This window comes from Andrographis paniculata, unplaced genomic scaffold, assembly GCF_009805555.1.
Source record: "Andrographis paniculata isolate CXL003 unplaced genomic scaffold, ASM980555v1 Contig69END, whole genome shotgun sequence".
Lineage (NCBI taxonomy): Eukaryota > Viridiplantae > Streptophyta > Magnoliopsida > Lamiales > Acanthaceae > Andrographis > Andrographis paniculata.
This window is the reverse complement of record NW_026137605.1, coordinates 5285570-5425515: the sequence shown is the minus strand read 5'-3', so window position 1 is coordinate 5425515 and position 139946 is coordinate 5285570. Positions and strand designations below refer to the sequence as shown.

Here is a 139946-nt window from a genome sequence, read left to right as displayed (position 1 = left end):
ATACATATTTTAAATTTATTTTAATCATATATAATATTTCTTATTTTAAAAAATTATAACAACACTCTTTACATAAAATTTAATAAAATAATATCATAACTACTATTATTAACTAATAAAATATCATCACCTTAAAAAATGTGTCCCTAATCAAATGTATCATTTACAATGGACAAAGGGAATATTTGATTTGGAATGAAATTCTAAAATTAGTCTAATACTTAAAATAAATGAAAATTTATAATTACTATTCAATTTTTAATTTTAATACGGCTGGACCGTGTATAATTATGCCAAAAATAATATTCTTAGCCACAAAATTCAATAGAACCAATGAATTCAGAATATAGGTGAAAAGTATTCTTCAATAGAACCAATGGATGTGACAAGTGACATGGTCCGACCGTGTATAATTATGCTCAAAATAGTTTCATTAGCCACAAAGTTTAATACAACCAATGGATTCGGAATACAGATGAAAGAAAAGAGAATAAAGAAGAAAAAATAGTGCAAAGAATGTGAGTTAATATAGATAATAATTAACCACGAGAATAAGTCTCGTACCTAAAATCAAACCATATGTTAAAACATAAATAATAGGCTAAATTCCACTGCCAAGGATTGGAAGCCACAAACAGATGAAATCAATCCAAAGACCTAATTTGAAATATCTAAGTTGAAGGAAATCACATCCCAGCACTAGACAAATATTGATAGAGAACAATAAAGAAATTTTATTGAAAATTCACTCTATTCTATTACAATGACATTAAAGACCTTTTATAAAAACAGTCGGAAAGAAATAAAAGGAAATATTCAATATAATGAAACAAAGTAAAAGGAAACTGTAAACATGAAATAACGAAACCTATAATAAAATTTAATATATAATAAGGTAACTTTGAGATTCTTCCATAATTATTTATTGTCTTAGTCTTAAAGTCTCCGTTATTGTGATATTGGTCTCGGGATGACTCGACTGGGGTGACCTTTAAGTTAGATACATAAGAATTATAGTGTCAAGCAGGTCCATCTTCAATAAAAAAAAAAAAAAGAAAAAACAAATTGAGCTTGAACGACCACATCATTCCCCTATTCTTGAAAAGTACTCTTGTTCACCAAAACACGACATTCATCGACTCTACGGCTCACAAGAAGACTCAATTTTTCAAGAGACAATAGCGAAAGAAATCTAAAACAAAGTGGAGAAAGAAAAGATTGTAGAGAACGATATGGTTGACAAATACCACAAATTGATTTTTTTTTCTTTTTTTGAACAAAATCGACTTAGGACGACTCAAGTTGATAGAAAACTTGAGCGCAAGGCTCTGGTACAAGATGACACTGCCCGACCGTGTATAATTATGCCCAAAATAATTTCTTTAGCCACAAAGTTCAATAGAACCAATGGATTCGAAATATAGATGAAAGAAAAGAGAATAAAGAAAAAAAATAGTGCAGAGAATGTGAATTAATATGGATGATAACCAACCACGAGAATAAGTCTCGGACTTGAAATCAAACCATATGTTAAAATATAAACAATAGGCTAAATTCCACTGCTAAGGATTGGAAGCCATGAACCGATGAAATCACTCCAAAAACTCAATTTGAAATATCTAAGTGGGAGGAAATTATATTCTAACACTAAGCAAATATTGAGAGAGAACAATAAATAAAATTTATTCAAGAATATGTGGGAGGTAATCATATCCTAACACTACAATGATATTAAAGGCCTTTTATAGAGGCAATAGGAAAGAAATAAAAGAAAATATCAAATAAAAGGAAACAAAGTAAAATGAAAATCTAAAGAAAGAAATACCTACATAAGATAACAAATAACAAGGAAACTCTAAATATGGAATAAGGAAACCTACAACAAAAGGTAATATATAATAATATAACTTTAAGATTCTTCCTTAATTATTTGTTGTCTTAGTCTTGAAGTCCCGGTTCTTGTGATCTTGGTCTCGGGATGAGCCGGCTGTGTGACCTTTGAGTCAGATACAAAAGAATTGTATTGTTGAGCAGGTTCATCTTCAATTTGTTTTTTGAGCTTGTACGACCACATTAGGTATGCAAGAAGATTTGGAAGCGAAGCACCGGATATGAAGTCAATTTGATGCTCTATCCCACGAATGGGCAGTAGTCCTTCCGTTAGTTCATCCGGGTATACATCTTTCATCTCTTCAAACATCCTACAAATGGAATAGAAAAGTTATTGAGTAGGTTATCTTTATCATAATGAAATAATCTTTGCATAAAAACATAACACAACCCCACTTTTGATGATCTAGGCAACCAACTTCTTGTTGAAAATCGGTAAGTGAAAGAAGGATGTTGGAACCCTTAGCATAAGACTCTTTCTTTTCCTCTTTGGATGCTTCTTTTTCTTTATCTCTTTTAAGGTTTTTAGCTTCTTGTATCTTCCTTCACAAACTTTCTTGATCTTTTCAAACCTCCTTCAAAGGCAAAGAAGGAATCATTACCTTGTAACCCTTGTCATAAAATCCAACTTTGTTAGTCTTGCCATCATACATAATTCCTTTATCGAATTTCTATGTTCGGCCAAGAAGCATATGACATTCAGTCACTGGAGTAACATCACAAGTACATCATCTTTGTAGGGACCAATTGAAATTGGAACTTTGGCTTGCCTAGTAATCTTTATATATCCACTAGAGTTCATCCATTGAAGATGGTATGGAGTCGGATGTTTGATGTTTGAAGTCCAAGCTTGTCTATCATATACCAACTAACAACATTGGTGCAACTACCATTATCAATGATCATTGACGCTCTCATTCCACCAATCTTGCATCGGCAATGGAACAAATTCTCCCGTTGCTCATAAAAACCCGATTAACAAGTTTTTTTGAATCCTTGGGAACAACACCAAGTATCCACAAAACTACTAGAGACTCCACCGATGAATATTCTTTAACTTGTTTATTGGTCTCTTGGATCGCTTCGCTTCATCCTCACTTGCATCAACCTCATGTTCCCAATCTTCACCATCATCATTCAAAAAAAGTACATAGTCTCCATGGTCACAAAGCACAATAGTTTGCACATTGTGGCATGCATTAGCATAATGTCCTTTCTTTGGCACTTAAATCATGTGACATCCTTTGTTTTGTTTGATGAACCATCCTTGCTGACTTTCCTTTGTTCATCACGCTTAATCACCCTTGGGCCATGATTTTGATCGTCACGTATTACCCCAAAACTTGTAAAAATTTGGTAACGTATTTCCAATACTCACACTCGCTCCTATGTTTCCATGGGATTCAATCTTGGTAGAAACAAGTTGGACAAGCTCCAAAGTAGAATCGTAAGGATACATATCCACTTGACACGGCTCGACCGTGTATAATTATACCTAAAGTATTTTTCTTATTCACAAAGTTCAATAGAACCAATGGATTCAGAATATGGATGAAAGAAAATAGAATGTAGAAGAAAATATAGTGCTGAGAATGTGAATTAATATGGATAATAACAAACCACAAGAATAAGTTTCGGACTAGAAATAAAACCATAGGTTAAAACACAAACAATAAGCTAAATCTCATTGCAAATGAGTGGGTGCCATGAACCGATAGAATCATTCCAAAAATCAAATTTGAGACTCTAATGGGAGGAAATCACTCCCTAATACTAGAAAATTATAAAAGTGAAATTTGATTCAAGACGTAAAATTCCTCAATACAATGACCTTATATAGACAACAAATAATAAATAAAACAAACCAAAGTTAAGTATAATTATAAGGAAACAAATAATAAGGAAAGTTCTAGATATGAAATTATACTATATAGAAACTTATAATAAAAGGAAATCTATGTAAAGGTAACTTTTAAAAGTTTCCATAAGTGATGATTCTCTTGATAATCTTCCATAATTTATAATTCTCCTGATAATCTTTCATAATTGGCGTTTCCATTGATAATATTCCAAAATTAGCATTTCTTTTTATATTTCAATTCTAATTCTTGCAGGTCTCATTCTAGTAGTGTCAAATAGGGGCTAAGTGGTCTCCAAGTATCATATTTAAATTAGTTCTCCACGAAAAATCATCAGGTCAATACAGTTTTGGATTCTTGAAACTGGTGAGCTTGGCTTTATATGATGGGTCCCATGGGTATTTGAATCCTTGAAGATTGTACATCCGAGTCATTCCCTTCTTTTGAAAAGTTTTCTTGTTCTCCCGAACAAGATATTTATCCACTACATAAAAAAATCTTAAGTCATAAACTTAAAGTAGCATGAACTTGGTATTCACCTGGGAGTTCAAATTTGTAGGCATTATCATTAATGCATTCCAACACAAGAAATAACCCATCGCCACGGGAGTAAGTTTTGACTTTCATAATTCTGAAAATATTTCATTCCTTAAGTGTAGCCAAACCCAATCTCCTATCTCGGATACAACCTTCTAGCGACCACGGTTAGCTTATTTTGCGTAATTATCAGCTGCATTTTGTAGGTTACCTCGAACTTGTAAATGAAGTTATTGGTCAAATTCAACTTTTTTTCTACCGTCCAAACTAACATGCTCATTGTGTGACAATGACATAAGATCAAGAGGAGTTCATAGGTCAAAACCGTTAACAACCTCAAATGGAGAACAATTCGTAGAGCTATAAATCGTACGGTTATATGTAAATTCAGCATGAGCTAAACATTCTTCCCAACTCCTCAAATTCTTATTAACTAAGGCACGTAATAAACTACCACAGTTTGATTAACAACTTTAGTTTGACCATCAATTTGTGGGTGGTGTGATGTGAAAAATATTAATTTTATACCTAATTTTGCCCAAAGTATTTTCCAAAAATAACTTAAAAATTAAAAATCCCTATAAGAATCAATGGATCGTGCAACATATGCAATCTAAGAACCTCTTTGAAAAATAATGAAGCAACATGTGAAGCATCAATAGTTTTTGTGCATAGAGTAAAATGTGCCATTTTGTAAAATCGATCAACCACAAGAAATATTGAATCTTTACCAGACCGACTTCTAGGCAAACCTAATACGAAATCCATAAAAATATCCCAAGGGGATTAAAAAATAAGTAGAGGAGTATACAAACAATGTGGATGAACAATAGACTTTGAAGAGAGGCATGTTGTACACCGATGGGTTGTGGCTTCAACTTCGACTTTCATTCGTGGCAAAAAAAAATATTCCTGCAGAAATTAAGTATCTTGTTTCTACCAAAGTGTCTCATCAAACCCCCAAATAACTTTTCCAAATCAACAATTCTCTCAAAGAGCATTTAAGCACACACCATTTATTTTTTCACATCAAATACCCATCATGTACATGATACTTTTCAAATGCATAACATATAGTATAATTCCATATATAGACTTTCCTTATACAACCTCCGTCCGGTTCTAAGGGTCTCATTTACTTTTTGCATATTGATCTTTTGAATATTATTTATTATATGAAAATATAGTACAAATTAAGGGAAAATGACAAAAATACTTCTATTAGTGTCTTATAATTCTATTATAATGACATATGTGTAAACAATTATATAAATATAAGAATATTTTTAATGTTGAGTACAATGAACAAAAGGTAAATGAGACCCTTAAAGCCGGACGAGAGAGTATTATTTGTTTCCTTATAGTTAGACTTCAGGCAACCTGTTGTTGCGACAGTCGATAAGCCAGAAAAATTCAACAGACAGAATTTGAAAACATGGAAGCAGAAGATGTTGTTTTATCTGACCACGCTAAATCTGGCAGATTGGCTGACAGAGGATGCACCTATTGTGCCTGAAGGATCCTTGGAAGAACAAAAAGTACAAATTCTGAAAGCCTGGAACCGTTTAGACTTTATGTGCAAAATTTATGTACTGAACGGCTTGAGCGACTCCATGTACGGGGTATACCGTCATGCACTAACGGCTAAGCAGCTGTGGGAGACGCTAGAGAAAAAGTACATAACCGATGATACTGGTGCAAAGAAATTTATCATCGGACGGTTTCTGGATTTCAAAATGGTCGATGGAAAAAAACGTTACAAAATAGCTTGAAGTGTTTCAGCTGATTATGCATGAGATCCAGGCTGAGGGGATAGAGTTAAGTGAAGCTTTCCAAATGGCGACGATAATTGAAAAATTGTCACCTAGTTGGGGTGATTTCAAAATTTACTTGAAACACAAATGCAAGGAAATAGATATGGCGAGATTGATTAATCGTCTTCAAACTGAAGAAGAGCATAGATCGAACTTGGCAAGCAGGGGACATCTGATACTCAACATCAAGGCCAATGTAGTCGAGCACGAAAACCAAGGCTCTTGTTTTAAGATAGTTCTGTGGAATAATGAACAGCCTGGAAAGAACTGAAAACCAATGGACAAGGGAAAAGAGAAGCTGAAGCTATCTGGCGGCGTTAAAAAGGCAAAAAGTACCTTCAAGGTAACTGTTTCAATTGCGGAAAGGTCGGACACCGTTTGATAGACTGCAAAGCGCCGAAAAGAAAGAAATAGACGAATTAGACACATGTTGTTACTAAAGATGCAGAGCCACTCGACCTGACATGTGTTGTCACTGAGGCAAATCTAGTGGGATCAAACAAGAAACAGTGGTGGCTCGACACGAGAGAAACATTCCATATCTGCATGGACATGACTCAGTTCTTCTCATTCAAGCGTGGCGAAGGAGAAATGATGTACATGGGGAATGCTGCTCCTAGTGAAGTCAAGGGATGAGGAAAGGTGTTTTCGAAGATGACATCTTGAAGACTTGTGACGCTGACCAATGTCCTGTACGTGCCAGCGATGACGAAGAACCTGGTCTCAGGGACGCTCCTGATGAACACAACTTTAATATTAATATGAATGGTGATAATTTTGTTTTGGGTAAATCAGGAGTGTATGTGGGTAAAAGATATGTAGATGATGGACTTTTGAAATGTTGTATTATGACAGTTATTGAAAATAATAATAATAATAAGTATATTTCTTATATTGTTGAGTCCTCTACTTTATGGCATAGTCGATTGAGTCATGTTAATTATGATTCAATTTTTCGATTAATTAACCTGAACCACATTCTAATATTTGAATTAAATAAACATAAATGTGAAATTTGTGTTGAAGCAAAACAAACTCGATCGTCTTTCCAAACGATTCACCGTGAAACTAAACCACTCGAATTAATTCACAGTGACGTTTGTGATTTAAAATTTGTACAAACACGAGGTGGTAATAAATATTTTATTATATTTATTGATGATTGTACAAAATACTGTTATGTGTATCTACTTAAAACCAAAGATGAGGCATTAAGTAAATTTATTTTCTACAAAAATGGAGTGGAAAACCAACTTAAGAAACAAATTAAACGAATTCGAAGTGATAGAGGTGGAGAATATGAAACTCCGATCGGTGAATGTTGTGCACAAAATGGAATAATTCACAAAGTAACTCCAACTTATTCACCTCAATCAAATGGCATTGTTGAACGCAAAAGTCGCACATTAAAGGAAATGATGAATGTGATGTTGTTACGTTGTGAACTACTCCAAAATATGTAGGGGGAGGCAATTTTAAGTAATAATTATCTGCTTAACTTAATACCCAGAAAAGATAGAGAATACCCCTTATGAGCTTTAAAAAGGTCAAAAACCATCTTACAAACACCTTCGAGTGTGGGGGTGTCTAGCTAAGGTAGTGGTGCCACCTCCCAAACGTGTGAGAATCGGTCCCAAGCAGTGGACTACATTTTCATATGATATGCACATAACAGTACTTCCTATCGGTTCTTGGTATTCGATTAAAGATTTTTGGATATCCCAAAGAATGTGATAATGGAATCAAAGAATGCATCATTCTTTGAAAATGTGTTCCCTGCAAAGGCAGACGTTAAACCTAGTTTGGCCAACCGAGAATACAAAACTGTGGACCAAGACCAAGATTGAATGGAAATGTATGAATTTGAATATGAACCAGGTAAGGAACCTGAGCTTAGAAGAAGCAAGCGAGCACAACTTGAAAAGTCGTTTGGAAATGAATATTTTACTTATCTCCTTGAAAACGAGCATCAAACATGTGTTGAGGCGATGAGGTCTGCTGAAGCGCCTCTCTGGAAAGAAGCCGTAAAAAGTGAAATTGATTCTATTCTTCAGAATCACACTTGGGAACTTGTAGATCTCCCACCTGGTTCGAAACCTCTTGGATCAAAGTGGATATTCAAGAGAAAATTAAAACCATACGGTACAATAGACAAATACAAGGCTAAACTTGTAATCAAAGGCTACAGGCAACGAGAATGCCTAGATTACTTTGACACATATTCTTCTTTCACGAGAATAACATCCATTAGGATGATCCTTGCAATAGCCGCTCTGCGAAATCTTGAGGTACATAAAATGGATGTGAAAACGGCTCTCTTAATGAAGATCTTGATGAAGAGATCTACATGGAACATCCAGAAGGCTTTACAGTTTCAAGAAAGGAAAAAAAAGTCTGTAGACTTGTGAAATCACTGTATGGCCTTAAACAAGTTTCAAAGAAATGGCATGAGAAATTTGATTATACCTAGAGATGGCAACATGTCGGGTCTAACCATACCCAAGACCCGACCCCAAAACATATATATAGACCCAGGACCCGAATCAAACCCGATTGGACCCAGACCCGACCCGAAACTACCCGATTGGACCCGACAAACCCGATAGTTTTAGAATTTTTAATATAAATAAGACCCGGACCCGGATCCAGACCCGCCTAAACAATTATCTATTTTTTTTTCAAACAATTATAAAATAATAACAACAAATAATGAGCAACAACAACAAACAACAACAATCATTCAATAAAAAAAAAAAAACTAAATATTGCATATTATGATTTATAATAACCAAATATATAATCTTTTGTGCATTCATCGTAAAAAATCTAAACATATTAACACAAGTCATCAATCACAACGTAAAATAACAACAATCTTCATTGTTCATCGCCATCTCCTTTTTCATCGTCAAATGCTTTTGAGCATCTGGAATTCAAATTGCCACATAAAATAATAAATCAACAAATAATATAAGTCTTACAATATAATAAAATATAAATATTAATTAAAAATATATTAAAATTAACTTACAATTTGCTTCATTCCATAACCAATGTCGAGCACGTACTAATGCTTCCAAAGTGAGAGGATTAAGTCTACTACGATGAGGACTAATAATTCTTACACTATTACTAAACATAGATTCGGAAGCAACCGTAGAAACCAAAATAGCCAAAATATCCTTTGCCATCTTCTGTAAGGAAGGATACTTGACTCTATTCGTCTTCCACCAACCTAATATATCAAAATTTTGTGTTCTCGGTAAAACGCTTTCTTCCAAATAAATATCCAACTCCGACATCGTAAAAATCCAAGAAGAATCATTCATACTTGCCACAAATTGATCATATTTCTTCAATGGATCTAGATCAAATGCATCAGTAGAAACAACATTGCGAGTCATCGAACCTCCCAAATCCAACATACCAACATCAACCACCAAACTTATATCCGTAGAAGACGTGGCTCTAGATTGGTAATCAATCAACAGATCATAACAATTTTGACGAACTTGATTAACTTTTATCTCAGCTCCATCACCATATATCAGATTAAAATAAAATTCAACCAACTTCAACTTGTTGCTAGGATCCAATACAGCAGCAACCCCCAACATGATATGACAATCACTCCAATATTTTTCATACTTTGCAAGCATTTTCTTCGTCATTTCTTGAACCAACACATTTGAACTCTTCACCCATTCATCTAATTTTGATTTTATCTCACATATATGAGCAAAATAAAAATTTGATGTAGGATAAAGAGTTCCAGAAAATCTTCAACTTTCCATATATTTCAATTGCAATTTTCCAATCCTCATTACTTGGCTCACTACTGTAATTTCTCTCTCGACATTAAATTCGTGGGAACACATTTTTATAAATAATAGTCGTTTCTAACATCAAATAAGTAAAGTTTCAATGAGTTTTGCAATCTAGAATTAACCTTCTAGAACAATTGATATGCAATTGACGAGCAACTTCTTCAAATTTCTCAATTCTAGAAGGTGAAGCAGTCCAATAAATCACACTATCACGCACTTTTTCAATTGCACCATTAGTTATTTCCAACCCATCTCTAACAATCAAATTTAAAATATGTGCAGAGCAACGTATATGAAGTACATTTCCATCCATCAGTATATCTTTTGATGACAGTTTTCCCAAAATTTGTTGAATCATCGAATCATTGTTAGTACAATTATCAACAGTAATAGTTGATAATTTCCTATCAATATTCCAGTCCATCAAACACAAATGAGGACATTTGATAAGATTTCGGCGGTATGAGGAGCTGGTACATAAACAAACCTATGAAATGAAAGAATTGTTCGTAACTCTTATATATCTATACAACAAAAATACCAAAATAAAAAATTATTTTTAAGTAAATATACCTCAAAATGACATTCTTCAAAGTCCAAGAGTCATCAACATAATATCCAGTAATTGATATAAATCCTTTCTTATTATTGTTTGATGTCCATATGTCCGTTGTGATAGCAATTCGACTATTAAGCTTGTCCAATATCTCATAACACTTGCTTTTTTCAATCTCATAAATCTTAAAAATGTCACATTTCAAAGTGTTTCTTGAAATCATGTTAAAACATGGCCGAAGATTACCAAAAAAATCTTCGAAAACCAATATGATCAACCATTTTCAATGGATAATTATGCAAAGTCACCATTGTTACAAGATCGTGCCTTGAATCTTCTTGATTAAACACATGGGTTTCAAGTGTTTGACCTCCACCAAGTTTTTTGCTTATCATCCGCATAACACTTTGTTGAATGTCCATTTTTCTTGGTCTTTTTTTACAAACTTTTTCAAGATGTTTCTTCAAATTTGTCGTTCCATAACCACTCGGTACTTTGAGACGGGCTTTGCAATAGTTGCATTATGCATATATCACATCATGAATCCTTTTCCTTTCAAAATGATCACACTATTCCGATGTCCTTTGTCTTTTACAATTGGTGGAGTCATTAGTTTTCAAATTATCATTATTAGTATTTTCTTCAGTTTCTTGTGTATTCATATTTTGGTGAATGCTGCTAACCGACGGAATAGAATTGTCAGCTCCTTCGGAATCCATCTACAAAATAACAAAATAATGCACTTGTGAACTATGAATTATCAATTAAGTTTTTTAAAAAAAAATTGCATAGGCAGCAGACCAGACAACATGCAACACAGGGTTTGAATTCAAGAAACACTGCATTTGAATTAATTTCTAATTTTTATACCAAATAGATTAATAACATTATGAACTATCAAATTATAATTTTTATTATTATTAAATGTACTATTGTAAACGGGCAGTAAACAACAAGCAGAGCAAAGAAAGAAAATTTCACAATAATAATAATAATAACAATAATAATAAATAAATAAATAAAACACCATCATCTTGATTTAGTTTTGAATCAACCGAAAAATCAAAAAAATTCAATCACCACCCCTGGATTTTGAACTCAACCTGAAAAAAAAAAAAAAAAAAAAAAAAAAATCTTCTTAACAACCACCGTGTTGCTGCAATTTAGAACTCAAATTGAACAAAGAAAACTATTATAATTATTTCTTCATTCATTTACTTTTAATTTTTTTATACCCAAAACCCAACAAATAATAGAAAAAAAAATCTCATACACCAAAATAAGTAAAATTACACAATAACTTACCCTTATACAAAAAACAACAGTGCTTAATGATGGAAGATTGAGTTGGAGAATGGATTAGACAAAGAAGAAGGAAGAAATTGACAAGAACGTGCCGTGATGGTGTGTCGCCTGCCTGCATGAAAATAAATTGGGGGAGGGGGTTGCGTGAGAATAAATGGGGGGAGAAGGGCTGTGTGAGAATAAAAGGGGGGGCTGCTGCTAGGTTTTGTGAGGAGAAATATAATATAAATCAGGTTTTTTTTTTTTATTAAGAGACGGGTCGGGTCCGGGTCTGGGTCGGGTCCATGCTCGGACCCTGGACCCAACCCGACCCTTAAATTTTTTTTTGATTTGGACCTAAACCCGATCCTAGACCCAAATATTTGGACCCGAATGGGTCGGATCCGGGTCGGGTCTCAGGTCTACCCGGACCCATTGTCATCCCTAATCATACCATGATGAATAGTGGTTTCAAAATCAATGAATGTTATAAATGTATATACGTAAATATCACTGAGTCATGTTATGTGATAATATGCCTTTACATAGACGTTATACTTATCGTTGGTAGCAACAAATATATCGTTAAGTCTACCAAAGACATGTTAAATTCTAGATTTGACATGAGGGACATGGATCTCGCTGATGTGATCTTAGGAATTAAGATCAACAGAACCGGAAATGGACTAATTTTAAGTCAAAATCATTACGTAAACAAAATCCTCGAAAAATTCAGTAAGGATGATACAGGAATAGCGAGAATTCCACTGGACACAAGTATCCATTTATCGAAGAATCGTGGAGAGGGTGTATCCTAAATTGAATAGCTCGGATAATTGGAAGCTTGATGTACCTGATGAGCTGTACTAAACCCAACATAGCTTATACTATAAGCAAGCTGAGTACGTACACGAGTAATCCTAGTCGCGAGCATTGGAAAGCCATAGTTCGTGTACTTAGGTATTTACGGTACACTCGAGATTACAGGTTGCACTACAGCAGACATCCAACTGTAGTAGAAGGCTACTTAGACTTAAACTGGATATGTGATACTCTCGATTCGAGATCAACTAGTGGATATGTGTTTACACTAGCGGGTGCAACAATCTCTTGGAAATCTTCAAAACAAACAATTATTGTCAAATCCACAATGGAATCTGAGTTCATTGCATTGGATAAAGTTGGAGAAGAGACGGAATGGATTTGCCACTTTCTCAAGGACATTCCAGAGTATGACAAACTTGTTTCTGCCATAACTCTTTACTGCGATAGTAAATCTGCTATTGGAAGAGCAGAGAGTACAATGTATAATGGAAGGAGTCGATACATTCGTCGTTGACTTAATTCCATAAGGCAACTGATCACAACTAAGGTTATTTCGATAGACCATGTTGCGTTAAAAGATAACTTAGTGGATCCACTAACCAGAGGGTTAAACCGTGATGCAGTTTACAAACTGACTAAAGGAATGGGGCTCAAGCCTGCTGAAATATAAGTCTTATAAAGGAAAACCCAACCTAGAAAGATTGGAGATCCCAAGAACTAGGTTCAATAGGACAACCTCCCTATAAGACTTATGTGCGTCACTATGGGGGCTAATAGCCTCGACCCATTTTTGTCAACAAGCGGTGACTGAGTAAGGAGGATAGCAAATGATTGCTTTAATGATCACTAAATAAGAATTATATTACTCGAAAACTTATAAAGATCACCTATGTGAGAGAGAAGTGAGACCACTTCAAAGGAGAATTGTTCAGGCTCAGTTCTTTAGAAAATTTTGCAGAATCAGGACGGGTTCCATGGCCAAAACGGACCAAACTATGAAAACCGAACTAGGTACATGAATTATGTATCAGTATATAACCCACTTACTAAAATACTGAACAATTCAACGACAACGTGTCCACTGGATTTGTAAGGACTATATACTGCTAAAAGGAAAGTTCAAAATGAAACTTACTTATCCCATGCAGAATTCATCTTTCTTTCATCGAGTCATCGTTTTTCCTCTTTCATGTAGGAGATTGTTAGGTATTTAAAAGGTAAAGGAGAAATATGGAAAGGCTATCCCACATTGGAAACATGAGAAGTTTTATGTCTCTTTATATGAATATTCATCTCATTTATGATAGATGACAAAATTGGTTAGGTTAGAGCTAGCTGGGGCTTTGGCTTGCTTGGGCTTGAGCTTAGGGCTTTGGCTAAATTAATAGTCAAATATAGGGCCTTGGGCCTTTGGGCCGCGAAGACTCGTGGCCATACAACTTGAGCCCAATTACAAAAAAATCAATTTTGTATTTTATTATTTTATTTGATTAATTTAATTTGACTTGGAAAATCAAATAATCAGATAAGATATTATTGTTGCAACTTAATTGCAACGTGCAAAAGTGGGTGCGAGATTGACATCTTTCTCTTCACGTGATTAAAACAAAAATAATGCCAAAAACATGATTTTAATTATTTTTTTTCTCCTTTTTAAAAACTCACGTATTAAAATGTCTGAAGAAAATTACTCTCTTCGATGAAAATTACTCTTCTCTGATAAATACTCCTGAAAAATTAATTTTTCTCTAAAAAGCTTCCTACTTCCATTCACAGAATCTGATATTTCGTAAAAAATTTGTTCTATCCTGGGAAACGATCGATAAAGGGGTCGAATTCGCTTCAAGAAAATCGCGTGGTACGCGATGCCCGAATTCATTTAAATCTGATTTTTGATCTCATTATCAGATTTGGTTATTTGATTTTATCACAGCTGGGATTTGCTATTAATTATTCCAACACTGAGTACCTAAATGATAATGGCAAGGATTGCTATATTCCCAAACGTTGCCTATAAACAAGTCAACAAATGTCAAAAATAAAAAACAAAGGAGATCGCCCTGAACTGTTTCTAGTGAGATCGGAACGAGGGGCGGCCAGACTAGACTAGACGAATACCCCTTCACCTTCACAGCATGACAAAGTTGAATGAGAGAAAATTCTCCTTTATTTATGTTTGTGTCCCCAGAACATAAAACCAGTCTGAATTTTGCAAGGACTTGACCTTAGCTGACACCCCTCAATATTCACAATTCATATGTATTACTATAGATAGCAACACTTAATTACAATCTAGTTTTGTTTGGACTCTCAATTTCTTCAAACGTGCAATAATCTTGTCAAACTTGCCACTATATTTATATTTCCTCCTCTTAACATTTCCATCTCCATCATTGTTGGTATTGATATTTGCAGTAGCATTCATCATCACCATATTGCTGCTAACTGTATGATCCTTCTCCTTCTCCTCCTCCTCCTCCTTCTGGTGTTGTTGCAGCATCTGCTGATTATTCTGCTCGCTCTTCTTCTGCAGCAACAAGTCCACGACGCCCTGCAGAGCGAGGATGGAGTCGTCGTTTCTCATCAAGTACTCTGCCACCTCCGCAGGTGTGATCTCAACCTCGCCGATCAGCTTTTTGATCTTGGGGAAGAACTCCGGATGGTCGCTGATTCCTAGATAGTTGAAGGCCAGGATATCAAATCCCGCCGGAGTGCAATACCCCATGTGAATGTGCATGTCCATTCGCCCTGGCCGTAGAAGCGCCGGATCGAGCTTCTCTTTGTGGTTCGTTGTGAAGATGATTATTCGCTCATCGCCGCAGCTTGACCACAGCCCGTCGATGAAATTCAGCACCCCTGACAGTGTCAGCTGTGCATAATTTTAACAAAGGAATAAGAACAGAACAGAATAGAGCAGAGCAGAGCAGGGAGAATGAATGAAATTGTTAAGTACCAACCTTGGTGTTTGGGATGTCATCATCGTCAGAGGTGGAATTGCTGTCCTTATCTTTGTCCCTGTCGTGCATTTGGGCACTGCAGTCGACGTCTTCGATAACGATGATGGACCGGTTGTTGGTGCAGAGAAGCATTCTCCTGAGCTCGGAATTGTCATACACACTGCTCAGCTCCAAATCGTAGACATCGAAGCGCAGGTAGTTGGCCATGGCCGCAACCAAGCTCGACTTCCCCGTTCCCGGAGGCCCGTACAGAAGGTACCCTCTCTTCCAGGCCTTGCCCACTTTCTTGTAATAATCTTTCCTCCTCAGGAACCTTTCCAAATCCTGGATGATGCCCTGCTTCAGAGTCGGGTCCATCGCCAGCTTCTCGAACGTGACGGGATGGTCGAGATTGATGCATCCCCAGTAGCCACAGCCGCCATTGCCGCCGTCGTCATCGTCGTTGTCGTCGAAGGGACAGTCCCTGGTGAACAGCTTCACCGCCCTCTCCTTCTCTTTAATCTCCTTTGCCTTGGCAAGGACGAAAGGCAGGTAGTCGGAGACGACGAGGTCTCTGTCGGCCTTGTTGAAGGTCAGCTCGAAGTAGCGGCGCTCGCCGGCGCCGGGGAATCGGCGCATATTACTGTTATTGTTATTGTTATTGTCCTTTTCGGGGTCGACGATGACGTACTGCCAGGTGAGGCGGGTGCCGTTGTGATGGTCGATTACCTGCTGGTCCTTCTCCATGCTGACGACGATGCTCTTCTGCTTGCGGGTCTTGTTGACCTTGAGGCGGTCGCTGTCCGGGTTGATTTTGGTGCGGAGATACACCTCGGCGGCGTCGTAGATCTGGTTGCGGCTGAACCCGCTCTGCTCGTCCACAACCATCGTCATCCTGGCGGAGGACATGGCGCCGAACAACCGGCTGAGTGCCGAGTAGAGAAACGACTTTAGCGGTTCGGGGATGATGTCGCGCGCGATGGAGCGGAAGAGCATCATCGACGCCGCCATGGATGCGTAGGCCGAGAAAATGTTGCCGGCCATCGACTGCATTTCCCCCATCGAGTACTGCATCTTTCTTTCTTTCTTTCTCCGTATGAGTGTGTATATATAAGAGAGGGACTACAGGTAGCTACGTACATGTGTTGAGTGGGAAGCTTAGCGAGCAAGGAGACGGAACTACTGTTCAGTACTATACTATTCTATTCTCATATTATTTAATAGTTGACGCGGAGACTTGACAGTATTGAATTGGCGGGTGCACAACTTGTGCGGTACAGAGGATTGCCGCTCGGCTTGGGCATCACGCTCACAGTGGCATAAAGAATTCAACAAAAGAAAAAAAGGTGTAAGCTCCCAATAATCTAAGACGCCGTACCAATCCAAATCGAATGTTTACCATAGCTTTCTGTGGAATTAATTAAAAAATAGTACTTTCGTCGTCTCAAACACCGTGCAATATTTGTATTTTACATAAGAATTTAGGTGGAGAGTATTAAATATGATAATTTGAGATAATTTGAATACTAAGTGATATGATTGAAGAGAAAAATAATTACTTATTTTTTTATTTGAGTGATATAATGTGATAAAGTAAAGTTTATATTAATATATGTATAAAAATATTATTAATTATTTCTATATTTAAAAATATTACAATAAATTTAGAACAAACAAAAAATTAAAATATTGTAAAGTGTTTGAGACGGATGAAATACTAAGTATTAAAATTATTAATACGCGGTACCAATCTTTCACCACTAAACAAATATTTGTTCTGCCACATGACCATTTCTTCTTTTTCTTTTGTTTCATAAATATATGTATATATATATTCTTAATAAATTTATTAATTTAAATATATTTAATAAATATAAATCAATCTAATATATTTTTTTACATCTTATATATAAAATCCTCTTAATCTTTTTTTTTTTGTTATCAATTAAAAAATATTGTTATTTATCTTTAAAATTTTTAATTTTTTTAATTAAATTAATTTATAGTAATAATAAATAGATATATATATTTTTTATTTGTATTATATAAAATTTTATTTTATACATTATATTCATATTGTATATATTTTATTGAAATATAATATTAAAAATCCGTTATTTTTAAGAGTGTATTTTTTTTAATAGATTTCGAAAAAAATTTGGTTTGTGTTTGGTATTAAAATATGGAGGGATATTTTGAGAGAAGAAAAAATATTTTTTTTTCGAAAAACATAAAGTCCAAATAATACTCATTCTATCTCATATCTATCTATCTGTTTGCTTTTTCACAGAGTTTTAAAAATATTAGTACTCCCTCCGTCCGCTTACAAAGTTAACATTTTTTTCATTTTGGGTTGTCCAAATACAAAGTTTACATTTTTTTTAGTAAGTGTGGACCCCACTCCATATTATACATACCCTTACTTTTACACTTATTTACATAAATACCACTACATTTATTTATACATCTATTTTTAAATAAACACAATTATCAAAATTAAAACAAAACAATTAAAACTAAAACACAATTATTAAAATAAAACACAACAATTAAAATTAAAACACAACCCCTAATATATATAAAAAAAAAAAAAATTACTCTCACCTACCCTTCTCATATTCATTCTCACGATCCTTTTGTGTTCTTAGGGTTTTCTCACGATCTTCATCTTTGTCGTTCTCTCTGGATCTTGCTTCCGCCGTCTTCGTCGACCACCGGTATGGCCCAAAATCGCTTCAATCGCGATCGATTGGAGGATATATCAAAGGATCCTCTTCGGGCTTTGTCCATCGACCTCGTTCGGCAGTCGCCTGCGAAGCCCTATTCCGATCTTTCCCTCCGTGACTCTGAACTTTACAGATCCATGGTACCAGAGACGTGCGGGACTTTCGACGGCAAGCTTGAGACCTTTGAGATGGGGGGCTTCGGCCGTCTGTTGAGAGGCTTTGCTCATATACGAGCTCGGAATCTCTGACCTCTAAGGTGCCGGAATTGCCCCACTTGTACTCCGGCTGGGTTGTGCCAGACTCCGAGGATGCCTTCCTCTGTCCGTTGCCGGTTGTCGTTCAAAGAGAAATGACAAAAAAAACCCTTATAGCCGGAATTGATGCTCCTAGCCGCCGCGATGTGTTCCTTCAGTTCTTGAGGATTTATTGTCCTCTTGCGACCACATTGCCCAAGTACTCTGAGGTATACCTTCTATGGCTTTTTTTTTTTTTTTTAATGAGTACTTGGAGTTGGGAAATTCAATTTTAGTGGCTGAAATGATGAATTTTTGTGTTGATTATGTGCAATGTAAGTTGTTGGTTGTGTGTAGTGCATATTGTTTATGGATGGCTTACTCCGTGAGTAATGCACTAGATATGCGCAAGATTATTTGCCTAAATAGCTTCCACTCGATGACGATTTTCTTCCGAGAGTGTACCGATCGTGCATAGTTATAATGGATGCTTACTGTATCAGTAATGCAACCACTGTGCATTTGAATTCGTAGTCACTGCCCCCCACTCAATGAGGGTTATCATCCGAGAGTGTACTGATTGTGTTCTTTGATGGCCCTGTGATGCATATTTTATTTGGAGGCTTACTTTTAAAGTAATGCAACCCGTGTGTATTTGAATTCGTAGTCACTGCCTGCCACTCGATGAAGGTTATCATCCAAGAGTGTATTGATTGTGTTCTTTGATGATCCTTTGATGCATATTGTATTTGGAGGCATTACTTCTACAGTAATGCAATCACATGTGCATTGAAATTTGTACGCCGCAACCTTTACTCGATGATGATTAGTATCTGAGAGCACTGAGAGTGAGTTCACAACACTCTGTGATGATAATTGTGAAAATGACATACAAAAAGTGTCACATATGCATATACATCCCATCCAAAGAGTTGTTGGGCGTACAAATTGATTTAGTTATCCTACAAAAGAGACTATTGGTTATTACTTAAACAACCTCTCTAAGTGGAGGTGTTTTATAGAAATAACCATAACTTCTCATATCATAAAAAACATGTTCTACTACACCTAAGCATTCATCTATTACTAAAACTCCTCTAGAGAAGTTATAAAGTCCTTCAGGCCTTCTGCTTTATTTAAATCCATCAAATGATCAATACATGTCTTGATCATTTCATGGTCAACTTGAATGTCTTCCGGGAGATTCCCTGACCTTCTCAAAGATTCTTTTCCTAGGTGATGGATCTTATAATTGTTTGATCCGAGATTAGCCATTATCTCACCAAGGCATGCTTGCAAACTTAAAAAAACTGAGTTTAGAGTATGTGACAGTTGTTCAAATGATTTGTGAATTGCTCCAAGTAAGTCATCTACTGTGGTACCTGGCTGTGTAATTGTAAAGATTGCAGTGCCCGGAACCATCCCAAGTCATTCACATTTGTGTCTGAGTTGTTCGGTGGTTGAAACACCAAATTGATTTTCCATCCATCAGTGCTTGCTGCTTGTCTGAAATTTGGATCAAGATTGTTGATGTGTGGCTTTGCGTTATCTTGTTGAATTGTGACATTCTTGTCCCTAATAGTTGGCCACTTCTCCTTTATTGTTCGTATCACCTGTTATAAAGTCACCAATGAGGATTACTCGCGTAATTCTTATTTAGGAGACTTATACTTGTGATCGATATACCAATGATGAGATGTTTCTGAGGGATAAGAAAGTCTAGGTATAGAAATACAAAGTGAAACAACATACCTTGTTGATTAAAAGTTCCTTTGTTATTTCCTTTGTAATGGATTCTAATGGTTTTGTAATCATTGTCTCGGCTGCTCTATTCTTTGAACTTCTTTGGGCTGGAACTTTTTCTGTAAAAGGAAAAATACCTATTTTCCCATCGAATATGCATTCTCCACTGCTTGTATACATCGGTCTAGCGACTGCACATAAGAACATTACCTTCGTAATAAATTTTTTACTCTGACAGGCCCTATACGGCTCTGGCTCATCGGGTACTAGATAGTATCTTTCCGTCTCCCTTGTAAGATTAAACCATTTTTCATCTATGTGCACAACTTGTGTCATGCTTCAGAATTTGATTACTTTCGATGCACTGTCTATCTCTAGTGAGTTGAGACTGAACTTCAGCCTCTCTATCTTGTTTTTCTCGCTGAGGGAAGGCTTGATAGCATTGGTGTGCAGTCTGATCAGCCCCGATTTTGCCCAATTCCCGACAGTACTCTTACTTACATTCATCTCTTTCGCAATATTTCTATAAGTGTCTCTCTTATGCACAACTATATTTTGTAAAGTTGTTTTTATCAAACTCCTTCTTTTAACCTGAGGAAGGTCTATTTTCTTATATTTTTAAAGAAATGGGTTGACCTGACTGAATTTGCTCGTGTGCTCTTTTCCAAATTCTATGGATGACTTGTCTATTTACACCATACTTTGAACTTGCTTCAGTAATTTTCCCATGAACTGATTTCCCGTTGGTAGACCCCTGCAAGAGAAATTGTGCAATGCTATTATTAAGATCATTGGCTGCTAAATTTTGTTTTTTCATATTTCCAGTCATTGTGAACTAAGTTGCTGAAATATGTGATCTTATTATGTATATATAGTGTAGTTTAATGGGGGAAATGTGTATTTGGTAATGGAGGGAAAGTTTCCTTTGATGAGAAGGGTTAAGATGATGTGACAATGATGTGATTATCCCTCTTTGGAGGGAAATGAATTATGTTTTGGAGGATGTTTTGTGGATTGTTTTTTTTTTTTTTTTTTATCTGTGTTCAATATGATTTTTATTGTGTAATGCCATGATGATTTATCGCGATTTGTACTGATATATCGCACTGTCTACTGATTTCTCTTTCTCAATGTATGATGTTACAGTAAAATTAAGGTTTGTCTACTAATTTTCCGTTCTCGATGTATGATGTTACAAGATGATAATGGTTTATGCACTGTGTTTTTATTTCCTAATTATGCACACTTTTTTTTAAAAAAAAAACATGAATATTGTCTACTTAATTATGTGCATTGTAAATTAAGATTTTTGCATTGTAGTTAATTATGTAAATTTTAAATTTAATTTTAATTTTTGTAAATTTAATTCTGTAATTTTAATTAAAGTAGAAATTTTATTTATTTCTTAATTTTGCTAGTAATTCTATAATTATTCCAGTCGTTTTAATTATTCTGTAAATTTGCTTATTTTTTACACTAATTTTAATTATTTTCCTTGCAAAGTACATTAATTACATTACCCTAACTCACCAATTTATTACATAACAAAAAGAAAAAAAAGTACTATAGGGGTGTAATGGTCTTTTTATATAAAAACTATCTTAATTATCATTAAAATACAATATTTTTTAAACAACGTGCAAAAAGAAAATGTCAACATTTAAGATGGACGGAGGAAGTATTATATTAGGATGTAGTAGAAATAAAAGTAAAAAAACTAAACTAACCTTATTAGTATTGTATGATATAAAGATAATGATATTTGTGTAATAGATTGTAAATTAGAACGGTATTTGTAATGTTAGGTAGATTATACAGTTACTAAAAAATGAAATGAACACTTTGTTATGGGACAGACCAAAATGAATAAATGAATAGATTGTTAAGGGACGAGGAGTAGAAATTTAGAATTTGGGTGGTAAAGAATCACAATTTATTTTAATGTATATTACTAAATATACTTCTATTACAAACGATCATTAAATAATTAATCTACACTATCTAAATAACTAATCTATATTACATAAATTCTCGTGTCCAAACAAAAAGTGACATCTTTAGTGGGACAAAAGGAGTATGTTTTGTGTGATTTGTTACCGTTGACATATTTTTCATTTAGGGTGTGTTTGTTTAGGAGCTTGGATTTTTGTTTGGGATTTGAATAGTAAAAGTTTGAATTGAAATAGTTGTATAATATGATATAAATTTGTATTGACATCATGTTTTGAATGAATGTGAAATTATTTTTAAGTATAATATAAAAAATAAAAAAATAAGTGTTTAATTTGATGTTTTTGGAAGAAAAAAATTTGATGAATAATAAAAATTTGGTAAAGTTTGATAAGAGAACACACTGTCTCATAATAAACAATAGTTGACATATTTATATTTTTAGTAAATTTGTCGATATTAAACATATACAATAAATATAAATCACATCATTAAAATTTATAACATCTTATGTATAGTTTCACTCAAAAATATTTTATTTTTATTCTTCTCTTCAATCCCACTAAAATCATTTTATTTCCTTTATTTCTATATTTCTCCTTAATCCCACCCAAAATTATTTTATTTATATTTATCTCTTCAATCTCACTAAAAACTTTTTTATTTATATTTTTCTCCTCAATAAACAAATATTTTTATCTATATTTATAACTTTCTCTATTTTTTTAGAAAACAAATAGTTAGTGTTAGTCATAGATAGATAAAAATATTTTTATTTCATTATAGTATATAAATTTATTCTACAAAATGATATCCATATTATATATATTTTATTAAGATATAATGTTTAAAATATTTAAAAATATACTTTAGTGTTTTTTAATTATATATATATTAATTTTTATTTTAAAAATACAAAATCACCACTCACATAAAAATAATAAAATAATATGATAAATTATTATCATTAACTTACTAAACTACTACATTTTTCTTAAATATTGCGCACTAACCAAACACATTAACTGTGGCAGGACGGGAGGAGTATAATGTTTTTTTTTTTTTTTTACAGTCATTTAAACTTATGCGCTTCATTGATAGTAAATAATTTTATATGCTCACAATTTTATTATATTCTTATTTTAACAAATAATAACAAATATAATTGTGGCACAAAATTGGTACTAAACTTCTCCTCTCCTCGTCCTATCACCCCCAAATTGATGGACAAATGGAGGCGGTAAACCAAGTGCTAGGTAATGTCCTTAGAGTTATTGTAAATTCACATAATAGTAAAAAATTGGGATAAATGTCTTTCTTACATTGAGTTTGCATACAATAGACACATTTACACACATTTTATTGTTTAAAGTAGTTTATGGAATGAATCCACTAACACCTACTGATCTTTAACCATTGTAGGGAACGAGCAAGACGCATAAAGGAACTCCATAAGGATGTCAAAAAAGTCTTGAAAAATCTACAGAAGTATAGCTAAGTATGCTAACCGCGGGCGTAAAGCTATAATATTACATCCTGGAGATTGAATTTGGGTTCACATAAGGAAAGAAAAGTTTTCCGCAAGGCGATGTACAAAGTTATCACCCTAAGGAGATGGGTCAGTTTTAGTGGTTGAAAGGATTAATGATAATGCATACTGTTTGGAACTTCCGGATGAATTTGGTATTAATTCTACTTTTAATATTGCAGATTTATCACCCTATGATCGAGCTGATAAGGAAGCACAACGATTGATGGCTCAACCTTCTAAATAGAGAGGGGATGATATGGATGCCCAAAACTCTAGACATGCAATTCCGCATATTCTAATCGGATCAGTTTCAAGAGCTCGAGTGAAAACATGCATTGAAAAATTGTAAGGCTTGATAAAGAAATTGGAGAATTGGAGCCCAAACGACGGATTATGTTACAACATGCGAATACTTGATGAAATGCCTAGCACGAGTGTTGTGGTAGTAAAGGTTACATTGGAGCTTGCAATGCCTTCATCGGGCAACTAACGAAAAAGTTATGCAAACCTAGGAGTATGCTAATAGAGTGTTTAATATGTAATTACATAAACTTAGGATTGCACATGCATAAGTGAGGGACCATCCCTTGGGATCACTTATATATTTTTCTCATATGCATGAGAGGACCATTAGGCTAGTTGTCTCTCATTGAGATATTATTCATATAATCCATCCCACGTAGGAAAATCTATCCACTTTTCTCATTCCCCACTCCTATAAATATAAGTCTTTGGGTGTTTTGTAAGACACAACAAACAAAAATACGTTTTATAACTATTTGATCATATATAATCATTTTGTTTTATGGAAGTTATGTTTGATAGCAATACTTCTCTTTTAGTCTAATACTTGTGTAATTGATCAATTCGGTCCATGATATCTTCAACGTGCCATGGTACATAATAGTAGTCGAACATGGGATGAATGTCTACCACATGTTGAATTTTCTTATAATAGGCATGTTAGTGCTACTACTCAATTGTTCCCGTTTGAGGTTGTTTATGGTTTTAACCCTATAATCCCTACCGATATGTTGTCACTACCTAGTAACGAGCATTTGAATTTTAGTGGCAGAGATCAAGCTACATCAATAAAAAATTATATGTCAAGGTATGGGAGAACATTGATAAGGCGGCCGCGACGTACGCACACTATGTCAATTGTGGAAGAAATTGTGTGATAATTTGATCCGGTGATTGGGTTTCGGTACATTTGCATAGAGAGCTAGCGCTTTCTGGTATTGCGATGTAGGAAATTTTTTCCTCATAGAGTTGGTCCATTTTGTGTGTTGGAGTGCATAAACAATAATGTGTACCCTATTGCATTTCCGGAATACTTAGGAGTGAACGCGACTTTCAACATTGCCGAATTGAACCTATTTAGCCATGCTAAAAACGCTACTAGCCTTGAGGACAAGGCAACCGAAAGGGGGGAGGATGACATGGCTTTGAATGACCCGAACCCGACAATAGATATACCGATTGCAACCGGACTCAGTCGCTGCTTATTATATATAATGCCTTGTATTTTCTTGCTAGACACACAACCTAGAAATGAGAAACAATTTGAGGGCTTTTTCCTATCTTTAGAGAGATTCCAGAAATTTGGGGTTTGAGTGACTCTAGAAATTGATTGTTTGAGCTTTGGATATGATTGCATGAGAGACAGAAGATGCATCGGTAGCCTCGAACAGATCGTAAATTCTAGAAAGTGTTTGTTCGAGATGAGTGATTGTTTTTGAAATCTGATTCATCCTATTTTTTTATTTTTTCTTTGTTTGTAAGTTTAATTTACCATTGTCGAATATATTAGCTTTTGAGTTTGATTTCATAATATGGAGATGATCCTAATCAATTCCAACTCTGTATTAGAAAATACAATGCATTAATATAACAATAAAATAATATTTATTTACTAATCATGAAGGTTATTTATTTACTAATAATTGAGTTTTAATATTAATTTTGAAACATACCATAAAATATGTAGATACAAATCCAATTAAATTTTACAATCCGTACCTTAATTGGTACTCTTCACTGCATAGAAGCTCTATATAGTAGTATTATATCAAATTGCCTGTAATGGATTCTCTAAAAAATAACTTGAGATTAGAATCTTCAATTACGTGCAAATGAGGGCTATGCCATACAATCAACCATCAATGAAGATGAAGATTAGCAACATTTAAATAACATAAATAATAAATCATCACTTGCATGAAAGTCGTATTATTCATGAATGAATCCACACATTTGCGTTCCACCTTTCCTAAATAGTCTCTCTTGCACTAATTTAAATTACCATAAATTCCTTCAGATTTGATGGTTGAGCTACCTCTTTCATATCAACATTGTTCTCTATTTTAACATCAATCTAAAAATGAATAAATAAAAATTATCATGTATCTATTATTTCACAGATACATTGAATATATGCACAATAATGATAAAAAAAAATTAGTTCTATATAGCTCTAATTCTTTTAAAATTTTTCTCTTGCGAGGCTGAGTGATGCTATTAAGAAGAACAAATACATCATCCATATTTTCTTTTATCCACTCAGGATCAAACATTGTAGGTGCTAGATGAAGATTTCAGATATTTTTTTGTATTTTCCTTTGCTATAACCTCTAAAACCATGATACAATGCTAAGGGAGAGATAAAAGTGTTCTTTCTCCATCCTATTAAAAATTGACACCTCTTTCTCAAGTCCTCTTGATGAAAATTTTAAATGATTATTTTTCTGAAATTCATGTTCTTCCCTCATCACAAACACTTCAAGACATTGATGCAGTGATATTTTCCAAACTTATTCTTCGAATCTTATTCTATAACCTTTCAACCTTGAGAGTAAAAATATGTATACAGTAGTGAACAGTAGCGGAATACAAAAAAAAATAACAATTAATAATGTAATTATTTTACTTGCTACTACAGTTGCAATAGGATTGATCAGTTTTTCTTCATATTTTATTAGATGAAATTCTGCAACATCTCTATAAGTAATTTTTGTCAATAACTTCTTGGATTCTCCTATAATTTTTAGTCCTCTAGATTCTATTCATCGAGCACATCAATGTACAATTAACAGCTTCTTACATGGAGCTAATAAGGGCACATGTTCATGAAGCCATACCTGAATATTACTAATACCAATATAATATCATCATAATTTATTTTATATGCAATAACATTTAACATTAATGTACTAACCAATATTTTAATTATGCATCAATTCAATATTTATTTTTACCGTTTGCATGCTCATTCAAAAAACTTATTAAAAAAAAAGTAATACTTCTTTCCATGCATACTCTCTTATAAATTCTAGGCAAAATTATATAAAATTCACATGTGGTTTCACAAAATTGAGTCAAATCTCTCATACTTTTAAAATTGTGTCATACTCTCTTATGGTTTCATAAACTTTGCGTCTAACCCCTCTCAATCATTCTTATTTAACGGTATTTGATTTGCATGCGCTCAAACTAGAGTTAAGTTTCAAAATATCTATATCTAAACTTTTGAAATTATAAATATACTTACTCTTCTTATATTTGGCTTCAAGGAACAATAAAAATATACTCAGAAATAGACTAAATATAAAAAGAATGAATATATTTGTAATGTTAGGAGTTTGGAAATTGAGACTTTGAAACTCATTCGTAGTTTGGGCGCATGCATGTCAAACACTATTAAATAAAGACGTCCAATGGGGTTAGACTCAGAGTTTATAAAACTATGAGGAAGTTTGCACAATTTTGAAAGTACGAGGTATTTAGTGCAATTTTGCCTAATTTCTAAGCTATCTGCATGACTTAATAAAAAAATACTAAAGATCATGAAACCACATGTAGTTTTGCACCAGACAAAGAAAGTATAATATTTTCATCATATTAGTATAATTTTTAAAAATCATAAAAACTAATATTTAAATAATAAATTAAATACTATATTTTCATAATAAAGGAATACTATTAAAAAAAAAAGTAAAATTGCACAAAATCCATTTATAGTTTCATGAAATTGGACCCATTCCTCTATACTTTCAAAACTACATCAGTCTTCCTCATGATTTTATAAACTTTACGTCTAATCCCGCGACTGTCAGTATTTAATATGTTTGACATACATGTGTCCAAACTGTAAATAGAGTTCAGAATCTTAATTTCTAAAACTATGAAATTACAAATATATTTTTTCCTGTTATATTTAGTCTAGTAAAGCAATTTTTATTTTTTTTAGTATATTTATTATTCTTTGAGGAAAAATAAGTATATTTATAATTTTGAAATTTATTTATTATTTAGGGCGTGCAGGTCAAATACAGTTAAGTAAAAACGGCTGAAAGGTTAGAGAGTATTTAGTACAATACATGTCGGTTTTATGACGTCTTGTTAAAAAAAAATAAAAAAATAACGGCTGAGATTAGGCGCTAAAATATAGAGTTCAACATGATGCTGATTCAATCTAAACCATTGATTACAATTTTAATCCAAAGACTTGTATTAATTTAGGGGTTTATTAGTAATCTTCAAGTTACCTTAATTTATATAACTACCTGAGACCTTCATTCTTCATTCTTCTTTGCCCTCTCACGTAGAAAAACGCCTCGTTATGATCCAACAAAATTAATGGATGAAATCGATGGAGATGAGTAAAATCAATTATCCATAATTCCAACCTCAATCAATCCCTTAAGAAGCAACAGAGACATTGATCAGATTGCAGTTCTAGATGCTTCGACGCCTTCGCCAATTACGGATGCAGTGGAAATTGCTGAATCACGTAATTTACATTTGTACAATTGATTTGAAATCGTAAATACCTTATGCGATTTATTGGATTGAATTTACTGGATTCAATTTATTGGATTGGATTATGGCATCTTTAGTCGAAATTGGATAATAATTTATACAATTATGTTAATCTAATTGTTTTTATAGTTTTTCAAGATTTAGATATTAAAGAAACTACTAGAATCTCATCTGGTTTTTTAATAATTTGGTAAATATGTATTAGCATTCGTATTTCAATTAAAACATCAAAATTACTATTAATAAAAATAAATTAGCATCCCGTTCAATTGACATTAGCATTTGCTTATGTATAGGGAAACATTTTATATTATGCTATATAGCACGATGTTTGATGAACTTAAATACAAAAATCAACATCTTACTTATTATGGGATAGCATTTTATAATAAAACATCCAACATATTTTTTGACATATTTCAGCATTTAATATATGCAGACTTCATAGATTGACATGAAATAAAATTTACAAAACAAGAAGATGCATACAATTTCTATTGTGAGTATGCACACAATAGGAGTTTTTCTGTTAGAATTAAAATGCAAAAAAATACTAAAAAGATCAGCATCAAATACAATACATAAAATATTGTTGCAATAAAACGGGGATAAAAAAAAAAAGCAGCAATACGAGGCTGATCATCCTGGAATTCATCCAAAAGAATACAACAAGTTAGAAAAAATCAAGACTATGCATCGTAATGATGAGACGAGAACAAACTGTAATTCAAATATACAACTTCAAATCAACAAGGAAAATGAAAGATACAAAGTGACATACTTTCAAGAAAACTACAATCATGATCTACGTCCTATAAAACACAAGCACATGCTTGTACTCAACCATAATATTGATGAATCATATTTAATCATTGCAAATACAAATAATAAGCATTTGTTATATATTGAATCAAACATTTTACTGAATACTAATAAGCATATTCGTTTACTGTGTTTAGCATGTTATTGTACTATCAAATATTATGATCCAAAAAATACCCCAAAAAAGACAATCAAAACATCCTTTAGAAAACCTATTAACACAAAAAAAAAAAAAAAAAAAAAACATGTTTTCTATCCAAAACCTTTAACACAAACATAAAAGTGATGGATAAGCATTTGTATACAGTGAATCAAGCATTTTACTGAATACCAATAAGCATCTTCATTTAATGTGTTTAACATGCTAATGTACTATCAAATTTGTGATCCAGAAAATGCCACAAAAAAGACAATTAAAACATCCTTTCGAAAACCTATCAACACACACACAGAAAAAAAAAAATACTTTCCACCATAAACCTATTAACACAAACATAAAAAGATAAATAAACATTTGTATTATTGAATCAAGCATTTTGCTGAACATCAATAAATATATCTTGTACTAACCAACAACATGAGTGTTACGTAGAAATTGTTACAAATAGACACTCTAGATATGTTATTCACCAAAACTTATCAAATAAGAAATAACAACACCTAAATTGCATGTTACATGATCCAAACAATCGATTCAATCCATCAGCTAAATCCAACAACCAATTCAAGCCACATGTTAAAACTAGAAACCAATTCAATCAATCAATCAACACCAACAATCCATCCAAATTCAATTAATCAAAATCAACAGTCCATCAATCATCGCAGTCAATTTTTTGTTCGCCCCGACCTCGCCCTCGAACTCGCCCAAAAATGTATTTTTTTTGCGCTCATCTTAATACGAGGTTTCCTTATTAGAGTATCCGCATTTTCATCTTCTTCGATGCGATCTTTGCACTAGCAGCAAGCTTTGACCTCTCTTTTACATACCCGATGTTTCGATTCTCCTCCTGCAATAAGATTTGAACACAATGCTTCTTCTACAATCTAACCATAAATTGACGCTTGCCAATTTGCTCACACACTCTCCCATTCAAGTCAAGGGGCCAATTTTCCATGTAAAATATTGAGAAAATTCCACAACTGTGGATATGAGGTTGCATAACATGGGGTGGCAATTCGACTGCGTACTGGGCATCCCACCATAGATCTGGAAATAACATCTTTCCTAGGGATGCAGAAGAGTTGGATAATAGGATCCTTGGAACTCGAAGCCTTCACCATTTATTTATAGGTATTAATGGACTTGCAATTGAATTTAAATTTCTTGCCAAAAAAAAAAAAAAAAAAACGAGTATAATTGATATAGAATACTGACTTAAACTAGTATCTAAATAGAAAAGAAGCATCAAAATGCCTGACTATGAAAATGCCAGAATAAACTTGGGTTCGCGAAAGATCGATTGGTCGACGGTGGTGGTTCACGGTAGGTAGGGGTGGAAATAGGCCAGACGGCCTGTCAGGGGCCTATGACCTGGCCTACATCAAGCCTGGCCTGGCCTGTTCTATTTATTAGAAAGGCCAGGTTCAGATTTTTGTTAAAGCCTGTTTATATATACAGAATAGGCTTAGGCTTATGAAAAAGCCTATTTACTAAACAGGCCGGCCTGTTTAATAATAATATTATTATTATATAAAATTATTTTTTATTATTATAAAATAAGAATAGTTTTATATATAATAATGATATATAAAAAAAAAAATTTTAATTATAAATTTATTAAAAAAAAACAAAAATAAAAATAATTTTTATCCCAATAAAAAATTTCAAATATGAACAACTACTGCACACATGTTCCTTTTTTTGTTTCTTTTATCATAATTCAAATATTATCCCGCTGTAAACTGAACAACAACTGTCCATATTCCTTTTCCACCGCTGCAAGCCTGCAACTGCTGCCAGACCTCCACGCCGTCCAGGGTTTTGCAATCTTCTTCACAGAGACCCACTACTTTTCTTTTTCCTTCTTCTGTCTTCATCGCCTCTTCTTTTTTATTGCTACCGGTGGAATTTGGAAAAATAAGGTAAATATCGTTTTTATATGTTTTTTTTCGTTATTTTTATTTAGATATGAATTTCAATATATATATTTTTTGTTTTTTTGTTATATTTTATTTATCTTATATATTTTTTTATGACGTTTTTTTTGTTTTTTATAACGTCATTTTTTTAAAATAGTTTTGTTATTTTTATTTTTGTATTTTATATTATTTAGATTAAAATGAAAATTTTATATTTTTGTAGAAAAATATAAGATATATATTTACAAGAATGAACAGTTTCTGATATTTTCGTTTATAATGTATATCATTAATTAAATAAATTTTTTTATTTATTTTGAAGCAGGATATGGCTTCGATGGATGAAACAAATATTTTTGATCTTCCATCTGATACACACAATAGTATATCAGTGGATTCCCTTTCAAGCCAACCTGTGGATGATAACAGAAATGAAGACGAAAGGAATTCAAATCAAGCAAATGAAGGTGCCAATAGGAAAAAAAGGAAAAAAACTTCAATTGTGTAGAATGACTTTGATGAAATTCAAGTTGCTGAAGGTGTTAAGAAAGCTATTTGCAAATACTGTAAAAATGCATTTGCTACTGGGGGAAGAGGTGCGAGCACAAGCCATCTAAAGAGACATTCAGAAGGGTGTTTGCAGAGGTCAGTACAAATGGCTTCACAAAAGAAACAATGTGTCATTCCTTTTAAGCCATCCAATTCAAGTAATCCGTTTATAAGTCCGGGGTTTAGATTTTCTAATGAAAAGATGAGAGAAGTCATTGCCACTTCTATTATGGTACATGAGTATCCTTTTAGCATTGTAGAAGACGATGCTTTTATATGGTCATTTCAGTATGCGAACCCTGAATTTCAGAAAGTTTCTCGTAAGACGATACGAAGTGATTGCATAGCAATATATGAAGCAGAAAGAAAAGCATTGAAGGAATTATTAAAGAGTGTGAGCAAGATTAGCTTGACAACAGATATGTGGAAATCCAGTCATCAAGTGATTGAATATATGGTAATCACTGGTCATTTTATAGATTCTGGGTGGAAGCTTCAGAAAAGGATTTTAAGCTTTGTCAAGGTGCCTGCTCCAAGGCGAGGAATTGATGTAGCCAATGCCATTTTCAAATGTTTGAAGGCTTGGGGGATCGAAGATAAAGTGTTCTCAGTATCAGTTGACAATGCTTCATATAATGACTCGTGCTTGAGGTATCTAAAAGACTACATATCACGCAGCACCAAGCTTGTCCTCGATGGAGCTCTATTTCATGTTAGATGTTGTGCACACATATTGTATTTTTATATGGCAATAAAAATGATTATTTTTGTCATTAAAAAACAGAATTTTTTATTTTTTTTATATATAATATAAATAATTGTATCTGTTTTATTTTTTATTTATAGTACGAAATTTACAAAAAAAAAAAAAAATAATAATAATAATAAATTATTATGTAGCCTTTTAAACAGGCTCGTAGGCCAGGCCAGGCTTTTAAAAAGGCCAGGCTCAGGCTTTAAAAATATTTTTTTTCAGGCTGGTAGGCCAGGCTCAGGCCATATCTTTTTAAGACAGGCCAAGCCTATTTAACCAAAGCCTGGCCTGGCCTGGCCTATTTCCACCCCTAACGGTAGGTCCTGGATCGGCGGAAGAACGGAGGTTGTCGGTAGCGGTAAGGGCAAGTGGTGGTCAACTAGTCAGAGGAAAAAGAACAAAGAGAGAAAGAGATAGATAGATAAGAAAAAGAAGATGGGGAAGAAGAAGAATATGGTAGTGGTTGCTAGGGCTGGGGGAGCGCTACCACAAATGGACAGTGGCAATTGCCGACGCGGTTTGATAGATTGCGAGAGAGAAAGAGGAAGGGAAAAGAGAAAGTAGGAGTATACAGAAAGAACGATTTGAGTTTAATTAAATTGAAATTAATAAGCAAGCTATCAAGAAGGCGGTGAATTGTTTAAGAAAATGATTTTAAGAAGACAAATGAAAGAATGAATTTACCTTAAACGATTGAAAGACGATTGAAACAGTAAGAGGGGAAAGTTACAAACTCACCTAGTAATTTTTTATACTTAAAATGACAATCCTACCCCTATTTAATCTAAATTATCCAATTTTTATCTATTGCGATGCACTGTTCACATTCTATCAGCACGGTGGTGGTGGATGCACATATCAACACAAGATCCGCCACCAAAAAACAAACACATCATGTATCATTATTTAAGCAAAATTATCCACAATTCCTTTATGATTTCGAAACTGTAAATCTCTCATTTACATTAAAAATTGGATAATGTTTCCTTATACTTTAAAAAAATGTTGTGTAAACACTTTGGGGTAGCGGCGGCAGGTTCATACGTCATGAAAAAATGTTACGTGAAACTTCTTTTTTTTTTTTTTTTTTTTTATTTCAAAACTCAATGTAAATTCTCATTTTATTTTAAAGATTGTTTAGAGCTCCTTATATTTTACAACAAGAAAAAAAATATTGAATAAAATCTCTTTGTAATTTCGAAACTCAATATAAATTTTTATTTTACTTTAAAAATTGTTTGGTGGTACTTATATTTTAAAAAAATATTGTATAAAGTCCTAGCCATACAAAAAAGGTTCAAAGAGAAATTTTACAACGAATTTTCAATCAACTTGTAGTTATTAACCAATTTTACCCATTATTTATTTCTCTTCGTTTACTTGTATATGAGAAATCTTCCATTTCGCTGTACCAATGCGTTAAAGCTCTTCTTCCTAGTCTTGCCCGCGTCTGCTTCCACAGTGGTTGGTGGTCGGTGGTCGGTTCGTACCCGCTTAGCCTCACTCCTCCTCCATGCTTATGAATCTCAGATCACATCTACCAGAAACTATCAGTAAGATCTAGGGCTTCGTATAATAGAAAATGGACAGGATGAACCAGGCCTTTGAGAAGATGAAAATGCTGGTGGGAATGGAGGTTGGAGATGAAGAAGAGCAGCCAGAACCTTCCTTCCTCGATGATTTCAATCGCAATTGCACTTTATCAACAAAGCAGGTACTCAATCGAAAGGGCTTTATTCTGTTGCCTTTTCAACTGGAGTGGCAATCTGTTTGTTTAGCAATCTATCGATATTGGTTTCAATAAACTCCATGCTAGATTTCATAGGAAGAAACATAAGATCCTGGGTACGAGGACAACGGAAACGTCTGCGAGTTAAAATTATGACATTTGAATGTAGCTGCTTCCATTCGTTTGTATCGGCATTAAATTTCAGTTTGCAGGGAATTTTTGAGGTTTAGGGATTCTTGCTGAGGAGTTTACTGTGGCGCACCAGCTGACCTTTCATAATGGGTTGAATTATATATATAACAGAGATACATTTGGATGGATTAACATTATACTGCTTTCAAAATTTTCTTTACCATATCTTTGCCTTACATGTGCGGTGATGGGTAGTACTGCTGTGCTTCTTGTGTTTCTTTGAGCCGTAATTTCTTCTTTATGTGATAATCTTTCATAATAAGATCCTACTCCTCTGACAGAGACTGTATGGGTTTGCAATTTGCTTAGCCGCGGGTATAACTTGCACACTCATGGTAACATATTTTCCTATCTTTCTTTGATTGATCATGATGATGATGCCATTATTTGTTCTTTTTTTTTTTTTCCTTGTTATGTTTGGAAGTTCTGCATTTTTCACTTCAAATATCATTGCTTTCTAATTTGATAACATGCTGATCAAATCTATAGAAACTGGATTGACCTTTTTGTTTCTCACTTTTGATTGACAGTCAATGCTTGTTTTCTTCCATCCTATCAAATTTGGGATAACATTCTCCTTTGGCAATGTGCTTGCTCTTGGAAGGTTTGTTGTTGGGTCATAAATTCAAGGCTTCAAGCTAATTGTTATTTCTTAGAACATTATCCAATGCAGTATTCCTGTTTTAAACAAGCTCTATCAACTATTAAAAAAAGGCTTAGCTTTGTACAATCACATATTTATAAAATAAAGCTCTATTCCTGGATTTCAATCTAGTTTCTACTATATCCTGAGATCTATTGCATTGGTTAGGCTTACAGTTGATTTGTGCTACTGAATTTTAAAAGTAACAATTCAATAATTAAATCTCCTTTCCATTTTGTAGAAGAAAAGCTATCCAATCATAATAATCCTAACTATATCTAGATATGAATCTATCTACATTATATAACCAAATAATCAGGGATATGAATCTAACACTCTCCCTCAAGTTGAAATGCACAAGCCATACGATTGAAGCTTGTTGTAGATGAACTCGAATTTAGAATCTTTAAGGGTTGTTGTTAATAAATCTGCAAGTTGATCATTTCAAGACACATATTCGGTGTTCATTCATGCAGATGATACGTTTTCCCTGATAAGTGACAATCTAATTAAATATGTTCCATTCATTCATGAAACACCAGGGTTGAGGCAAAATGCACATTAGTGCTTTCCAGTGGGAGCCCTAAGGGGATTGAAGGACTGACTTACCATACGTACCATAGATGATATATCTGGTCGGGTGACATTTAGATAGTTGATTTTCCTAGCTGACCTATATCATCAAACAACAGTTAAGGGTTGTCCCTATCCAGGTAACAACTTTGTACTAGGATACATAGGACAATCCACAGTTTTACATTCATTCATGCCATTTTTTTGTTGCGATAGTATAACACCATTATTTGACTAATCAATCTCGAATCCTAAAAATACTTTAGTGGTTCCAAATCTTTTGTCTGAAAATGGTTATGCAAATGCTCCTTCAACCATGTTGTGTCTTCTATATTATCCCCAGTTAAAACAATCTCATTAACATAGACAACCAAGTAAACAAAATGTCCTTTAGAGGTCTGTTATAAATACAAATATGGTGTGATCAAATGAACATTGTGCCCTCCCAAATGCTTGGATAACAAGACAGAAATGTCCAACTCATGCCCATGGAGATTGTTTCAAATCATAGAGTGAGCTTAAAGCCAGCCTTGACTTTATAGACCCATAGACAAGCTATAGGCGTCATTCATGACGGTAAGAGCAACACCAAGTATTAATAGCAACCAAAGCAAACATTTCCTTAGCTATAGCTGGACACCACCCTAGATGACCCAAAGCCTCATGCCAAGAGCGGGAACAGAAATAGATCTAAAGTAGACACAAAACTACACATGGAAGAAGGTAAACAATGATAATTACGAAAATGGTAAATAAGTTTAGGATTACCAATGGACCGAGTACCTCTACGATGGGCAACAAGTGATTGTTGAGCTGCAGTCGGGGAAGCAATGGAACCAGAGTTAAGTCATCAATAGGTGTTGGCAACGGTAAGGTAGATATAACCTGATGATGCATGTAAGCCGACTATGAATCTAAAGTGAAGGTTGGACAGAAAGACGATTGGAGTGAGGGCACAAGTATTGAGGAAATAGATGAAAAGGGATGCGTATTGTAAAGTATGGTAACAACTCAAAGAATGTCACATTTGCACTACTTAACATCAACAAGTAAAAGGAAAATAACATTGATAACTTTTTAAACCTGAGAGTGCTCAAGGAAAACACATTTGATTGATGGAGATGTAACTTGTCCAAACTAGAAAAAGGTCATGAACAGAACATGTCCAACCAATACATGGAGAGGGAAAGGATATAATGACACATTAAGTTGAAGATATGTAAAGGGAATCTAATGACCTAAGGTAGTAGACAAAAGAAGATTAATAAGAAAATGTACTGTAAAGAGAGCATCGACCCAAAATTGTAAAGCAATATTATAATGTAAGAGGAGAGTACAAGTTGTTTCTATTAAATGACATTTCTTAAGCACAACCGCCTTATTTTGTTTTGGGTGGAAAGGCAAGATGGTTGATGACAAATTTTATGAGAGGAAATAAAATCATTAAATGGGTGAAAAAAATATTTTCTACTATTATCGCTCCTTGAAATCTTATTAGATACATGAAATTGCGTATGAAGTTCAGCGAAACCTTCTAAATATGGTAAATGATCTAAATTAATTTTTATTAAATGAACCCAATTACAATGAGAAAAATCATCAATTTGTTTTCCAAGCTCACAGGACTTACATGGTAACGAAGATAGTGACAAAATACTAAAAAAAAGATGTTTTTACTTAGACAAGTTGGGATACCTAGTCACTGGTGGAACAATTTGGGAGATTCAATAGAAGAGGTAGCTAGGGTTGAGGTTAGGCGAAGACACTCATTTAGGTAATATAAACCATAGGCTCACATTCGGTACCAATCATCTACCATGTGCTGCTATCCCGTGCTGCGATTCTGAATAACAAATGGTAATATAGCCCATAGACACTCGGTTAGGTAGTATAACCCATAGACTAACTTCTGGGATCTTCTAAAATCGGATTATGTTATGGATTTTTTTTAATCTTCTCCAGAAACTATATTCCTCTGGTAATGGGGAACTCTATCACCCTTGAGAAAAAATGGCAAGCCCAACATATGTAACCACACTTCAGGCCTATATCGCTCATCAGGGACTCGTATAGGTACTGGCAACAACATTTACTATCAGGTTTACAAATATGTTCCCTTCTATTATTATTGACAAGCATATTGGGTTTCTTAGAGGAAAACAAACAACAGATGTGGTTCTTATTACTAACAAAGTGAATATGTCAAGCACGGCAGGCCGGGGGATTTATTCTGAAGCTTGATTTTGAGAAAGCTTTTCACAATGCCAATTAGTTTTCATTACTCTCCATTATGGGCAAAATGGGTTTAAGTGCCAAATTGATCTCCTGGATTTCAAAGTGCCCCTTGACGAATTCCTTCATTCTATAATCAATGGATTTTTATCTCTGCGCGTTTGGCATTTTGTAAGCCTCCATTACGGTGGCCTCTATCAGCGTATCTATTATGGGAAAGCTCCTTAATGTACTCTTGAAGAAAGCAGTATTATCGGGCTTCTTTAAAGGGGTCCGTTGTGGCCAAGTAGGGCCTATTTTGTCCCACCTTCAAGTTGCAAACAGCACAATCGTTATGAGTGATGCCAACCCAGATTCCCTATGGTAGTTCAACGCATTTTGAAATGCTTTCAGATTGTGACCATCCCCAAGGTGTTTTTTCTACAGAAGTGCTCTATTGGAAGTCAAGCTTCATTATTCCCTGGTCTCATCCATGGCTTCTTTCAATTGCTTGGTTGGCCATCTACGTCCCACATACCTTGGGGCTCTGTTGGTGCTAAGTGTAACAATATTTCACTTTGGAATCCTATCTTGGACGGACACTAGGTTGAGTAGTTGGAAAGCCAAAATGCTAATTTTCAGTGGTAGAGTTACACCTTTTTAGTCAGTCTTGACTTGCCTGCCTTTTTGTATCCTGTCCATTTTCAAATCCCTCAAAATGTCCTTTTCCTTGTAGCTCAAATTTTGTGGTTTCATTTGGGGTGATTTAGAATCAGATAGAAAAATGCATCTCTAGCTGCAATGTCCTATGCTCTAAGAACAAATTTGGTGGAATTGACTTAATCTCACCCCCCAACATCTATTAAACCCTCTACTCACAAAGTGGGCTGGGCGGTAGAAAGTCAAGCAAGCTCTCCTCGAGGCCATGGTTCAACATTCATAAAGCATGGGGCACTATACAAGAAAAGAAAATGATTCTTGGATTGGTAATGGAAATCATCGTCCATTTTGGGACAATCCATTGTCTTCTTTGGCAAAGCGCCTCAAAGCTATGTTAGGTGTTTCTTTTCTTTTACCTCTTTTAGCGTGGGTTTTATCCAGGATGTTGGAGATTGGTAGATGGCCATTTGGAAATGGGATATGAAACTTCTTGGAGGCTTTTTGACTGGGATGTCTGATATGAGGTCGGATAAGGTCAAGGTCTACATTAGAAGAGGGAAGAAGGATCAAGCCCACTTGGGTCTGATCATAGCACAACATTGAATCATCAAATAGCAGACCTTTGTCTAATTATTATTTTATTTTTGAATTGCTAGTTTATTTGTTATTTCTGTTCTTTGAATTATGAGTATTTTGCTTCGTATGAATTGAGTCTTTACTTCATATGAATCGAGTCCATGGGCCCACATATAGAAGGTCCATCTAGGTCATGGTAAGGTAGACGGTCATAATTTGGATTTCTTTTTTTTTTAGTCATAATTTGGATTTTGGGTTGCGAGCGAATAGGTTTCCTTTGTAGGTTATCTTTCATTCATTCGAATAAAGATTTCTCTTCCGTTTCACCCTACGATCTATCAATGTCATATGTGGGAGGACTCCATCAAGGTACTCGACAGCACTATGCTTGGGACCTTAGATAGAATCATCTAAAAGCCCGCCTTTAGTGGTGTATTCAGCTGCCAATCCTTTAGTTGGCTTAGAGATTACTTACACTCACTTTTGGCCTCTTGATCCTTTGAGCACATCCCCTGTTCCAGTAAAGGGTTACATTAATGCTTGGTGATCTTTCAGTTTAGTTATGAGCAGATCTAAGTTAATTCTTAGTATTTCACCTTAGGTTTGTTTACTCATGTGTTCTCCTTTAATTCTAATATTAACAGAATATCTTCTCCTAAAAGACGACCAGTGGCACCATACTTTACTGTGATTACTATGCTCATGCTTTTCACCTTCTTGAGTAATTGGCCCCAAGCCCCCAATATTTCTCCAACAAAAATAATTAGATATGGAGACAGAGGGTCTCCTTAAGATCTTTGTGGTGCCTTAATCTGTGGGTTGGGAAACCATTTACCACAACTGAAGAGTGTGCCTGAGGATATACATCTAGACATCCATGATATCCATTCATTACCAAATCGTATTTTGTTTGGGATAGATAGCAATGTTGTCCAATTTATGTTTTCGAAAGCTTTATGAGGCTTAGTTTGAGACCGAAGCACCCTTCTTTGTTGCGTTTGAGCATTTATAGAGCGAAAGTGAGGAGAGCACGAGGTTGAAATGAAAATGTGAGAGGAGTCTCGACCATTACTTGTATATGGGCGATGGTGATGAGTTTAGGTCTGCTTTTTCTGGATTTAGGTTTTCATTAGTCTTTTGTAGTAGTCTTCTGTTAATCTGTTATATCTTAGCAGGGCTTATCTTTTGTTATGGGTTGTCTTGAGTCGGTTTATTTTATTTTTAGTACGTAGGTAAAGTAAGGAATATTTAAAGAGGGGTAGTTAGGGTTTAGAGGATCATTACTTCATTTTGGAATAAACGAGCTTGGAGGATATTGGGAAAATGTTAGATACCGTTTGATTGTTTGATTGTTCTTATCTCAATAATCTTGTTCATATCAACTCCATTGTCTCAATTGCTTGCTTAGAATACCATATGCTACCTTTTTATTATTATTTTTTTCATTTTAGAAACCAATTTGTGGTTGATTTATGATGTAAGGTAGTACAACATCTCACAACCAAATATTCAAAGTCTTTGCAAGGTATATGTAAAGGGTGCCAATAAGAGAGATTGACTTATATTGAGAGATCTCTGAGGGATTTGATTCTTATAGAATATGGGTGATGAAAGAATCCCCAATACCTTATGGAAGCTAACTATCTAAAAGGAATGTCCGAAAGAGTTCCATTTGATCAGCTTTGAGTGTATCCCATAATGCCTTGAAGAAATTTTAAGTTATAACAACTGCAAATAAAGTGTTGTCAGCGAGTTGTTGAGTAAAAGACTCAATTCTATTATACATGCATAGCTGGTATGTTGCTGAATTACCTTGGCTGCATCAAGCAGATAGTAAATGGCATAGATTTTTAACGCGGGTTGGTTCAATAACCTACTGTAGGAGATATTAATCAAGGCCTAAAATTACTATCCAATATCTTAAAATGATACTCAAAATAGGCTTGACAAGGATACAAGAAATCAACCAAGGGTGTGTTTGTTTGGGGGTTTGGATTTTGGATTGGGATTTGAATAGTAAAAATTTTGAATTTGAATAGTTGTATGATGTGATATAAATAGGGTTTGATGTGATGTTTTGAATGTAAAATTGATTTTTAGTATAATATAAAAAATGAAAAATAGGTGTTTGATGTGATGTTTTTTGGGGGAAAAAATTGGATGAATAGTAGAAATCCTCCAAAATCCTTCAAACAAACACACCCCAACATTACTAGTTTATAAACTCGTTAGTTGATCGATTGGATTTCGTCCTCTCAACACCAGAATATCAAGAAGTGCCTTATTTGAGTCTGCAACATTTGATGTGATGTCTTAAATCTTCACTTCGCCTGAATCGGTATCTTGTATGGTTTCTCCTGTAGAAAGTAGAAATTCTAATAAGCAATCAATACAAACTGTCACCAAACTTAATCAAGAATGCATATAACATTTCTAACTCAAATTTCAGGTTCTTGAAAATAGAGGACACTCTAAATCAAAATCAATTTCCAACTCAATAGAACCAATAACTGTAAATGATTAGTGAAATTAGTTATTTATGCCTCCAAGAAAGCCTGTTGGGAGGCAGATGGGAGCTCCGGAAAATCTTGAGTTACAACTGAATATCTCTAATAGGTGCTTTATACAGAAATCTTGATGCGTCAGATTGGATTTTAAACATTCTGAGATGGCTCCGGGGACAACAGGTAGAATATGATGTATTTTTTTTTTATTGAAGTTCTTTCACTCAAAGGTTTTAGAGTTGGAGTGAATAAATGATGTCAAGCTAGTACTATGTTTTGTATGCACAAATTATGCATGGTTGCTAATGGATTCTCCCAAAGTGCTTCAATAGTACACCAGACAATACATCTTCTTTTAGTGTTTAGAGTGAATTGGCAAATTGTCTTGGCATGGTGCAAGGATACACTAAAATCATCACATGTTATGACTTCAATTAGTATGTTCCTTAACTAAGGTTACATACCTTTGTAGCCAGATTCGTATGTCATTAGACATGAATATTTCAAAGTTTTGTACCATATTTGCTCCTGTTACAAAGGTCTATGCTTGATCATGTTTTCGTCTAAGTGAAAACCCACTATTTCAGTTGGTGGATGGTGTCATCCTATTAGCCCTCATTTCTTAGGTATAAAGCAATTTATTTGCGTTTCTTCCAATGTCTACCAAGTGTGGATGGCAGTTGGTACAATATTGTGGATTGAATTGATCAATTACATAAAATGATGGAATCGAAAACCTAAGCGATAACCTAAGGGTGAAGTAAGCAAATGAAAAATAATTAACTAACTGAAAAGAACTAATTAAGCAAGGGACCACTTGAATTGGAACGTAAATCAATACCATCATAATCAAGGGACCACTTGAATTGACATTTTGGAGAGCTCTTTTACCCTTTATACGCAAACTTGAATGTTGAAACTAAACCTATTGGAGCGTGGAATTGAATGCAATTCATAAAATATTAGACTTGAAATATTTCTATTAAGAATAACTCATAAGAAAAGGGCATGAATGATCAAATATTTAAAAAGACAAATTTGTTTATAACTCGCATGTGGTTTAAAAAGTCCATACCTTTAAACAATTTTACCAATCAAATATTCAAAGTCTTTTCAAGTTGTTTTTGTATGGCACCAATTTGTAGTGATGGGGATGAGGGGTAATAGAGTACATTTCCAATGGGGATGGGCATTCGCTTCAACAATAGGAATGACTCATCACTTCCGGACCTAATTTCAGGTTTCCTTGAGTCTAATGATTTTGAGGCCAAAATTCAGAAGACAAACCTATTTGATGAGGAGAGGAAGAGATTAGAGATCAAATAGTTATTTGAAACCAATATGCTGCGCTACTTTTTGATGATATGTCATCGTTAAGTGGTGCATATTAACATCTTTTATTATGTTATTGATATAATGAGACAGGTATATCATCGGTATTTATCTTATATACATAATATGTAATACCCCGTAAAAATACTTGCCAGAAGTTCGCCGGAACTTGCCGGAGTTCGACGCCGGAGTCGGACAATATTATTTTAGGCCTAATTTATTTTGGGCTTTTGGTGTAAGAAATTAAGGAATTGGCTTTAAATTAAGAGCAAAATTGAGTTTGGGGTAAAATAAATAATAAACTAGATTTAGTTTATCTGTATCTCTTGATTTAGATATCTTTATCGGTAATTTGTTAAGATATATCATATCCAAGTGTGGATTTGATAAGATATAGTGTATCCAGGGTAGAGTGCCTGTGTATATATAGAGGATGATTCCAAGTCTTTTATGTTTAATAAAGTATAAAATAAAATAAAAAAAAAAGCAGCCAGACACGCCGCCAACCCCCTCTTCTTCTTCCTTGGAATTTTTCTTCTCCAAAACTCTTCCTTTTGGTCTCTTCTCTTAAGGTAAGTGAGATTAATTTTAGATAGATGATATGTTGTAATTCCTGGACCTCATCTATTGTTCTATTGATATTTTTTCAAAATTATTGTCAAATGAGTTTGCCCTAAAAGTGTTAGGTTTTGCCAATTTCTTCTAGAAAATTGATTATAATGTCATCTAAGGCTTATGTGAAGATTATTTGTTAAATTGAAAATCGCAGAATTTGTGGAATGGGTTTGAAACCCTAGTTTTGCCCTAACCTAGTTATATTTTCTTATGTGGCGAAATAAAGTAAGATTAATGATTTTGTTGGATTTTCTAAATACTCCACTTTTTGTTTGGTTGTCTCAACGATGGAAATTGGAATTTTTTGAATTGGAAACTCTTTTTGAAATTTTCCTAAGAGCATGTTGAGTATTGGATCAAATTGGTAATTAAAATTACCCGTTGAATTCGATCAACTCGTCGATTGTTTGGATGATAAGGCATAGCTTTCTACCTCTGTACCTTGCAAACACGTGAGGGTATACCGGTATTTTAGGATAACTAGCTAACCTCGAACTAGAACCCGAATGCGCTAGGTCGAGGGATCGAGATGGCGGGATCCCTTTTTGGGTGATTCCGAGGTACCCGTCATTCACGATGAAAAAGGTATTTTGACCGTCATCCGTGGTGGAGGGTTGGATTGCGTACAATCCCCTCTTGGTATGTTATATTGGAGACTATAGGGTTGTGGGCCGTTTGGCGCCCCTCGCAAACTAATAAATAAATTAATTTACGTGTACTTTGGTCTTCAAACCCTTAGATACACATTGTGGAGCTTTCCTTGAGGGTTGTGACCCTATGCTTGTTATGTGTAACTGTGTGACGTGTCATACGAAGTAATAAAGTTGGAAAACCGGATCGAGCCGACCTTGATTAAGGCTTAGTGGAGTTTTCTTCGTGATATGCTTATTCAATTATCTTCTTCAAATGATTTTGTGGCATTATACCGTATTAATTTATCTTCGATTAATTGTGCTTACTCAACCGTTGTGTTGACCCTCTTCTTACAATCCTTTTGTAGGTGATGATGTTTCTGTTATACTTAAATGATGCATCCACGTCATATGATCTATCAGGGGAACTAGAACTACTTTAACTTCTAAAATGCTTTTAAAATTCATTAATTATGTTTAAAGACTAATGCCTTTTGAAATATTTTTTATTTATGTTTTTGACTCGAACTTTACTTATTTAATTGATAAGTCAGTGCGCTTTAATTCTAAATCTCTAAGTAGTTGTTTTGTAATAGTTATTTTAGCATTAGCGCCATAACGTATGGCCCGTTGGTTGATGAATGAGCTTTCCGGTATGGCGCGGCGGTGATACTCCGGTTTGAGCCGGCCGGGGTGTTACATAATATGTCTGTATGTACTTGTGAATGTAAATTGTGTTTTTGTTCTTATAAAATAATAAATTTTAAATGTGCTGACTTTAAGATTTTCTATGGCAGCACAGCATTTCTCATTGGTCCGAAAAGACAATTGACAATGATGCTTGATCCAGTTCGCATATATGCAACAGCAATATACATGGCCAGTATCATAATTGCTCTTTTTTGTGCAGAATATGTGAGTGGTTTTACGATTATCCTATCCTTTGAATCTGTGTCTCCTTTGACATTTCTTAATGCTGCCTGGATAAAATTGCCTTAATATGTAGGTTCAAAACAAGCTATTGACACTTTTGGCAATTGTGTTGGAGTTTGGGGCTCTTGTATGGTGAGTTTTTAACTTGCTCGTAGCATTTCAGAACTTTAAGCATACCAATTGATGAAAGACTAAATCTATTGCCTAGCTTTTAGTAGCAATTATGAAGCCATAGTTCATAATTCAGTTCTCCCAATATCTACTGCCCATTACAGTGAGGGATTTTAATTTTTTGAAATGGTCCGCTAAGAGCACTTGAAATATCAAAGTGATGTATGTAGGGTGTGTTTGTTTGGGGGTTTGGATTTTGAGTTGTGATTTGAATAGTAAAAATTTTGAATTGAAATAGTCGTATGATGTGATATAAATAGGTGTTGATGTAATATTTTGAATGTAAAAATTGATTTTTAGTATAATATAAAAAAATAAAAAATAGGTGTTTGATTTAATGTTTTTGGGGGAAAAAATTTGATGAATAGTAGATTTTTGTTAGTCCCATAAATGAACACACCCGTAGTGTACTCAGATCTTTTTGCAAAAGACCCTTACAATTCTCTTCGGATATATTATTGGATTTGAGAATCATTAGAAAAGACACTGTCTTGACACTCTTTTAATTTATTCTTTTTTAGCAATATTATTCTACAGTAGCTCCTTGCTTAGCCCCCTAAAGGATCTTATCTGGTGTCTGGTGAAGTTCTTAATTCTTTTGATAACTTGTCTGTGTTTCCCACTTGCCTTGTGATTTTAGGCATTATACTAGATTAAACTGCCTCTTGTTCTTATTATAATTATTAAACAGAGAAAAAAACAGTGGCGTGGTTAACATGCATGATGCTATTGAAATGGAAGCAGTATTGTCTTGTTTTCCTAGTTTGTATTTGCACTTTTCTTGTAGATGTTAAAATGGTTTTGCGCTGAAGTTTGCCTTGCTTTAGCATGAAAAACTTGATGCTCACTTGCCATGTACAGGTATAGCCTAAGTTACATTCCATTTGCAAGATCAATGGTTTCAAAGATAGTGGCGGGATGCTTCGACACTGAATTTTAGAGCTATGATATTATTATATCATGGCAGCTTGCTGTTCTTGAGATGCAGAATGAAAATGAGAGTGGCAGCAGGGCGCAGAGAGTGAGAGTCACAAGCAGCAAAAGAAATCATGCATGAATTCTCTTCTCTTTTTCTTTTTGATCGGATAATGTTGTCTTTTTAATTAAGCAAATAATGAATGATTATTGGAATTGACTTGTTTTTGCCGTACGGTAGGTGGCTTCAACAGCTTGAACAACACACTTTTGGCAAAACCTGAGTTGAGCTTGTCTCTCTGTCATACACAGCAAGCCCATAAGATAATGCAGCTTGTGCACTAACATATCATCATTGTTGTCATCATAATGTAGCTGGCTAAGCTAGTGCAATAACCATCATCTATTCACTACAGTTGAATTCCTACTCGTTGCTACTCATAACTTTTCTTGCCATTCTCTCTGTCTCCATTGGACTATAATTACCATATTCCCTCCCCCCCCCCCACCCCCCACCCCCCGGACCTCCCACCTCCATGTGTTTCTTTACATATAACACAACAAAATACAGCCTTTTCAAGGTGTTGGTTCTCAAGCAATTTATTATTCATCATTTTGTACCATTTGATTTTCCTCCTGCTGCTGCGGCTGCGAAGGTTCTGTATAAACTTGACCTTGATCTCTCAGATCTCTAAATATTGATAGGAATGAGCTGAGGCCCTCGGAGGAAGCGCCACCAAGAATCCACAACAACAGTGAACTAAATGAACTCATAGCTCCTGGGCTGCCTCCTCCAGCTTCTGGCTGACGAAGGATAGGTTGTCCCCCAATATCAAGAGGATTCTCATGCCTGGGGGAAGGTTGTTCCTCAGTACCTGGGAATCCAGCCGTAACATTCCTTGGCATTCGGGTATCAACCCCAGGTCGAAGTACTGGTCCAGATGCTAAATCCGGATTAACAGCAGAACCAGCCCCAGAATTCCTTGTGTTTAATCTTGTGATGCGTAGCGTTGAGGCAAGTATGGTAGATGATGTAATATGAAAATCTGGATGCTGCTGAAAATGCGATCGTCGATTTTGCATGAACCTTTGCAATGCAGGAACCTGACAGGCAATATCATAAAAAATCAGACATCTAAAATTAATTCAGATGTAACCCAAAATTTCAAAATTGCAACCACAATAAAACTAAACTTCATTAAATTTATGGTATCAAGTTCAGAGCGCTTAAGGAATCTTCCACTTGATGAGTCAGTAACTGACTTCTCCCAAATGATGTTGGTTGGATTATGCCGTACTTCCTTTTTTTAACACTAATGCACATCCTTGTGTATGACTTCATAGGCCAGTCTAGGTTTACCTCATTTTTTTTACTATTCATTTTTTTTTTAATCCAAAAATATCATATTTAACACTAATTTTTCACACAGCATTGCATCAACAACAATTTTATCTAAACAATATCATGATCTAAAGTACGGAACAAAAACACAAAACTTTAAAATAATAATAATAATATAAAAAAATTAGTAAAATGAATGCAATTCCAACTTCTCAATTCCTTTCTGTATACTTGTTTCTATTGAAATAACCATTCAATGTCTAACAATGATGTGATCCTTTATTCTTCATTTTATAGTCCTGGATGTATGCAAGTTTCCAAATGCAAATAAAAAAGCCAATAAGGAACCTTTCCCCGACCAACTCCCAATCAAACTGCAACAATGAAATAAAAACAATTTCCAACTAAGGCACCAATGGAATAGTGAAAGCATGTCATACCTCAAATCTGTTCCAGAAATATAGAATAAGGTGTTGCATAAATGCTGCCGAGGTTGAGAGTGCTAGATATGAAAAGCCTGAACACAAGGAAGAATTTCAGGAACATAGTAACAGGGACCATGTGGTAATTTGGACATCATAGTTAGAGATTGCACTACCGTATGTATAGGAGAAGAAGTATATGTGGAACACTAGAAAGTACAGTAGAAAGAAGCGAGGAAAGAACTTCATTGATATCGGTGTGCGGACACTGCAATCAAAGCAGGAACAAAGTTCCAGAGTTAAGGTATATCTACAAGTAGTCAAGTATCACTCAAGCCCATAAGCACGAGCAACCACAATATAAACTGAAAAAGACATTAAATTAATTGGAGAAGAATGCAGTCTGACAACATCAGGATGGGAATAGTAATCAAGGTAGAGAAAGAACCTGATGAGTGTGAATAGTTCACAGATCCAGACAAGAATTAGAACCATAAAGGCTAATAGCTGATCATCATAAAACTCAAAGAGGAAAAACAGGATCCCAATCATTATCTGGAAAGAAAAACACAAAGGAATCATAAAGTGAAGTAATGAATTCAGATAACAGTAGGGAAGAGAAAGAGAAGTAGACATTAAAGGAAATTTATAAGAAATGAGGAACTTACCGGTACAAAAACAAGTGATTCAATTACGTGCACAAAAATCAATTGAAATGTGGGAAGCCTATGCCGAGCATGATGCTGAAGCTGAACTGCAAGTTCCCATGAGAAGAATATGGCAATCAAAATATAAGCTAAATGGATCTTTTTCACTTGAGTTTCAGCCTAGCTAATAAGCAACAGCGCTACGTTCACATATCTATTTCTAATTATATAATCTTAATGCTGAGATCATATTGTGAGACAACCTGATTGACATAATACTACAGGCTAGTTCCAGATTAATGATTAGAATCGATTACAGTAAATATTTTAGTAATTTCCCGCACCGAGAGGAGGATGATCAAGCCCTATAGCAACTGCTTTGAATACCAACCTGTAAACCTCAGCATCCGAGTCTGTGTCTCTCTCAATGTAAATGAAACTGACATTGTGGTTGTGAAGAAAACAAAGAGTGACATCATTAAAACCCCACACTTGGTCACAAGATAATCTGCATCAATAAAGAATCATAAAACATTCAATTTAAAAAAATAAAAAAATAAAAAAAATAAAAAAAAACAAAGAAACATTTGAGTTTCATTGCCCTTATAATCCGGAAACTGGTGTACATTTGATTCACATAATAGTCTACATTTACATAGCAATAATTAAGGACCTTAAACTCCACTTATTCAAGTCAAAGAACTTTAGTAGAGTCTACTAGTATCAGTATGATAACATTTCCCTTGAATTGCAGCACAATATCTATATTAAGAGGCAAATTAAGATGGAAAATCCAGTTATCTCATATATCCATTATGAACCATGAAAATCATTGGACATGATGATATAATGCATTGAATGGTATAATTTTGTAAAACAGTACCTACAAACATGAAAATAAACAAGCTACATTACTCTTTTATGAAGTTTGATGATATCTTGAATGGCATGTTAAGTGTTGAGAAGGAAAATTTAAGTTTCATAATACGGATGGATCATACTCCTAAACATATAATGGGAGAACTGAAGAGTGAAATAAATTGAACCACTAACTACCGTAACTTCCTGTCAAAATATTGTATATAAACTAGTACTACTACAATAACTACAGAGAAGGAACTAGTGTGTTTAGATATCTTTTGGAGTTTTGGATTGATTTGGGAATAGTAAAAAATAGCATAAAAAATAAGTATTTGATGTAATATAAATATATGATGTTTTTAATGAAGAATAAGTTTTTGATGTAATGTATTAAATGTAAATTAAGTTTTGAATGTGATGTTTTCTTTAGAGATACTTTTTTGTGAATAATGTAAAAAAAAATAAAATTAAAACACTAAGTAAACATTGTGCAAATATATGGTGAATTTTCTAGAAGATGTATTCACAATAATTACACCTTTATACAAAGAATAAACATAAATAAATAGAATTATATAAAGTAATCTAACCGTCCTACTCTAAAAAATCAATTGGACATAAAGCACTTCTTCTCAAGCCAAAGCACATACGATCCAAGCTTATTACATATAAACTTAGACCAAGAACCTCGAAAGGCCTTTATCAATATGTTTATAAGTTGATTATTTGAAGACACATACTCAGTGTCCACACAACCAGATAAAACCTTCTCTCTGAAGAAGTACAGTCAATTTGAATATGCTTTGTTCGCTATAAAACACCATATTTGAAACAGCATGTACCGTTGCTTGATTATCACAAAACTTCATCTTTGTCCCCAAAGAAAACTTGAGTGCACAAAGTACTAGGGTCATGACACGATTCTCAACTTCGACACCAAAACAAACAACTATATTCCATTTATTATTTTTGCAAGATATCAAATTAACTCCAATAAATACACAATAGCTCGGATAGAACACCTACGACTGGCGGTCTGTCCAATCAATATCTAAATATATAACAGTCTCACAGTGGCCATGGTTTGTGTATATAATAAATCTTTTGTAGGAAACCCTTTAATGTACCATGAGTGCTTTCCAATGAGTCACGTGGAGACTTAAAAAACTAACTCGCCACATCACTAACAAGATAGTCAGTCAGGTGACAATTAAATAATTATGCTTCCTAACTAATTTTCTATATCGTCCCATATTAGCTAATGACCCCTTTGATTAGGAATTAGCTTCATAATTAGATCCATAGGACAATTCACAGCTTTACACAAAACCATACATTTTCCTTCCAACATATTAAGTGCGTACTTCAGCTATGACGGAACACCATTCGGGCAAGGGAAATCTCAATCCCTAGAAAGTGATCCCAAATACTTAATATAAAAATGGTTTTGTAATTACACCTTCAACCATGTAATGTCATTCACATTATTTGGAATAATGGCAATATCATTGACGTGGACTACCAAATACATGTCTTGTCCCCCTAGGGCATGCTTATAGAAGGCCATGAGATCCGATACACATTGTATCATCCAAAATTTTTGAAAAACGGAAAATATCCAAACCACACCCATGGAGATTGTTTTAACACATAAAGTAGGCAATGAAGACAACATGCGAGTCTGGACTTCCCTTGAGAAATAAAACAAGGCAATTGTTTCATGTCCACTTCCTCTTGAAGCTCATGACGACAACATCTTGGAGACCATAGAGAGAGTTTTCATATGATCTCCCTTGCCATACACATGAGTAAAGCCCTTAGAGGATACAAGGAGACATCATGCTTGGCAACCAGTTTGCGAAATTTAATAGAAGTATGAAATTGTATACAAACTTCGCAAACTTTTAGAATATAGATAACAATTTAGATTGATATCTCATCATATAAACTCAATTACAACAAGAAAATTATCACTACAAGTAACAAAATATTGAAAATCATAAGTGATATTTATACGAAAAAGACCCCAAACATCCAGGAATTACCCGGCACATGGCCAGAAGCATCAGAATCAAGAACCCATGGATCAAAAGATCAAAAGGAAAGGAAGATTATGAAATACCAAAAATAAGACCATTAGCATCAGATAAGGTAGTAGAGCTGATAGAGAATAACTGCTAGGATGTCCAGAACTGAAAAAATACAACATAATCGACACTGCATAGCACGATGGAATAAAATAGAAGGAAATCAGTTGAATAAATAGCATTTGTTGCATGAGGGTGCAAATGTAAGTTATAGCAATGTTCCCAAGTCTATCCTATACTATTACAATATGTACATTGCAAGTGGCGTCCAATACAATCATGACTCCTGCGATCACCACCATCTATAATGATCCAAACCAAGAATCCAAGAAACTAAGGTAGAGCTATTAGTAGAAGCTACAATAACAAAAGGGGTAGCCACAAAAGTATTGCCAATGGAGGAAAACCAGGCAAACGAAAACATCATCCATTGTAGAAATAGTGGAACCACCAAGTATCTTATCACAAACATAATCAAGTTGAGGCCTAAGATTAACAAGAGTCAAAAAACAAACTTATCTCACACACTTTATGCATTTGTAGAGCTAATAGATATAACGAAATCAAGTTCCTGACAAGATTTCAACTTACTCACATGCATAGATATCTAAACAAGGGTCCTTAAATAAGTAGAGTTGTTAAACTAAGCACGCAGTTCGTAAACTTGGTTGGGTTGGGCTTAAAGCTTAGTCGAGTCGAACAATATAAATAAGCTCGCTTTGTTAATAAACGAGTCCAAACCTTGTTTTTGAAGGTTCGTTAAAATGACATATTTATAATACTGAAATATTGATTAAAAACTCAATAAATAAAATAAAATATTATATATATGAATTAGAATATAACTTAAAATATTATATATATCCAAATGAGTTCAAACGAGCCCAAACAAACTTAATCGAACTGAACACCAACACCAACAATAAAATTGCTTAAGGAATTGAGCTTGAACACTATAAACGAACTCAGATGCTAGCGAACAAACACGAGCACAAATACTTAAAATTTTGTTAGGTTCGAATCGTTAACAACTGTAATAATACGCAAAGTCGGAAACAATATCATAATAGTGCTAAGTGTCATTGCTATAAAATGAGGCAGCCTTTAGTCCAACTTTCTGATAGGTTTTGAATGACTGATACATAGAAAATATAGTAAAATCCAAAGAGTTCATCAACTATAAGGAAACCATTCATATTGAGCTACCTTGCTATTTCCAATTTCATTTCAATCAGATGATCAGAATGCCCTTAACATTAGAACTTAAACCCTATAATGCAGCCCATGATCTATAGTTGAAGAAACCGTGTAGGTCATCAAATGTGTAATCACCTAAAAACTTAAATAGTTTCAAAAATTCAAATACTGGGATGGAAATGGAAATTTTTCCGGCAGAAAGATAAACTAGCAGATAGGTGGAGGCAAGCAGCGGGGATGCCGACTGGCACGCCTTGGCGTTAGGAATGCACGAGACAGGCGCTTGTCAGAGGCTGGCACTCGAAACAGGCAGAGAATCACTAAGAAATAAGGGAGATTTCTTCTCAGTCACTACCATAGGGGAGGGTGGCGTGGTCAATGTCCAGCTAATTTGCAACCATGAACAAACCTATCTCAACACTTCAACAGCATGTAGTCTAAACCCTAACAACATGTCTCTAATACCATTAAAATATATGTTCTATATTTTCAATAATTATGCCTATACAAAGAATTAGCAAAGATAAATACATAATACAAAGTAATATAGGCGGGCCTAATCTAACAACTGGAATACCACCTAGCAAAATAATTGGGACTTCAATGTACTGAAGCCATCAGAGATTTAAAACTTGAAAGCATTTAGCCAAAGATGTAATTATTGGAAAGCTGCTGCAAATCACTCATCCAAACAATGCTAACACATTGATTAATGCAGATAAATCTATTGGATGTGCAGGCCATACAAAACAGATGGAGATAGGAATAAATAAAACGTACAACAGAATATAGCAGAGATGCTCAACCTCCAAATTTTGCAGAGCTTTCAGGTTGCTCATGAACATACGTAAGATTATAGAGCTCCTTTGTTTGATAGTTATAAAGGTAACCTGCATAAAGTGAACTTCACTTATTAACAACAACAAAGAAAATCGCAACCATCCATGCACAGAACCTAGGTCTCATCTAATTTGATTAACTCTCAACTAGATTAAGTGTGAAGTAAATAATCATATATTACAGTAATGAATTGTATAAATGGTTTATGTATTATCCTTGGAATACAATGAAACCGCAGGACACACAACCGAAGAAGAGATTGAGGAAGAGTGATCTAATATGGAATGAAAACCTGCCACACTTTTAATGCGTGGCCATATACAAGTTAGGGAAGGCAAAAAAATTTCATTACTGATGCAAGAACTATATATATATATATATATATGTCTAAGTGTCATATTTCTTAATGCAAAAAGTATAGTCCAAAATTAAACAGAACAACTTGAAATGAAAATTGAAAGCCGAGACGTGCTGATACCCTGGCCAGGAAAACTCAACAAACTGTTCATCAAAATAGTGTCATATCCTACAAGCCTGTTTATCAGCAGCTGCTGCCACCTGAACACAAAAATAATTTATCTTATATTTCTATTCACAAGCATAAAGGGAATTAAATAATGTAGAGTACTGAAGGGGGTGGAAAGGAATCAGTCTGTCAAAATATGGAACTGAACCAGAATAGAATAATCCACTAAATTTGACTTGCAAATACTGATAAGTATGTTAACTGTGCAAATTTAAGCTACATTTTCCTTTCAGTTTTGGGCAGATACTATTCTTACAGCATGTATTCTTATTAATCATGTTCCATCAACGGCCCTAGGACATCAAGTTTTCATTACCTATCTCCAACTTAATGTGTTTTATATCCTTTACCCTTCTGTGTGTATGGTTGTAAGTGTTATGTTCATGACTATTCTCTGGGCTTGGACAAATTATGTTCTCGGTCTATCGAATGAGTTTTCCATAGGTACTCCGGGTTCAAAAAATTATTGTGTTATTCCTTTTTCACCCGTCGATATTATTTTAATACACTACAGATGCCACATTCTTTGAGTCATCAGTATGCTTCACAGAATCATCTTCCTCATCACCTCCTTTCTCAATACTTTTGACTCGTAGTCCAGTGGCTCTCCCTCAAACCTCCACTTTAGGTTTATAGTCAGCATACATAGAAATGTTAGTACAAACCTCCCTCACCATCATCTACATCTATTGATGGCTCAACTCCGATTCCGTTGCCTTTCCTGATTGCGGCTCCACAATCACTAGTTGCCCTGCGTCGTGGTACTCTTGTCCATTCGTAATCCAAATCCTGTTTATCATTTTCTTTGTTATCACTGTTGCCCTGCGTCATGGTACTCAGTCCATTCGTAATCCAAATCCTGGTTATCATTTTCTTTGTTATCCTTTCATATGTGTTGTTGTTCCTGCTTAAGATTCCGTCTTTGTTCCACACTCTTGGCGTGAAGTTCCGAGTCATTGAGGGTGGTGTTACACCATGGTGAAGAAATGTCTATTTTGCATGCTAGCATTACTTGGAAGCTGGTTCTGCTGCCGCCAAGAAAGACACACGTAACTTGATAGGTTTATGCAATCAAGGTTGGGCCTGATGGTCGCATTGATCGTCTCAAAGTTTGGCTTCTCACGAAGGATTTGACTAAGTGTATAGAGAAGATTATACAAAAACCTTCACCAAGATGTCTTTTGTTCGCTTTTTTCTTTCTATGGTGTGGCTATGCATGGTTGGCTCCATCATCCGTTAGACATTAAAATGTTTCTTGCATGGTGAGCCATGAAAAGAGGTATATGGAGCAAATGTTTGGTTTTTTCCCTTTCTTTTGGCTGCGCTCAAATGAGCTGCCTATGTACTCAGTCAAAAAACCGAGATCAAGTCATACGTAGTTTTTGTTAAAGAAATACAATAGAGTCAATGTCCTAAACTATAAGACTAAGCCTAGGCAATATAAAAAACTAACAAGCAAAATCAACCAAGGCATGTAAGTCCCAATATCAATTAAGTAGAGGAATCTACCGGAACCCGAAACTCGGGAGTCCGCTCTCGTCTGCTCTAAGAAATTCTCGAGCCGCCGGGGGATGTACTCCAGAAGGAGGGTCCGCACATCGGGGAGTGTGCTTGCCATACATGCTATGAGTTCACAAGCATCCAATGTCTGGTCGATGAAGATACCAAGGAGTGCAATCGGTGGAGTACGTCTCGATTCACAACGGTAAGTAGCCTCGACCCACCACTAAGTCTAGACCCGTGCAAATCGCAGAAAACTCGGCAAAAGTGTTTGTCGCTCTCTTGATCAGGGCCTGAAAGGCCGCTACCCTCGTCCCTACAACGTCTCAAATGATACCGGCAGCTCCTACCGGCCCAGGGTTCTCGATCGATACTCCACCAGAGCAAATGCTTGGTTATGCTGCTAAGAGAGAGTCTGGTCTTGTATGTTGTGACACCCCGGCCCACAAGCTACACGAGTCCTTACAGCGTGCTTCTGTCCTCACTCAAGTGCACAGAGACTTTCCAGGGGGTCACCCATCCTCAAATTACTTTAGGGCAGCACGCTTAACTCTAAAGTTCTTTTAGTAGGGCTCCCAAAAAAAAATGTAAACATTGTTGACATGAGTAGTCTATTCAACCAATTGAATCTCTAATCAACTTCGGATGGTCTAATATCGGCTCATCCATACACGGGAGTTGGCCAAGCTAAGGCCCAACTCCGGGGTATCACATCCTCCTCCACTTTAGAATGTAACGTCCACGTTGCACCTCAAGGATCGTCAACAGTCCGGTCAACGACTGCGGGCTTTCGTAGGTTGGCTCTGATACCAACTGTGACAGCCCGCCCGGCTTCGCAGGGCTTGCAGGCCGGGGTGTCACAATGGCCTTCCTCACTCACTCCATGGCTTGATACAATCTCAACGGGCATGATTTTGACGTTTCAAACTTGTTATCCAAGAATTTGGAATAGCATAATGTACATCTGATCATACCATATATTTTAAGCATAATCTAAAGGAAGATGTGTTTACTTGATTGTCTATGTTGATGATATTATCATCACTAGGAATGACATGAATGGCATCACTCTGTGTCTGTTGAAGGAACACCTATAAAATCATTTTCAGACCAAGGATTTGGGACCACTTCAGTACTTCTTAGGAATTGAGATTGCCCAATCAAAGAATAATGTTATCCAATCTCAAAGAGTATGCTTTTGATATGTTAAAAGGAATGGGTATGATTGAATATAACGTTGTGGATTCTCCTATGGATCCAAACAGAAAGTTGCTTCCTGAACAGGGGAGCCTTTGCTTAATGCTGGGCAACATAAAATGTTAGCTGGAAAGCTTAGTTACCTCACTATCATCCGACAAGATATATCATTTGGCGTAATTGTGGTGAGTCAGTTCTTCCGTCTCCATGTAATTCTCATTGAAAGACTTATGTGCATTTTGCGGTATATTAAAGAGTCTTCAGGAGAAAAAGATTACTTTATACAAATCACGATCACTTTGAAATTGTTGGATATTTAGATTTGATTAGGCAAGGCCTCCTGCTTTGGCCTTAGCTACATATGAGCTTCTTTGTGAACTTTTTAGTTCTGTGAGGTGGCGAAGATAAAGTTGTGGCGTAATAACCAAGCAGCATGGCACATTGCATCAGACACAATGTTTCATGAGTGAACGAAGCTTATTGAAATAGATTGTCACTTTATAAAGGAGAAAATGTTATTTCGATATATAGATACTAAATATGTGTGTCTTCAGATGATCAACTTGCAGACATTAACAAAAACCCTAAGAGGTCCTAGATCATCTAAAACAAGCTTGGATCGTATGACTAATACGCTCCAGGTTGAGGAGTGTTAGATTTTAATCTATATTTATAATTTAGATAGACTTGATACAATTAGGATTATTGTGATTAGATTTTGTTTGTTGGATGGATTATCTACCAATACTAATTGTGTATTCTCCTTTCTCTCATAATGAAAAAAATAACCTTCCCCCTATTTTTCTACATGATGTTCACCATATCCAACATGATGCTCATATCCAACAAATTGTGAGTGACCCGATGGATGCATTATCTAGTATGGTGGCATGCTGACATTAAGTTGATGTTATCACTTATCAGTTGCTGAAAGTCACCACACAACTGTACAATTAATTGAACACTGCAAATTACAGCAAAAGAATTAAGTATAATATCTCATAAATTTCAGTGACTGTTTTAGAAGAAAGCAAATCCACAAGCATTTTACAAAACCTTACAAACAGACCTCAAGCATTTTAAGACAAAAATATCTCAAGTAAAATGGACAACCTCATGATCTAGAGAGCAAAAAATGACGAGCATTATATTACCTATTTCCAAAGCAGCTGTGACGAGCTGAAATGCTGATGTTGATGGTACGAATTCCATGCCTTGATCTAGCTTCCTCAGGCAACAAGAAGTAGCCCTAAAAATAAATACAACACTCAAAAACAATTCAATGACATTATTTGCATCAGAAAAAAGGGAGAGCTCAGGTTACACAAAGAGCAATCATGGTACAACTAAATCACACCTTTTCCATTGTATATAAATAAGCAGGTTCAAATGCCTTGCTTCTGTTTTCAAGCCACTGCACTGGAATGTTAACATCAAGCACAATAAGATTACAAGTGAATCAGATAATTGATATCAATCACAATGACTCACACTAAATAAATTGTATGAATGAAAATACTCACAAATTTATGTAAATAGAATGCAGAAAATTTGAAGTTTAGTGCAAATGAAATCCCTTCATCTAAACAATATGCCATCAGAAATTGTTTTTTTTTTTTTTAAAAAAAAAAAGAGTAAATGCATTATGTAATAAGCCAGTAGACGTAAGCAAATGCTATTGTAGTTTGCCCTTGTTCATGAAGAACCGAAAAGTTGGAATCAGCATGCTGGTTGTTCATTATCAAAAGCCTGAAAACTTATGTGACAATACACAAACTCTCAAGCAACATGCATGATAAAATGATAGAACGAAAAAATTATTATTATGGAAATGAAAATTTCCATCAACACAGGGCAAACCACTCACTTCCAAACTGTAGTTGTCAGTTGTCACACAAAATGTAAGATAGCTATTAGATTATGACGTAAACCTTGATACTCTTTATATATACTCAGGATAGCCTGCTAATTGTAACAACTTCTTTATTTTAGGGTCCAGCATCATCTAGAAAATACTAATAATGCCAATATAAAATGGGCCTCGCTTTGCCATCCAGGAATAGAACTGGATTGGCAGCTAGGCGTGCTCCTCTGGCAGCAGCACTTTAATTTACAACTCTTATCACTTTAGAAAGGACATGGAGGCTTATGTATACAAAACTCTAGTTTGACTGAATTTATCGTAAGTACAGATAAGAACTTTAGAGATATCTTGACAAGAGTCCAATTTAATATAAGCTAATATTCAAAAACTCATTAATTGAACCCTGTCAGGATACTGTTACCTGCATAGAGATTGAGACTGTCTAAATGTAATATCTGTAGCCACTTGGGAATGTCAAAATTGAAATTTATACCAGAAATGTCCTACATGAAATAAAGGCTTTATTAATTGAAATTGGTAAGTGAAAAGAAAACGATTAATTTCTTCAATTGCCTGAATTAATCAATTCAAATGAAATAAAAGAAAGATATAATATGAGTCTGACCCATAAACCTCCAAGTATTTGCCTCACTAATCTGAGAATGAAAGATAAACGCCCATGCCACTTTTTTGCAATATGCATTATTCCCGCTCTTAGAGATTCTTTGGGAGAAAAGAAGAACCTACTACGCGCATCTTTACTGACTTTAACAGTCACATCCTCAGAAGATGGCTTCAATCGTTCTCCACTGACGGAAACTTCATGCTCAGATTCCATAACTTCATTCCCAGTCTTCCAAAATTCTAATGGAGACATCACCCTCCTTGTGTCAGAACTTACCCAACTCAACCATGATTTAGCAGCCAGATGATGCGAACCATCTCCATCTACGCTGGCGGGGTTTTCAATTTCAGTGAGAGTTTCAGTATCATGAACATCTATGACATCATTCACAGTCTCATTATGTGACCACAAGCCAGCACTAGTGATCTGCGTGAGCACAAGCCAATATAGTGAATTAGACAGAGGATTGCACCACAACAGTTAGCCATAGCTAATTGAATAACTAAATCAATTATTCCAGTCTATCTACATCAGTTGGTAATTGTTATGGGAATGATTAATGTGACACATCACTCTAGCTGCAAGTCTACAATCATATTGATGTATTGAAGAGTTGGTAGCATGTAAAAAGGCCTCGTGTAAACAAGCATGCTTGGGTAAATTGCCTAAAGTCAGGCAATTAAGGTTGCGTAGGCCGTGTTGCATTATTAGTGAGTTCCTTACTAGAAGGACAAAAATGATTAAAAACATTCATATATTGCTCGTCTTAAACTCTAATTATCTGATATTGTTCTGCCTCTGTGCCCCTTTTCTATGAATTGAAAAGTTGTGTTAAGGATCGTTTACCAGTCCTGGTTAAATTTTTGTTTATTCTCAACAGATTAACAAAGTAAGACAGTGTAATCCACATATAAAATTTCACAAAAACAAGTGTATCTATGCACCACCACATACCTTGATCTGGATAAGCTGGGCGTCAGACATTTGAACACTAGAGAACTCACTAGAACAGCCAGGCTTCAAAATTCAATTAGAGGAAGAAATAATTAGATTTCAGTATGAAACCCAAATCCACGGGGTAGAGAACGATTTGTTCATAATTCAATCTCATCAGGGGTTGGACGGGAAATTACCTGCTGAACATAATTGGCGTGCATAACGACGAGAATGCAAAAGAGGGTAATCGCCAAGAAGAGGAAAAAGTACTCGAGCTTGGCTCTGATTTTAGGGGTGAGCATCTCAGCAAATCGCTCCTGCACCCGGATAAAGGTCTGTTCTGGATCCATGCGGGAGGACCGAGACAGGAAGGAATCCGAATCAGAGTTAGGCAGAGAACGATGATGGGATGGTTGAATTGCAGCGACGGGAACAAACGGCGATCGCTGCTGCTGCTGCAATAACTGTGACTATATCTGTGTCTGTGTAACCCAAACCCATTATTCTTCCCAAATGCAACCCAAGCCACTGGCGGCGTTGATATCATTCTCTCAATTACTATATTTTACTTTTTATTACTATTTTCTTGAACTATTCGGATAAAGTTAGGATTTATTCATCTAAACAAATTGTTATTGAATAGGACAGCAACGGGTCGGGTATGGGTATGGGTGTGGGTATGGGTATGGATAGAGTCCGATCAGTCTAACGATTAAATTAAAAATCCTTGGTTACAAAATAGTACTTGGATTCTAAAATCCCGTAAATAAATGATTTTTTTTTCATATTATTGTACCTTTATTACTTTAAATTTTATTTCTATTATGTTGAATTAAAAAAAATCAATGTGCAGGGTTTTCCAAATGGGCCTAGGGCCGTGGACTGGTGTATAGTTCAATGGGTCTGTTAATGGCAAAATGATCCAAAATGGGTCTGAATATAAGTCAAACGGTCCAAGTGTTATTAAGAAATGAGTTTTTTCGGGATAAACCTGTGATTAAGATGAGACCGCCGATACGGAGGTCGGTCAAAAGAGGAAGTCGGGCGAAGAAAGATGAGATGTCAGACACGGAGGTCGGATAAAAGAAGGTCGGGCGAAGAAAGATGAGATGACAGATACAGAGGTCGGACAAAAGGAAGTTGGGGGAAGAAAGATGAGACGGCCGATACGAAGGTCGGTCAAAAGGAGGTCGGGCGAAAAAATATGAGATAGCAGACACGGAGGTCGGACAAGAGGAAAGGTCTGTTAATTGGTTGGGTGAAGAAAGATGAGATTGCAGACACGGAGGTCGGACAAGAGGAAAGGTATGTTAATTGGTCGGGCGAAGAAAGGTCTGTTAATTGGTCGTTTAATTAGGCAATCTATTAATCGACTGATCGATTGGCTGGTCATTTAGTCAAACAGTAGTTCAGTCGCTTGAAAGGGCGGTCAGTTGGTCGCTTGATTGGGCGACCAATGAATCGTCTGGACGAACGGTTGCTCAGCCGTTTGAAGGGACTGGATGGTGGTCGCTTGATTGGGCGACCAATGAATCGTCTGGACGAACGGTTGTTCAGCCGTTTGAAGAAACTGGATGGTGGTCGCTTGATTGGGCGACCGATGAATCGTCTGGACGAATGGTTGTTCAGCTGTTTGAAGGGACCGAATGGTGGTCGCTTGATTGGGCGACCGATGAATCGTTTGGACGAATGATTGTTCAACTGTTTAAAGGGACCGAATGGTAGTCGCTCGAGTGGGCAACTGATTAGTCGTTTGGTCTAGCGACCAGTTAGTATCTGGATTGGTCGGTTGGTCAATAGTTGAATTATTCGATAGGATCAGACGGTGGATGGTCCAGACGGTTTCTCAGTCGGATAGTGACTCTGTTTGAAAAGACGGTTAAGGGAAGTTACAACAGGCGAGCGGATCAAACGGTTGAGTAGTTGTTCGGGACCAGCCGTCCATTTAAGGAGGTAAGGTGCCCAGAGGCGGTCGGTCGAGCCAGTTGGATTCTGTAACTGATGGGAGCAGTTGGTGAAACAGTTAAAACACGTGTCAATGGTGGAGGAATTAATGGACGGTTGACGGCGGTTGCTGTAATAGAACAAACGACGGTTCCCAAACGTTTCTTTAAGGAGTATTTAAAGATTTGGATCTGTTTTGAAAGGCATCTTCAATCGACATCAAATTCAGTGAAATTTCTTTTGGAGATCACCATTTTACTTTTACAGTCTGTAGTATTTATTTTTCCTATTTTACTTATGTATCGTACGGTGCTTAGAGATTCTCAATCTCAGACATTTATTTTATCAAATTCGAAGATAATTTCTATTTTCGAATTTTACTTTTTATTGTTAAAAAATTGCATCAACAATTACATTTCAATTTTCACTTTTAGTTGTGGATCTTGTGTTGATTCGGTAAGTTAGAATCATCATATATCCATAACCAATATATATTTATATATACTACAATATATGTTGAATTATAATATAATATAAATTGAATTGAAATATAACATTATATTATAAATATACAATAAATATATATTGATTACCTATATAACAAGGTGTTGATCAGATCAAATCAATATTATATTTATGTCATTTACTTTTATATCTTTCTACCTAACAAATACTACTCTATCTTTGTTGAATCTTAAAAATATAATAATTTATTTAGAGCATATGTTACAATTATTTTTTTCACTATCTCTCGTTATTTTTTGGTTTGTATTATAACTGAGATTTGTTATCTCTATTACTCAACACAGTTAATACCTTTATATTATTATGAAAAACTCATTACATTTACAAAAATAATAAATAAATAATTATTTAATAAATTATAACGTAAAATTTGAAATTTAAAATTTTTTAAAATTTAAATTTATTAATAATTTATCTATACAAATACAAATCACGACTTACCTATATATTTTTCAAATCATTTTTGTATATATCCAATTTCAACATATAAATTTTTTAAAGTTTCATATTCAATCTCGTTTCAACTAGCTCTTTAATAAAATTATCGGAAACGAAAATTTTCGGGCAATGTATTAATTCAAGTTCATTTCAATCATTTAGATTTTTAAATGCCACTAATTTCACCAAGTCAAATAATTTTAATATTTCTGTTGATGTATTTTTTCAACAAACAAAAAGTAAAATTCAAAGATATGGAAAATATCTTTAAACTTGATTAATTAGTGCCTGAGATTAGGAATCTCTAAACACTGTACGGTACATAAAAAAATTAACTGGAAAATAAAATGCTGGAAATTTAAACTGGTGATCCCCAAATCTGACTTTGCTTTGTTGAAGTTGATTGAAGATGCCTTCTAAAGAAAAATCCAAATCCTTAAATATTTCCTGAGAAATTGTACTGGAAACCGTCGCTTGAACGGTTACAACGTCTCCTTTTCAACCGTCTGCCAACCCTTCTTCTACTGACACGTGTCATCAGCAGACCACAATTATCACTCTATTCCACTCTTAACAGCATCCGCCTCTTTGGACCGACCGCAGACCTTCCGCCCTTTTGGTCCGAACACTACTCTTCCACCTTATTGGCCCGACTACCAATCTTCCCGACTTGCGGACCACCCGACTTGTTGATCCAGTCGCAGACCTCCCGACCTAAAGACCATCCGACTTATTGGTCAAGTCGCAGACCTTTCGACCTAAAGACCATCTGACTTACTGGTCTAGTCGCAGACCTCCCGACCTAAAGACCATCCGACTTACTAGTCTAGTCGCAGACCTCCCGACTTAAAGGCCATCCGACTTACTGGTCCAATCGCAGACCTCCCGACCTAAGGACTTTCCGTCCTGACGACTTTCCGTCTTGAGGACCTCCCGACCTGAGGACCTCCCGACCTTCCGACCTTCCGACCTGCGGACCTCCCGACCTGAGGACCTTCCGACCTGCAGACTTTCTGTCCTGAGGACTTCCCGACCTGAGGACCTCCCAACTTGACCTCCCAACCTGAGGACCTCCCGACCTGAAGACTTCCCGACCTGAGGACTTTCCGACCTGAAGACTTTCCAACCTGAAGACTTTCCGTCCTGCATCCTCCTTAGAAATTAATCTATTTTCCTTGAGTTCCCCACGGTGCCTTTCAGCCAGTTCGATCAACTCTATTACCAGACCCATTTTTTCTTTTACCTTGGGCTTTTTAACCTAATTCTAAATTTCATACGTAACAATTTCATAATATGAAAAAATTATAAAATATTTCTTTAAATTTATATAAATTAATATTTTTAAATTAAAATATTCCCTCCGTCCTAATAATACAATAGTTTTGTTTATTATTTTTGTTCGTCCCAAAATAATGGTCTCATTTCCATAAATAACTATATCACCATAAAATTATCCATACTTTTTCATTATTATTACACAATTGCCACTATTTTTTACACTAATATACTCACAAGGACAAAAAGGTCATTTATTTTTACTTTTTACCAACTACAATCTCGTGCTTAATATAATAAACTATACTTTTGGATGGAGGGAGTATAATATTATATAATAAATATTACTTATATATTATTATATAATAAAAATAAATATTATTATGAATTTTATAAAATTGTAAAGATAATGGATGGATGTGATAATGTTATAACGTATGTTAAAAGAAGTCATTTGAATTTTATTTAAATATAATGCGAATAAGAGAGATAAAAAAAATAAAATAATGCAATAAAGATTATAACGAATGCTCTTAAATATACTATTAGAAATACATATATCTATTTATAATCATTAATTTTATTTATATTTTAATTATATTATTAATAATATATTAAGAGTGTGTTTGTCTTTTGAGATAATTTGAATTGATATTTATTTATGTGAGGTATAGAGAATTATGTAAAGAAAATAAAAAAAATAATAAATATGTGTGATGTATTAATTTTTTGGAAAAATGAGTAGGAAAAAAATCAAAGTGAACAAACCATAAATAAATTAATAATTTTAAAATTATTTGATTAGTGTGTTAGTTTTGTATTTTTAATTTGATGTATTTTTTTACATTAGGTATGAGAAAAAATGTATGTTAATAAAATAATATTTTATATTGAATTTTTGTGTTAGTGTTTGTTTGTTTAATGTTTTGATTTGAAATTTTTTTATTTAAAATATAAGAATATTAACGATCAAGATACTCATATTTGATATCTCCACTATTATTTTACTTTTCTCATCAGTTTATCTCTTGTTTATATACACAACAAACAAACTCATCCTAACTTTTTAATTTTCACATATATATATATATATATTTTTTGATTTTTTTTTTAAAAAAATATAATTTTATTTTATAGTTAAATTATATATTATTATTATATGTCAAATATTTTGATTTAATAATTTATTGAAACAATAATTTATCTAATTTTAATTTATTTTTAATTTTATTATCAAAACAATTTTTTAAATTTTAATTTTTTAATAAAATTAAATAATATTTATATTTATATATTTTTATCTAAATTAATAAAATATATTCCATATTGGTATCATATTGTAAAATATAATATTTTATAAATTATAAAAATATTATAAATTTAAATATAATAATATATTTAATATAAATTAATAAAAAAATTATATACATATATATAATATATATCATATGTATATGTCATGTGTCCTAATTAAAATGGGACACATGACAAAAACCAAACATCTCCTATTTTTTATTTTCTTAAAAAATAAAAAAAAATAGTTGAGGTGGCACATCTCCACAGTGGAGAAACGTCTAAATTATGTCGGTATATATTATATTTTTTAACATAAGTCTAAAATTATATTAAAATTTTTTATTAGAACACACCTAATTTATTAAACAAATAAATAAAGTTCACAAAAAAAGATGGATGTACGCGTTTATTTTATCACAACAAATAAAATTTGTGGAAGTACAATTATGTCATTTAAAATATAAAAAATCTAAATTCTTTAATTAATCTACAAAACAAGCTGAATTTGATAAATATAAAATTCTGATAATTTTACCAATCAAATAAGGATATGATCAAAATCCTAATTGTAATCAATCCTATCACATATAAATCCTACGGCAAACTATCAATCCTATAAAATAAAAATTTGTGAACCAAACAAATCCCTTGAAGAAATTTTAGAATAAACTGAATCAAGATCCGACCAACCTAAAGAATTATTTATTTATTTCACATCATTATATATAAAAAAAAAATCACAAAAAATATATAATCATCATCATCATCAACAACAACAATAATAATTCGACCATAAAACTATATCTCAATTCTTGTATATTATGATTTATGAAATAACCAAATATGCAATCTTTTGTTCATTCATTGTTAGAAGTCAAAACACATTAACGCATTAACTTATTAATCACAACACAAAATAACAACAATCTTCATTATTCATCGTTATCTTTCTTTTTATCGTCAAATGTTTTTGAACGTCTAGAAGTCAAATTGACACGTAAAATAATAAATTGATAAATAATATAAATCATACAACATTATAAGATTTAAATATATTACTTAAAAATATATTAAAATCAACTTACTATTTTCTTCACTCCATAACCAAGGTCGAGCACATATAATATTTCAAAAGTAGAAGAATTAAGTCTACTACGATAAGGGCTAATAATTCTTCCACTATTACTAAATGTATATTTGGAAGCAATTATAGAAATAAGAATATAATATCCTTTTCCATATTTTGTAAATAAGGATAGTTCTATTCGTCTTTCACTAACTCAATATATCAAAATTTTGTATATGTTTCTTCCAAAAATATATCTAACTCTGACATCGTAAAAGTCCTAGAAGAATCAATCATACTTGCTATAAATTGATCATATTTCTTTAATGGATCTTTGATCAAATGCATCAATAGAAACAAATTGATTTCGAGTAATTGTACCTTCCAATTCCAACATACCAACATCAGACACTGAACTCATACGTAGAAGACATAACTCTAGATTAAGAACCAACTAACGAATCATAATAATTTTGACAAACTTGGTTAACTTTATTCTCAGCTCCATCACTGTATTAGATTAAAATAAATCTCAACAAATTTCAACTTGTACATAGGATCAAATACTACAAATGCCCCCAATAGGATATGTCAATCACTTCAATAATTTTCATACTTTGCAAGTATTTTTTCGTCATTTCTTGAACCAACATATATGGACTCTCCACTTATTCATCTAATTTTGATTTTATCTCATATATATGAACAAAATAAAAATTCGATGTAGAATAAAGTGTTTCAAAAAACAACTCTGTCACCTGATTAAAAAATATTCAACTTTCTACATATTTCAATTGTAATTTATCAATCCTCCTTACTTGTCTCACTATTTTAATTTCTCTCTCGGCATTTAATTCATGGAAATACATCTTTATAAATTGTAGTCATCTCTAACATCAAATAGGTAGAGTTCCAACAAGTTTTTTAATCCAAAACTAACATTATAGAACAATTAATATGCAATTAAGGAGCAATTTTTTCAAATATCTTAATTATAGAAGTTGAAGCAGTCCAATAAATGACATTATCATGCACTTTTTTTTAATTTTATTATTAATTATTTCCAATCTATCTCTAACAATTAAATTCCAAACATGTGTAGAACAACATATATGAAGTACTTTTCTATCAATCAACATATCTCTTGATGAAAGTTTCTCCAAAATATATTGAATCATCGAATTATTGGTAGTACAATTATTAACAACAATACTTGATAAATTTCTACCAATATTTCAGGTCATCAAAGACTCAATGAAGATATTGGATAAGACTTCAGCAGTATGAAGAGTCAATACATAATAAACTTATAAAGTGAAATATTTGTCCGTAAATTTCAATTATATATATATAAAAAAATTAAGAATTAAAAAAAAAAACTTTTTACATAAATTTACCTCAAAATGACATTTTGCAGCATCCAAGGGTCATCAATCGAATATCCAGTACTCGACATAAATCCTTTCTTATTATTGCTTGATGTCCACACGTATGTTATGATGACAATTCTATTATTAAGCTTATCAAATATCCCTCTGATGAGCTAGGACAAAAGTAGAGGTTGTCAATGCAATTTCATAAGCAATTGGTGCGTTCTAATAATCAAAAGAACTTTGGTTTCGAAACCCTAGATTCTGCTTGATTATATTCACTTGACAAACTCCAATTTTGATACAACATATTTCAAAAATAAAATAGAAATCAATAAGAATACAAAATCACTAAAAAAAATAATAATAAATAAAGAATTGGTAAAGAAACATTAGATACCAGAGTCAATGGTATCTAATAAATTCTATCTACTATTGGATTTGAACCAATGACTCCCGCCATATGAAAGTAATACTCTAACCACTAAGTTAAGTTGGTAATCTATCATCCAAAAGAAAATCCAATGGAACCCATCCCATCGATGGATTATAAATAGCATGTTCATTAATAAACAATAATAACCTAAGTAATACAATTCCAAAATATATGATACTGGATCATAGAATTCATCTTGACAAGAAATTTTATAATCCCTCCGTTCCAATGCAATAGTCCTGTTTACCATTTTTGTCCGTCCCAAAACAATAGTCTCATTTTCATATATAACCATATCACTAAAAAATTACCCTTACTTTTTCATTATTATTGCACAATTGCCACTACTTTTTATACTAATACACTCACAAGGGCAAAAAAGTCTTTTACCCATACTTTTGACCCACTATCAATATAATATCAATATTCCTTAAATCTCGTGCCAAACACAACCCAAACCATAGTTTTAGGACGGAGGGAGTATATTATAAAATACGTATCACAAGCGCTATGGACTATAGCTCAGTTGGTAGTGCACCTCGTTTACACAAACGCCAATATATTTCGGGGTAGTCCATTATACACTTGAATAAAAAGAAACTTACTTTCTTGAAAAATCGATGTCTTGTCCTCATAACTATTGAGAGAACATTAGCTTGACAAATGATTCAATCGGATTTTGGTGCCTTGTTAGGTGCCAAATAGACCAAGTCATTGATTTGAGATATTGATAAGGTGAATATCAGTGCATTCAATACTAGGGATAATGAGTATAAGGTTCTCAAAAAAATCCTTTTCGTCCTCCTATGAGCTTCAAGATGTATGAAGTTTCATATTTGATTTTCATTTTCAAAGGAACGATAGTGACTTTTATTCCGGGATTTATTCAAAATAGTTAATTACTTGGTTTCCAATCATCAAGTCAATTATCTATTTGTTACTTTGAGCGTTGTTCTAATATTTTCTGGTACAGTTGCTAAGTCCACATAATTTCCACTTTATGCATGGTTAGTTGATGCTATCGAGGGCCCTACTCCTATTTTGGCTCATATTTATGGATAATACCTTTGAAATATATATATACTTCTAAACTCAGTGTTAATACCTAAATGCTTTATTGACATAACCACATACATTATCTTTATATCTTGTTTCATTTTCCACATACCCATATACATATTTCAAATATTTTGGATACGCATACTTATACCCAAGTAACCTCAAGTCCTCAACTAGGGAAACCGATTGTTTTAAATACTCTAGACCACTATTCGTAGATAAAATGATTTCTTCAAATTGCTCTCCATTTCTAAGTTCATAGCCTTCCCGAAAGCTTGATCAATATTATCTACCAAATAAAAGGCTTGTTCAGGAAGACCATCTAATTCTCCAAAAAACCCTCTTATGGTTTATGCTAGATCAACAAATTTCCAGGGAGAACCAAAAATACTTCGGCTACAAAAAAAATGGTTTCTTTATTCCTTATTGTAAATGGTTGCGCTTAAAAGAGCTGCCTACATACCCGGTCAAAAGATCGGAATCAAGCCATACGTAATTCTAATTGTTTTCTTACATAAAAAAAGAACTAAAAGAACTATTACGTCATTGTAGTCGCTACCTAAACCCCCGTAAGGATGGACTGCAGGGTTTGCGTGGTTGTAACACTCATCAAACATATACACCAAACAACCGCATAATGGTAATCATTGCTCTTCACCTCCTTGTTGTTGCCTTTTTTGGCACTACTCTCCCCCTATTCCTCCTCGCCCAAGGGAGTCTCATTTTTGGACAGCTAAAAGAATGACAAAAAAAGGTAAGCTTTATTGCTTTAACATGTTGGTCCGACACCTTATTCTTCAATTTTTTGACCCTATTATCGAAGTACAAAATGGCAACTAGCTTACCAAAGATTTGTACTCTTTATGGACTCTATAAAACATTAAGTATCAGTCATCAATAGAGTATTTGAAATGAATTTAAAAGTTTATCCAATTCTCTAAAGAGATTTAATAACACAATTATGGTATACATATCACCCCTGAAGTATATTATATGGTACAATAGGTTTGAAAGATGCAAATGCGAGTACTTAACAATACCATAACTGAGGCTCGGGTACTTTAACTTGTACAAAAAATATCGACCTACAAACATGATTAATATACAAAAACAACAAAATAAAACACACAACTACAATAATTACATAAAAAAATGAACTTATTTACCCTTAAACCATGCAAATATAAAACCCAACTTTGACAATATAGATATACATTACCCAAAATAGAAACAAATAAACAACTATAAACAAACATACGGGTGAACAATAGCTTCTCAACAACGAATGAAGACATACAATATAACGACCAATGCTTAAACCACATTCAAATGAACAAACTAGGATATAAAATAGTACTGTAAAAAAAAAAATGAGGAGAGATTGACAATACACTTGTTGTTTTATGCTTCGTTTGGATGACAAGATGGATTGAAGATTTCTTTGACTATGTTGGTTGAGAATATGCAATTACTTTTAGGGGTACATTAAATTTATACAACGCGAGCTGATGAAAAAAATATGAAATGGAGACTATACTAAACCACATAGCTAAAGTAGAAAGTGCAAATCAATTATTCTATAACGGAGATTATTATTATTATTATTATTATTATTTTAAATTAGTATTTATAGATACATGCAGAACATCCAAGGTAAACATAGCTCATATCATACTTTGCAACATTCACCGTAACCATAGATGTTAATTATATAGGTCTGTAAGTTTATGCATATACGATAGTTTGGAGAAAAATTTAATATTCTTTACGTAGCAATGATATGTCAAGGGAATGAGAGAGGGACAAATAAATAACACAATGAAGAAAGAGAAGAAAAATACATTTAGGATTTTTGGTACAAAGAAATTGGGGCAAAGAAATAAAAATAATTTCATTTTTCTTGTTTGATTGAGACATAAAATTGACTGTTGAGAATTAAGTCATTTATTTTATTTTATTTTTTTATACATAGAGAATTGATAATTATGAGTATATTAATTTTAATTTTTTATATTTTAATTTTTTTTACTTATTCACTTTTATTAAAAAAATTTGTTTATTTACAATTTTTATTTTTTATTATTATTTAAATTTATAATTTTTATTATAAAAATTATTTTATTTTATAAAATAGCACTATTGAAATATAAAAAAATCAAAATAAAAAAATAGGGTGTGTTTGTTTGAGGGATTGGACCATTCATCCAATTTTTTTCCCCCAAAAACATCAAATTAAACACCTATTTTTTATTTTTTATATTATACTAAAAATCAATTTTACATTAAAAAATCTGATCAATACCTATTTATATCACATCATACGACTATTCAAATTCAAAAATTTTACTATTCAAATTCTAACTCAAAATCCAAACCCCAAAACAAAAACAACCTAGTTATTTGTTAAAATATTTTTTATTCATTCATAATTTTGATATCAATTATTTTGTCTCTCTTAATATATCTGTGTTATATTTTATAATGAATTTTTCATCTTAACAAATAAAAGAATAATTATTAGTTCTCCGTTGTATTCTCTTTATTTGCCATTTACTATATTTGTTTGCAATTTTATTTTGAGTACAACCTCTAATGCTTTAAATGTGAATGTATGATTAAATTTGGTGTAATAGAATAAATACAAAAATTTTGCAATTTTATTTTGTGTACAACTTTAAATGCCTTCAAAGTGAATGTATGTGTAATTTGGGGTCTGTGTCCGTTTGGAGCTTTGAATTTTTGAAATGAGATTCGAATAGTAAAAATTTTGAATCTGAATAGTATATAATATAAATAAATAAATGTTAAAGTTGATATTTTGAATATCAAATTAATTTTTAATATAATATATATATATATAGAAAAAAGTATTTGATCAGATACTTTTGCCATTTTTAAAAAAACAAAAAAAGCTATCACTTATATGTGCTTAGGGATGTCAACGGGACAGGTTTTGTAAGCTTCGGGATCCGCCATGCTAGAAAATATTAGGATTTAAGATCCGCCCCACCCGCTACAACGCGGCCCCAGGACCCGTCCCGTCCCGTCCCGCCAACCCGACAAACTCATTTTTTTTAAAGAAAAGAATAAAATAATTTTTTTTTAAAAAAATAACTTAATACTAAAAGACGTATGCGTTAAAGTACCATAAAATTATAGTTCTAGAAATAAGAATAATCAAATATATACGATAGTTCGTAGTGATGACGGTCAGCGGTAGTCCCAATTATAAAGAGAATTATAAAAAAACAAATGGTAGATAAATTTGATTTAAAATTAAAATTGTATTTTATATTTAATTTTTTAAAAATAAATAAATAATATAATTTATATTGTATAAAAATATAAATAAATTATAATAATTTTTAAAATATCCGGGATGGTGTCCAGGTCCGGAGTGAGACGGGTTTATAGTAAAATCCCGTCCAAAATCCGACCGAGTCTAAAACTCAAAATCTACACCCTGACCTGAACCAATATTTTTAGAACCGAACCCACCAGATTTCACATCCCTTTATGTGCCCTGCCTTTGCTCTAAGGCTATGCTATCCTATCCTATCAGTGCAACCTTCGAGGTGGCGGGGAGTTGTGTCTCTCTCCGTTTCTAATTTCCAATTCCATTCCAATCACCATGCCATCAGCATCAGCTTCTTCCCTACTGTTGCCACCGCCGCCTCTTCGGTATCCTTCTCCTCGATTTTCCCTTTCTTTCCCTTCCAGTCCAACACCCGCCACGATTCAGGGTCCATTTTATCCCTCTCAATTCACCCTTTCTCTCCAGAGACCCAGAGTTGCATCACAGACACAGTACTCCCAGAACCCAGACAAAGACGCAGATGACCAATTCCAGGTGCTGATGGCAATGCAAAGCGGTTACAACAACATTCTAGTCCTCGATACTCCCAATTCAAGGCTCCTTCTGCTCGATTCCACTCGTATGTTACTTAACATACATAATCTTCATTCTGCTTTTGCCTTTTGGCCCTAAATTACATGTTGATCGTGTCAAAAGTATTGCTCTTGGTTGTTCCTGGCTGTCGCAGATAATGTTCATAGCATGCTCAACAAAGCAACTAAATGGACCGGTTCCTATTGGGTACGTATTGTCCTTCATTGACAATTGCTGTTGCACAAGAAATACCATTTCGCCTCCTCAAAACAACTTCATACTCATTTTATGTCATAAATTCGATTGTGGACTGGTTTTTAGCCACGTCATGAGCTATCTATATATACGAGGTTGTAATCCGTTTATCATTGCAGGACGAGTTTGCTACATTGCCGCCTGTGGTTCCAAATGGTCCCATAGCAATCCTTGGCTTGGTAATTAATTATACTTTCCCCTGAATTTTAAGGTGAATATTTACTGCTGGGCACTTCTGGTTCAGGAGACACACACTTGTTCTGCAGTCATGCCTAATTGGTATATTACATGGTGGCATAACAAAATTTTGCAGGGTGGAGGAACAGCTGCACATTTGATGCTTGAACTATGGCCGTCACTGCAGCTGGAAGGCTGGGAGATAGATGAAATTGTATCGATCCTAATTGTTCTTCCTGCATTTAGATTCATTTGACTCCTAACACATTTTTATTTTCTACACAGTATTTTTGCATTTCAAAATGATAAAATTGTGGAATCAACTTACATTTTTTTGAATACTTAGCTTCCCTGATGCTAGATGACAGATCAGTGATCTATGAGAGGATGTTAAAGATTGTTTTGTTTGTTTGTTTGTTTGTTTGATCCCTAGTTAATACATATATCAAGAGACTATCTTGGGCTTTCTGATGTTGAAAAGCAAACAGTCGATGGAGGAGTGCTTAACATTCACATTGGTGATGCGTTTTCTCCAGATGTTGCTATTCCTGGGGGATATGCAGGTATGCAGTTGATTCAATTATGCTAATACAAGTATTATACGTTAGGTCTGTCCTGAAACTATGATTGCTTTCAACATATTGCATGCAGGAATAATAGTTGATCTGTTTGCTGATGGAAAGGTCTTGCCAAAATTAGAACAGGTAAATATATAATTCAACAAAATCTAACAGCTACTGGATATGGTATATGTTCGTGCATTCATGCTCTTCTTTGAGACAGTCATGATTGGTAGCAGTGTACATTTCTTTTATTTGATTGCTACAGACCTAAGAATATGGCCTAATGTAGCTGTTGATTTGACAAATGCAAGATAATAGAAGGAAAAGGCTAAGGAAAAATAAAAATTTTGTTTAGTTATTAATGGCAAAGTTATAGTTTGACAGCTTGGTCAACCTTGAAATAGAATACTGAAGTAACAGACAGTGTAGCTTCTCATTTCTTCTTCATTCCTCAGCACATGATGTAGCCAAATAAATGTCTTGTTTTTTTTATGTATACTTTCATTTTGTATCCAAAAACTTATCCCGTTGATATATAACTTCTGTTCCAATAATCTTCAATCTATGTTGTACTTGTATATATGTTTGTTACTCTCATTCAGACTTCTACTTGGTTGGAGCTCCGTGATAAATTGAAGCCCGGTGGGCGCTTCATGGTGAACTGTGGTGCTGGTGAAGAAGGATTGCTTGATGGGAATGGAGTATGGCAACGGGATGATGAATCATCCAACGATGCTTGGAAGCCGAATGCTACGATAAGAGCTCTATGCAAAGCTTTTCCTGGACAAGTAAGGTTCCATCCGTGTTTTTATTATTGTTTTTGGTTTCTATTATTATTAGGAAGTTATGGGTTTCGGCACCCATATATGGTAGTGTCTGATATATATATGTGTGTGTATGTGTGACACCAAGCAAATTGTCATTAGTTCCTTTTAGGAATGACAATGGATCTGGGTTTGAAATCTGACCCAAACCCAACTCATTTAATTGAGGTCTGGTCCAATTATGCGCCAGGTCATGGGTCTCAGTGTGGATTTAATCCAAACATGGATTTGACTTGATTATATACTAATATATTCATAATATTTAAGGAAAAATCATTTCTATCAATATAATTATATAATTTTTTTTGTTAAATTTGATTTATTTATTCATGATGATTTTCTTAAATCAATATATAGATTTTGATGCATGTTGGGTTCAGGTCTACGTTTATGTCCAAGTTGGAGTGAAAATGATAAGTATTGAAAAGGTATTTTGGTTTTATCGGGTCTTATCAGATATATCTTGGTTAGGATCTGGGTATATTTGCGTTTGGATATAATTAGGTCCAATTCGGATCTTATGTTTAATGATATGTATTCGGGTTTGGTCTTGTTCCAGCAGTACCCAACCATACCCGATATATTGTCATCTTTAGTTTTATTTTGCACTCATTTTGAAGGAACAAATACCCCATTGAACTTGAAAATAAAGAACATACTGAGATTATGGCCATTGATTTATTGTATTTTTATTGATCTACATCTACTTTTCGGTTACCTTATGGGCATTGACAAAGAGTCACATTGAAATTGCAATAAATGAGAAATTAAGTCGAAGCACGTAATGCTTGTAGAATATTAAAGGGATTTCTATCTCATAGCTCTAAGAAAAATTAATTATGTTTTAACTTAAAGTCTAAAAAAGAGCTGCAAATATAGGCTAGGAAATTTTGTAGAGGCGCTAGCCATCCCACAAATGAGTTCCTACATGCCGTCATTATTGAACTATAACAATTTATACAAAAATCTACTTGAAGGTTGACTTTGGATATCAATTGATAGGGAGCCACAATAGCCAAGTGATTGCGTGTTGTTCGTTTTTACACGACATGAGAACAAAGAAAATGGTGGCAATGGGTAGATTACCATACTATTAATAGTAATTATTAGTCCTTAGAGCCATTTAGTAGTCACCTACTAGTATAATTAAAATTACGGTTGAGAAAGGGAGTTTTTAGGTAGTTGATACCGACATATAATGCAACGGCGGGAGGATCGACTGCCAATGTTATATACGTGGCGTGCTTGGTGGAAGCAATCCACTTTGGGTTGATAGTAGCATTTTAGTTGTTTAAGTCTATTGGATTTCATATTTCATTCTATTGTTGGACCTATAATAAGATTATTGAACCACTGTTCCCCGATAAGGATTCTTTAAGTCAGAATTCTAGGGATCTAGGATTTTGATAATCAACCTCGTTATTCTTTATTTTTTTTAGTCGATAAAGATCTATATTTCACTACGTGCCAATTTGGTCCTACCTGCCGGATCATCCGAAGGATGGTGAATACACATCCCGGAGATGTAGACAACCGTCTCAACTCACTAAGATAACCTAACCGCCTTGAATGCAGCGCATACGAAGACGCGACAACATATGTATATGGTTAAGACAATGCATACTCAAATGTAGACTTAGATAGGAGCCATACAAAACTAAATGATTGGACAATTTCACAAATTGATGACAGATCTGGGCGGTGACACTAACCACCTTACGACTGTGGCCAATAATCCCACAGAATCCCCACGTGTGACTAATATGTGCAAACCTAGTGCACCATCAATAGGGGACCAACTGTCAGTCTTCTCAAACCCGGTAGCAATACCGAACATAATGTTATTGCTATTTAATGGTGCTGATCCGATTGGTTGGATCGGAAAGGTATAGCAACAGTTTAAACTACATGATGTCATGGGGAATTGCTAAAAACTGTTAGTAATAGTTGCCATGGAGGGAATGGTGCTAACTTGGTTCCGCTACTTTTAAGCAAAGCACGAGGATTCTTCATAGAGAATTAATGCAAGCGATGATACATCATTTTGATGACTGTTATGCAGGGAGCCCTTACAAGTGACTTGCTTCACTAAAACAAAAAGAAGATATCGACACTTATATCAAAATCTTTTTTACAACTCGGCCACCAAACTTTAGATTTGGCAAAAGAACATGTGTCGGGCTACTTCTTTTGTGGTATGTCAGGCAATTCGTAACAAATTAAGATTGTTGGACCCCAGATACTTAGACACGGCAATAATGGTAAATCATAGTGTAAAAATCGAGTTATTGGAATACCAAGAAAGGAATCCAGGCCGTAAGAGTAAGCCAACCACCATCCTCTATCCAAGCAGAAAATACAGTGAGTCCACCAATGGTAAATCACTCGCCGGGCATTCGCTTGAGCAAGAGAGTATTCTAAGCAACCATGCCAACACATCACGCTCGGCAACCTTGGGCATTCTTTGGCGAGGATACATTATAGGAATCTTTCACTGCAAAAAATCAATTATCTTAGAGAAAAAAAGCCATGCTTTCAATGCAAACAACCTTACAACCCGAATCATGAGTGCCCTATAAAATATATATGTATGTTGATCATGCATGAAGGGGAGTTTTAGGAGTCTAGGCTAGAATAGGTGGATGAGGGAGATAACAAGTTGTCAAAAATGGAGATAGGGGTCAAAAAGGAAACACGAGGAATGCGTCCTTACCCTTGTATAAAATAGTGGGTTTCATAAGGCCATGAACTATGAGGTTCATGGAATGCTTGATGGAGGGGTGGTGGAATACTTATGGATAGCAGTGCGAGTCATAGTTTTGTGTCAAAAGAGTTCGTGGGGAGATTTTTATTATCAATACAACACGATGTATTGTTTATGGTGATACTAAGGGATGAAAGACGTCTGCCGTGTACTAGAGTTTGTAGGGCCTTGCAGTTGGGGATTGGCAAAGAAAATATTGTGGTTGATTGTTATATACTTTCGTAAAGTAACGTGGATTTCATATTAGGAGTTGCATTGCAATAAAATTTGGGCGATGTACGAGTCAATTAGGAAACTATGACAGTGAAATAACCAAGAAAAAAAGATTGTTATCCTTCAGTGAAATAAACCTTATTGGAAACAATAGAACCAGCGAGTTGAGTAAAGACTTGAGAAGCCATGTTAGCAATGTCGGCCAACAATGCAGGCTAGAGGGATCTCGAGAAAGTGCTGGAGCAATATGTAGACATGTTTGAAGAGTTGGGAAGATTGCCACCAATACGTGACAATGATCATCGTATAGAACTCCAACCAAGTTCTTAAACATTAATAATGGATTTCAAAAGCATTCTAGAAGATAAAATAGTTTTAATCCCCCGATGGATCATATGACGTGGATGCATCATTTAGGTATAGTGGAAGCACCATCGCCTACAAAAAATTTGTAAAAAGAGGGTCAACACGACGGTTGAGTAATCGCAATTAATCAAAGGTAAATTAATACGGTATAAGTCATGATTCACGTGTAAATGCCATAAAATCATTTGCAGAAGATAATTTGAATTAAAATGTCATATATCACATAAACATAACTCACACACACCAGTTTTTTAGCGCCTTCATTATATATATATTTTTTATTTTCAAATAATGGCGATGGACACATCCCGAAGAAAACTCCACTATGCCTTAATTAGGGCAGGCTGAACCCAATTTTCCAACCTTATTACTTCATATGACACGCCACATAATTACACATAGCAAACATAGGGTCACAACCCTCAAGAAAAGCTCCATAATAGGTACATAAGGGTTCGAAGCCAAAGTACACGTAAGCCAATTTATTTATTAGTTTACGAGGGGCGCCAAACGGCCCACAACCCTTTAGTCTCCAATATAACATACCAAAAGAGGATTGTACGCAATCCATCTCTCCATCACGGATAACAGTCTAAATACCGTTTCATCGTGAATGACGAGCACCTCGGAATCACCCAAAAAGGGAACCCGCCATCTCGATCCCTCGGCCTAGCCCATTCGGGTTCTAGTTTGAGGTTAGCTAGCTATCCTAAAATACCGGTATACCTTCACGTATTTGCAAGACACAGAGGTGGAAGACTATGCCTTATCATCCAAACAATCGACGAGTTAATCGAACTCGACATGTAGTTTCAATTACCAATATGACCCAATACTCAATATGCTATTAGGAAAATTTAAAAAGAGTTTTCAATTCAAAACATTCCAATTGCCAATATTTAGCCAACCAAGCAAAAATTACAGTATTTAGAATCTAACAAGTTTATTAAAGTCTCACTTGATTTTGCCAAGTAACCGTTTAGATCATATGTCCATCCAAGTAAGCATAGTCTAACCCCAAGAAACGCAAAAAAAAAAAAAAAAAATCACAAATCCTTTCCTAAAAATCATAACTAGGCTAGGACAAAATTAGAGTTTCTAATCCATTTCACAAATCATTCACTTTTCTACTTAAATCGCCGTACAGATTTTCGTATAACTCTACATATCATCCTAATAAGCTTCCTAAAGGAAAGATGGGAAAATCTAAGGTTTTAGAACAAACTCATTTAAAAGTACTTTCAAAGAAACCACCAAGAATCAACAAATAGGTTTAGAAACTATAGCATATCAATTATCTAAGATTAATTTCACTTACCTTAAGAGAAAAATCCAAGAGGAGAAGAAAAAATTTCAAAGGAGTAGAAGAGGACAGCTGCGCGACGGCTGGCTAGAGGAGAAGTCGCTGCTTGCTCCTTCCTGTTCTGCCTCTGTATTTTTTTCTAATAAACATAATAGAGTTGGGTCTTTTTAAATCCTTGGGCCTAAAATGAGCCAAATCAAAACCTTTTCACTACAACACTTGAATTAAATCTTTCTAACTCCTAAAATAAATGTATCACATAAGCCTAAAATAAAATTGCCCGACCTGGCATCAGACTCCGGCAAGTTCCGGCGAACTTTCGGCGATTGTTTTTATGGGGTATTAAAGAGAAAACATCTCAACATAGTCCACACCGTAAGTTTGAGCATAAACTTTAGCCATAAAACGCACCTTGAGGCGAGCAATAGAGCTATTAGAATGGAACTTAGCAGCAAATATCTAGCGACAACCAATCGACTTCTTTCCGTTTGGTAAGGAGACCAACTCCCATGTACCATTAGAGTCTAGTACGTAAATCTCATCAATCATACCAGCACACCAACCAGAATGAGATAGGGCCTCAGAGAGAGACTTAGGAGAATAGTTATAGAGTCAAGAGTAGACGCAAACAAGCAAGAGCTATGGGATAAACAATCATTAAAATAACAGAGAATAGGATAGGCACATTAACTTTTACCTTTGAGAAGAGCAATAGGAAGATCCTCGGTAGCGTCAGGAGGTACAAATAGAGAATCAGTAGACTCAACCAATGGAGCAGGAATTGCATATGAAGAAGAGATTGGTGCAGAACACAATATAGAGGGTTTGGAATGACAGTCGTACACATGAGAAAAGTGAATAGTCTTATATGGAATGGGGGGCTGAGAGCTAGTATATGGAGCTTGAGGCTGAGACTCGGTATAGACTTAGCAATCATCGTATGAAAGGGAACTGTGAGCCCTAGGGTCAAAGGGAAAATGAGTAGATTCAAAGAAGACTGTGTCCAAAGAGATAAGATAAAGATTAAGATCTGGACAATAACATTGATAACCTTTCTGAACACATGAGTACCCAAAAAAGAGGCACTTGAGGGACTTGGGATCGAGTTTAGTGATATGTGGCTGAACATCCCGAACAAAGCATAGACACCCAAAGACTTAGGAGTTATAGAAAACATAGTCTTTGATGGAATAAAGGGTTTGATAACGTGTTGTACCCCCCCAAAACTGACGATGAGAATCGATTAATCACGAAACATGCTATAAAGATAGCACACGCCGAAACCGTCTTAGGAACCTTCATTTAAAACTACAGAGCACAGGTAGTCTCAAGGAGATGTCAGTTCTTGTGCTCAGCTACCACATTTTGAGAAGGTGTATCAACATAAGATGACTGACGAAATGACATAACCCGTGTGGGTTCGTATGTTTTTCCTATATTAAGAAGAATAACCTTAATCAATGTAAGGAATTTGAGAAAAAAATACATAAGATATGGCAGAAATTTGATACTCAACCTTGTAGATTTAAAACCTCAAGAATTTAATCTTGGACCTAAAATCCTAACCAAGGAAAAGGAAAAAATCGATAGACTTAATTCCTCTGCAAAAATTTAGAAGCCACGAACCAATGAATAATTTCAAAGACCCGATTTGAATTCAATTGTGCAAAGAAGAACTTACTCACACTTTGAAAGTAAACACAATGAAAACACAAATTTTCAATGAAAAAGAAATATATTATTGCCAAGTTGATATGAAAGTGGATACAAGGGTCTTTATATAGAGGCCAAGAGGAGGATAGACAAAACATTTACTACAGTTAAATTGACAACAGATTCCCATAAAAGAACATATTCCAATACAATTAATGTCTACTCGTTCCCATAAAATTATATTACCAATAGATATCATTAATGATAACATATTATTAATTGTGTATTACTAATATCACATTAATGACAATATATTCCTAAAAAATATAATTCCAAGATTGTAATTAATGGTAATATATTCCCAAAACGTGAGGTAAACAATGATGTCAATGCTTATGATGTAAGCAACGACATCATCACATATGTTCAATTATTTGAGCTTGTATAACTATTAGGTTTGGGCCGATTGGTCCTCCAATCTTTATCCTTGTGTAAATTTTTCTTCTCAAGTTCTCAAATTAAGTCGGAAAATTGATCTTAGAGTTTACGAGCTCGACTTCGGATAATTGGTCCAAGTGGTTAGGGAGGCCTTTGGACGCCCACGCCATTCCCCTTTTCTTGAAAAGGTTTGTTGTTCTCCGAAAAATATCATCGTCTCCTACATCATACAAAGTCAAATCGGCAACATTAGAAACACCATTGACTTGGTACTCACCTGAGAGTTCGGTGCAGTAACTATTATCATTCACTTTCTTCAAAACACAATAGGGGCCATCACCACGTGGTGTTAACTTGGATTTTCTTATATTGGGAAAGTTTTCATCATGCAAATGCAACCAAACCAAATCATCCAGGTGGAATTGAACTTTCTTGTGACCTTTGTTTGTTTGTTTTGTGTATTGCTCAGCCGTCTTGTGAAGTCTTGTGCAGACTTCATCATGCAATTTCTGCACAAATTCGGCTTGCTTCCTACCATCAAGATTGGTTTACTCATTGCGAGGCAATGACATAAGATCAAGGAGTGTTAGTGGGTTAAAACCATACACAATTTCAAATGGTGAACAATTTGTAGCCCTATGAATGGTACGATTGTAAGCAAAATTCACTATGTGGCAAGCATTATTCCCAAGATTTCAAGTGCTCTTGAACTAACGTATGCAATAAATTACCTATAGTTCTATTCACAAATTCAGTTTGGTCATCCCTTTGTAGGAGATGTGAAGTTGAAAATAGCAATTTTATCTCCAGTTTAGCCTATAAAGTTTTCCAAAAGTAACTAAAAAATCTAAAGTCACAATCAGAAACAATAGTTTTAGGAATGCCATGCAACTTGAGGACTTCTTTGAAAAATAAATTTGGTACAAGTGAAGCATCATTGATTTTAGTGCATGGTATAAAATGAGCCATCTTTGAAAACGATCAACAACCACACATATCGAGTCTTTTCCACTTCTACTTCTAGGCATTTTAAAGATAAAATTCATAGAAATATATACCCAAAGAGATTCAGGAATTGAGAAGGGTGTATATAAACCACGAGGTTGAGAAGGGTGTATATAAACCATGATGTTGAGAGGTTGACTTGGAAGATAAACAAATGGTGCATTTTCGAATAGCCTTCTCTACATCAACTTTAATTTTTGGCCAGTGAAAGTGTTTTTTTAACAAGTTCTAAGTCTTTGAAATCCCAAATGACCCACTAATCCTCCCAAATGTGCCTCAGAACTCAATAAATGCCTTAGTGAACATCTAGGAATGCATAACCGATTTTCACACATTAGGTAATCTCAATAAATGCCTTAGCAAACATCTAGGTATGCATTATCAATTTTCACACATTAGGTACCCATCATGCAAGTGATACTTATTGTAAGCATGCTTAAGACATCTATCATAATCTCAGAAAAGTTCAAATCATTTGCATATAAATCTTTCGAGTAGGAAAATCCTAACAATTTAGATTCAAGGATAGCAAGAAGAGTATAGCTTGGGAAGAGTGCATTGGCTACCACATTATTTTTACCTATCTTGTACTTGACAATGTACGGAAATGTGTTGATGAAAGAGATCCACCGAATGTGTCTTGGGCTCAACTTTTTTTAGAATTTGATGTGATTCAAGGACTCGTGGTCGGTATGGACAACAAACTCATGTTGGCGTAATTAATATTGCCATATTTGGAGCGCACAAACCAATGAATAGAGTTCCTTGTCGTATGTGGAGTAGTTAAGGGCTGCACCATGTAACTTGATGAGACAAATATGAAGGCTTAGTGAATATTAACAAACAATGTACTTCATTTTCCAATTGGTTGATCTCATTCCTACTAACAAATAAGTAGTCATCACACTCTCGTGTATAGAAGATCTGTCGGCATCTCTTTTACTCACTCAACTCTTGTTTTTGGGATTTGAGTGTTTGGATTTTGAAGAAGAGGGATTGAAAGAGGTTTGGAAAAAAACTGCTCAACAATTTTTTGTGAGTCAAGGGTGTTTGAAATGGACTTACTTGTCACATCATCTTTGCTTACAAAGACTTTCTTGCCATTCTTTTGAGCCCTTTCCTTGTTTTGCTTCGCCACATATTGTTTGTACAGATACTTTTGATCCTCGTTGACTTCTCTCGAACTCAATGGCTTCAAAGTAATAGGTTTCCGAAGATAGGAGAAAGTGTACCTATTACGATATCCATCATAAAGTACTTTCTTGTCAAATTACTAAGGCCGTCCTAGTAAGACATGGCAAGCTTGCATCGGGGGTACGTTACACCTTAATTTGTCTTTGTAGCCTTGAATCTCAAACTCCAAATCCACTTGTTTGATAACGTTGATCTCACTACAATTATTCAACCCTTATAACTTATACAGCTTCAAATGAACAATGGTTTTCAAACCCAACTTCTTTACTGTAAGGTCACTAATAACATTATTGCAACTACCTCCATCAAAGATGAAGCTACATACTTTTTCTCATACCTTGCATCTCCCATGGAATAAGTTCTCCCATTGCTCCGTGTCCTCAACATTCATGGGCAAGGTACTTAAAGCTCGCAAGGTCACCAACGTTAGTCCACTATTGGTTATGGATTTATCCTCCTCCGGATTGGTCTCTTCGGTCTTCTCCATGTCCTATTCAGATTTGGATACATAATCTCCAGTGGAAGTGATGATCATAGTTTTCTTGTTAGGACATTGATTGACAAAATGTCATCGTCCTTGACACTTAAAACAAAATAACTCACGAGTGCAAGTAGTGAATCCATTATTTTGAGAATATGTTGTACCCTTTGAGTGTGACAATGCAAGAATGACGATTTTTTCCCCTTACTTGCTTTTGAGGGAGTTTGCGGCTTTGACACGTTTGTCGGTTGCGGCGTCCTTTGATGTATGCGCTCCTTATTCTTTTTCTTCAATTGTCTCTCCAATTTGCATTTCCAAACTATCAACAATTTTTTTATTAAGCCCATTGAAGAAATGGGCCATAATACGTTCAGGATCGTCAATGTCAGCTTACTTCAGCAATATCTCCAACTCCTTGTGGTATTCATCCACCGTTCTTGATCCTTACTTCAAACCTTCTAACCTCCTTAGTACCCCATGGTGATGATGTGGCGGCACGAATTTCCTCCACATGAGTCCTTGCAACTCATTCCAAGTGCGCATGGGAGGCTCTCCGTGTCTACGTCATGAGAGGTTGGTCTGGTCCCAACATGATAAAGCATATTTAGAGAACTCCATGACAACAACACGTAACTTTTGTCGCTCTGAAAGTTGTATGTAAAAAATCAACTCAATTTTACGCTTTCATTCTAGTAACGCCTCGGGATGATACTTTCCATTGAAGGATGGAACTTGGAACTTAACGGGTGGTGCAACATCATCATCATACCTTCTTCGGGGGTTATGCTGCCTCTGTCATGGAAGTTCATCATTCAACTTTTCTTCTTCATCTTCATATTCATGCTCATACCTCCTTGGTTCACAGAGGTTACGTCGGGAAGCTGGTACTTCTTTTGAAGAGTGTTATTTCTAACTTCCCTTTCACGAACACCTTCCTCGTCAAGGGCTTCGGAACAATGTGGAGTACCTTGCCGCTGTTGGTTTAACTCCAACTTATCCATGCGGTCATTAAGCAAAAATATAGGATGGTGTAACTCATTCATTTGGTTCATCACAAAGTTCAAAAGGCTTTGAACATCTACATTTTGAATCCGTGTGACCTCCTCTCCTCCATTAGAAAAATTAATATGGAAATATATGTATTGATTAGTTAGAAAATAAGCCCTCACAACTCTCGTGTTTCACTCCTCATGTATTGTACCTCTTCGTCTTGCACAAAGCACAAATTAGATCGGTGAAGTGTCACAAAAGATGTGACAATAAAAAAATTTCAAGAGAGTGAAAACAACTACGAAGAACTAGAATAAAGTTGAGAATTAAAAAAAAAACACTTATGATGGGAAATGCGGATCTAATAATAAAACAAGCAAACAAGAGTGCTGCTTTTTAATTAGCACAAGCTTTGTGTAATTTTTTTTTTTCGTTTTTTTTCTGCATAATTTTTTTTGCCATTAAGAATATCACTAAGTGTGGGAACTCGAGCTAACTAGCTCTGATACCAAAATGACGTAACTCGTGTGGGTTCATATGTTTTTCCTAGATTAAAGAAGAATAACCTTAATCAATGTAAGAAATTCGAAAAAGAAAATAGATAAGATAGGATAGAAATTTATACTCAACATAGTTGATTTAGAATCTCAAAAATTTATTTTGGACCCAAAATCCTAATTAAGGAAAATGAACAAATCAATAGGCTTAATTCATCTGTAAGAATTTAGAAGCCACGAACTAATGTATAATTTCAAATATCCGATTTGAATTCAATTGTCCAAGGAATCACTCACTCACACTATTAAAGTAAATACAATGGAAAACACAAGTTTTCGATGGAAGTGAAATATATGATTTGCCAAGTTTATATGAAAATGAATACAAGTGCCTTTATATAGAGGCCAATGGGAGAAGGGACAAAACACTTACTACAATTAAATTGACAACAAATTCCTATAAGAGAACATATTCCAATACAATTAATGTTTACTTGTTCCCATAAAATTATATTACTGATAGATATCATTAATGACAACATATTCCTAAATGTGTATTACCAATATCACATTATTGACAACATATTCCTAAAAAAGTATATTTCTAAAATTGTAATTAATAATAATAATATATTCGCACACGTGATGTAAACAATGATGTCAATACTTATAATGTACGCAATGACATCATGACAATGCTTATTATGTACGTAATTTTATCATCACATGCTTCAATTATTTGAGCTTGTATAACCATTAGGCTTGGGTCGATTAGTCTCCATGTTTCATCCCTGTGTAAATTCTTCTTCTCGAATTCTCAGATTAAATCGAAAAATTGATCTTGGAGTTTACGAGCTCGGCTTCGGGTAGTTGGTCTAAATGGTTTGGGAGACCTTTGGACGTCCACGTCATGAAGTATACCATGTTGACACATATATTGATTTGATTGTTCAAAGAAGTATTGTTTTGTTTTATCACTACATAGAACAACAAAAACTTGAATATTAAATTGAGTTTCGATCTCAACATAGAAGGCAGAAAAGTGAGAAAAGACTTCATAACGAGATTTCATAAAATATATCAATTTTATTCGAGAAAAATCATCCACAAAAGAAATAAAATACCGAAAGCCTGATTTTGACACTATAGAACTAGGATCCCAAACTTCAGAGTGTACTAACTCAAGCAGACTACTTGACCTTCTATTAGACCGATGAACATATGCTAGCCGATATAGCTTACTTAAATGACATGACTCACAATCTAAAGACTTAACATGACGAAACTAAAGGTGTAATTGTTTTAGCAATGGTAGTGAGGAGTGACCAAGTCGATAGAGAGCTTCAAAAGGCGTATGAGTACCACAATATGCAATACAGGAATCAGACTCAGCGGGTGCAGGAATATCAAGGATATAGAGCTCCTCTGACGTATGTCCACTACCAACAATCTTCTTCGTCAGACGGTCCTGGAACAGACAATGATCAGGGAAGAATGAGACAAAACAATTTAAGGCATAAGTGAGTTTGCTAATAGAGATCAAATTAAATGCAAGGCCAAGAATATGTAACACAGAGTGTAATGGAAGGCATGGTGTAGGATTAGCGGGTCAGAAACTCTGATTTGGAACAAACCCTTCCTCAGGCAGCAAACAAACCCTTCACCAGATAGCAGATAGATGGACTGGCAGCTGATGGAGACTCCAGCAACGGGCGACTTCGGTGAAGGATGGCCTCCAAACGTCCTCAAAACCTGCTCGGATACCACGAATGAATAAATTGTATCTCTATTCTCTCTAATTCTTATTGTTGATATACATTTAGATTTACAAATATATATAGATACATTGGGCTAGACCTATAAGATACTACTTTGGACTAGGCCCATTAAGATACAATTAACTATATGTTTAACAATATATAACACTTCCAATATTCAATGGTAAGAAAACCCTACTAGAATATTAACTAAGGTTGTAACCTTTAAAAGGTTGTAGCTATGTATCAATTTAACGGGACTTGAAGAATAAGAAGAAAAGATTTGGCACTGTTATTGATGTTGCAATATAATTGTAAAAGTGAGATACAATCAATTTTTAAATGAGATGTTGCTGGATTGTGAAGCATGATAAAAAGCGTGAACTGGCTTAGGACTTTGTCGGTATTGGCCAAAAATCTTTTCTTGATAAAATCTTTGTGAAAATGCCTTGTAGTGCTGTCGGATGAAGATTCAATTGTGATCGAATAGGGTAACCAAATATTGTGTCTTCTGTGAGTGCGTTTTTCTTTTCGTTCTTTTGGATATTATTGTAACAAGTTCCTTGTAAACTTTGTTGAATAAAGTGTGTTGCATTCAACCTAGGGAATAATATAGTTCATCCAAGAGCACCCAAGAGGGATGTATCTCTTTATGCTTGAAAAAGGGATATGCAAGCCTAGACAATGAGTTTGAAAATGGTTTCGTTTTTATTTTTTTATTTTTTTGACTTTACAAATGGTTTTAATCTTAGTTCTTTATCTTGTGAATAATGCTATTGGGCCAATCCATTTCTTTGTTACCGCAACATGTATAATATCTTTACCACTAAATTATTTGGTTGGTCTAAGGTTGTAATTGACAACATATATCTGCAGGTAAGCTGGAAAAAGATGCCACCAGGCGCAGGTGAAAACTATCTTGCTCTTACTGGACCTTTGCCAGATTTGTCTGAGTGGTCCTCTGCTCTTCCCAGTGGCAGTGACCTTAAATCAAGCATCTACAAATGGAAGATTTGCAGTGCCGAAGACCCTTGATAGAAGGAACTACATTACACTGCACCAAACTAACACAATTGCTATACATGGTATGGTATGTATGTATGTATACCCATCTTTCTTTTGTCCCTACCTTTATGTCCTCGATCTTCATACTGCAATTTTGTTGGTTGGTTTTATTCAGTCAAATATATGTATGGCAAAATTATCCATAATTGCTTTATGGTTTCGAAATTCAGTGTAAATTTCTCCTTTACTTTAAAAATTTCATTTGCGCCCTGTTGAAATGTGACTTGAATTTAGTGGTCTACTTGATCCAAAACCAAAGTAAAAAGGTTGTTTCAATTGGCAGGATTACTTTTGGGCTTATCCTTATTAATAACAAATAGGCTTAGGGTTTAGGGTGTTTATAAATAGATAACTATGGTTCCTAGTCGTATGACATGGTTGTAACTCTTTGAATCAGTATAATAAAATCTCTCCGGTTCCTGCCCGTGGACGTAAGTTGACACACCGTCACCAAACCAAGTATAACTTCTGCATTCTTTATTTGCTTTCTTTCTCGTTTTCTCACAACAAGTGGTATCACAACCATATCTAATTGATTGAAGATATTCTCGTATAAGTTTGATCTGGAGAAGTTTAATGGGTCGAATGACTTCACGATCTGGAAGGTCAAGATGGGGGCACTTCTGGTTCAACAAGGATGTGCGGCTGCGTTGGATGGAGAAGACAAGTTTCCTAAAGACACGAAGGAGGAGATAAATAAGGGGATTCTGGCAAGGGCTCATTCCGCGATCTTGCTGTCAGTTATTGATGAGGTGTTACAGGAGGTTGTAGATCAGACGACGACTTTTGGGCTGTGGAATAAACTCTGTGAGAAGTACCAAAACAACTCTCTCATGAACAGGTTATATCAGAAACAACGTCTTTACACCATCCGGATGTCCAAAAGTACTCAGGTAAAGGATCATCTTGATACCTTTAATCGTATTATTCTTAATCTTCAAGGGGTTGAGGTTAAAATAGATGACGAAGATCAAACTCTAATTTTACTGTGTTCACTACTTGGTTCATATGAGAATTTTGTAGATACTATACTAATGGTAGAACTACAATTTCTATTAATGATGTGAAAGATGTTGTTATGTCCAAAGAATTGAAAAGAAAGGTTTCTCTAGAAGAGGGTTCTGGTTCAGGTATGTTTGTAGGTAAAAGAAGACCACGTGAGAGTGGTAACGGGAATGGGAGGTCGCGTTCAAAATCAAAATCCTCTAGCAAAGTTAAGTGTTATCGTTGCAAGGAGAAGGGACACATTAAAAAGGATTGTCCACAGAATAATGGAAATACAAAAGTTGATTCTAGTAACAGTGGCAGCAGTGCTGCTGTGGTACAAGACAATTCTGATGATGGGGACCTTGGTGAAATTCTGACTGCGTGTAGTGTTAGTATTGCTGATTTCTAGATTATGGATACCGGTGCTTCTCACCATATGACGTTCTCTCATGATCTACTCACTTCTTTTAAGGAGTAGAATAGAACAGTGAAGTTAGGTGATGATGGGTTCTAGCCATAAAGAGGAGCAGGATAGTGCATATAAAATTGCATGACGGTACTGTCAGGAAATTTGACTGTTGGTATGTTTCTAAACTCAGAAAGAATTTGATTTCTCTTGGCACTTTAGCCAAAAATAGTTTAAAAATATTATGGTGAAGGTGAGTGAGTGAAAGTTCTGAAAGGTGCTTTGGTGATGATGAAGGGAAAACTGCAACATGAAATTTATTTTCTACAGGGCAATTCAGTATTGGGAACGGCGGCGGTATCCCAGTCCTTGGATAAACATAATGATAGGACAAATTTATGGCACCGTCGATTGGGTCACATGAGTGAGCAAGGGTTGTCTGTGTTGAGCAAGTAGGGTTTATTTGGTGGGGATATGACATGTAAAGTTCAATTATGTGAGGCTTGTGTAAAAGGGAAGCAACATAGGGTGAGGTTTAGTACTGGTCATCACACTTCAAAAGAAATTCTGGAGTATGTTCATTCAGATTTATGGGGTCCCTCCCCGGTGAAATCGCAGGGCAGTTATTCTTACTTTTGTCACTTTCATAGATGATTATTCAAGAAAAGTCTGGTTGTACTTTTTAAAGACTAAAGATGAGGTGTTTAGGAAGTTCAAAGAGCAGAAGATCATGGTTGAAAAAACGGACGAGTAAATAGGTCAAGACTCTAAGAACTGATAATGGGTTGGAGTTCTGCAACACTCTATTTGATGGCTTTTGTAAGAAAGAAGGTATTAGTGAGGCACCACACTGTACGACACACACCACAGCTAAATGGAGTTGCAGAGCGAATGAACCAAACCCTCATGGCACGTGCTAGGTGTATGCGCATATTTTCTGGCTTATCTAAGCAATTCTAGGCTGAAGCAGTTAACACTGCTAGCTATCTGGCTAATGGATCTCCATCAACTGCAATTAACTTAAAGACTCCTCAAGAGGTATGGTCCGGTAAACACTTTGATTACTCTAATCTAAGAATATTTGGATGTCCTGCATACGCTCATGTGAATGATGGTAAGCTGGAGCCGAGGGCGGTAAAATGCATATTTATAGGGTATGTAACATGAGTCAAAGGTTATCGACTGTGGTGTACAATAGGTAAAAATCTTGGTAAATTTCTTATTAGCATAGATGTAACCTTTTTGATGAATCTACTATGCTTGATTAGAGTAGAGGTTGTGAAAGTATTGCAGGTATAAAAGATTGTGGTGCTGACCAGAGGGTGGAGTTTGAGACTCCTGACAGAGTTGTGTAAGAGGAAGAACAACAGGATAATACTATTGATCAATCTGATCAACCAGATCAGTCAAAACCTCAAGGGAAACTGGTTGAGGAATAAGCTGATGACGCTGGTTCTGGGGTTGAAGATTCCATAGCAGTAAGAAAGGGAAAGAGAAATATTCAGAAATCAGCTAGGTTTGCAGAATGTGTCAATATATGTGACATGAATTCTGTGGCTTATGCATTGGCGGTTGGTGATGATGTTGGCTCTGATAAGCCAAAGACATATAAAGAAGTTGTGGTGAGTAAAGATGTAGAAACTTGGATTATTTAAGAGATGCAGTCTCTTAAAAAGAACAAGACTTCGGATCTTGTTGCACTACCAAAAGGGGTGAAGCCAGTGGGATGCAAATGGGTCTTTAAAAGAAAGAAGGGAATTCCTAGTGTTGAACTTGCTAGGTTCAATGCGAGACTGGTGGCAAAAGGATTCTCACAGAAGGAAGGAATTGATTACCATGAAATCTTTTCTCCTGTGGTGAAACACAAAACCATCTGGGTTCTTTTGGCAATGGTGGGTGCTTTTGATCTGTAGCTGGAGCAGTATGATGTAAAAACAACATTCCTTCATGGTAATCTAGAAGAACGGATTTACATGTCTCAACCGGAGGGGTTCGACAGTTCTAAGGTGACCAGGTATGCTTGTTAAAGAAATCTCTATATAGCTTAAAGTAGTCTCCGAGGCAGTGGTATAAGAGATTTGATTCTTTCATGGTGTCTAATGGTTATACTTGTAATCAATTTGATAATTGTGTTTATTCGAAGAAAGTTTCTAGTGATTCATTTGTGTATCTGCTGTTGTATGTGGATGATATGTTAATTGCAGCTAAAAATATGGTTGTAATTAATGACTTAAAGGCTCTACTATAGGGTGAGTTTGAGATAAAGGATTTGGGTGCGGCAAAGAAAATATTGGGTATGAAGATCTTGCGTGATAGAGAAGCAAGACGGCTATGGGTTTCTCAATAAAAGTATATTGAGAAAGTTTTGCAGTCATTCTCTGTTGATCAGTCCAAACCAGTAAGTACTCCTTTGACGGCACACTTTAAACTTGATCGAAGCACTATACCGGTTACAGATGAAGAGGTTAGCTACATGAAGACGGTTCCATATTCAAGTGCAGTTGGAAGTCTTATGTATGCGATGGTATGTACGAGACCGGATCTCGCTTATGCGGTTAGCGGGGTGAGCAGGTTTATGGCTAATTTGGGTAAAGCTCATTGAGGAGCTGTAAAGTGGATCTTGCGATATTTGAAAAGAGCGTCTAATATTTGTCTGGTATATGATGATGAAGGCCATGGTGATGGTCTAGTTGGCTATGCAGACTCTGATTATGGGGGTGACTTGGTGAAACGAAGATCACTGACTTGCGTTATCTGCACTCTGTTTGGATGTACAGTCAGTTGGAAGTCTACTTTACAACCTACGGTTGCACTGTAGACGACTGAGACGGAATATATGTTAATGACTGAAGGTATTAAAAAGGGTATCTGGTTACATGGTCTGGTGCAGAGTTTGAGTCTGAAGGTGGAGAAATCAGTGTTATTCTGTGATTAGTCAGAATGCTTCGAGTTTGGCTAAAAATCCAGTGTATCATGAGAGAACCGAATATATTGATGTAAAGTTGAATTTTATCCGTGATGTTTTGGAGGAAGACATGTTTTCTATTCAGAAAATAGCTACATAAAACAATCCAACTGATATGTTGACAAAGGCGCTACCAAAGGAGAAGTTCGAGCACTGCTTGAACTTGGTGAATATTCACAGGAGGTAAAGTCTTCTTGGGGCATCTGGCAGGAAGGAGACGACTGAGAGATACTGACGAACCTTTGGCCGTTGGAGAAACTCCAAGTCAAGGTAGAGGTTGTTGAAATGTGACTTGGATTTAGCGGTCTACCCGACCCGAAACCAAAGTGAAAAGACTGTTTCAAGTGGCAGAGTTCCTTTTTGGCTTATCCTTATTAATAACAAATAGGTTTAGGATTTAGAGTGTTTTAGGGTGCTTATAAATAGATAGCTATAGTTCCTAGTCGTATGACATGATTGTAACTCTCTGAATCGGTATAATAAAATCTCTCCGGTTTTTGCCCGTTGACGTAGGTTGACACACCGTCACCGAACCACGTAAAACCTCTATGTTCTTTATTTGCTTTCTTTCTCGTTTTCTCATAACACGCCCCCTCACACTTTAAAAGATATTGCATGAAACTCATCTGTGGTTTCGAAACTCAGCATAAATTCCCACTTTTCTTTAAAAAATTGCATGACACCCCTTTATACTTTCAAAAATATTGCATGAAACCCTCATGTCATGCAAAACATATAGATAAAAGATCATCTTCTCATCACACAAGGGAGGTTTTATGGTGGTGGGGTTTCATATAATGTTTTTAAGGTATAAGGGGTGTCATGCAATTTTTAAAGTACAGAAAAATTTTATACTGAATTTCGAAACCACAATGGAGTTATGAGCAATTTTACCTATATATATATACTCCAATCCAATATTTAGTTATAGAGTGCTGCATTCAGCCTGGCAATGCTCACCTCTCACAGATATTAGTTGTAGAGTAGCACATTAAGTGATCTACATTTTACAAGTATATTATATATATAATGAATGATTGTAACATGCACGCACATCTCTTGAAGGGGTGATAATGTGTGAGGTCAGTTGATCAGTTTTCACCCATAAATAAGGTTTTAGTCACTCAGTTTGTCTTATTGGATATTATGTAGATATCTTGCTCTTGGACAAAGATCATTCCCTAAAGAAAAAGTGCGCTTTCGTAACTAAAAGATCTATTTTCATTTAGATTGCCTCTATGCTACTCTTTTGTTATGAAATTTTGCTATAATGTGTCTCGCAACACAAATACCTGGTTACAATTAACATTGAGGTTTCATAATGGAAAGGGATTGCCATGGCCTCACGACACATGCTTTTGCTACAAAGCTGTTGGAAACACAGACGTAACAACATGGGGGCAAGGGGGCTCCAGCCCCCCTCCCCCTACCCCACCCTTTATTTTTTTATTAAAATTTATATAATTTTAAAGTTATATATACTTAAAAAAGATTAAAAAATTTTATATATAAATATTTTTTTGTACCAAAAAATTTTATTTTAAAAAATACTAAAATTTTAGTATATTAAAATTTTTGGTGTGATCTAATATCATATTAAACTTTTTTAGTATAGTAATAATATATAATTTGATATTTTCAATATATTTGTATATATAAATAATTTAATATATTCACTACAAGAAAAAATTATTTTTGTAACAAAATTTTTTTGTCTCTAAATCTACTTTTTCCGTTACTAATGACATTATAGACGGAATTAGGAATGGAATTACGTTAGCTACGTGAACTTTAGGGACGGAATTCCGTTACAAATATATTATATTTTTTGTAGTGATTGATACCAAAATTAATATTTTAAACTTTTGTATTTGGGTATGAAATTGTATATATCGATACTGTACCAAAATTTTGGTATGGTATCAAGATAAACATTTATCATACCAATTTTTCGGTATATTGAATTTAAAAAATAAAAAATAAAATTTAGCCACCTCTTTATAGTATTTGTTACAACGAAAACCCATAATAGAAAACGGCCCTCTGGTACTGAATGATCAACGTGTAATTTCCCTCATACTAATATTTGTTAGACATGATTCATCGTAGCAAATTGGAAAAATCATATCCTGAATGATCACACATGTAACATTTGTATGTTTCATTCCGTTTGTAAACTGCAATAAAGACACGCAAAAAGCATTATGATTGGAGGAAGAAAGGAGTTTTGACAGTGCCAAATGTTTCATCATATAAGTGAATGTTACATTATGACAAAAAGTGAATGTTATATTATGTTGCATCCGTTAGATTCATACATAGAAGATTATGATTTTTCTTGTTCTTGTTGGAATCTATCGAGCTTACTCTAGGTCCTTGAGTACATTCACATTCATTTAAAGTATGTAAGTACACAATTACCCACCTATGTCATAAGGTTGCATTCTTTATTTACATGTAAATGGAGCTTGAGTACATAATTCGGTAAACATTGGTACATTAAAATAAATAGGGGGTACATCAGACCTGCACTGGAGTTCTTGTATGTTCAACCGAGTTATTATTTTTAAAATGCTTTTGACTTGTTACTTGAGTCTGTGAGTGTCCGACAATTTGGATTACTATGTTATGAGTCAAAATATTTAAGAAGAGAAGTGTTTGTTCTATTATGTTGAAAACACTCGAAGTCTTAGTAGTATATTACAACTCGTCCTTTCAAGTAAGTACTAACATTTGCCTTGTGTTACTCGTGAGAGTGAATTTAAGTTACATCAATTTTTAATTAATTTTGTAGCATCACTCATGTAGCCTAATAATGAAAAATATTTTAGCTAATTCGTTTATGACTTTTTAACATTCATAAGTAAAGATTAAATATTTATTGAATATGTATGATGGTGTTCCCCCACAAATGCTGCTATGGTTGTTTACCTATACGTTACAATTCAAGGAGTCGCGGGAACATTATCATATGATGAATTCATCCATGATTACCGATAGCAAGTGAATATTTCGAACCGAAAATAGTCGGTTTTCCAAGCATAGGTTACTAGGGCATATGTACACTTTACTGAAGCATATGAAACTATTATTATAAGTACGTAAGATCTGTGTAAGTGTATATCCATATTTGATTCAGGTATGTAAATATGTGCTCCGAGTACAAACACCGACGTTCAAGGTATGAATGATGCTTGCTTAGGTATTATCTATGAAGTAGTGGGTATCGTTAAGTGTGGTCGATTTTAGTCCATCCCCTATTAGAGAAGGTAGTTAATAGACTCGGTGAGAACATTTCTTCCATTAGCCCTGCTGGAAAGGTTTATTCATGATACGTTTACATTCAACAACCCATGCCACACTTTTCAACGGCAGAGCATAAAGTATGTAACACTATTCGTAATTTTCTTATGTGTCATATGTATCATCCCTCCTGCATTTTAGATTCTGCATTAAATTGTTAAGGCGAATGAATATTAGTTCCACTTTAAAACAGTGTGTATCAGATGAATGATAGGTATGTGTAAAAACCATAATCAATCAAAACAACCTTGCATGACTACATTGATAGGATGTCTGAGCGTATATATTTTAAGTGGGGATATATGCATGAGTATGACTATTAAGTTGTATACATATTGTTACTGGAAGTATATTGTGAGCATTTAGCTAATACATTCTAATCACTACAAAAAAATATCAATTTTGTAACAAGATTTTTTCGTTGTTAAATCCACTTTTTCCGTTACTAATGATATTAGAGACGGAATTTGAGATGAAATTACGTTAGCTACGTGAACTTTAGGAACAGAATTTCGTTACAAATATACTATTTTTTTGTAGTGAATGTCTAAAAACTTCTTGGACAATGATAACCACAGACAGAACATTTAGTCTAATATATTCTAACGTCTAAAAGCTTCTCTGTTGAATTTTTATAAACGTGTACTCTTTGCATTTTAATACTCTCTAGGAATAAATAAGAATAATATTATGTTGAATTTATCCTCAATTACTACTAACAAGAGGGTATTTGATACAAAAAATAATCGATTTCTCAAGTAGGAGTTTTCCGGGCATATATACTCGTTACAAACGCATATGACACCTTATTATAGGTACGTAAGATCTGCGCCCAAGTGTGTCGGTATTTGATGTAAGTATGTAGTATGTGCTTCGGGTACAAACACCACATTCAAAGTATGCATAATGGTTACTTATGTATTATCTGTGTAGTAGCGAGTATCTTAAGTGTGGTCTATTTAAGTCAATCCCTGACAGTGGAGGCAATTAAGGAATTCCGTGAGAGCACTTAATCTATTAGCTTCGGTGGAAAGGTTTGTGTGCAGATGTAGCATTCGTTATACTCACTTTTTATTTTATATATTTTTTTATTTATAAATATTTTCTATAATTATAAAAAAGTACGATGATGTATTTTAAATATATATTTAAAAATATTATATGATAATTAAATTAAATATTATGATATTATATTTTAAATATTTAATATTAAATAAATACTATATATCACAAATATTTTTTTGAATTAATAAAATAATTTCAAAGAAATATTTTATATTTATGTTTTTCATACTCCAAATAAGAGTATGTCATTGTTGCGATTTTTATGCTCACTTATCAATATTGTCCTAATTTTTATGCATATATAATTTCTTAAAATAATATATATGTAATAAATTTAATATAAATATTACATAATTTATAAAGTTATTACTAATTTTAAATATAATTTAAATATTGAAAAATTAATGAGAATTTTTAATTGATTTAAATATTAAAATTATATATTTTCTACACGTTAGATTTATTAAATACTCTCTTCGTTTGAGCTAATTATGCACTTTCTCTTGGATATGAAGATTAAAAAAATAATAACATTTTATATAAAATTAAAGTAGATAAAAAGTAAAATAAAAGTATTATATAAAAAAAAATTATTAAAGAATTGATAAAAATACGATGTTATAAGTAGGGATGGCAAAAATATTTGAACCGAACCAAGAAACTTTTTAACCGAATTGAATCAAACCATTAAACTTTTTAACTGAATTGAATCGAACCATTAAACTTTTTAACCGAACTGAATCGAACTAAATTTTCGGTTAATTTAGCAAATTCAATTCGAATACAAATACTGCATACTTATATTTGTTCGATTCAATTTAATTTCAGCTTTTAACATTTCTTCTGTTCGATTAACCAAACAAAATATATTTATATTATTAATTTTAATATTCATATTAATAAATATATTATATTCTAAATTTGGTTCATAAAAAGTAATAGCAAATTAGTTGTTATTTGTTAAAGTGAGGATAATAAAATTATGAGAGAATAAATTCATCTATTATATATAAGTTTAACGGACAACCAAATAAAGAAATTTGATATAATTATAGTGGACGGAGGGACTAATATTTGTAAAAAATTATGCGAGTTGATTTTAATCGATAAATAAGATGATTTTTTAACTATTAATACAAAAAAATTAAATACAAACAATCACATTTATAAATGCTTATAATTATAATAATTATTATTATTTTATTTTATTTACTTTAAAATACACAAACATTAAATAAATAGAGGTATATCAGTAAAATAACTTGGTAGAGCAGAACATAGTATATGTAAAGTGAGATGCGGTACAAATATATAAAATAATGTATGGAGCATTTGAATATAATTTAAGGGTACATAAAATTTATACGGAACTTACTGAAGAATAAATATAAAATAAGGACCAATATTAAACCAAAATAAGTAAAGAGGGAGTGTAGACCAATTTATTTATAATAGAGACTAAAATAAAACTTATTATATCTGACAGAGAGTGCAGACCAAGTCTCCCTTTAAAAAATTTCTTGTCAATTTTAAGCTTTCTTTTGACACCTTAACCGTCTATAATGATGCGACAATCGATATGCAACAAATATAGTTGTATTCATTTACCTTTTCTAAATTGCGCCCTTATTAGCACTTCACATAGATTATATAGATGTGTTTACTTGGAGAATTTTCTCCAATTTCCACTATTTATCAAAAAAAATTTTCAAATATATCAAATCAAATATTTATTTTTTATTTTTTATATTATACTAAAAATTAATTTTACATTCATAATATCACATCAACACCTATTTATCACATCATAAAATTATCCAAATTTAAAATTTTTACTATTCAAATTTCAACTCAAAATCCAAACACCAAAAAAAATATTCCCTGTATATATACACACATATTTGTGGGACTATATGCATATGCATATGCATATGTTGAGGTAAAAGAAAATTTGGAATTGGATTAAAAACAATAATCAATAAGCATGAGAAGAACAATAATCTCAATTTATCCGATGTCCATATGTTGGCGTCATAGATTTAAACTCCTGCGCCTCAATGTCTTGCCTAATAGTTGTGGATTTCCACATTATAGAAAATAAAAATAAAATTTACGTGGATGGTTCTGTTGGGCCTTGTGCTTGCTTGCCATACAAATGCGTTATGTGGCTTTGTCCCACATTGAAATATTTTAAAAATTGAAGAAAAATATTGTCCTACATTGCTTGTGGTGACAAAGTTGCCATATGTCTTCTCCTATACATTGATAGCCTTGGGTTAGGTTTTATATACACCAAAATTAGACAAGTAGTCTTTCCATATATATTCGTGGGTTACTTGTTTTATTTTGAGGGTGTTTTGGGAGATTGAGAGTTGTGGCTTTTGAATATCTATTCGAGCCTATTATGTATTCCTCTATTGATAGTGAAAGTTTGCTCCATCTTTGCCCGTGGATGTAGGTTATCTTAACCGAACCACGTATATCTTTGTGTCCTTTAAATTTCTCATTCTTATTTTTGTCATTGTTAAGGTTCTGCAAATATTTTTTTGGGGTCATAATCCTAACAAATTGGTATCAGAGCCCTTTTTATATTTGTGGGAATCTTTTGTTACCACACAACGACAATCACAAGGGCGGTAGTTGAGAAGTTTGACAGAAATGTCAACTTTGGGATATGGCAGCTCAAGATGGAGGCCATTTTTTGATCGAAAAAATAGAGGATATATATATATATAATAAATAATAGGTATAGAAGTATTTACATATACGTCGGGCATACCCGGGAGATCAAAAGATGTGCAAAGAGGCGACAGGCCACCTCTATCATATAGGTAATGTAGAAAATAAAAGTAAGGCCCATATGCAATTTGGGCATTGAGTCAAAAATGGGAAGAGTCCACTGACGTGTTCCTAGGTTAGTCCTAATTAAAGTTTATAAATAAAATAGTATATCCAATAAATTAATTCAAATAAGGTGTGCGCCTATTTCTCTTGTAGGAATTGTGGCTGCGCCATGAAAGTTGTTGTCCTGCGTGCCCACTTACGTGCTCCCAAGTTAGTCAAAGATGGAGGCCATTTTGGTTTAAGGTGAAGTTGATTTGGCTATCCAGGGTATTGAAAAAATGCCCAAGGATATGGAGAAGTCCAAATTTTTAGAGTTGGATAAGAAGGCTCGTTCGAGTATTCTCTTAAATCTCTCTGATGAGGTTTTGCGGGAGGTTATAACGGAAACTTCGGCTAAGGCAATGTGGGATAAGCTTAAGGCCTTATATGTGAAGAAGTCTATTGAGAATCGTCTGTACCTAAAGCAAAGCCCTTATATGCTTCGAATGGCGGAAGGTACATCATTGCTCTCCCATCTTGATAATTTTGATTCGATTATTATGGATTTGGAAAATATTGATTCTAAGATAGATGATGAGGATAAGGAGTCGCTACTTTTGTGCTCATTACCCCAATCTTTTAAGAATTTTGGTGATACTATGATTTATGGGAAATAATTTATTTCTTATCAAGAAATCAAGTCTGCTTTGAAATCTAAAGAGCAGATAGATAAAGATATCACTGGAGAAAATATTGGAGTTAATGCTGAGAGCCTAGTTGTTAGAGGGAAATGGGATAAGAGAAACTATGACAATAGTAAATCTAGATCGAAGTCTAGACATCGAAATATAAAGTGTAACTATTGTCATAAGATGGGGCACATTAAAGTTGATTGCTTTAAATTGAAAAATAAGCAAAAGGGAAAATCGATTAAAAAGAAAGATAGCACCGCTGAAGGTAGTGTTGCTGCTGATGATAGTGATGGTAGTGTTTTTCTTGTCATTCATGCTAGGATGCGATCTACGGATAAGTGGATTTTGGATACATGATGCTCTTATCACATGTGTCCCAATAGGGATTTGTTTGCTACTTATGATTCAGGCAACGAAGGAACTGTCTTAATGGGCAACAACGCCGTTTTCAATGTTGCAGGGAAGGGCTCTGTTCGTATCAAGATGCATAATGGCATTGTGAGGACACTTACTAATGTTAGGCATGTCCCTGATTTGAAGAAGAATCTAATCTCTTTGGGAACACTTGAGGCACTTGGTTGCAGGTACACGAGTCAAAATGGTGTTATGCAGATTTTAAGGTGCTCTCGTTATTATGAAAGGTATCCAATCTGGCAGCTTGTATACTTTGCAAGGAATGGCTGTTTTATCATTCTCTTTGGCTGAATCTGACATCACCAAGTTATGGCATATGCGTTTGGGGCATATTAATGAAAAAGGCTTCGGAATCTTAAGTAGAAGAGGACTTCTTTGTGGACAAAGTACTGGATCGTTGAAGTTCTGTGAGCATTGCGTATTCGGAAAGCAGAAAAGGGTGAGTTTAAAGTCACCAGCAACTCGCAAGACAAAAAGTACACTTGACTATATCCACTCTGATCTTTGGGGTCTATCTCGTGTTTCATCTAAAGGTGGTGCCAAGTGCTAACTTTTATTGATGACTACTCAAGAAAGGTTTGGATATATTTTTTAAGAATAAGAATGATGTTTTTCTAAATTTCAAACATTGGAAAGTTTTGATTGAAAAGCAAACAGGAAAACAAATCAAGCGATTGAGATCCGATAATGGCTTGGAATTTTGCGAAGGGGAGTTCATTGAGTTTTGCAAGAAAAAAGGAATTGTTCGGCATCGTATAGTCAGGATGATACCTCAAAAGAATAGCGTGTCTGAACGTATGAACATAATGCTCTTAGAAAGGGCAAGATGCATGATCTTCAATGCAGGATTGACTAAGGATTTTTGGCCTGAAGCAATCAACATGGTTGCCTACATTGTCAATCAATCTTCAAATTCTGCTCTCAACTTCAAAACTCCTGAAGAAGCTTGGTTAGGTACTCTTGCTGATTATTCTAATCTAAAGATTTTTAGGTGTTCAGCATATCTGCATGTAAATAAAGAAAAATTGGAGTCTAGGGCTAAGAAATGCATTTTTCTTGGTTATGCTTCTGGAATGAAATGATATAGATTATGGTGTCCTAATCCAAAATCTCCAAAGTTTGCAATCAATAGAGATGTTACCTTTGATGAAATGTCTACGGGTTCTCTGCCTCTGTGGGGATGGAGCGACAGTGATTTTAGCCCTTATAAAAAGAAAACGGATTCTTAAACCTTTGTCTAATAAGAAGTCTTTGAGTTCAAGTGAGAATACACAGAAGCAGGTGGAGTTCAAATTGGTGGTTCTAGCACTTCTCAGCCAGACTCTTATGTTCAGTAGACATCATGTGATATTGAAAGTTAAGAAGAAGAACCATATTCCATAGCCACTGGAAGACAGCGCAGAGACACTCGACCTCCACAACGGTATACAGACTTTGTCGCATATGCATTGTCTGTTGCAGAAGAAATAGGTGGAGACAGTGAGCCATCCATATATTCAGACGCAATTTAGGGTGATGATTGTGCTAAGTGGATAGCAGCGATGGATGCAGAAATTGAGTCTCTCCATAAGAATAATACTTAGGCTCTTGTGAAACCACCTCAAGATAAGAGAATTATTGGAAGCAAATGGGTCTTCAAGAAAAAAAAAAGGCATTACAAGAGATGATAAAGTAAGATATAAAGCACGGTTGGTTGCAAAGGGCTATAGTTAGGTGCAAGGTATTGATTTTAATGGTGTTTTCTCACCTGTTGTCAAACATAGCTCTATTCGTGTTTTGCTTGCTTTGGTTTCCATTGAGGATCTGGAGTTAGAACAGATGGATATTAAGACAATGTTTCTGCATGGGGAACTTGAAGATAATATTTACAAAAAACAACCCTAGGGTTTTGAAATCAGAGGAAATGAAGACCATGTCTGTTTGTTGAAGAAATCATTATATGGATTGAAGTAGTCACTGAGGCAGTGGTATAAGAGGTTTGACTATTTTATGTTGAGTAGCGGATATTTGAGGAGTACTTATGATAGTTGTGTTTATTTTCGGAAGTTAGCCAATAGTACTCGCATTTATCTATTGTTGTACGTTGATGATATGCTTATTGCTACCAAGAATATGTCTGAAATTTACTCTCTGAAGTTGCAGCTTACTAGTGAATTTAAAATGAAGGATTTGAGAGCAGCAAAGAAAATTCTTGGCTTGGATATCCAATGTGATCGTGGACAGAGAAGACTGGTCTTAACTCAAGAAAGCTACGTTAAGAAAGTCTTGGAGCATTTTGGCATGAATAATGCCAAACTAGTGAGTGTCCCTTCTTTCGATTATCAACTGCTCAGTCACCACAATCAGTTGAAGAGGAAGAAGAAATGGTGCGGGTTCCCTATTCAAATGCAGTCGGCAGTCTTATGTACGCAATGGTATGCATCCGCCAAGATATTTCGCAGGCAATCAGTGTTGTTAGCAGATATATGTCTTGTCCTGGAAAAGCACATTGGCAGGCTGTGAAGTGGATTCTGAGATACTTACAAGGTACTTCGATTGCCTTTTTGGAGTTTGAAAGAAATGGTAGCTTTCTGGTTGGATATGTAGATTCTGATTATGATGGCGATCTTGATAGAAGAAGATCTCTCTCAGGCTATGTATTTTGCATTGACGGTTATGCAGTTAGCTGGAAAGCATCCTTACAACCAATTGTGGCATTGTCTACTACAGAGGCAGAATATATGACAGTGACAGAAGCAATTAAAGAAGCTTTATGGTTGAAAGGTCTTTTGGGCGAGCTCAGTCTACATCAGAGTACTACTGTTATTCATTGTGATAGTCAAAGTGCGATACACTTGACTAAAGATCAAAGGCATCATGACAGAACGAAACACATCGATGTAAAGTATCACTTCATCCGAGGTATCATTGCTGAAGAGAAGGTCTGCGTTCAGAAAATTGATACAAAGGAGAATCCTGCTGATATGTTTACAAAATCTTTTCCAGTCCTCAAGTTCAAATAGTGCTTGAGTTGTATTGGAGTTCAGTGTCGGTGATTGAGCCCAATGGGGCTTTTGTGGAGAAGGTGGAGCAGACTCACTATTTTGTCAATGTTTGACACGCCAAAGTGGAGATTTTTTATGTGGCTTTGTCCCACATTGGAATATTTTAAGAATTGAAGAAAAATATTGTCCCACATTGATTGTGGTGACAGTTTCCATAAATCTTCTCCTATAAATTGGTAGCCTTGGGTTGGGTTTTATACATACGAAAATTATACAAGTAGTCTTTCCATATATATTCGTGGGTTACTTGTTTTGCTTTAAGGTTGTTTTGGGAGATTGAGAGTTGTGGGCTTTTGAATTCTATTCGAGCCTATTTTGTATTCCTCTCTTGATAATGAACGTTTGTTCCGTCTTTGCCCGTGGATGTAGGTCATCTTAACCGAACCACGTATATCTTTGTGTCCTTTAAATTTTTCGTTCTTATTTTTGTCATTGTTAAGGTTCTGCAAATATTTGTTTGGGGCCATAATCCTAATAAAATAAATAGTCAAAACAAAAATGATTTAAAAATAAAAATAGGTCATCTTAACCGAACCACGTATATCTTTGTGTCCTTTAAATTTCTCGTTCTTATTTTTGTCATTGTTAAGGTTCTGCAAATATTTGTTTGGGGCCATAATCCTAATAAAATAAATAGTCAAAACAAAAATGATTTAAAAATAAAAATAGATATAGTGCAATTGAAAGCAAAGCAGAGAGAATAAACTAGAATTAATCCAATTGTATTGCATTGCATTACAAGTATTAAAATTCTATATATGCAGCAGGTAGGTTTCAATGATTCGAACGAAACTAAACTAAACTAAACTAACAGTGGGCGTAGATGAATTGTCTGATTTCGGAAATGAGGTGAGCCGATTGAGGGAGCTCAGGGAATATGTAGAAGGCATGAATCATGTCTGGGAACTCCACTAGATACGCTTTTTTGCCAGACTTCTTGAGATATTCATAGTACCTTAGCTGCCAGTCCTTGAGGGAGTCGAAGCCCCCGACCACGACCATAGCCGCCGGGAAATCCTTGAGCTTCGATATGTCGGGAGCACGGGGCCCACTCACATTGATAACCTCGTGGTCGCGGTCCCATTTATCTTCCAACGGCATGAATGCTTTCCACATCCAGTCCGTCCTCTCCGTCGACACTACGGCGTCTACGCCCGCCAATTCTATCTCTGACCTTGTCCGTTCCTGCCCTTCGAAAAAGGGCTGTATGGCCACCACTCCCATTACCTATTCAATCCGATCAATAATATATATATTTAAAAATTTTATCAGTCACCACAAAATATATATACATACACATTTATTGCTACATTTGTTCTATATAGTTTGTGCACTATTTCCATTTCGATTAGTCCTACATAATAAATTATTTTATTTGTTTAAAATATAATTATACATTTTAATCATATTTTAAAAATTTATAATTTTTTATTTTAATTATTTTAATTTATAATAATTTTATTAAATTATAATTATTTTTACTAAAATACTTATTAACTACTTAATAATTATATTATTTTATTAAATTATATTTATTTTTACTAATACAATCCATAATTAGTGTAATAATTACTTACAAATTCGTGTGCCATTTAATATGACAAATTAGGTGGACAGATTCACTACAACGTCTACATCCACAGCCACACTCAAACTTAATTGACTGCTTGCTATCTGTCCCTGTCAAATCAAATCAAATCTTTGAATTCAGTCTTCTGATTAACAGTTCCTATCTATCTATCTATCTATCGATCTATCTATTTATATATCAAATTAACCAAAGCTTTATGATTGACTGGTTAAATAAACACAAGTGATTTGTGAGTGTGAGTGCGAGTGTATGTATAGTATTATTATATAATCAAATAGTGTGGAGCCTAGTCCAGTGTTGTGTAGTGTGTGTTGGCAGTTGAGTTATGAATGGGAATGGGAACGGGAGCGGGAATGGGCTTGCCTTGAGGCGATTGAATTCTGACTGGCAAGCACGTTTAGCCACATGGTGGGCCAGATTCCCTCCGGCGCTGTCTCCGGCCAGAAAGCACTGTGAAATATCTGCATTCTCCGGCAGGACGTCGCTCCGGTCGTCGAGGAATTTGAGAACGTCGAATCCGTCGTCGTACTGAGCCAGATACCGATGCTCTGGCGCGAGACGGTAGTTCACGGAGACAACCACGGCCCGGATCTCTCGTGCGAAGCGACGGCAGACGTTGTCGTAAGCCTTGAAATCGGGGGCGAGATAGACGAACCCGCCGCCGTGGAAGAAGACAACCACGGGGAGGCGAGGAGGATCATCGTTTGGGGAAGGAAGGAAGATCCGGAACCAGAGGTTCCGAGAAGGATCGATGGTGAGATCGGAGGTGGTGACGCCGTTGCGCGGCTTGGGGTCGGGAGGCGTCTTGAAGCTGCACAATTCTATCACGTCAAAGAGGCGGCGGTTGACGGTTCCGTCGGTGCGGCGGGCGGCGTCGTTGATGGCGCTGAGGAAGAATAGACTCAGACGTGTCTTCCAGGGGAGCACCGGCAGCCGCTGCACTCCTACTTGATGGTTAGGTGGTTTATTGGCGGTGGTGAGTTGGGAATCCATTTGCCTGTAATGTAATGTGATGTATAATTTCTTTTCTTTTCTTTTGTTTTGAGGAGCAGTGCAAAATGTGAGAGTAGCAAATAAGAAAAAGTTCGCTGCACACACACACACTGTAATTGTCTGTTACATCCACTCAATGCCTGCCTATACTAACAAGATGCTTTCTTAATAAATAAAAGAAAAAAAGTAAAAAAGGGGAAAATCAAATCAGATAGGGATGGATACCCAAAATGGTCAAAATTCATGTATGTATATACAAATACATTGATGAGGAGGCCGAAAGTGGACATTAATTGGAGCAGTTGAGTTGAGAGAAGAGAGCAGGGCAGGTAGCAAAACAATGCCATTCATTACTGAATTTCATCACGTACAGCTCAGCTAGCGGCGCCATTAATCAGTTTCATTTCGTAGTTGTGCAACACTATTCACCTGGACTCTCCAATATGCTCCAATGCAATGCAAAACATGGGCTTTTGGCATTTTTCATCGTAATGGTTTTTCCGCGATTTAAGGGGAGTTGATGTTACAATTAAAGCACGCAAAATGTATTTAGTATATATTTCATAGCGAGTGATGCATATCTGCGCTTCAATCAAATTTTATTTGGTGTACATGAAATATACATGTTATAGGTACACAACACTTTAGACTACAGAGATTCGAAATAGCCAACAAACATATAAATTAACATTAGAAAAATCCAATGCTCTGAGAGGCACTAGGTAAATCAAAACATTACATACCAAATACATGAAACTATAGTAAAACTAGATCGATACAACCATAAGAAATAAGAAACAATTTCAGTCATCACTAGTAGTGCTTTTCTTAAGCCTTGTACACCACATTATATCGACACACCAGAGATTCATAACTAATCAAATGGGTAACTTGTGGAAGAGAGAGATGTGAAAGAACAACAACAACAAACAATGTAAGTAATAAATAAACAATGTGAGACGAAGGAATACTGGTACGCGACCGGTGAGAGGGCTAGAGAATTGAAAACATAATGTTGTAGTCTAATTGACTACTTGAAAGGTGTGGAGTGTGAGAGATGAAGTGAGGCAAAGTGAGATTGATTAGCATAGTGATATTTGAAGAGAGGATGAAGACGAAGGAAAGGTTGCGTGAATGCATAGAAAAAAGTAGCCTTAAGAGGGTTTTATACTCCGCAATAAATGGATTGATGCCCATCAATTTATTTTCGGCTCGAAGATCACATTACAAAATATCAGTCCAATAGATAACATGCCTGGAGATTCAGACCCAAGTCACAATTTTAATATTTTCCCTCAATCAAATTTCCACGTTCAACAATCTAGAAATGATCAAACAAATTGTTAAGTTTGCACCAGTGAGAAGGGGTTTTACTATCAAGACTCTTGGTTTGAAGATTTGTACATTGATTTACAGAAGTAACAAATTTAATTGCAACAATTCATTTAGTAATATAGTCTCTTACCATATGACAATCAATTTCAATATGTTTGCTTTGCTCATAAAATACAAAGTTAGTAGCGATTTAGAATGCACCTGTATTATTGCAATAAAGACTTACCGAACTAATATAAGTAATACATAGATCCTAAAGTATTCTAAGAATCCAAAAACCTATTACAAACTTTTTAAAGATTGAACAAGAAGTCCGGTCGGTCAGAATCACAATAATCTTTGAGATGAAAATTTTCAATGGTAGAAAAAATAAATCTTGACTGGGTGAATTTTTTAGATATTTCAACACTTTTAAAATAATATATAGATGTAACTTCTTGAGTTTCTGCATAAATTGCTTAAGGGCTTGCACAATAAACACAATATCATAACATGATATGGTTAACTAAATCAACTTTCCATTAATTTGTTGGTATACCACATAATTATTAATTAAAGGACATCTTCAGTAATGGTAGGTGTTTTACCATTGAAATGAAAATAAGTATGCACCCAAAATGGATCCAAATTCAAACAAAAGTTCAATAGTATATTTTCTTTTGGAAAAGATAAGTCCACTAGTAGCCTATATAGCTTCAATCTCTAAGAAATAGTGAATGGATATCAAATCTTTATTTTGAAATTTTCATCTAAACATTTCTTGAATTTGAAAACTTTCCTTGGTATTATTACTTGTCAATAGTTTTCCATCAACATAAAGGTCACGATAGAGAAAAATATTATTAAATCTAACTAGTAAAATTTTCTACCCATAAATAACAACAATAAATAAAACAGATAACAATGGCCATTTTAACAACAACTTTGGATAAAACTTTTGGAAACAAGGTGAGCCTTATAGCATTACGTTGGGCCTCAAAATTATATGGTTGTGGTAGGTTTGGCCTAGGTCAGATAGATTGGATCACGGTGGATTTGAGCTCTTTGGGTCTGTCTCTTGAGCATGCTAATAACTTGTTTGGCATATTAGAGATTTACATGGATTATAAAGGTTTGCATCTAGGCTTATGGAAAATGAGCAGATATAGAATTAAGGAAAATGATGTTGTTGTAGACCCTAAAATGTTGTATTACAGTTGATTTTGTACTCTTTATACTTGTGAATTTCTAGGTAGAACATATGGATTTTAAGTCATAAAATGTAAACTAAAAAAAAAAAAAAACACTTACTGAGTTTGGTTGATCAGAAAAGCAGTAAATTGGCTTGCTGGCGAGCAAGCCAAAAGTTGTAATTGATAGAAGAATAAAAAAAGCAATAAAGGTGGACGGAGAATGGTAATAAGGGGGTTGATGCCTTGCGAGCAGAAAATGCAATGAGAGCGACTCTGAGCGGAACGATAGTGAAGGTTCGTGAGCGATATATTTATATATATGTGTGTATGAAGGCTTGAGAGTGGTGACTGATAGTGATAATGGGAAGTTAGCGGTAATATATCAACGAAAATGGTGTACAAAGATATATGTATGTTCTTTGTGCGTTACTTAATGACTAGATATTCATTGATGAAATAAGTGGATAATGTAGATGAATCAGCGGAATATATACATATATTACAAAGTAAAAGAAGAAATGTGTGTAATCATTCTTGTTCATTTAACTTAGTTTCTTGACTTGTTGGTACTTGATCATAAGTTATTTACAACAATGCTTTAATGACACCCAGATTCAACATATTATAAGTAAGAAAAACTACTATCACTAGACATTTTTTAGACCCGATAGACAAGCGCCTATGTCCAATTAATCATTCTAAAATCTATTTCATTAGTGGCTTTACTCTTTTGATATCTCTCTTTAATCAAAATTGAATTCAAAACAGTATTAAGTAGGTCGAAAAGACTTCCGCGTACTTAACTACCATGAACTACCTCAAATCTATTAATGAATACGATGCAAAATTAGGCTCAGATAATTAATTCTTCTGAAGAACTTCCACATCTTGTCAAGATTCATGAATTAAACAATCAAATATAAACATGAGTTCGGGGATGAAAATGCATATGTAGAATTCCTGATATTCCATTAACATTTACAAAAAGCAGTAAATTTACATTATAAAAATAGTAAATAAAAATAGTAACAAAGCAATAAATCCACCTACAAAAGTACTAACTGGGCGGTCAGGGAAGGAAAGAATCTCCATTCCCCACTAACTAAGAAAACTCCCTAATAGGATTGGAGGTCTCAAATATTGAACAGAGTATTTGCTAAGTAAAACACCGGATTATAGTGTAGTTTACAAAAGTAATCTGACCCTATTTATAGATTTTATGGATCGACAATTGGCAACAGTTGAGCGGTTGTAGAGCAGCAGTTGAAAGATTGTTGCAACTGCTAGACAGTTAGCTAGTTGGGTGGTTGATTAGTTAGAACTGCCTTAATTCCCAGATTGCTCGCTTGGCTGGTCTGATTTAGTTGGGGTGCAGATCTTCCTCACTTGTCTTGCTTGGCCTGGCTTGGATGGAGGGCATCGACACAACTCAAGCGGTGCTATCGTTGTTGGCCAGTATCTGAATGGATAACCACTGAGAGATCAACATTTGGATAAATTTTTGGGCAGCTTTGGGATGTCGCTGGTCAGTGGTAGATGTCTGGTTGCCGGCTTAGGGTGCAAGCAGAAAAAATATAGCTTGCCACAACTGGGCGCACCTTCGCTTGTCTTTCATATTTAGTCATTTTTGAGCTAGAACATCGCTTAAAAAGACTAAAAAATATCAATAATCTGCACAAATGGGCTTTTGATCATATCAAGCAAAACAAATTAATAAAGTATGTCATAAATAAGATATTATGATGGTTTTTACATAAAAATTAAAGAAATACACAATTTTTATCAAACAGTAAATATGCTATTATTTTGAGTTATCATCTGCTGACTTTATTTTTATTTTATTTTGGTCAGTTAATCTTGCTCTTTTGGTTTTGCCATGCTCTTACTATGTAATAGTGTTAGGTTTCTGTATTCTCGTTTATGATGCAATGTTTTAATATTTAATTAAAAAAAAATGAGCTTTATAGCGCTCTAATAAACCATAATAAAATTGTATTTAATATCGAATACCCATTTATATCTTACATGTTTTCTATCATCAGGTAAATAAAAAAGAACTCATATGTTATTATCAAGCAAAGCTTTCATAGCAAGGTCCATAGCACTCTTCCAGTTGGGATCAACGAGTGCTTATTGAATAGATTGTGGTTCACATTCTTGTTAAGATTGGCAAGAAAGTAGAATTTGTTGCTAGAAATGTTGAGGGACATAAAAAACACTTTCTGCACAAGAACTGACACTTGACCTATAGACACATCATAATCATGTAACTACTGGGAATGACGTGAAACCCTATTAGATTTTTAAAGTTTGTTGCAGCCTAAGTGTAAACAAGAAAATATGATACAAAATCAAAATTTGATGTTTTATCTTTGTTTGTAGCCAGTTGAGGTTTGAGAATCTTAGATGCCTCCAAATGACTATCTTCACAAAATTCAAATTATTCATCATAGTGAACTTGCAAAGATTATTTTGAATTAAAGATTCCAAGGAAGGGAGAATTATTTTTCTTGAAAGGAAATATGTTATCACATTTCTAAACATGGAAAGATACAATAAAAGAGTTAGTATCAAGATCAATGAACTTATAGATCTTTTACAATGCCTAAGAGCGTATGGGAGAAATTTTTCAGAACAATTCAAAATGATAACATAGCATAGACAAACAAACACTTTAAAGTGTAAAGGGAAAGCTTAGAATTATGGAAAAGTTCATATAGACTCTTTCCATCCAGAATATGAGTAGATGCCCTATTAATCAAATGAACATGAGCTAGAATATAGTGAAATTGTAAGTTCAACTAAGAGTTCGTAAGGATGCAATTTTAGAAACAGAGAAAAAATATTGTAACTAACAACACACTTTCCAAAGAAAGTTTATATGTTAAATAGAATATTTTGCTTTAAAAAACATTGATAGAAGTTCCAATTGAGGGTTAACTGATATAGGACCATTAGTAACACATCTATATAGAAAACAAGATTCTTATCAGCCACCATGTGATTGGTGAATCCAGAGTCTAAAATTCACCCATTATGAGAAACAAAGCTATAAGTAGAGACAAGGAAAGTATCTACCACGTTTAATTGGATAGTTAATTTTCCTTTCTTCTCATTTAGTAGCTTGATCAATTGGTTATAAACATCGTATGTAATTGATACACTATTAATAGTTTGAGAAGTCTTATCACATTTAATTTAAGAAGAAACACCAAAACTATTAACATCATGCTTAAAAAACTTATTCCTTGAAATACTATCTGAAAAGCCTATAAATTGAAAATACCGCTCCATAATGTGACCATAATTAACACAATTGCTACATTTCATATTAGGATTTTAAGCCTTTGATTTAACAAATCTTTAGCAGCAAAAGCACTAGTAACTTTACCTATATTACCTTTTGGACATACAATATCCATGAAAAATATAATCAAAAGACATGGGGAGAAGAATGTAAATTGTACACTATTAGAGGTCAGCTACTAAACTCACTTTTTGGCTAAATGACCATAAAATTTGTAATACTCCCAGTTATGTTGTTGTTGTGACTCTTGTTTCATCCTTAATGTTTTTTTATCATTCTATGCTTGTGTTGAATTGCTGAAATTCTTAGCTTTCTCAAACATCTTTAGATTCTGAACATCTAGAATCTTCAAGTTTATGAGAAGTCTGTTTTTAATAAAGGTAGTAGGTTTAATATATGTCAAATCATAATACCCCAAGCCTTTATGATCTCCAAAATATTTTCAAATTTAGAGATCATCAAGTTTCTTTGTACCTTTTTTAGGTCGAACATCTTCAACTATCAAGCACGCATTCTCAACTTTCAACTATTTGACTTTGATAGCCAGATCTTAAGTTTCTTCCAATAGCTCTTCATTTTCAACATCTTTCTCTTTAATTTTTCCTTCCAATTGATATATCATATCAATCAGCTTATTGTTCTTCTAGAGGGATTATTTTCTATTAGTAACAACCACCTCATATTCTTCAATAAGCTCATCAATAAGTCCTGTTGTTTCATCGTCGATCATATTATGACTTGATTTACCGGATTCACCATTGTTCACAATGAAGGTTGGATAAAGTGATGTATAATCATGCTTGGATGGATCTCTCTAATGCTACAAATGTCCTTCATCTTCACCGGAATATCTCAGATCATGCTTCTCTCTTGACCTCTGTGAAGTTCAGGGATCAGAGGTTCCCGTCAGCTTTTCGATTTAAAAAAATGTGGGTTAAGCACCATAATTTTATGGAAGCTGTGGAAAATAGTTGGACAGCTCCTACATGTCAATTTGGACAAATTAACCTCCATGTCAAGTTAAAAAGACTCCAAAAACATCTTAAAAGTAGGAAAAATGACGTGTTTAACAATGTATTTGTCATTCTTGATAATGCTGAAAGGAAGGCTGCTGAGAGTGAATTAAATTATGATAGAAACCCATCTCAATCCAACCTTATGAATCTATTCTTATCATTCTTTTCTTAAGGGTGTGGTGCATCTTATCAGCCACTGCTTTGAAATTTCTGGTTTTCTATTCTTATTAATGGCTCGCTAGAAGGTTTCTTTAAATCTTCAAGGGGGTCTAAGACAAGGAGAGCCTATCTCCCATGTTCTCTTTATCATTGCAGCTGACTTAATCTCTTGGAGCCTTGACATATTGTTTCAAGAAACGAATGAAATATTTTTTAAAACCAAAGGAAGAATCAAGATCTTTCATTTGTCATATGCTGATGATAATATCATTTTCTCCTCAATCGGATGGTATTAGGATTGACATAATTATGAACTTATTTGTTGAGTATGAGTCTATAACGGGGTAGAAAAATAACAAGAATAAAAGCTTTGTAATTTTCTGAAACATTGTCTGGCTGCCACCCGTAGCGATTTGAATAACCGAACTTACAACATTTGGGAGCTTCCGATCACCTACCTGGACGCCCCCTATTTTAGGTAACAAAACTGCGATCCTTTATGATAGATTATTGGGAAAATTTAGAAAAAAGAATTCGGAGTTGGGATTATACAACTCTTTCGCATGGGGGTAGACTTGAGCTTATTAAAACAGTGCTCTCTTCTATGTCGTTTTTCTTGATCCAAGTCCTACATCCTCTTAAATATATGGTTTATGATTTCAAACAGCTCCTTGCTTGCTTCTTTTGGGGATCATATAACTCTAGACAAAAAATATTGGATTTCTCGGAACAAAATTTGCAGGCCTGAGGATGAAGGAGGCCTCGGTATCAAGAGGATGAAAGATGTCATTAAAGCCTTCTCGTTTAAATTATGGTGGAGATTGAGACAACAGAGCTCCTTATAGGCTTGCATGATGGAACAAAAGTACTTCCTGGGTCACACACAAAGCAAGGCTCATGATAGCCCGTGTTGGAAGCGTATGTGTAACATCCAAAAAAAGGCTCAAAATAAAATTTATTGGATCCTTGGGAAAGGTCAGTGTTCCTTTTGGCACGACCACTGGTATAGGCCTCAACCTTTGGCTAACTGTGGCTGACAGAAAACCTCACATTGCGGTGCACCATTTTTGGCACAACAATGACTGGGATACTTCTATGCCCTTTTTAACTCCCACTATGTTTGTCTTTCTTGGCGTCTTATTTTGGATAAACTTCCTCTTGATTCATGTCTTCAAAAACTTGGGATTAGTCTTTCCATAAAATGTCAATGATGTCGGAGTGTGGAATCGGTGGAGAATCTCTTCACAGCTGGAGGGCAATCTTCATAGGTGTGGAGATATTTCTATAGACTTTTTCGGTTAAATCCTTTAAATAATCATTACACTGTTTATTTATTGGACAACATCTTTCTATCGGTCTCACAACTTTCATGCTAGATATATCATCACTATGCTAATCCTTTGGTTCATTTAGACCGAGAGAAACGATGCAAAACATCATGCTTTTAGGTTATCTCCTTACAAATCCTTTCAAAAGTGCTAAGCCACTTGCAGACGTTACATTGTGCTAAGAAATGGCAGCATGGTCACTGGTTAGGAGACCTCATCAATGCTATTCAACTTGGTATCCCGTAACCACCTACTTTTTTGAGAATTCCCTAAATGGTGACATGGAGGAAACCAGCTCAAGGGTGGTTTAAACTTAACTAGGATCGAGCATCGTGAGAAAACCCTGGAATGGCAGTTACGGGTGGATTGATTACGGATTGTTGAATGATAACAAAAATTTGTGTATTTCGTAATTTGTTACAAATCCACAGGGAATTTATATTCGAAAATCAGTGAGTGATGTGTATAGGAAAGCGATGAGATATAGTAAATCATGTGGTTGTATACCCTGAGTCGTTGTCACAAGGATTTTAAGTCATGAATTTCACAGGTGAAGATCTTGAAAAAACGAAGAAAATAGCAGGGAAGGATCCGCTTGCAGTGGATCAAAACTTCTAGTCTATTAAAAGCGGTAAAATAAAGCGGTAAAAAGTGAATGAGCAAATGCAAGCAAAGCGAGGGTGGAGTATGAAGTGCCAGCGGTAACCAGATGATCGGGACATGAGCGGAAGCAGGGACCGAGTGAACAGGACATGGATGAATGGCGGTTACCGAGTGAACGGGATATGAGCAAGTGGCAAAGTGTATATATATATATGAGTGACAGAGAGTGGAAGAGAGGTTTTGTGTCTGACATGTGCGTTACTAAATGGATAGATTTCCCTGGACGTAATGAGCGAGCGATGTAAGTGTGTTATCGAAGATATATGTATATTAAGAAAACCATTAGAAGGGGATGATGTAATTATATAAAGTGAAATATAAAGAACTCATAACACTGGAATTTTGACCTTAAGAGATTTACAACAAGGCTTCAATGACACCCAGAATCGAGACATTATAAGAAAGAAACCCTACTGTCACTAGGAATCTCTGTGACCTAATAGACCACCGCCTATACCCCATTAATTTCTCCAACTTCTGCCTCATTAGTGGCTTACCTTTCTGTTACCTCTTTTTAATCAAAATTGAATTCAGAACAGTAGCTAAGCAGGTCGACAAAGCTCCCGCGTACTTAACTACATTGAACTACTTTGAAATCGCTTATGGCGCATAACAAGGCTTAGATTAATCAATTTTTCCCATGGTCTAAACCAGTGAAATAAAGTTCTCTAAATTCAAAATTTATATAAGTATGGATAAAGTGTGGAAGAGATGAGTGTGAATAAATGAGTGCTATTTCTTTACTTACTACTAAAACTGAAAAGATTAGAACTACAAAGCCGTAATTGAAAGCAGTAAACTAATCTACAAAAGCGGTAAAGACTTGGCCAAGGGAGTAGGGAAATCCCTCCTCCCTTGGCCATTCCTGTGGAGAACTCCCTTACAGGATTGGAGCTCTCGGAGACAGGAAGACGACTAACGTGCAGAAAGTAATTGCTAGAACTATATCAAAATCGAAGTATCGATCCCTTTACATAAACATATCTGGCCCTATTTATAGCAGGTTAAATGGGACGGTTGCAATCAGTTGTTGACGGTTCCAACCGCTGGGCAGTTAGGCGGTTACTGGCAGTTATTTTGTTGAAACAGTTGTTGGCCTTAACTCCGAGGGCGCTTGCTTTGATCGCATTGAATTGCAAGGGCTCAGATCTTCCTCGCTTGACGGAGGGCTGGAGGGCATCAACGCAGCTAGGCTCGCTTGTGCTGGCTGGAAATGAAATAGTTGTACCACTGCAGTTGGAACACTTAGTTGGAATCTGGTGATAATCTGCAGCGGTGGGTGTCTGGGCTGTCGCTTGCAAGCGGGAGAGGCTGTCGCTTGCGGGCGGTGAAAGCTACCGCTTGCCTCTCATGCCTTAGTCTTTTCAGGAGATTTCTGGGCGCTTGCGAGCGGAGGTGGCTGCTGCTTGTGGCGCATGCCTTAGCTTTTCTGGCACCAGACTACCGCTTAAAAAAGGCAAAAATCATTAATAATCTCAACAAAGAAATCTGGATCATGTCAAGCGATATAGATCAATAATGTATGTCATTTACAAGTTATTATGATGGTTTTTATACAGAAATTTAAGTAATACACATTGTCGTCAAGCTAAGAATATGCTCATATTTGGAGTCATCATTGAAATATATTTAGAAGTAATATATTATATTTATGGTAATTGTCTTATTTAAGAGATTCATAGGATTCTTGTCTTATTTAGACGATTTGTATATCATTGTAAATATGTACGTATTCTTATGATTGAAATAGAGAATTTCAGTTTCAAAATTTCTAACATGGTATCAGAGCCAAATTCTCTCCGGGTACCTCCATGACCCGCTATATCTCGTATATATTTTTATACTTTATTGATGTATTTCTTTTTATCCACGGTCATGCTGTAATTTTCATAGTATCTCCGTCTCTACTATGTCAATCTCCACTGACAGAGTTCTACTTTCAACTCTGACACCGTTGAGAGTCCTGTTTTCGACTCTAACTCTATTGAGAGTGAGTGAGTCATATTTCCGACTCTAGCTCTGTTGTGAGCGAGCGAGTCCTGTTTCCGACTCTAGTTTCTTTGTGAACGAGTGAGTCCTATTTCCAACTCTGACGGTGTTGAGTTTTGATTCTGACTCTAATCCAGTGAACGGCTACACCACTTTTAGTCAATGGAAAATTCAAATTCGTTCATGAAAGATATCGGCTATATCTTTTTCAGTCACTTTTGACAAACTCAAGTTTATTCGATCATATTTTGAGTTTGAGAAGGGGTGTTGAAATATATTAAGAAGAAATATGTTATATTTATGGTAGTTTTTTTATTTAAGAGATTCGTAGAATTCTTGTCTTATTTAGACTATTTGTATATCATTATAACTATGTACATATTCTTATGATTGAAATAGAGAATTTCAGTTTCATATTCTAACAGGGACCATAATGGATGTACCTTGGTTGCATTTCAGGATTGATTATAATACCAACATGTTCGTGGAACTTCACACAATTTGGCGAGGCTGGCACTAGGCGGGGAAAGGAACTTGCAGCCTGTTGATTGAAACGGACTCTATGGCTTGCTTTCATATTATCCGCAATGCTGCACCACTGTGAGGTCCTTGGGATCGCTACCTTTTTATCTCAAGAATTCGACATCAACTTAGCAACCTCCATTGGAAAGTCTCTCGTATCTCTGGAGAAGGGAATCAAGCGACCGATTGGCTTGCCAACAACGATTGCGGGTCAGCCTCTCTTCGAGTCATCATGCCTCACCAGATTATTGGACATCTTCGAGGGATTATTTCAGTCGACAAATTTGAACTTCCACAACTCAAATTCAATCGTTCGCCGGACAGTAACTTTCTCCATTGGGTTCACAAGAAGTGGGAATTGGGATGGTTGATTTTGATTATTATGGAAATCTACTGAATTTTCATTCAAGTTGTTAATTCTTCATCCACATGTTTTGACTAGTGTTATTATTTTAGTGGTTGGGCCTATCTATTAGAGACAGACGCATTTTTTGGTTTTGCTAAAAGGCCTTTGTTGGGGTCTCCTTTGGTTTGGGCCTATATCTCTGCCCAATTTGTTGAAGTATTTTTGACACATTTACCTTAATGGGCGGCTCTCATCTTGGACTAGCTGACATTTGGGCCAGCTTGTTGGTCCTTACTGTCAACCTCCTTGTGGGTTTGTTTATTTTGGCATCTTTTTTATCAATATAAATTTTTTTTTAAGAAAAAAAAGATATATATCATCAACATCATCATAACTTTGACTGTGATCATCTGCAACAACATCATCACTCTAAGTTACTTGATAAGCTCAATTCTCTTGATTCTTGATAGTGGCATACCTAATCTTTATATGACCAACACCACGACAATCATATCAAGTTGGTTATTGTGCAACATTGGGTCTAGATATAACATTGAACTTCTTTCTCAGACCTTTCTCAAAAGAACCTTTGGACGTATTGGATGTTGCATATTTCTACTCAAAATAATTTGTGTTGTCCTATCGTTAACACCAGACTCATTCTTGTTAAATGACTTGTTAAACTATTTATGTACAAGTTTTTCTCTAATCATCTGGGATAATTTCTTTGATAGTAGGGTCATCTTTTCACCAGACTCAACCAACTATTTATCTTCAGCAGACAGTATGATGTCTTTGTTATTATCCCTTCCAAGTGATTCATTTTGTACGTAAAAAAGAATCTCATTTAAACCTTATAAAGTCATCGACTTAAATTTATCCAATTCTTTAAGAACAACAACTTTAGGGTTGAATTTCTTCATGACAGATTGAAGCATTTTTCTCACTAGCTTTTGTTCATCATATTTCATTCCAAGTGTATGCTTGGTTCACCACTTTTTTTATGACGTGGGAACCCGTAGCCGCTACCCAAAATTATGCAATGGGTAAACCCTCGGTCAAACTTAATACCCTACAAACTATAATATTAACCTTGGTAGCCTTCGGAGCTTTCAATAAAATTCTTCAACACCAAAAAATAGTGTAGTAAGTGATGTCGATGTTGAATTCACAGGGACTGTGTAATCTAATTCATTTATTGTCTCAAATTCAAGTATGGGTGGGGAAGAGATCAAATTTATTAATTCAAAAAATATTAAAGGAAATTAAGATTAAGTAACAAGTGTAGATTAAACATTTAGCCCAAAGAATAAATAAAAAAAAATATTAAATATTTGATCCTAGATAATACGGATTCTCACACCTGAGCTTCGGATGATCCTTCTACCCTGGATTGTAAATTTTTTTAATAAAGATCATATTGTGGTTGCCTCATCGGAACAAAACCAGTTGTATTCACATCGGCATGGCTCCCTTTATATAAGCTAGGGCATGCATTGGTTGTATATTCTGGGCTCATGCAAATACCATATGCTTTCACATAATGTATATTCCCTAAAACCAATTGAAAAATAGCTATTGTAAATTCAAATTTTTTTTGCTAAATAGAATCGTTACCTTCGAAAATTCAGCTCATTGGGTCCCAAATTGTTGCAAGTTCTTTGCCATCCACGCAATGAACTCCCATGCATCTTTTGGAGTTTTATCCGCCAACACTCCTTGGCTAACAACATCAATGTTGTTCTAATCTCATAAGCCAAGTCTTTCGTAGAAGTATTTGAGCAACAATTGAGTGTTGTGGTCATTGAACACAGAGCCTATTGAACCTCTTTAAGTTTTCGTGCAACGTCTTTCCTTATTATTACTTGATGTTGCAAGTTTTCTTCCGCAATGTTGTTGCCCGTGATGTCAGAAAATACTTTTCCAAAAATTTATTTTTCATGTCCCTCTAAGTAGTGATGCTTCCCGTCGGTAAACAAAAGATTCATTAATTCTCCTCATCCTTTAATGAGAAAAAGAATGTCTATAGTTTTACTTGCTCTTCCGTAACCCTTGGGGGTTTCATGCTCGAGTAAATCACACCAAATTCCTGCAAGTGTTTATGTGGTTCATCTCCTGCAAGGACATACAACGAAGTAAAAAGTATATTAATCCGGATTGTAATTTAAAACTAGTGTTACCTTCGATTTCTAGCAATGTAATGTACAATGATTGTAAATTTAAATTGGCTATAGGTAACTCCCTGAGCATTTAGCCTTCTGCCATATCAAGTTCTTACTTGATTGTTCCCCTTAGTTGTAACTTTGAAAGCCTTACAAATTTTAGTTTTCTTTTTGCTTCTTTTTTCAATCTCATCACCAATTTCTTGATTTCCGATTCATAGATCAAATTCCTTGTATGAGAAGAGCGGGGCAAGAAATAAATTAAATTCCAATCCCCGTAAATGACAAATATCGTGTAATTTCGAGGTCAAACTCATAGGAAAATACTACGTAATTTAATTCATCTATAATAGCAAATTCAAGTATTGGGATTTGTTCAAATAAAATGAAAGGAAATGAACATTATATTTCAAGTTTGGATTAAACATCAAGATCAAGGAATAAATAAGAATTTTGAATTAAGATTCGATCATCGATATAAAATGATCTTGTTGTTCAATTGATAAATTGGTTATATAGACATTAGCTACGACCATAACACCCAATTTTTTCTTACCTCGTTGGTGGCAATGGTATGACTGCTTGACCGCATCCCTAATCAAAGAAATAAACTAGGTACAACTGTAGAATAAGTTTCATAATTGAGAATAGCACAAGAAAAACCCTATTTGAATATTCAATCGATTAAAAAAAGATTAAAGTATTCAATTATACAATTTTTAGGCCAACTTGTCAACCTATTTACCATTTCATCAAACAAATATACAATTATGAACGTAAATATTCTATTGGCACACAATTGCTAAATCAATCTAGAATCTGGCCACGATGAAAGATTAAATAAAATAATCGTAGGCATAAATCGCTGAAATTACACGAATATCAATTTACTAAAAATATTCAATTCAAATCAAAATGACATCTCACAAATTCAAATCTTTAATCAAATTTCAACCTTGGACTAGAACTAAAAATTAGCTACTCATAATTAAAATAAACAAAAATGATAAAATCTTTGATGGAGTGATGATGATCTTTTAGTGGCTCCTTTTGTCTTATTGTCTCCCTTAATCCTCCAATTAAATGAGTGAATTGTAATATGATGATGATCCTTTCAATGCCTTTGTTATCCTTTTATAGACGATCAAGTTGTCCCACAACGACTTAATTTCTCCTTGAAGAATTAAATTCCTGATCGCTATGCCTTTGATTGTTCCTTGAAAATTATCAAGTTTAAATATCCATAAATCTCCATAAATTCCTTAACATTTTACGACAATCCGGAAAATGAGCCAATCAAGATTGCAAATAAAATGAGTAGATTTCTATCCAAAGTATGAATTATAATTGCAATTAATCTACTGAAATATATAATTGTATGTGATTTATCAGACCTACAAATTCAACTTCATTCATTTTCGACGATTCCAATATACTTTCAACTTGTTAAAGTTTTGTTTATCCTACATCTTCAGTGCCTTCAAAGGCACTTTTTAATTCATCCCACACATCATTTGCTTGTTTGTAGTTCGAAATAACATGAAATTATACTTCATATACATAAGCAACTATAGTGTTCAAAACTATTCCATTTCAAATCGTGGTTGATGTTTCTTTGGCTTTCCATTATGGTTTTGGCTTATGAATCATAGTAGCACTCCATTGTTGTTTTACCAGGTAAAATCTTCATGGGTGAAGACCATCCACATTCAAGTAAGTCTCAAACATTGTCTCCTTGCATCATTAGAAACGCCTAAATTAAGATTTTCCAATACCTGTAGTTGGTTCCATAAAAAATTGGTGGAGGAGTGGTAGAAGCAACTTCACGACTCATTTTTTCAAACCACATACATATCTACTCAGGGTGAGAGTACATAACTCTGATACCAAATATTGAAAAAGCAATCATCATCTAAGAGACCAACACTCATTTGAGTCCAATGGTAGCAGACTAAGGAAACCACAAGGGGTTTGCACTTCTAAAAACATCTTGCAGTTGTTCCATGGTTATAACTTTTGTTTATGTGTAAGTGATACTTTTCTATATCTGGCCAATATCTAACAGAAAATAAACAACACACAAAATTTGTTAATCCAGATTCCTACAACAACCTGCATCTGAGAGATTTTAATTCAAGAGACGTCTAATAAACTGATCATCAGATGTACAATAGACTCTACCACTCAACAAACATTGACCACTAACTATCCTCTTCTACAACTCTCTTTGAATATATATCCACAAGAAACTAACAATCTAACTGTAGTTAAAACACTAGCAGACCTCCAATTTGATTGAGAGTAAGCAGGTTCATGTGTTAATCTTTTTCTCCGGTTGAAAAATCAAACTTTCTTCTTCAAAAGAATTTCAAATCGCCGTGAAAGCTCTGGGTCTTCTTGAATACAATGATAATAATCAAATTGAAGGAAAACATACTTTTTCTCACTACAAAAATCAAGCTTCTACTACTTACTCAAACTATCTCACACAGTCTACATATAAAACAAATATGTTGAGTTTGTATAATGTTTGACTCTCTTTCATAGCTCACCAGCAGTCAGTCAACCTTTTCCTTTTTATATAGACCTCAACTTTTGACATCTTGAACAATCAATACAACATATGCCAAAACTAGAAGACATATTTTGTAACAAAATCCAAAAGACTTACATTACATTTGTTTCGATTTTTGTTTTTGTACAACATTAAAAGTCTTATATATCATTGGCAACAAAATCCAAAAGACTTACATTACATTTGTTTCGATTTTTGTTTTTGTACAACATTAAAAGTCTTATATATCATTGGCGTGTTTATTTTGTGATGAAATTATAATATATATAAAATATTATTTTAATGTATAATATACATATGAAAATTTGTTTTTTTAGCATTTTACATTAAATTTAATATTATTTATTATGCATAGTTTTCAATAAAAATATACTATTTTTTCTCATCAAACATAAGATCAAAATATTATTTAAATAAAAACTCAAATCAATACCTCATTTCAAATCAATTTCAAACCATAACAAAACAAGAGTAAATTATATAACACCCCTTTGCGTTTTAGTAAAAATACACAAAACACCCTATATTTTATGTATTGGGTGAAACTCCCTTGTATTAACGTAAAGTTTGCACGAAACACCCTCTTTGTCTAAAACTGATATTTGGTTCTAAATAAATACCTAAATTATGCAAGTTTTATACAAAAAAAAAATAATATCTTAAATAATTTTTTGAATAAAATAAATAAATAAATAATTGATCAATCATTTATTTTCCTAGTTTTTATTAAAAAAAAAAAGCAGATAACAATTTGTCTTCAAAAACTATAAAATGAATAATTAATCAATTATTTATTTATTTATTGTATTAAAAAAAATTTAAGATATTTGCATTTTTTATTTATATAAAACTTGCATAATTTTAGTCTTTATTTAGAACCAAATATCACTTTTTGACAATGAGGGTGTTTCATGCAAACTTTACATTAACACAATGAAGTTCCATGTAATAAATAAAGTATAGGGTGTTTTGTGCATTTTTACTAAAACATAAGGGGTGTTATATAATTTACCCACAAAACAAATCCAAAATAATCATTTTTATTTTAATTAATTATTGTATAAGAATATTCACTTTTCTTAAATATCCTTATGATAAAATTAATATTAATTAATTATGTATTAGTGAAAATTAAAATAATATGTTAGCATTAATACTACATTAGTATTATCTAATCACACCTACAAAGATAAAATTAATCACCTTTAATTATGCTAGTATTGTTGTATACGAAAATTCGTTTATTTGAGTCTCTTGACGGCTTGATGAAGCCGGTCAAGGTGGAATTTAGGGTTGGCAATGAATCCGCTGATTGAAATTGAAGAAAATGTCTTAAAAATATCTTTTCATTAAAATGGAAAGAAAATGTACAAATGAAATTGAACAAAAGTTGTAAAGAAAGCGGATAAAGTGTACGAAAAAGATTAAATATCGAAAATAAAATACTAAAAATGATAAATAGAGAAAATTGCAAAAAATATGACGCTCGATTCCAACACCGCCGGTTATCTCCCGGACGACGATGATGACAACGGCCGGGCTCCCTTCGGCAATTCACAAAACAACATCTCCCGTAAAGAGAATCGGCGCCGAACAATCGAACGTCATCTCCCATCTTGCCTCTTGCCGTCGATTCACCGCCACACTGCGTCACTGTCGACCCTTCATCTTGTGGGAAAGAAGTGGAGAGTGTCGTGGACAGACAAACACACCACAAAATACAAATAAGACAAAGATCGAGAGACTAAACTAAAGAACCGCCTCGGAACAGGCTGAGGACCGTCGCCAACAGTCGAAGCCACAGATTCTCCGGACAGATCACCGGAAACCACCAAGGAGGATCGATCGAAGTCGCCATCAGGAGGATGGGAATTTGGGAGAGATGAATCAAGATAAAGAAGTGAACTGAAACGGGTTCAAAGAGGCAACAACCCAGCATATATATATATATATCAGACTGAATCTCAAAACCAACAGCCCATATCAGTACCCCTCAATCCAATGTTTGTGATTGTATCTCCCATTAAACCGGGTTGAACCGCGGGTCATCCGATCAATATGGGAAGTCGGGTTGTGTGCAACTTCTGGGGCTCCAAATCATTGACCCAAAACTCCACACTTGCGCATCTCTTTTACTGTTTTTTTTTTTTCACATCATCGTCGCATCGCCAGAAATGTTTTCTTCTATTTTATATCCACAACGAAAAAACTCATTCAATTTTTTATATATATATAAATTGAAAATTAATCAAATAATTAGTTAATATTATTTTTTAATATTTAATTTATGAAAATATATTTCATATTATTTTGTAGAGTATTATTATGTTAATATTTATATTATGAAAATATATTTCATATTATTTTGTAGAGTATTATTATGTTAATATTTAATTTATTACAATATAATACAAATATTTAAAATTAAAATAATATTCAAATTATTTTGTAAAATATAAAATTTTATAAATTATAAAAATATTACAAAATTAAAATATAATAATATGTACAAAATAAATAACAAAATAACATATATATATATATATAATATTTCTATGCATGTGTCCCACGGATATTAGGACACATGACAAAAATGACACATCTCCAAGGGTGCTCAGCAGAGCACGCGTTTCGAATGACCTAAATGTATAGAAACAATGCTTTTACAGTCAATTTGGGAATTTTATCTTTTTGTCACTGATGTGACAAGTGCACTGCGGGTGGCCTAATTGTGTTTAAATAGTATTTTTACAATCGGTTTGGGAAAACCGACGCCGAGGTAACAGAGCCCAAATTTCTCCGCCCCAAACCCTCATGTCCCTCTGACTCCCCCAATCAAGTTGCGCCACCTGTTTTTTTTTAATATTTTATATTTTATTTTATTAGTATTTTATTTTATACAAAATTGCAAATTAATTCCTCTCGTCTGTTGACATAATTAACAATTAAAACAAACAGACTCAAATCTGAATTTAAATTTAAGGGCGACAAATTTCCCCTTAACATTTACTTCAAATTAGCCAAATTTCCTATTTGTAAGGGCAAACGCTGACAGCTATCTTAAATCTCATATCTGCAAAAGCAGTTGTGTATATTATATCTTTTCCATCAACCAACTGATTCTTATATTCCATCATCTCATCTCTGCAGTGTTGAATAGAGTTGCCTCCTGCTGCTGCTGCTGCTGCGTACAACAAATAAATAAGGATATGATTGATGCCCTCAAATATACATTCAGATTTTAAGAATCCTATAAAATCCAAATTGAATGCACCCGACAAATTGATATCAAGCTTCATTCCTCCGCCATGAGCATATAATTAAAACTACTATTGGAGAGTCCACACATACATTCAGATTTTAAGAATCCTATAAAATCCGAATTGAATACATCCGGTAAGTTAAATCAAGCTTCCTTCCTCCTCCACGAGCATATAATTAAAAATAATATTGGAAAGTCCACACATACATTCAGATTTTAAAAATCCTATAAAATCTGAATTGAATACACCCGGTAAGTTGATATCTAGCTTCATTCCTCCTCCACGAGCATATAATTAAAAATACTATTGGAGAGTCCACGCGTGACCATCCCCAATACATTAGACTCGTTGGCAGAAATTCAAGATATACACAATCATACTAACAAGATACAATGAATGCACAACATCCACCCCGGCCAAAGAGTAGTGGCACGACAGCTCACTGTTTTCGGAACTTGGGATGAACCATTAGCACTCCAGCCCTAGTCTCGTCATAATGATACCTGCAGGTAGCGGACAACCAATCACCACAATTATCACATACATAGAGTTGGAGCCAAACATAACATTTCTCTTTTTTAGCAAAGAAAAGGTTCAAATATCAGTCACCCCACTCGCTAACCTATTCTCGTTGAGGAAATTTTTGACAGCTGATGGAAGTGTGGCTGCTCCCCTGCTATGATTGCCATTTCCTGTTGCATGAGCTTGAAATAAGTATGCTCAACAAATAGATAAACCATATATACCATCAAGAACTTCCTAAGTGAAGCTCCTGAGATGAATGTGTCGACAAAAATAACCTAAGACTGGTGCCAACAATTCATAACAGAAGAAAAGGAAAAATGGACTTTCAATGAATTACAAGAAAATGCAAGCAATTCTCACATAAAGGGAAAAAAAAAAAAAAAAAAAAAACACGTAATTTGAAATTTTGATAAAGCTAGGGACCAAAATCAATATAGACCAGATTCACTTATCGTAATCAATGATATTTTTTTACTGCATTGATGTCAATAGAAATATTAGAAACTATACAACGAAAGGGAGTAACTAAAAAAAAACGTAGAAAACTATACATAATAATGTACATATTGTTCCCCCCCCCCAGTATTTTTTTAACTGAATCTCATTTTATTATACAAAAGTTCATCAAGTTGGCATTGTGACAAAAGATTGCCGCCACGGCCACGACAAATTATCGATTTGAATGATCTAAAATTTATGCACAATTATAAAATTTGTCCAGATTAAGACTCGTTGCCTCTGGTTTCTTTTGTCCAAATCAAGTTAGCTTATACTGCACCACCTTGAGGTTGAGATGTTTATATAAATATTTTTGTTAATATTATTTAGACGTAATGATTGATTATTTATTAGTAAATAACACAGAATTCTCCAACAATGTAGCATAAACAATCAGCTCAAATGCCATTGCAAGGCCCAAGTGAGCTACCTACTTCTTCCTCCTGTGAGTGTAGATTATGGGAGCTCAGGCCGAGGATCTGGGAACAATGTTTCCCTGCTGCCATGGGATCAGTCACACGTTTAAAAATAAATAACCTTCTAACACAAGTATTAACTTCTGCACATAAACTAAAGATTGATAGTCCAAGAGAACAACTACTTAATGCATATTCAAGTCAATGATTAGCCTCATTTTACACCAAATCAAACTAAAAATGTATATATGATGTTGAGAAATCTTAGTCCTGAATCAAGAATATTAAGCATCGGGCTTGATGTTGAAGTTGGACATTGTTAGATTTGATAGATTCATATCCATATCCATATCCATCATATCATATCATATCATATTATATCTATGATTTAGTTTGTTAGGATAATTTCTAAATACCTCAATATATATGTATTCTTCCCTCCTTTTTTTTTATGGAATGAAATAATATTTTCCTTGTATTTCTCTACTCTAATTTCCTACATAGTATCAAAGCCAATTAGAGTTTAGATAGGCCTCTATATTTTCCAGCCGCCGCTGCCAACGCCAAATTTTCTGCTAAGCTCTCTTATTTCTCTCTTTTACTTTTTATGGCCGACTCTTTTAAGTCAATTGGTACTATACGTCTGTGCTTGAGGTGTACCTATTGTCACTAAGAATGATCATACTAAAGGATGCTGCTATAGTCTTCATGGACGCCCGTCTCGTACGATAAATGAAGTTGTTGCTAATTTGAACGCATGTTCATCCCATAACTCCATTACTATAAGTCGTGCCGATTATGATGCATTCCTTTAGTTTCAGGCATCTAAGCCGTCATCCTTCACTAGTTCTGACACCTCTCATGATGCGCATGCTTCATTTGTCAGTACTTCTCAATCTACACTAGGCTTATGGGTACTAGACTCCGGTGCAACCGATCATATGTTTGGTAATCCCTAATTGTTTTCTACTTTTCATCCGTCAAACTCACTAACACATTTCACTCTAGCTGATGGTGATAAAGCATATCCTCAAGCTATTGGTAGAGTTTGCCTATCACCTAATTTATCTCGAGTCTGTCATTTATGTACCACAAAGTCCATTTAACCTCATATCTGTAAGTCGACTTACTAAAGATTTATATTATTCTATTTTATTGACCGGTAGTTCCTTTGTTATTCAGGATTGCAGCACGGGACGGACGATTGGTACCAACGTGAGTCTCATGGGCTATATTACCTAAATAAGTCTTTTGTCAATCTTCTACTCTCGCAACTGCTAGTGTTGAGTCTCCTGAATTGTTGCATCAACGATTAGGTCATCCCGATATATCAAGATTGAAACGTATTTTTCCTAATTTTTCATCACTGTCTTCGTTACCACGTGAGTCATGCGAGCTTGGAAATAGTCTCGTACTACTTTTCCAAAGCGCGTCAATAATAGAGCATCTGAACCTTTTGCATTAGTTCACTAAGATATTTGGGGTCCTTGTCGTTCTAAGTCAAGCCTAGATTTTCAATATTTTGTTACTTCTATTGATGATTTTAATCTGTGTACTTGGGTTAATGTATTGAAAAATAGGTCTGAATTACTTATTATATTCAAAAAAAATTGTGCTGAAATTCGTACACAATACCACACCTCTATTAAGGTCTTAAGAAGTGATAATGGTAGAGAATATTTTTCCCACTCATTTAATGAATTTGTGTCTTCTTAGGGGATTATTCATGTATTCTTGTCCTTCCACCCCATAACAAAATAGGGTGGCTGAGCGCAAGAATCGCCATTTAGTAGAAACAACTCGTACCCTTCTTTTACATTATAATGTCCCGTTTCAGTTTTCGGTTGATGCTATCCTTACAACATGCTTTCTTATTAATCGTCTTCCTTCAACTGCACTAGGTCATAAGATTGCTATCACATATCTTCAACCTAATGTGTCATTATACCCTTTACCTATCCGAGTGTTTGGTTGTACGTGCTTTGTTCATGACCATTCTCTTGGTCTGGACAAATTACATCCTCGATCCATCAAATGTGTTTTCCTTGGGTACTCTTGAGTTCAAAAATAATATAGATGTTATTCTCCTCTTACTCGTCGATATTACCTTAGTGCAGATGTCACGTTCTTTGAGTCGTCACCATACTCCATCCTCAATACCTGTAACTTCTCTTCCAGTTGTCTCCATTCCCAAGCCTCCACTTTAGGCCTATAATCGCCATACATGGCAGCGTCATAACATACCTACTTCACCATCACCTGTGCCTATTGATGACTTATCTCCGATTCCATCGCATTCCCCGGTTGCAACTCCTCAGTCACCTTTCATCCCGCGTCGAGGCACTCGGTCCACTCGTAATCCAAATTCTATTTATAATTTTCTTAATTATCACCGTTTACCTCCTTCCATGCGTAGTGTTGTGATTGTGTTCCTCGTTCTTGATGTGAGGCTTTGGGTCATTCAGGGTGGTGTCAAGTTATGATGGAGGAAATGTTTGTTTTGCATGCTAACAATACTTGGGAGTTGGTTCCGCTACCGTTGGGAAAGACACCCGTAGCTTGCCGATGGTTTTATGCAATCAAAGTTGGACCTGATGGTCGCATTGATCGACTTAAAGGTCGACTTGTTGCAAAAGGCTTTACTAAGTGTATGGAGAGGCTTATACAAAAACCTTCTCTCCCGTTGCCAAAATGTCTTCTGTTTGTCTTTTTCTTTCGATGGCAGCAATGCGTGGTTGGCTCCTTCATCAACTTGACATTAAAAATGCTTTTTTGCATGGTGAGCTTCAAGAAGAGGTATACATGGAGCAACCTCTTAGAGGGAGTCTGGTCTTGTATGTCGACTTCGTCGTTCACTCTATGGCTTGAAACAGTCTCCACAGGCGTAGTTTGGACGTCTCAATGTTGCTATTAAAGAATTTAGTATGACAGAATGTTCGTCTTATTATACCGTATTCTTCAAGCACAATTTAGAAAGGCAATGCGTTTACTTAATTGTCTATGTTGATGATATTGTCATCATTGGAGATGATATAGATAGTATTACAAAGTTAAAGGAGCATTTACACAATCATTTCCTGACCAAAGAGTTGGGACCACTACGGTACTTCTTAGGAATTGAGATTGTTCAATCGAAAAATGGTATTATCCTATCTCAGAGAAATTATATTCTTGATATGTTGGAAGAAACACGTATGAATGAATGTAAGGTTGTGGATTCCCTTATAGATCCAAATACAAAATTGCTTTTAAGACAGGATGAGCCATTGACTGATATTAATGTTGGACGATATAAAAGGCTGGTTGGAAAGCTTAATTATCTCACTATCACCCGACTAAATATATCATTTGCAGTAAGTGTAGTGAGCCAATTCATGCAGTCTCCATGTGACTCTCATTGAAAGGCACTTATGCGTATTTTCCAGTATATTAGAGGGTCTCCCGGAAAAGGATTATATTATACAAATCATGGCCATTCTGAAATCGTTGGATATACAGATGTTGATTGGGCGGGATCTCCAATCGATAGGCATTCTACCTCTGGTTATTGCGTTTTTATTTGAGGCAATTTGATATCTTGGAAAAGTAAAAAACAAGATGTGGTTGCGCGCTCTAGTGTTAAGGCTGAATATTGTGCTATGGCTTTAGCTATATGTGAGCTTCTCTGAATTAAAAAATTGCTTTGTGAACTCAAGTTTTGTGATGTGACGAAGATGAAGTTAGGGTGTGATAACCAAGCAAAATCCAGTATTTCATGAACGAACAAAGCATATCGAAATAGATTGTCACTTCATCAGAGAGAAAGTATTATCGAATCTATAGATATCAAATATGTGTCATCAAATGATTAACTTGCAGACATATTTACAAAAGCTCTTAGAGGTCCTGGATCCGAGTCCATCTTCTACAAGCTTGGATCGTTTGACTTGTACGCTCTAGCTTGAGGGGAGTGTTAGATTTGATAGATTCATATCCATATCTATATCCATATCAATATACATATCATATCTATGATTTAGTTTGTTAGGATAATTTATAAATACCTCTATCTATATATATATATATATATATATTCTTCCCTTCTCTTTCTTTATGGAATGAAATAATATTTTCCCTCTATTTCTCTACTCTAATTTCCTACGGACACCATGATATTTAACTAGGAAACTCCTAATGACTTTTCAATGACCATACATACTTATATATGTGTGTTGTATCACAGCACAATAAATAGAATCATGGATGCCTAAGCGAACTTATACATATAATGAGAGAGAAAGATATTAAGCAGGGAAGGAATTAAAACAATTACTCAACCATACACTAAATGTTTCTCATTATTTATGGCATGGACGAGGTAGGCTGACCTAGCCAACCAGACCCACCATTACAACTCCAAAGGCACATGCAACTTCAAATGAGCATAACTCATAGTGCAAAACAAAACAATGAGTGTTCATCCAAATCTAAAAATATTATCTAATCATCAACTCTGTGTAGAGTTTTGTCCAATCCAGACTGCTGCAAGAACATTTGATTCTAGCAAACCATGTAGCAACAGCTTCATCTATAACTTCTCTTAAAATATAATTTCTCTTCAAATGAAATGTTATTGGTCATATAGAAGTGCCATACCTGTTATCACTTGCAAGTGTAATTGCCTCGGCCTGGTTGAAGGGGTATATCTCACAGGTGTGCCCATCTTAACATGATTGGCAGATGGTACAGATGCACCAAACAAGCTTGATCCGCTGTGGGCTCCACCCAATGTCGCAAAGCTACTGGATAATACAAGGGATTCAACACTTCTCAACCGATCACGCAAAGCCTCAACTGCTTCCAATGCATGCAAACCATGCAAATCCAATGTCCAAAGATCATTTTTACAATTTCTTACAGCAAAAATTTCCTTGGCTGCCTTGGCATTAAGCTTCTTAGCCATAACCCATTGTTCTTTAGCTATACATGAATAATGACGTGCAGATATATGATCACCCTTAATATATGCATCATTTGCAGCTTTAGATTGACGAGATGCTGATCTAATCACATGAAAATCATACAGACATTAATAAGGGCATGGGGTGACAATAAAATTCCTCTCCAATTATTGAATTCCTGTGACTCAATTTAACATCATATTTTAGACCAGCTTATTCTTGCATTTGTGTGATTATTGGTTTTTTCTCTTAAGATAGTATTCAAAGTTATATGTGAATTAGAAACATAGGAAAATTTAACAAAGCTGAGGTTTGTTCTTTTTTATTTTTCTTCCTACACATTTTCCCAAAAATATTAATATATTACACATTCATTATTTTTATATTCCTTACGTAATTCCTTATACCTCACATAAATAAAATCTCTTCAAACCATTTTCACAAAACAAACACACCCTGAATAATTTCACGTTATCATAAAGTAGAAAATCTCACCCATGAGTCCCACCTTACACTAAGAACATTAAACACAGCAATGACTAAATAACAAAATTTAACTAAATTTACAGTGGCAATCTTAGATAAAGATTCTATGCAAACAAGAAACATCCATGCTTTTAATCCAGTTGAACTCACTAGCAATGCAAAATAATGTATTTGGTACATGCATAAAAAGTTTGAGAAAGCAGAAATCATGCAGACCATTTTCTAGAACATTCCTTGGGAACTTGGAGATATAAATTACAAGGACAATTTTTGAGGTACTCGCTCTCTCTCTTTTACACACAGACTTATAAATTATAATGATGAATGCAATTTGTTTTAAATTTCAACCAAAATTTCAGGTTGAGTTGTGTTTTTGTATTCATTTCTACACTATTCAATATAGTTTGCATATCCACTTTCCCTCTGTAAAATATCACATTCAATACTTGGATGTGTTCTCTACTATTCAATATATTATTTTCCATAAAAAAAATCACATCAAACAACTATTTTTATATCAAAAACATCAAAACCAAAAATATAAAGTAATACAAACAATGGAAAACAAAAACAAAATTGCAATAGAATGCACCGCAAGTATTTTTTGTTTGAACATCAAATCCAACACCTATTTCATCTCAAAATTATTAAAACCCAAAATACGATAAGAAAACCAAAACACAAGTAAACATGACCTCAGTTTCAGTGGTACTTATTGAAATTCAGTACACAATTACATATCATAAAATTTTGAGAAATATCTCTAAAATTTCCAGGTGCATTTAAATCCATAATAAACAATAGTTACATATCAACTCCAACCCACAACACCCCACCACAACAAGCAGCCATTGCCATGTGTGCATAAATGCCCAATGGAGCAGCGATGGCAGCAGATAGCCGCTTCGCTCGGTGGAAATGCTATCTCCCGCCATTGACTACTAAGCTTTAAATATAGTATTATTGGTAATTCAGTAATTGTATCATTTTATATATTGAAACTTGATGGAATTATTTAGAAATTTCAGTATAAATCATACCGAACAGGTTCGCTTCCATTTTTTATGTAATCTAAAATTTCAAATAGTACAAGTAGCCTGTTTTTAGTCTATATATGTGTGTGTGTGTGTGTGTGTGTGTGTGTGAGTGCATAATTTAAAACTAAATGAGTAAATTTTAAGTTAATTTCCAGTTATTTCTATCAATGTCCATAATTTTTTAATATCAAAATCAAAATCTCAAATATCTTTGTATAAACCATAAAAAATGCCGAAAATGGACACCAAAACTGATATCAAGAACCTTAGAAGCACCTTGCATGACTTGTACATCTTAACCAATGGAATTACTTACTCTACGGTGAGAATATAATCACAGATAATCTATGGGCGTCAGAATTGACGGCTTCTATCCTCTTGGTATTTTTCAGTGTATTTTCATTAGTAAGATGCAAAAGTAAGTAAAAAGAAGCAGCAAACAAATTCCGATTCGCTTAATAATAAATAAATAAATAAAATAAAATAAACGAAAGAAACAAAAATACCTTATCGACTTAATAGCATCTTTCCTATAGGCCAGGTAGATATCATCCTCTTCCCACTCAGGTTCAATGGGTAAAGACTTGGAGGAATCCAAATTTAGAGCTGAAGATGCCTCATAGTCAGGAAGAACACGAGTGATACAGCCCATATCCAAATTTTCTACTAAATGATTTTCAGGTGCATCAAAGGATTGGAAATCAACCCTACTGGATTCGACTTCCTTGATATCAACATCTTTAATCTCAGAGTTAAACATTGCCTCAACTAAAGATATAGCCTTATCAAAATTGTAGTTTACACCAGCCAAGATATCCTCGATCAACCTTTCATCCACAATATGGCAAAGTTCATTAAGCTTCTGATAATCAGCCTTGCTTGACACCTTAGGCCCAATATTTTCCGTATCCATCAAGGAAGGAAAATCATTGGGACCAACAATAGGGGATGAAATGGTATTCTTCACAAATACTTCGTTCTTTTTAATTAAACTATTGGGGGCAATAGTACCTGATAGCACAGGGTAAGCATCAGAATCATTTTCAGCTTCCAGACCTTGCTTTTTCCGCCTTTGCTTAAGGTCGAAATCCATCCAGCCTGAAGGGCCTTTAGCTTTACCCCTGGTGTCCGGCTTACAGATTTCCCTGGTGGACCCGCTCATTTTTTTATTTTTTTTTCTCATTCGATGCAAAAACAGCGACCCAGCATAGGTAAGCCGCCGGCGACTCCAAATCCGCGACTTACGCTCAAAATTCTAAAAGAGAAAAATAATCACCACAAGAAAAAAAGAATAATTTTACACCGAGGAAGATGCCTGCTGGTTTGACCTTAGTTTCCAACAACCTTTAGAGGAATCTTCCGGTTGGACAAGATAATTAACGTACAACAAGACGTCGAGGATTGAAAACGGAGAGGAGGAAAAACAATAAATAAAATAAAATTACTGTAATATCTAGAAGGGCAAGGAATAGGGGATTCCACAAGCAGGGCGGAAATGGAAATGGAGGAGCTATGGAGAATCGGAGACGGCGGAGACGGCGGAGAAGGGCGGAAACGGAATCCCGAAACCTTAGAAAGATAGCTGCGTTTGATTCTGTTTTGAAGAGGTTTAAAAATGCGCCACGAACTCTTGTAACTTTAAAAATACAGTAATTAAATATATATATATATATATTTCAAATATTCGATTTTATATAGTATTACTTTAAATTATTTTTTATATCAATAATTAATACTTCATCTATTTCATTTATTTCGTAATCTTTTTTTTCACGTATAATTATATATTTTAATTATATTTTAAAATTTATAATTTATAATTTATATTTTTTAAAATTTTAATTAAATAATTTAATCATTTTAATCTTAATTTATAATTATTTTTAGACTAAATTATATAACATCGTGTTTTAATAAAAATATACAAAATACACTATGTTTTAATGTAAAGTAAGGCTGACAAACGGGTGAGGTCGGATTTAGATTCGGGTCAGCTATAAACCTTTAGAAAATTTTTGACCTAATCTGACTCGTTTAATTAAACGGGTTGATATTTGCAACCTTAACATGACATTTTATTAATTTAGTCAACCTGACATGTATAATTGTTTAAGTCTAAAATTTTAAATTTTAATTTAATATTATAATTTATACTAAAAAAATTTTCAAATGCATCATATATATACATATTAAACCAAAAACTATTTATTTATATCATAAGAGTCGAATTAACAAACACTTACACAACACAATCCTTTCTTTAATCCTAATTTTGTAAAATTTTAGCTTAAATTATATTTTATTTTATTTTATTTTTATAAAATTGGTCATGAATATTTAAATTGAATTGATAAAATTTTAAAAATATATTTAAATTTAAAATAATATTAATTAAACAGGTAGACGAATTATTTTCAAGTTGAAAATTTGGATCGAAATCTGACCTATTTAATTAAATATGTTAAACAGGTTTGACTCAATTATTAATGGGATAAAAAATCTCAACCCAAACTCAATTATTTCGGGTCAGGTTCAGGTCGAGTCAATTTTTGTCCGTCATAATGTAAAATTTGCATTAAACACTCCAAAATTGATATTTGGTTCTAAATAAATAAATTATACAAGTTTTATACAAATAAAAAACGTAAAATATCAGTTTATTTTATTAAAAAAATAATTTAAGATATTTTGATATTTTTTATTTGTATAAATCTTGCATAATTTAAGTTTTTATTTAGAATCAAATATCAGTTTTGGACTAGAGAGTGTTTCGTGCAAACTTTACATTAACAAGGGGATTTCACACAATAAATAAAACACATGATATTTTATACATTTTTACTAAAACACATGGAAATGTTATATAATTTACCCTTAAATTTATTATACGATAATTATTTTCACTAATACATTCTTAATTATTTACTAATTGTACCCTTCTTAAATTTTTATATCTACAATAAAGTGGACATGCAAGCCGAGACAGAGGGAGTATTTTTTAAAAAAATAAATAAATAAACAAAAGAATTAATATACAAAAAAAAAATTAAAAATACATGACGCCGAAAATGGCGTTGATTTTGTGTTGTACAACGCCCCGAAATATAGAGATGATTGAAGCAAATTCTCTCAACCAAACTCCATATTTGGGGTGCGTTCCAGTTGCACATAGATATATTATTTGGGAATATTTACTTTTTTAAAAAAATATATATATTTATTTAGTATTTTAATATAATATTCTTTAATGTGAATATTAAAAAATCTTGGCAATATAAAAGAAAATATTTTCTATAAAAAATAAAATATATAATATTTATGCTGAAATCGTGTCAATACAAATATTATTTAGATAAATAAAGTTATACTATGTCAATCAAAAGTATTCAAAATAGTATTTCTTTAAAATTAACACACGGTAATTTTAAAATATTATTTAATTATTTATAAATACAAATATATTATTATATATACAATTAAATTATACAAACTGTAAAATATCTAGATTATTTTATATTTATATTAATTAATAAAAAATTATTATTTTTTAATTTATTATAAAATTTCAAAAACTTCCTTTCGATTGTGGAAAAAGTATATTTTTATTTTTCATAAATTGAAGATAAATTTATTTTAAACATTAACAAAAGTTTCCCCTTTTTTTTTTTTAGTTTTTAATTTATTTATTTATTATTATTACTCTTATTATTAAATATCAATTTTATCCTTCAGAATTCCTAAAATTATCAAAAATATTCAACTAGACTTGAACTTTTACTTCTTATCGTTGTTGTTTGTTTTACTCACTCTCACTCTCATCTTTTCTTCTCTTTGCTGCCACCGCGGAGAAAATTTTCTAACTAAAAGTTATCTATCCAAAGTTTTTCCAAATAAGATATATTGGTTGAGTGTCAAAATATCAATAAAAATAGAAGAATATTCTTATTTTAGATTGCTTAAGTCGTTTGATTTTATGATACATGATATTAAATATGAATAAGATGCCATAAATAAATTAATAAATTTAATTTTATTTAAAAAAAAATTGAGTTCAATTACCAACAATATTACGAGGTTTGCATTGAAGGTAAATCAACAAAATAATTATTTTCAAGTGTTGAAAGAATCATTTCACCTCTAGAGTTAATTTATATCGACGTGTGTGATTTTGAGTTTATTCGAACTAGAAAAAAAAAAAAAAGTAATTCATCGCTTTTGTAGATGATTGTACCCGATATTATTGTCTTTATATATATTGAGAAACAAAGACGAGGCTCTTGAAATTGTAAAGAACTTTATGAATGAACTTGAGAATTAACTCGACATTCCAATCAAAGTGATTTGAAGCGATTGCGGTGGATAATGTGTGGTTCTATTTGCAAAATTTTTGTGCCTCTATTAATATTAATTTTCAAACGTGAGCTCCACTACAGCTGAACGATGTTGTGAAACACAGAAATCGAACAGTGAATGATATAATAAATATCATGTTAAAAAATTTTAAATTATCTAATAATATATGAATGAGGGAGAATCCTTGTTGATGGTAAATTATATTTTATATAAAATTCTAAAAAGTAAAGAAATAATTCTTTACAAGTGGTTGAAAGGC

General features: G+C 34.3%; 6 protein-coding genes across 12 annotated transcripts; 2 read left to right on the top strand and 4 right to left on the bottom strand.

The window, feature by feature from the left end:
- Positions 1-14661: 14661 nt before the first annotated feature.
- Positions 14662-16590, bottom strand: LOC127263362 (AAA-ATPase At2g18193-like). The gene is made up of 2 exons (XM_051292346.1): positions 15550-16590; positions 14662-15461 (listed from the first exon to the last, which is right to left on the bottom strand). Exons 1-2 carry the CDS (start codon positions 16588-16590, stop codon positions 14874-14876), a joined length of 1629 nt encoding a protein of 542 aa, XP_051148303.1. The 3' UTR covers positions 14662-14873.
- Positions 16591-34133: 17543 nt separating this feature from the next.
- On the top strand, positions 34134-46730 carry LOC127263349 (uncharacterized). Of its 2 annotated transcripts, XM_051292331.1 has the most exons (6): positions 34134-34453; positions 34942-34995; positions 35191-35264; positions 45204-45321; positions 45413-45471; positions 46372-46730. In XM_051292331.1, exons 1-6 carry the CDS (start codon positions 34322-34324, stop codon positions 46448-46450), a joined length of 516 nt encoding a protein of 171 aa, XP_051148288.1. In that variant the 5' UTR covers positions 34134-34321; the 3' UTR covers positions 46451-46730. The 2 variants fall into 2 exon arrangements, with proteins under 2 accessions (XP_051148288.1, XP_051148289.1); XM_051292332.1 differs by lacking the exon at positions 34942-34995.
- Positions 46731-46867: 137 nt separating this feature from the next.
- LOC127263348 (membralin-like protein At1g60995) lies at positions 46868-61014 on the bottom strand. Its single transcript, XM_051292330.1, has 14 exons — positions 60667-61014; positions 60488-60550; positions 59534-59959; positions 59330-59411; positions 58402-58463; positions 58199-58293; positions 54300-54379; positions 53788-53871; positions 49228-49344; positions 48858-48943; positions 48638-48744; positions 48366-48457; positions 48208-48284; positions 46868-47529 (listed from the first exon to the last, which is right to left on the bottom strand). The coding sequence occupies exons 1-14, from the start codon at positions 60817-60819 to the stop codon at positions 47029-47031; spliced, it is 2025 nt and encodes a 674-aa protein (XP_051148287.1). The 5' UTR covers positions 60820-61014; the 3' UTR covers positions 46868-47028.
- Positions 61015-73399: 12385 nt separating this feature from the next.
- LOC127263323 (uncharacterized) lies at positions 73400-89481 on the top strand. The gene is made up of 8 exons (XM_051292296.1): positions 73400-73813; positions 73922-73974; positions 74142-74201; positions 74336-74413; positions 74633-74762; positions 74851-74903; positions 75365-75555; positions 89129-89481. Exons 1-8 carry the CDS (start codon positions 73510-73512, stop codon positions 89280-89282), a joined length of 1023 nt encoding a protein of 340 aa, XP_051148253.1. The 5' UTR covers positions 73400-73509; the 3' UTR covers positions 89283-89481.
- Positions 89482-105712: 16231 nt separating this feature from the next.
- LOC127263384 (probable carboxylesterase 18) lies at positions 105713-108017 on the bottom strand. Its single transcript, XM_051292377.1, has 2 exons — positions 106966-108017; positions 105713-106238 (listed from the first exon to the last, which is right to left on the bottom strand). The coding sequence occupies exons 1-2, from the start codon at positions 107593-107595 to the stop codon at positions 105819-105821; spliced, it is 1050 nt and encodes a 349-aa protein (XP_051148334.1). The 5' UTR covers positions 107596-108017; the 3' UTR covers positions 105713-105818.
- Positions 108018-127486: 19469 nt separating this feature from the next.
- On the bottom strand, positions 127487-136956 carry LOC127263571 (uncharacterized). 6 transcript variants are annotated; one of them, XM_051292677.1, is made up of 5 exons: positions 135841-136956; positions 133507-133652; positions 128886-128954; positions 128055-128124; positions 127487-127935 (listed from the first exon to the last, which is right to left on the bottom strand). In XM_051292677.1, the coding sequence occupies exons 1-5, from the start codon at positions 136515-136517 to the stop codon at positions 127872-127874; spliced, it is 1026 nt and encodes a 341-aa protein (XP_051148634.1). In that variant the 5' UTR covers positions 136518-136956; the 3' UTR covers positions 127487-127871. The 6 variants fall into 6 exon arrangements, with proteins under 6 accessions (XP_051148634.1, XP_051148629.1, XP_051148631.1 ...); XM_051292672.1 differs by having other exon boundaries at positions 127518-127935; positions 133507-133913; XM_051292674.1 differs by having other exon boundaries at positions 127518-127935; positions 128890-128954; positions 133507-133913.
- Positions 136957-139946: the final 2990 nt, after the last annotated feature.

Coding starts and splice junctions, on each gene's coding strand:
- LOC127263362 (XM_051292346.1), bottom strand. CDS start 16,590: ATGGGGGAAATGCAGTCGATGGCCGGCAACATTTTCTCGGCCTACGCA. Junction 15,462..15,549: donor ATGACATCCCAAACACCAAG/GTTGGTACTTAA, acceptor AATTATGCACAG/CTGACACTGTCAGGGGTGCT.
- LOC127263349 (XM_051292331.1), top strand. CDS start 34,322: ATGGACAGGATGAACCAGGCCTTTGAGAAGATGAAAATGCTGGTGGGA. Junction 34,996..35,190: donor GTATAACTTGCACACTCATG/GTAACATATTTT, acceptor TTTGATTGACAG/TCAATGCTTGTTTTCTTCCA. Junction 35,265..45,203: donor AATGTGCTTGCTCTTGGAAG/GTTTGTTGTTGG, acceptor TTTCTATGGCAG/CACAGCATTTCTCATTGGTC.
- LOC127263348 (XM_051292330.1), bottom strand. CDS start 60,819: ATGGATCCAGAACAGACCTTTATCCGGGTGCAGGAGCGATTTGCTGAG. Junction 54,380..58,198: donor CACAGCTGCTTTGGAAATAG/GTAATATAATGC, acceptor TTTTGTGTTCAG/GTGGCAGCAGCTGCTGATAA. Junction 47,530..48,207: donor ATTTCTGGAACAGATTTGAG/GTATGACATGCT, acceptor ATTGCCTGTCAG/GTTCCTGCATTGCAAAGGTT.
- LOC127263323 (XM_051292296.1), top strand. CDS start 73,510: ATGCCATCAGCATCAGCTTCTTCCCTACTGTTGCCACCGCCGCCTCTT. Junction 74,202..74,335: donor CCATAGCAATCCTTGGCTTG/GTAATTAATTAT, acceptor AAAATTTTGCAG/GGTGGAGGAACAGCTGCACA. Junction 74,763..74,850: donor TATTCCTGGGGGATATGCAG/GTATGCAGTTGA, acceptor TATTGCATGCAG/GAATAATAGTTGATCTGTTT.
- LOC127263384 (XM_051292377.1), bottom strand. CDS start 107,595: ATGGATTCCCAACTCACCACCGCCAATAAACCACCTAACCATCAAGTA. Junction 106,239..106,965: donor CAGAATTCAATCGCCTCAAG/GCAAGCCCATTC, acceptor CGGATTGAATAG/GTAATGGGAGTGGTGGCCAT.
- LOC127263571 (XM_051292672.1), bottom strand. CDS start 136,517: ATGAGAAAAAAAAATAAAAAAATGAGCGGGTCCACCAGGGAAATCTGT. Junction 133,914..135,840: donor GATGCTATTAAGTCGATAAG/GTATTTTTGTTT, acceptor TCATGTGATTAG/ATCAGCATCTCGTCAATCTA. Junction 128,125..128,885: donor CTCACAGGAGGAAGAAGTAG/GTAGCTCACTTG, acceptor CTCATGCAACAG/GAAATGGCAATCATAGCAGG.